The sequence below is a fragment of the Microcebus murinus genome, chromosome 10 (assembly GCF_040939455.1).
Source record: "Microcebus murinus isolate Inina chromosome 10, M.murinus_Inina_mat1.0, whole genome shotgun sequence".
NCBI classification, from domain to species: domain Eukaryota; kingdom Metazoa; phylum Chordata; class Mammalia; order Primates; family Cheirogaleidae; genus Microcebus; species Microcebus murinus.
The window spans coordinates 12,355,638-12,497,448 of NC_134113.1; the positions used below are offsets into that span (position 1 = coordinate 12,355,638).

General features: G+C 49.2%; 3 protein-coding genes and 1 non-coding gene across 13 annotated transcripts in view; all 4 read right to left on the reverse strand.

Annotated features, from left to right (window-relative positions):
• HMOX1 (heme oxygenase 1) overlaps positions 1 to 1,666 on the reverse strand; it is a 9,027-nt gene extending 7,361 nt beyond the window's left edge. The window contains exon 1 of the mRNA XM_012787093.2: positions 1,234 to 1,666. Coding sequence (XP_012642547.2) covers positions 1,234 to 1,256 — 23 coding nt within the window. The 5' untranslated portion in view covers positions 1,257 to 1,666. The remainder of the gene's footprint in view (positions 1 to 1,233) is intronic.
• A 4,347-nt stretch (positions 1,667 to 6,013) lies between these two features.
• Positions 6,014 to 6,120, reverse strand: LOC142873512 (U6 spliceosomal RNA). The gene has a single exon (XR_012921533.1). It is a non-coding gene; the product is annotated as a U6 spliceosomal RNA (small nuclear RNA).
• A 24,068-nt stretch (positions 6,121 to 30,188) lies between these two features.
• TOM1 (target of myb1 membrane trafficking protein) lies at positions 30,189 to 69,271 on the reverse strand. 5 transcript variants are annotated; one of them, XM_012787055.3, is made up of 17 exons: positions 69,053 to 69,270; positions 57,605 to 57,755; positions 54,300 to 54,384; positions 51,372 to 51,450; positions 50,324 to 50,473; positions 49,495 to 49,629; positions 49,210 to 49,356; positions 47,093 to 47,209; positions 44,164 to 44,297; positions 42,354 to 42,387; positions 41,876 to 41,969; positions 40,555 to 40,675; positions 36,639 to 36,714; positions 33,511 to 33,564; positions 32,030 to 32,089; positions 30,563 to 30,602; positions 30,189 to 30,478 (listed from the first exon to the last, which is right to left on the reverse strand). In XM_012787055.3, exons 4-17 carry the CDS (start codon positions 51,384 to 51,386, stop codon positions 30,324 to 30,326), a joined length of 1,332 nt encoding a protein of 443 aa, XP_012642509.1. In that variant the 5' UTR covers positions 51,387 to 51,450; positions 54,300 to 54,384; positions 57,605 to 57,755; positions 69,053 to 69,270; the 3' UTR covers positions 30,189 to 30,323. The 5 variants fall into 5 exon arrangements, with proteins under 5 accessions (XP_012642509.1, XP_012642507.1, XP_075863169.1 ...); XM_012787053.3 differs by lacking the exon at positions 57,605 to 57,755 and having other exon boundaries at positions 69,053 to 69,271; XM_076007054.1 differs by lacking the exons at positions 57,605 to 57,755; positions 69,053 to 69,270 and adding an exon at positions 54,885 to 54,954.
• A 3,504-nt stretch (positions 69,272 to 72,775) lies between these two features.
• On the reverse strand, positions 72,776 to 109,599 carry HMGXB4 (HMG-box containing 4). Of its 6 annotated transcripts, none has more exons than XM_012787047.3 (11): positions 109,507 to 109,599; positions 104,071 to 104,219; positions 103,749 to 103,827; positions 103,527 to 103,641; positions 102,013 to 102,974; positions 83,170 to 83,251; positions 81,925 to 81,989; positions 80,490 to 80,595; positions 79,855 to 80,024; positions 75,415 to 75,537; positions 72,776 to 74,906 (listed from the first exon to the last, which is right to left on the reverse strand). In XM_012787047.3, exons 5-11 carry the CDS (start codon positions 102,904 to 102,906, stop codon positions 74,862 to 74,864), a joined length of 1,485 nt encoding a protein of 494 aa, XP_012642501.1. In that variant the 5' UTR covers positions 102,907 to 102,974; positions 103,527 to 103,641; positions 103,749 to 103,827; positions 104,071 to 104,219; positions 109,507 to 109,599; the 3' UTR covers positions 72,776 to 74,861. The 6 variants fall into 6 exon arrangements, with proteins under 6 accessions (XP_012642501.1, XP_012642495.1, XP_075863166.1 ...); XM_012787041.3 differs by lacking the exon at positions 103,527 to 103,641 and adding an exon at positions 104,867 to 104,965; XM_076007051.1 differs by having other exon boundaries at positions 109,501 to 109,599.
• Positions 109,600 to 141,811: the final 32,212 nt, after the last annotated feature.

Genomic DNA, 141,811 nt, shown 5'->3' on the forward strand with positions numbered 1-141,811 from the left:
GGTGAGGGTGAGGATGGGCTTCTTCCCGACCGCCTGTCGGGAGGCCTCCCAAAGACTCCCAGTCCCATACCGGCCATGTTTCCTATTGCTTTCAGATGCAGCTCTGTAAACACTGTTCAGGCATTAAAATACTGGCATATAGTCCCCCAAACCAAGGAGGAAAACCCTGCTATCCGTTATTCCCAGTGATGGTGAGGAGGAGGTACAGCAGGGCCCAGAGAAGTAGCAGGCCGTGTGAGCACTCATCACCAATGTTATAATTGCTCTGATTGGCTTCTGGACCCCATATTTAATTCATTTACTCTGTTGAAGTTTCAGACATAAACCTCACAACCCTCTATAATGGTATGCTCATCATCAAAGTGCTTGGCTAAAAAGCCTGAGAAAGTCAGGTGCATAATCCTAGCACTTTGGGAAGCTGAGGCAGGAGGATCGCTTGAGGCCAGAAGTTCGAGTCCAGCCTGGGCAACATAAAGAGACCTCGTATTTATTAAAAAAAATATATATATATCAGACAACTGACTTGTTTGGCAAAAAAAAAAAAAAAAATAGGAAAAATTTGGCTGGGCGAGGTGGCTCACCCCTGTAATCCTAGCACTCTGGGAGGCTGAGGCGGGTGGATCGTTTGAGCTCAGGAGTTTGAGAGCAGCCTGAGCAAGAGTGAGACTCCATCTCTACCAAAACTAGAAAGAAATTAATTGGCTAACTAAAAATATATAGAAAAAATGAGCCGGCTTGGTGGCGCATGCCTGTAGGGAGGCTGAGGCAGAAAGATTGCTTGAGCCCAGGAGTTTGAGGTTGCTGTGAGCTAGGCTGACGCCACGGCACTCACTCTAGCCTGGGCAACAAAGTGAGACTCTGTCTCAAAAAAAAGAAAGGAACCAAACACTCTCCACCAGGCTGGGGGAGCCCAGGGATTCCAGATTAGCCAGAGAGCATCTCCAAGCACACCTCAAAAGTTGGAAACAAAAATAAAAAAGTTGGTTGCTCAAGTGTGGATACCATAGGGACATTCCCATAGGGTCACCCATGGCACACCAGGGCGCCGGGCATGTAAATCACCCCTTCTCCCTCCAGCTACCCCATCGGCACAGGCAGGAGCCGAACCCAGCTCTTTTTGACTCCAAAGCCCAAGTTCCCCGGCCCTCGGCTCTGTCGCTCCTGGCTGTGTCTCAGGAAGGGACGGAGACGCGAGCCGGGCGGGGAGGGAAGAGCCCCGCGCCCCGCGCTTGCCTGTCGGGCTGCGGGCGCTCCATCGGGGAGGCTGGTCTCGCCGGTGCTGGCTGTGGGCTGCCGGGTGCCGGGTGCGGGTGCTGGCTGTGGCTGCCGGGTGCGGGTGCTGGCTGTGGCTGCCGGGTGCTGGCTGTGGCTGCCGGGTGCGGGTGCTGGCTGTGGCTGCCGGGTGCGGGTGCTGGCTGTGGCTGCCGGGTGCGGGTGCCGGGCGCTGGCTGTGGCTGCCGGGTGCTGGCTGTGGCTGCCGGGTGCTGGCTGTGGCTGCCGGGTGCTGGCTGTGGCTGCCGGGTGCTGGCTGTGGCTGCCGGGCGCTGGCTGTGACTGCCGGGCGCTGGCTGTGGCTGCCGGGTGCTGGCTGCGCGGGCGGCGCTGCGCTCGCAGGCAGGGCGGGCAGTGGCCGTGCGGAGCGGAATCCGCGCCGCCCATTTATGCTCGGGGCGGGTCACGTGGCCGGCCAACAGCTGATGCCCACTCTGGCCCGCCGTTGCGACACCCGCGGGGCCGCCCCTGCGCCGCCCCCGCCGCCCCCGGCCAGCGCGGGGTGGAGGGGAGCGGTCATATGACCCTCGGAAAACAAAGCCTGGCCACAGGACGTTTAGAGAGAAAAAAAACCAACTTCGGGAAATCCGAGCAGCTGCGGGCTCTGGGTGTGCTTGTGGGCTTCCAGAGCCCACTACCCATTGATGGGACTTGGCGCCCCCAGGAATCCAGAAGGTTCCAGAGAGGTGGGAGGCAGCGCTTGTCAGAGCAAGAGGCTGGTGGGCAAACGTCAGGGACTTGTTCCCTAAAATGTCACCTCCCCGGAACCCTCTGCTGACAGCCTGCCTCCCCACACCCTCTTTAAATGTACACTTAGGCCCTGTTTTGTGAGGACCCACTATGTGCTAGAGGCCGCACTGGTATCATGGTTCATCCCTACAATTACCTGCTAGGGGTGGATCACCCCCATTTTACAGATGGCAAAACTGAGGCTTGTGTGCCCAGGGTCATACATAAAACAGGAGGCCAGACTCCAAACCTAGGGAGAAGTCTAAGTCTCCACCTACCTCCTCCAAGCTCTGTTGACACTTGGTACACACCTGGCCTGGGACACCTGTCAAACCGCCTCCCTGACAGGACGTAGGGGACACTCACTCTCCCGGTGCCTGTCCGGTCCGATTTGTCTCTTATCCGCAGTGCCCACTTGGGGACTGGAGTGGAGCCGGCCCTCGCCAATCACCCATTGAATTGATTCTGCATGAGGGGGACGGCTCCGGACTGAGGGGAGACAGGGTCACTCACCCAGTGGAGTACAGGGGAGGGAGAAGATGGGGAATGTAGGCAATTTTTTTTTTTAGAGACAGGGGTCTCACTATGTTGCCCAGGCCGTAGACAATTATTATTGTTATTATTAGTTCTTTACAGAACTTGGGGCTGGGGAGAATGTAGACAATTCTGTCCAGGGGCAGTAAATCATTAGGGAGAAAGAATAGCGTGGGAGGTGTGTGGGGAAGACAGGACTAAGCAGACACAGTCGCCCAGGTAACCTTGGAGCTGCCCTCAGAATAGTTGGATAGTCCTCTGGTTGAGGTGATAGCCCCAATCTGTTCTCTCCTCCAGTGGTTATCTAATGAGATCTCTAGAAAGAGGGCTTAAGACAATTGCATTTCTTTTGGAAAGCAGCTTTCTCGGTCAGATGAGGGCATTCCGGAGAAAGTACCTGGGGGTGAGGGCGGGGAGGTTGGGGAGGGAGCAAGACTAGGTTAGAGGGACCTTGACTCTGGGGCAGCTTCCAGGGCCTCTCAGCATGTCAAAGGGCCAGTCTTAGGATGTCACTTTATTTTGTTTTTTTTTTTTTTTTTGTTACCAAGCAGCTTTTAAGGATGTCACTTTAAAGCATGTAAAGCCTGTAAAGCCCGAGGACAAGGACCTCGTCCGCTTTGCTTTGTAAATGCACAGACTGGAGCAGTGCTGGCCTGTGCGGACAGTTACTAATACTGAATGCATGAATGAATGTTTAGACTCTACAAGGTCTCTTTGTGGGAAAAATGCGTGTGCGATCTCATCTGATCTTGACCTGCAGCCCTGCAAGGTGTGTACGGTCACCATTTTTATCGCCATTTTGTCCACATAAGGACTCAGGCACAGAGAGGGTAAGTAATTTTCCCAAGTCACACAGCTAGTGATGGCAGAGCCAGGTGTCAGTTTATAGCACTTTGAAGCCGGACCCCACGCTCCTGACCGCCACTCCCAGCCCCTCTCACAAAGGCTCCCGGGGGAGCGTAGGGGAGGAGAGTGTGAGGGTCTGAGAGCTCGCCATGTGCAGATCCGGACCCTGTCAATCCAGGGACTCCAGAGGGTAACACTCAGGTGCTCCGACCACTTTCTATTGAACGCAGGGGAGCAGAGACCCCGAGAAGGGGAGGGACTTGGCCAGGCTGCGCCCCCATTATAGACAGAATGTCCAGTGACCCAGAGTTCCTGGCTCCCGGTCCAGGCTTGCTCCCTTTTCCAACAGTCCCCTGGGCGCCCCGGACTCAGCCTGAACAGACCCCCCCCACACAGACAACGCTTGGGTGGGGAGGCCAGGCCAGAGCTGCCTGTCCTCTCCTCTGTCCCAGTGCTGAGCCGGGGCCGTTTCCTATGCTGACTCAGCGCCCTGACTTCCCCTTTCCTCAAGGAACTGGATGATCCGAATGCCATCCTTCCTCCTCCCGTGGTGGCTGAATAATGGCCCCTCAGAGAGGTCCACATCCCAGTCCCCAGAACCTGTAAGCAGGTTACCTTATCAGGCAAAAGGATTTTGCAGTTGTGATTAAGTCAAAGCTCTTGAGATGGGAGATTATCCGGGATTATCCCCAGGGCCTATTGTCACCACTAAGGTCCTTGTAGAGGGAGGCTGGGGGGGAGGAAAGCGGAGGGACAGAGCGAGATAGGAAGGTGCTGTGCTGCTGGCTCTGAAGAAGGAGGACAGGGCCACCCACCAAGGAGTACGGGAAGGTTCTAGAAGCTAGAAAAGGTGGGGAGATGGATGCTTTTCTGGAGCTCCAGAAGGAACACAGCCCACCCACAGGAGGACTTCTGACCTCCAGACCTCTGGAGAATAAATTTGTGCTGTTTTGAGCCACGATGTTTGCGGTGATTTGTCACGACAGCGTTAGGACGGATGATGGGTACCCCCTACTCAAAGCCCACCTTACTCATAGCTGGGGCAGATCCTCAGCTCTGGGAAGCAGGGAGGGACAGATAGGGACCCTGAGGACTCTGGGGACCCTGGGGGTTCTCCAGCTGCTCCTCCTGTTTCCCCAATGTACATCTCCCACAGATGCGGCAGGTACAGAAATGTGGCGTGTGAGAGCTCCGTGGACGGCAATGTTAGCAGGGGCAGGGGTGGGGGCGCAGGTGGGGTGGACCTCAGGGTGGGAGCCGTGGGGGGCAGGGGGCAAGGGCCCCCAGGCTGGCATGGACAAAGAGTTGCAAAGAGGTCGAGTGGCTGGAGCAGAGAAAGGGGGGGCAGGGTAGAGAGAGTTGGGGATGGAGCCTGTGCGGCTTGCGGGCTGCTGCAGGGAGCTTTGGGGGGATGTGGGGACTGAGGCTTCGGAGCCAGGAAGGATGTGATCTCATGTCGGTTTTCCTGGGGTCGCTGCGGCTGCTGAGGGTGAGACTGGACTGAAGAAGGCCCGGGCAGAGGCCGCCTGGCGCCGCACTCCACGTGAGAGGTGCTGTGGCCTGGCCCAGAGAGGGCGAGAGACGGCCTAGGACACACGCATTTCAAAGGGGGAGCCATGGAGAGCTTCAGAACAGAGAACAGGTGAAGACAGGCGGCAAGGAGTCTCCAGGTACGGGGCCAAGCGGCCCAGGAGCCCAGTCTCGGACCTGTCAGCTTTGAGGTTTAAGGGACAGGGCTTTGCAAACAGTGTGTAAAGGTAAGAGATAAGCAAGAGGCCTTTGCCCGTTTCTGTAAGTTTCAGTTCCCTCTGCCCACCGCGAATGCTGCCCTTTCACCACCACGGGGCAGAAGCTGAGGAAGCAGCTGGTGACTCAGCAAAAGCTGCCTTCCCTTTGTCTCCGCCTCCCCCTCCCAACCATGACACAGCAGAAACGCAGCTGCTCGCGCCGGGAATGTGGAAATCAGGACTCAGCGTTCTCAAGGCGCTGCCAGGAAACAGAAGTGGTTTGGGGCCCAGGGAGGGGCCAGGACAGTGGCTCCCAAACCCCTAACAGTGAAAAACAAAGGCGAGTTGCCAGCGGGGGTGGGGGGTTGGCCCAGCTGGATGAAGGGAAAGAAGAATGGGGGGACCCTGCCTTGGTGTCCTCAAGCATCAGACATCCCAGGTAAATAAAGTCACAGGCGGTGTAGTCCCAGCTACTCGGGAGGCTGAGGCAGTAGGATTGCTTGAGCCCAGGAGTTTGAGGTTGCTGTGAGCTAGGCTGACGCCACGGCACTCACTCTAGCCTGGGCAACAAAGCAAGACTCTGTCTCAAAAAAAAGAAAGAAATCTACATACTGGACTGTAATGGTAACAATTTTTTTTTTTTTTTTTAGATAGAGTCTCACTGTGTTGCCTGGGCTAGAGTGCCGTGGCGTCAGCCTAGCTCACAACAACCTCAAACTCCTGGGCTCAAGCGATCCTCCTGCCTCAGCCTCCCGAGGGTAGCTGGGACTACAAGCACATGCCACCATGCCCAGCTAATTTTTTCTATATATTTTTAGTTGGCCAATTAATTTCTTTCTATTTTTAGTGGAGATGGGGTCTCGCTCTTGCTCAGGCTGGGTTCTTTCTTTCTTTCTTTTTTTTTTTAATATATGGAACGCTTCACGAATTTGTGTGTCATCCTTGCGCAGGGGCCATGCTAATCTTCTCTGTATCGCTCCAATTTTAGTATGTGTGCTGCCGGAGCGAGCACACTCAGGCTGGTTTTGAACTCCTGAGCTCCAATGATCCACCCGCCTCGGCCTCCCAGAGTGCTAGGATTACAGGCGTGAGCCACCACGCCCGGCCATGGTAACACTTCTGATGGCAAGAGACCCCACCAGTAAGGTTGAAACCCTACCACAGACCGGGAGAAAATGTTTGCTACACGTATAACAGACAAGAGATGGACATTCCTAATAAAAGAGCTCCCCCAGAGCAATAAAAGAAGACAATCCAATAGGGAATGTTAGAATTTCGTACAGGTTGCTTAGCAGGATCCATTGGCACAGCCATACCCCTCTGGCACAGAAGAGGCAGAGAAGAGGGTGGGCCCTGTTCCTTATCTCATTTACTCTTGCTGTTGTCCCCGATTTTGAGATGCAGCAACCTAGGTGAGTGCATCACTCGTCTGGTTAACACCCTTCAGTGGCTTCCCACTGCCCTTAGGATAAAGCACAAGCTCTTTAGCCTGGCACTGCTGGTCCTCGGCCATCCAGACCTGCCCATCTGTCCAGCAGGGGCACCTCGCCCACTTGTCCCTCAGACCATGTGTGCCAGCCACAGAGAAATCCTACCAGCCCCTGAGCCAGCAAGGGGGTCTTGCCTGGGCCAGGTGGTTCCCCCTGCCTGGAATGCCCTTTGTCACCCCTTTGCCAGGCTGTCCATCAGAGACAGATCACAGGCCTAAATGAAGGTGCTAGATTTATAAAACATGTAGAATAAATCCTAAGAGAAAATCTTAGTGACCTCAGATTTGGTGACGATTTTCAAATACACCAAAAAAAGCACAAAATATACAAGAACAAAAAAATCAATAAATTGGACTTTATCAAAGTGAACAATTTTCGTTCTTCAAAAGACACAGTTACAAACTATAAGAAGCAAGCCAGATATTAGGAGAAACTATTTGCAAAACGTATATCCAACAAAGGACTTGTATCTAAGATAACTTGTATGATTCATTAATAAGACAGACAAGTGAACAAAAAAAAAAATGGGCAAAAAGTTTGAATAGACAGTTCACCAAAGAAGACATTTGGATGGTAACTACATATAGGAAAAGGGGTTCAACCGCATGGATGATTAGGGAAATGCAAATTAAAACCACTGTGAGGCCTGGCAAGGAGGGTGGCACGTGCTTATAATCTTAGCACTCTGGGAGGCCAAGGTGGGAGGATTGCTTGAGGTCAGGAGTTCGAGACTAGCCTAAGCAAGAGTGAGACTCCGTCTCTATTCAAAAAATCTAAAAGATTTTTAAAAAACCGACCACGAGATAGCACTACATCTGTATTAGAATGACTACAATGCAAAAGACTGACTGTGCCTCCTTTCAAGGACATGGAACAACTGGAGCTCTTATTTGCTGCTGGTGGGGATATAAAATGGTGCTGTAGGGGATAAGAATATGCCACCCCAAAATATGCCATGCTGGCATAAGGAGTAATCCTCATGCCTTATTTGAGCTGAAGGCAATTGAGAAACAGCAGATGCCAAACAAGGTGTTTGCCTTCTCCCCCGTTTGTCTAAGAGCAGGGTAGACCCTCATAGGAGACAAGACTAGATTTTTATCAGCCTAGAGAAGGCACTGAGAGGAATCCACATAATTTACTAAATTCGCCTTTATCTTTCATTAGTTCCTCCCCAAATATTTACCTTCCCATAGTTTGCCACCTGTAAAAATCTAAACTTCTTTTCCTTTGTCTTGTCATTTCTCCACAAATGTACTGTTCTTTGTTAACATGCTATCTAAGCCCAAGTTCTAACCACTCCTTTGAGCCACTCTCACTCATCACAGAGTTTCTCCCATGTGTATGTGCGCTGCACAGATTATTAAAAATTGGCCGGGCGCGGTGGCTCACACCTGTAATCCTAGCACTCTGGGAGGCTGAGGCGGGCGGATTGCTCGAGGTCGGGAGTTCGAAACCAGCCTGAGCGAGACCCCGTCTCTACTAAAAATAGAAAGAAATTAATTGACCAACTAAAAGTATATATACAAAAAATTAGCCGGGCATGGTGGCGCATGCCTGTAGTCCCAGCTACTCGGGAGGCTGAGGCAGGAGGATCGCTTGAGCCCAGGAGTTTGAGGTTGCTGTGAGCTAGGCTGACGCCACGGCACTCACTCTGGCCTGGGCAAGAAAAGTGAGACTCTGTCTCAAAAAAAATAAATAAATAAATAAAAATAAAAATAAACTCACTTATTTGGCTCTTGTTAATCTGTCTTTTGTCTGTTTAATTTCCAGGGCCCCAGCCAGAGAACCTAGGAGGGTAGAGAAAATAGGTCCCTACAGTACAACAACTTTGGAAAACAGTTTGGCAATTTTTTTTTTTTTTTGAGACAAGAGTCTTACTTTGTTGCCCAGGCTAGAGTGAGTGCCGTGGCGTCAGCGTAGCTCACAGCAACCTCAAACTCTTGGGCTCAAGCAATCCTGCTGCCTCAGCCTCCCAAGTAGCTGGGACTACAGGCATGCGCCACCATGCCTAGCTAATTTTTTCTCTATATATATATATATTAGTTGGCCAATTAATTTCTTTCTATTTATAGTAGAGACAGGGTCTTGCTCTTGCTCAGGCTGGTTTCGAACTCCTGACCTCGAGCAATCCGCCTGCCTCGGCTTCCCAGAGTGCTAGGATTACAGGCATGAGCCACCGCGCCCAGCCCAGTTTGGCAATTTCTTAAAAGGCTAAACATACATCTAACATAGAACTCAGGCATTCCGTGCCTAGGTATTTACTTAAGAGAAATGAAACATACGTCCACACCAAGCATTGTACATGAATGTTCACAGCGGCTTATTTGTAGTAGTCCTAAACTGGATACAACCCCTATGTTCATCTACAAGTGAGTGGATAAACAAATGGTGGTACAAACACATGAAGGATACTCAGCAACAGAAAGAATGAACTACTGACCCATGCAACAGCACAAACAAACCTCAAAATGATTTTGCTGAATAAAAGCAGCCTGACAAAAAGAGTATTTACTGTATAATTCCATTTATATAACATTCTATATAAAGTATATCTAGGATGATATAAAATTCTGGAAAATGCAGGCTAACTAATCAGATCAGTGGGCACCTAGTTAGAAGGTGGGATTACCAAGGAGCATGAGGAAACTTTGAGGAATGATGAATAAGTGCATCATCTTGATTTGCAGGGATGGTTTCATAGGTTTTGAGTTGTGTCAAAACTCATCAAATTGTATGCTTTAAATATGCAGTTTATTGTACATCAATTGCATCTTCGTGAAGCTGTAAATCAAACAGATTCAGCCCAGGATTTTCTAAGTTGTTCCCCTCACTTTATGGGGCCCTGCCATTGAGTTCTTTGTGCCTGAGTTGTCCCCACCCACACCGGTCTGTGAGTTCCCTTTTTTTTGAAACGGAGTCTCACTTTGTTGCCTGAGCTAGAGTGCGGTGGCATCAGCTTAGCTCACAGCAACCTCAAACTCCTGGGCTCAAGCAATCCTCCTGCCTCAGGCTCCCGAGTAGCTGGGACTACAGGCCTGTGCCACCATGCCCGGCTAATTTTTTCTATATATGTATATTTAGTTGTCCAACTAATTTCTTTCTATTTTTAGTAGAGACGGGGGTGGGTGTGGGGGGGCTCGCTCTTGCTCAGGCTGGTCTCAAACTCGTGAGCTCAAACTATCCACCCACCTTGGCCTCCCAGAGTGCTAGGATTATAGGCGTGAGCCACCGCGCCCAGCCAGCCAACTGTGAGTTCCTTGAGACCAGCGAGGGCCAGGTCAGATTCACGGTTCTTATCAAAGTGGAAAACATTGTATAGTGGAAAACCTGTACTAAAAGAAAAGAAAAAAAAAAAAAAGATTCCTCTCCCTACATTCTAGTCCAGAGCCTGGCACAAGGCAGGCATTCACAACACTTGGTGAGTGAGCTCTAGCAAACAGTGTTAATTTCCCTGCCTAAGGTCACGTGGCTCACCTGGGATTCAAGGGCAGGTGTGCCAGGCCCTAAAGCTCCCTCAGGCTCCACAAGAATCTGCTATCTAGAAGCCCCTGGGCCTGGGGCAGGGCAGGAGAAGCTGGTTAGCCTGCATTAGCACAGGTCGTTGCCGGTCTGGTCTTGGAGGACCAGACACGCTGAGGTCTAGGCTTTGAAAGGTGCAGACCGCTAGGCCAGACTTGCAAAACGGAGCCTGACGGTAGCCCTGAGACCTGGTTTGATGCGGCTTGATCTGATCAAGGTACTCTTAGTATGTGGTATAGACTGGTTAATGAACTCTAAGCTAAAGGGTTGCAGTCAAATCCGGGACCCACAACTTCCCACCTGTGTACACTTGAACCCCCTAAGCTTTTATTTCCTCATCTGACAAAATAAGGACTCAGAAAGCACTGACGCGAGGGGATGTGGTGAGGATTAAGTCAGTGTGATAGAGTAAGAAGCTCAGAGCCGGGCCGGGCACAGAGGAAGCACACAGTAACCGGCGGCTGTTGGTGTTTGGTCAGGCTGACTTCCAGTCCCCTTTCCTGATTCAGCCAGAGCCTTTTCCCTATCGAGACAATTCTGGATGATTCTGCACTAGGGTGGGGATCACTAACACCCAACAAACCTTGTTCTCAATCGGGGGTTTTGAATCTCAGATTCCTCGTCTTTACCCTTTTCTCAAAAAGTAAACTTCTTTGAAATAATTTCAAATGTCCATAAAAGTTGCAAGAATGGTACAGAAAATTCCTGTATACTTTCATCCAGATTGACCAGTTGTTAGCAGTTTGACATGTTTGCTTTATGACATTCATTCTCTCTTTCTTGATATATATGCATATGTGTATGTATAGTTTTTTTTTACATTTATAGAAATGTATTTATAGAAAATATTTATATATTTTTTCTGGCTCATTTGAGAATAAGTTGCAGGTATCATTCCTCTTTACCCCCAACTTCTAGCATGTATTTATACCTGGAGGACAGTCTCTTATAACTACCATACAATTATAAAAATCAGGAAATTTGACTCTGATACAAATTCATTACATTATAGGGGAGGCGAAATTTATCTCTACCCTCGTAGGGCTTTCAGCTGGGCCTGGGAATTAAACTGACAAGGCAGATGAATAGGGGACCATACAAATTTACTCAATATATATTTACATGACATGGGAGCCCTCCTAAGGGGGAAAAAAGACTCAAAAGAAGCAGTTAGAGCCAAACACTTTTACGCTGAGTTGGACAAAGAGTAGAAAATTGTGAAAACATGACAAAGGAAAGGCATGTGGGCCAGGGTAGTTCCTTGGGTAGAGAAGTTCCTTGGGAAGAGCTAGCTTTAACAAGGTTTATGCAGATTTCTCTTGGCTTCAATTCCAGCCCTCCCCCCCCATGAAAAGAATGTTACTTTTCTCCTGCTACAGGGAAGATGTCTTCCACATGGGGGGTTTTGTCTTCTGCTCTCAGGAAGAGAAAGGGGAGGTCAGAGCTGTATTTTAAAGCATCTGTAGCTCAAAAGAATCATATACCAAAGCGGCATATTTTGGGTGACCTGTTCTGAACTCTTTCCCTATAAGGTCTATATTTCAATGTTGCCAGTTGCCCCAGTAACGTCCTCTCCAGCCATTGTCCTAGTCCCGGTTTCAACCCGAGTGCATTTTTAGTTTTCCTGCCTCTTTGGTGTCCTCAGCCTTTGACGTTTTCAAAGGACAGGCCAGCTACTTTGCAGATGACCCCGTTTGAGCAGCTCCCCCCCCCCCCCAGCCAGCGCCTGGCCTGTGGCAGGGCGTCTTGAGTTGAATTCCCCAAAGCAGGGCTGCAGGGAGGGGCAAGAGGCTCAAGGAGGAGCGGGAGGAAGGGTGGAGGGCGGTCGAGGCTTGGCAGGGACTCAGTCCGCCGCCGAGGACATGCTGGCCCTGGCAGGCCCCACTCCACGGCAGCCCAGACTTTGCCCAAGGGATTAAACCCGGAGCAGCTGGAACCGTGACTCAGGGAAAACAGATCTCGGGACCGTGACTCAGCAAAAACAGATCCCGGGACCGTGACTCAGCGAAAACAGACCTCGGGACCGTGACTCAGCAGGAAAAGCCCAGCCCCGGGCCTCCTCCGGAAAGGATTGCTCAGCAGGGGCTGCATACCGAGCCGTGGTGGTTGCGCCCCAGGCCTCCGTTTGCTGGGAACAGTGAGCCTTCTTTAGACTTGGCCCTGCCTCTTCACCTCCCTCTGCTCTAAAGGGTGGTTAACGCCCTGCGGCGCTGCAAGGCTTAAGTGAGCTCAGAAGTGAGAACGTGCCACGTGCCACGCCACAGAGGGGACATAGTCCCTGGGTACCTTAACTAATGACTTGGGGGAGTGACCCCGCCAGTCACAAGCTCAGCGGTGTGGGAACTGCTGTAGCTGCCTGGGAAAGTGCCGGTCACTATTGAGTGATTGGATGAGCTCCTTCGACTCAATTCAGCAAACACTTGGTTGGCTCTCTGGGGCCTCAGTTTCCCCATTTTAAAATTGAGGAATTAATCTGTCATGGGACTAGGAAAAAAAAAACCCTGAGGAACAAAGATAATTTCTCTTTCACTTATGATATTCCATGTGTCAATGTCATTGTCATCCTTGATGTGTTTTTGTTTTTTTTGAAGCAGAGTCCTCACTGTTGCTCAGGCTAGAGTGCCGTGGTGTCAGCCTAGCTCACAGCAACCTCAAACTCCCAGGCTCAAGCGATCCTTCTGCCTCAGCCTCCCAAGTAGCTGGGACTACAGGCATGTGCCACCATACCCGGCTAATTTTTTCTATATATTTTTAGTTGGCCAATTAATTTCTTTCTATTTTTAGTAGAGACGAGGGTCTCGCTCTTGCTCAGGCTTTTCTTGAACTCCTGACCTTGAGTGATCCTCCAGCCTTGGCCTCCCAGAGTGCTAGGATTACAGGCATGAGCACCACGCTGGCCCATCCTTGACTTTTTTTTTTTTTTTTTTTTTTTTGAGACAGAGTCTCGCTTTGTTGCCCAGGCTAGAGTGAGTGCCGTGGCGTCAGCCTAGCTCACAGCAACCTCAAACTCCTGGGCTCGAGCGATCCTTCTGCCTCAGCCTCCCTGGTAGCTGGGACTACAGGCATGTGCCACCATGCCCGGCTAATTTTTTATATATATATCAGTTGGCCAATTGATTTCTTTCTATTTATAGTAGAGACGGGGTCTCGCTCTTGCTCAGGCTGGTTTTGAACTCCTGACCTTGAGCAATCCGCCTGCCTCGGCCTCCCAAGAGCTAGGATTACAGGCGTGAGCCACAGCGCCCGGCCCATCCTTGACTTTTATTTTATTTTTTTCCCTCCCCCCTCATCCTTGACTTTTAAATAAATTTAAAACTAATACATTCCTTATGTCAGTAAGAAATTCTCAGTGTGAGAAATGGACAATGGGCTTTGGGACACAGGTTTTTTTTTTTTTTTTGAGACAGAGTCTCACTTTGCTGCCCAGGCTAGAGTGAGTGCCATGGCGTCAGCCTAGCTCATAGCAACCTCAAACTCCTGGTCTCAAGTGATCCTCCTGCCTCAAGCCTCCCAAGTAGCTGGGACTACAGGCATGTGTCACCATGCCCGGCTAATTTTTTTCTATATATATTAGTTAGCCAATTAATTTATTTCTATTTTTAGTAGAGGCAGGGTCTCGCTCTTGCTCAGGCTGGTTTCGAACTCCTGACCTCGAGCAATCCACCCACCTCGGCCTCCCAGAGAGCTAGGATTACAGGCGTGAGCCACCGCGCCTGGTCGGGACACAGGTTTTTAATGTCAAACTTAGTGTAGCTGCCTGTGCTGGCTTGTAGTTCTCCTGTGCCACCCAGACCCTCAGTTAAAATCTGCCGCTCACAAGAGGCTTGCTCAGGGGTCTTTGTGTCTTTGTGGGAATGAAGGAATAGCCCTCCCAGAGAAGAGATGGAGTTTTCTGAAGCAGGAAATGGGGTCAAGGATGGCCTCTGGGACTGTGAGCTTGGTGGGTGGGGTGGGGCCACTGCCCTTGCACTAGAAAATTGAAGGACAGGGTGTTGCGACATAATTCAAGGACTTGGGGCGCCAGGAAGGCAGGCACTGGATTACAGGTCGCTGTAAATAACAACAAAGGGAACATCTCCAGGCAAAAAGTGTTTTCCTGCATTTTTGATTATGGGTTTAGATAGAAACCCAAGAGCAGGATGACTGGTGAAAGAATGAAAATATTTTTAAGGCTTCTGCAATTACCTTTTACCCAAATATCGGTTAAAGTAAATGATTGCTTTTTTTAAGTTATCTTTTAAACTTAGAATACTCGCCACCTTTTAAAATAGTAAATATGACTTTTATTATTGGGGTGGGAAGGATGCTTCAGCCTGTCTGAGTGACAGCTGGGAGAAAGGACCACCTCAGTGCCCTGTGGAGTGTGGGCTGTCAGGCTGGGAGTGACTGCTTTGGGGGTCAGGGAAGGAAGGAAGGACCCTGGGCTCCAGGGAGAGGCCTGCTCCGCTGAACCCAAGGCAGGGAGGAGCCTCCTCGCAGGTGAGTTGGCAGGACTATGCCCCCAGCAGCTGGCGGGCAGGGCAGCGGTGTGGGGGCAGGGAGGAGGAGTGAGGGAGGCAAGGAATGGAAGAGAAGGTGGAGGAAGAGCTCCCTGTCCCTTCTCGTCCCCAGCCTATACCGGCAGCAGCCCTCCCGCCCCAGCTCAGCCTCAGAAAGGAGAATGGAGTTGGCTGAGAGGCCTCTCTGCGCCCCAGTGGAGCTCAGGGGTAGGAATTTGTAGCCTCAGAGGCTGTCGTGGCAGAATTACGTCCCCTCAAAATCCATCCGTTCAAACCCTGACCTCCAGTACTTCGGACTCTTTGGAGCTTGTATCTGAGACTTTAAAGTAGTGATTAAGTTAAAACGAGGTCATCAGGGTGAACCCAATCCAGTAGGACTGGTGTCCTCATAAGAAGGGGAGACGAGGGGGTAGAGGGGAGACCCTGTGAGGACACAGGGAGGAGACGGCCACCTGCCAGCCAAGGAGAGGGGCCTCAGAAGACGCCAACTCTGCGGCCACCTTGCTCTCAGGCCTCCAGCCTCCAGAACCGTGAGAATGAATTGCTGTTGCCTGAGCCCCGCAGGCTGTGGTACTTTGCTGTGGCAGCCCGGCCACCCAACACCAGGTCCTGGACTCTAAGACCAGGAGGGGTCCAGGCACGGTGGCTCACGCCAGTAACCCTAGCACTCTGGGAGGCCGAGGTACGTGGATCGTTTGAGCTCAGGAGTTTGAGAGCAGCCTGAGCAAGAGCGAGACCCTGTCTCTACTATAAATACAAAGAAATTAATTGGCCAACTAAAAATATATATAAAAAATTAGCCGGGTGTGGTGGCGCGTGCCTGTAGTCCCAGCTACTCAGGAGGCTGAGACAGGAGGATCACTTTAGCCCAGGAGTTTGAGGTTGCTGTGAGCTAGTCTGATGCCATAGCACTCACTCTAGCCCGGGCAATAGAGTGAGACTCTGTCTCAAATAAATAAATAAATAAATATAAAAATAAGACCAGGAGGGGCTCTGTGTACATCACCCGTGTGGTTAATGGTTTGCTCTTTTGTTTTTCTCTTTCTTACTATTTTTTTCCAAAGCCGTTTGTGAGCAGGTTGCAGGCATCATACACTTCACCCCTGAGAGCGAGGCACAGTCCACGTCATTGTCCACACTGGGGAGCTCACACGGCCCCTTCGTGTGGGTCAGCGTTCGTGTGGGTCCGCGTTCGTGTGGGTCCGCGTTCACACTCCGACTTCTCCCGAACTGTTCTTTAGAGGCTGCCCTTCCCCCACCCAGGATCCATCAAGGCTCCTGCCTTGCTTCTGGTTGTCCTGTCTTTTTGGTGTCTTTCATGACATCGGCTCTTGAAGAATTGTTTTGCAGAGACAGGTCAGTTGCCTTGAAAATGTTCAATGTTCTAGATTTGTCATTTTCCTCAAGGCTCTATTCTGGGTAAACGTATTTGACAAGAGTGCTATATAGTGATGGTAAATCCTCTCACCGGGGAGGTCAGGAAACCAAGGCCCTGCAAGTGGGAGGCGGAGTTTTGCTGCATTGCAATACCGGATTTTTTTATTTGCCTGGGCTCCTGACTATAACCCGGGACAGGAAAAGTGCCTTTGTGTGAAGTAGGGGACCCTCACGAAGCAAGAGGAAATGGGATCTATAAATAAAACCATGCTGTTCCTTCCTTGTGAAGCCTGGTGGTTAAAAACATCCCTGGACGTGGCCTTGAATCCCATTAGTAATGAGCTGTGTGACCTGGGCAAGTCTCTTAATGTCCTGGGCCTCAGTTTTCTTGTCTGTAAACTGGGGATAACAATAGTACCTACCTCTCAGGCTTGTGCAAGGGTGACAGGAAAGTACTCATGTCAGATGTTTAGCATTGTGCCTGCCTTGTTGTAATTGTTCAATAAAAAGCAATTGTTTGGGCGGTGGCTCTCTGGGAGGCCGAGGCGGGAGGATTGCTTGAGGTCAGGAATTCAAAACCAGCCTGAGCAAGAGCGAGACCCCGTCTCTACTATAAATAGAAAGAAATTAATTGACCAACTAATATATATAGAAAAAATTAGCCGGGCATGGTGGCGCATGCCTGTAGTCCAAGCTACTTGGGAGGCTGAGGCAGGAGGATTGCTTTAGCCCAGGAGTTTGAGGTTGCTATGAGCTAGGCTGATGCCACAGCACTCACTCTAGCCTGGGCAACAAAGCGAGACTCTGTCTTAAAAAAAAAAATAATAAAATAAAATAAAAAGCAATTGTTTGTTATACTAATGATTATCCACAAATAAAAGTGCCCTGGCCCTGCCACTTGCCCCCGTCCCCACCGCTGAAGTAAGTGGGCAGCAGGGAGGCGGAAGTGGGGAGCACAGGGGCAGGCCCCAACCCCACATAGGAGGAAAGACATGGCCTCAAACCCTGAGTGTCCCAGGCTTTCCTGAGGAGCGCAGGACGCAGGGTCAGCGGGCTGTGCAGCTCCAGGGCACAACCCGCGCTGGGGCCGTGTGAATGGGCCCCGGGCTGGGGGGTGTAGAGCCAGCCCGCTGCCCAGGTGGCCCGGCGGGGCTGGGTGGATCTTCCCCAAGGCCACCACAGTGCCCACCTCCTTGTTGTGCAGGTGAGGAAACTGAGGCCTTTGAAAGAAAAGGGGACTTGCTAATGGGGTAGGGAGCAGGTGGCAGAGGTGGGCCCACGCACCTTCTCTGCCCTGCCGGTTTCCACTGTGGGACACTGAGGGCCGCCCTGGAGGGAGTGCTGGGCTGAGCCTGTGTCCTCTGGCTCTTGCACTGCCTGTGACGGTGAGGGACGCCCGTGGCGATGTCCGTGGACACACTGTGTCAGCTGTCAAGTACTGGGAAGCGAGTGTTTGGCTTCCAGGGGCTCCCCCGGAAGATGGCTGTTCCCAAGGCCTGCTAGGAGGGCCCCAGGTCCACGGGTCCAAGGGTTCTTGCTGAAGAAATTCCAGACTGTGCCCAGCCTTCTGGGGAGGCGGCATCAGCCTGGGAAGGTGGTCTGGGGCATGGGCGGGAAGCACCTGGCCTTCCGCGTCAGACAGAGCTGCGTGGCAGCCTCTGCCATTTACCCTCACTGTGACCTTTTTGCTCTGCAGAGCCTCAGTTTCTTCCTCAGCAAAATGGGAACAACACTCTTAACTTTCCAGGGTCAAATGAGATCATGGGGCCAGGTGTGGCAGCTCAAGCCTGTAATCCCAGCACTCTGGGAGGCTAAACTGGGAGGATCGCTTGAGGCCAGGAGTTCAAGACCAGCCTGAGCAACATAGCAAGACCACATCTCCACAAAAAAATAAGAAAAAATTAGCTAGGCATCGTGGCATGTAACTGTAGTCCCAGCTACTCTGGGAGGCTGAGGCAGGAGGGTGGCTTAAGTCCAGGAGTCTGAGGCTGCAGTGAGCTATGATGATGCCACAGCACTCTGGCCTGGGCAACAGAGACCCTATCTCAACAACAACAACAAAATGAGATTATGGGTGAAGGAGCTCGGTTGGCCCAGTGTGTGGTACCCAGCAGGTGCTTAGTCGGGGACACCTCCCCTCTTTTGCAGGGGAGAGCTGACTCCTGTTGAATGATCAATAATAGCCAGAACAGTTGGGTGTGTTGGTCAAGCTCTCAGCTGGGCTCTCTCAGCCAGCGTAGGTGTGAGTCCAGCTCTGCCACATGTCAGCTGTCTGACCTTGAGAAAATAAATATGGCCTCTGTGCCTCAGTTTTCTCTTCTCTAAAGGGGGTGGAATGTGACCGCCTCTCCCCTGGGCACGGGACAAGAAGCTAACGCACGTGAGGAATGGGAGGGGCTCGGTACACGTTCCGCCATCATGGTTACTGGCGGCTCCAGGTGCGGACGCTGTACTTTGTACATCCGTCGCAGGCTTGATTTCATTTCTCCTGCACACGCGGCTGTAACTCTACTAACTCACTGGAGTGTGAGCACCTCAAAAGCCGACCTTTGGCCAGTGCTGGACAGTGCCTGCCACGCTGCGCGGTTGGTGGTGGGGGCTGGTGACTCAAGTGTTGGGGGGCTGTCACATTCCACGGCCAGCCAGTGGGACCCTCCGAAGCTCCTTCCCTCTGATCTGGGCCGGGCAGAGTGCCTCCGCCAGCCCTGTGTGGACCTGGCTGTGATCTGGTTTTGCTGCTGGGGCGGCTGAGAGGAGGGGTGGTTCCTAGCCTGCCCTGACCACACTGCCCTTTCCTGGCCCTTACCTTGGAGGCTGCCCCCCCTCCCCCCATCCTCCTCCCCTGCCCTGGCCAGCCCAGCCCCTCCCCACACTCCTCCGAAGATTCCTTGCAACTTGCACCCTGGTCAGGAAACAGCCCGGCCACTGCTCCCTAAAATGTACCCCTGGGGTCTCAGTTCTTCCTGCCCCCCCAGAACCCCTCCACAGGGGCAGATGCAGGGCTGGCCGGGCTGGCGAGGACAGGTGGAGCTGGGGTTCAGCCAGGGGTGGCAAGGGTGACACCTTGGGGTTGTGGGGCGTTATCTCTGTGCCCCTGAAAGGGAAATGACCAGCAAGCAGAGTGGCCCTCCGGAGTGGCCAACAGTCCACTCTGGTTTGGAGGATTTGACTGGGTGCTGGGTGGCCCCCCTGAGACTCTGGATCTTTCTAGAGTTACTTGCTTAATAGCTGTGTGATCATGGGACAGTCACTGGCCCTCAGTGGCTCTCACGGAGCTCGTCTGTGACACAGGGATGTTGGAGGAGTCAGAAATCCCAGACTCCTGCCTGGCGTGGTGGCTCACGCCTGTAACCCTAGCACTCTGGGAGGCCGAGGCAGGCGGATCGCTCCAGGTCAGGAGTTTGAAGCCAGCCTGAGCAAAAGTGAGACCCTGTCTCTACTAAAAATAGAAACAATTAATTGGCTAGGGAGGAAACTCCTCACCAGGAGAGCCAAAGACAGGGTTGTGCCTTACCCCAGGAGCCCCCAACCCCCCTCATCCTCGCCCTGCCATTTCCCCAGCCCTGGGGGGCCTGCTGCTTTCCCCTCCTCTTCCTGCCCTGCCATGCTCTGAGCTGCATGGTCCCCCAACCCTGGGCAGCCAGGAAGGAACAGGAATAGGGAGTCATCAAAAAAAAAAAGACTAGGGCCCTCCGCGCACCCTGTCCACCTCCACTTCCCTGGCCGCCCACTCACCCACGCCTCTTTCACACGGGCCGGGCGCCCACCCTGTCTCCGTGAAGTGCCAACGCCCTCCCCGCCCCAGGCCAAGCCCCCGCCCTCTCCCCGGCCCCCAAGAGAGACTGATTGCACATTAACTACTGTAGGGAGAGGAGCGGTGTTGCAAATGTGAACCATGAGGATGTCAGTGATACTGATGAGAATACACGCCTTTGTAACAGCAAAAAAAAAGAAATTAATTGGCTAACTAAAAATATATAGAAAAAATTAGCCGGGCATGGTGGCGCATGCCTGTAGTCCCAGCTACTCGGGAGGCTGAGGCAGGAGGATCGCTTGAGCCCAGGAGTTTGAGGTTGCTGTGAGCTAGGCTGACGCCACGGCACTCTAGCCCAGGCGACACAGTGAGACTCTGTCTCAACAAACAAACAAAAAAAGAAATCCCAGAATGGGAGGCCCCCAGGAGAGTGGGTGAAACTGCAGGGTGGGCAGCCATGTGCCAATCTAAAGGGGCAGCTGCAGCTCTGCTCCTGCATCCTCTTTTATTACTATTTTAAATGAGAAATTAGAAATTTTTCAATTTTTAAACATTGCAATAGACTCAATTTTTTGAAAAAAAATCCCTCCACAAGACTCGACAGAGCCCACGGGCTGCCATGGGACTGGTCTGGTGAGCTGGGGTTTCCCTGCCCTCCTGCTCGTCCGGCTGCTTCTCTGCTGTGTGGTGATCTGAGATTCCTGGGGTTGGGCGGGTTGATCAGGGCGGTGCCAGCGGGATCACTCTGCCTCCTCTCCTGTGGCACGTGCTGCTCACGCTGCCCCGTGTCACTGGCATTCCCGGGAGACACAGGCGCCACCCCCCCCCCATTCTGTTGGTGTCCAGCGCTCAGGGACCAGTGTCATCCTGCACTGTTGTCATCCCACCCAAGGGAGGCTCCTGGGCACTCGAGTCATCGGGCCCCTGCATGGGAGGTTAGCAGCAGGGAGGGCCTGCACGGGGATGGGAGCCCCGTAGGTTCCCACTAAATAAACACGTAAAGAATCCGCTTCCCCCTGGCTGTTCCCTGTGTCAGGAAGGGAAGCGCTAGAACTCATTCCGTGTCCTCAGAGCCTAGCACGGGGCTCGAGCAGGAGACGGCGGCAGCAGCCACAGCCCCGACAGGGAACACAGGCAGGGCGTGAAGCTGGAGATACCGGCCCGGATTTCTGAGCTGGGGAGACAAGGCTGAACCAAAGCACATCAGGACCCAAGGAGTGAGGGGGCCTAAGAGTTTGCCTTAACTGCCAATTCGATTTTTTTTTTAGTCAACTGCTCGGAACCACACAGCTTGTAAATTGTGAAGCCCAGAGATGGTGCTTTTTTTTCTTAAAGAGATTGTGGTAAAATACACATAACATAAAATGCATCCTCTTGATCATTTAAATGTGCATTTAGGCCGGGCTCAGGGACTCAGCCTATGATCCTAGCACTCTGGGAGGCCAAGGCGGATCGTTTGAGCTCAGGAGTTTGAGACCAACCTGAGCAAGAGCAGAATAGAAAGAAGTTACTTGGACAGCTAAAAATATATATAGAAAAAATGAGCTGGGCATGGTGGCACATGCCTATAGTCCCAGCTACTCGGGAGGCTGAGGCAGGAGGATCGCCTGAGCCCAGGAGTTTGAGGTTGCTGTGAGCTAGGCTGACGCCCCAGCACTCTAGCCCGGGCAACAGAGTGAGACTCTGTCTCTAAATAAATAAATAAATAAATGTACATTCAGTTTATGTGCAATCATCACCAGTGTCCGTCTCCAGAATTACCCCCTTATCCCCAAATGAATCTCTGTACCCATTAAACAGTATGCCAACTCGATTTTACAGCTTAATTTATGGGTCGGTGTTGGGGGGGTTGGCCAGGTGAGATGGGTCCCGTGGGAGGTGATGAGCACCCTGTCACTGGAGGCATGCAAACAAAGTCTGGGCATGAGATGTGGGTTGGCTGGAATGGCAGCACCAGTCCATGACGCTGTGCAAGTCTCTACCAGGCTTCTGCTGGAGGGTGAGACAAGAAGCCTGGCATAGCTGGGAGGCCGTGTGTGTGTGTCTCCCAGGGGACGTGACTTGACCTGCAGTAACACCAAACTGTCTCGTGATGAGGCTCCGTCACACCTCGCACGCCTCTCATCTCACCCGGCCAGGCCGGGACCAGCGCCCAGACACGGGGAGTTCCTTCTCGCTCTCGCTCATGCCGTCACCTTCCAGAAATGCCTCACAGCCCCTTCCTCCTCTGCAGGTGGGGCGAGCTGGGGCGTGTACAGTGTGTGGTCATGGGGCAGACTCAGTGGCTGTCTCCCCTCCCCCTCCATGACAGCCCCCCAGTTTGTTCAGGATCCGGATGGAGCCATGATTGGTCCGAGGAGTAGACACTAAGCCATCTCGTGGCTATCCCATTCCTCTTGGCCAGTGCAATCGTGGAGGTGAATTCCGAGGTGGATGAATGACTGGTCAGGAGGTTAGGAGTGGCTTGTCTGAGGAGGTGACACATCAGCTGAGCCCTGAAGGATGAATGAGTTAACAGGTGGTGGGGCAGGGAGGAACAGTCTACAGGAACAGCAGGTACAAAGGCCCTGTGGTCAGGGCATGAAACTTTTGAGGTATGAACGACAGCCATGTGTCTGGAGTGCGGTGAGTCTGGAGTGTGGCAGGGGGCGGACTTCAGGGGCCTTGGAGGCCAGGCCAGGAGGTGGGTCTTTACCCTGAGTGCAAAGGGAAGGGTTTTAGGTATGTGTGTGGGGGTCTGGGGGTGCAGATATTGTAAGACACTGTTAGATTTGCCCTTCAAAATGTATTCCAGCTACATGTGAGGAAGACACTTTGTGGGGGGGGGGGCAGAATCATGCTTTAATCCCCTAACTCCATGTCCAGTAAAGGTCCCAGGCCCTCCCGAAGACTGGGGCAACCCCTGGGTGCCCTGTTTTCCCCACTTCCCCCGCCCTGCCGCTGGCTCCTTCCTGAGTGTCTTGCTGTGTGCTGTGCTGACTCAGATGTGAAACTCACCCCTTCTCCATTTCCACAAAGCCCTCCTCTGGACAAATACTTGTGAGCAGAAGAATATTAATTAAAGATCTTGGGGTCACAGAGTGGGGTGACATCAGACTCCACCCAGAAAACAACTGGACACAGCATCTGTCCTTCCCCTCCCCTGCCCCACTGTAGCCGTCCACCTCGGATCCTTCTGACCCTTGGCCAGGCACCCGGGGCTCAGCCTCTCCTGCCCCCTTCTCCCCTCCCTTCCCTGTGTCTTGTCTCTGTGCTCTTGTCCCCCTCTCCCAGATGGCCCTGTGTGAGCCCCGTGCCTCTCACAGGCAGAGCAGTGCGTGCTCCACAGCTCCCTCCCCAGCTCCAAGATTCAAAGTCACCACGAACCTGGACACAGTCTAGTTCCTTTTCTCCCGTCACTGCCTTTGGCCACGCCCAGCCTCCCATTGGCATCCTTTGTGACCTCTCAGGCAGTTTTGCTAACTTCCTTGGCTCTTTCAAGCATGAACAAGTGCAGTCTCAAAGTTTAATCTCACATCCAGTTTAACAGCCACCTCCCACCTCCCTTAGCCCTGCAGGGCTTGAGGAAGGACCCAGAGAGGGTGGGTGTGACCTGCTTCTGTGCCCCTCTTCCCTCTGTCTCCTGGGTCCAAAGCAATGTCACGTGGGGCCAGTGCAGAAGCCAGGGAGGTCGCGGAGGATGGTGCCCAAGGAGCGTGAAGGCCAAGGCTGGTGGGACCCGCCGGCTGGCAATGAGCATGGCCATCTGCAGCTCCTGCCCTCTCGGGTCTGGGTTCTGCCCTGAACAGGTGGGGGCCCGGAGGGGCTGGCCAAACGGAGGCCGAGCAGGTGGTTCTCTGGGCTGAGGCTGCTGGGGCGAGTGGAGCACTGTTGGCTGGAGTGAGGTGCTGCCTTGCTGTGTGGAAAGTCTGACTGCTGATGCACAAAAGGGAAAAATATCAACATTCAATGCATTGCAAAATGTTTTATTGCCCAAAATTAAAACAAACAAAACACTTCCAAATCCAGGCTTCTGGGGAAATCCCAGATAAAGGAGTTCCTTGGACTATGACCCACTGGACTAGCTGGTCTTGGAGGTTTAATGGTTCTATGGGAGCCCAGAGCAAGGTGCAGGGTGCTGCGGGCGTGTTTCCAAAGAGAGACTTCCTGGCTGCCCTCCCTTTGCCCCCTCCTGCTGGGCAGGTTTAGAGGAAGACCTGGATTCCAGTCTCTGGTCTGTCACACATTTGCTGTGTGGCCCTGGGCAAGAGAAGGGACCCTGCTCTGGTGATACCATCGACTCTGTGGCTGGTAGGAGGGGTCCTGCCCCACCCACCCTGCCCTGCCCTGGCAGCCAGCCCTTCCCTGCAGGTGTCCAGTAGCTTCTGCAGACCCTGTGGCCGGCCAGGCTTAGGTCCACCCACACATTTGTGCTTATGTGGCTACACACACCCACACACATGCACGCATGCACACACATGCACACGCACACATGCACACGCACACATGCACACACACACGTACACACACACACACACAGAGTGACCGTTCTAGCCCAAAGCAGCTCCAGCCACAGCTCCAGTCCCCAAATAAAGTACGCTTCACGCTGACCCCCACAAGGACCCTTTCTCCCCAGACAAGAGGACTCGGAGACTCCACTTCCCAGCCGTGCGACCTTAGCAGCTGATCTTTCTCTCCTCTATACGATGGCCCTCCTGTCATGCACCTGCTTCCCCTTTTCTGGGGGCTGCCCGGGGCAGGTGCGGGGGTGTTGCCCAGCTGGGGTTTCGCTTCCGTCCTGGCCCCGGGTGGCCAGCTCCCCCGTGGGCACCCGCTGCGGGCTCGCCCTCGGCCTCCCTGTCCCACTGAACGTGCGGCAGAACTTTCTCCACCCCCGCTGGTCCTGGAGCGAGACGAACCCAGAGGCCTTGCTTCCCTCTCTGTAGATACTCGGGTTTCTTTCTTCCAGTGTCTTCTCTTTTAGAAGTAGATTGTGAAATTTGGGGGTCAGGTGGGCAGAACAGTAGAGTGGAAAGCAGCCTCAGGATCACTTAATTCACTCTCCTTGGTTAACATCTGGGACACTGAGGCCCAGAGGGAGGAAAGGGCTTGCCCCAAATCAGTCAGTCTCTGGCTGCGTGAGCCAGGCAGTGCTCGGGCCACCATGGCACCTGGCCGTATACAGGGGGCCCAGGAGTCCCCACGTCCGGCCCTGCACTGGCCTCCCTGTGTTCGTGGGGGCGGGGCCGCCTCTTCCCCAGGCCAGGCTGGAGCGTGAGCCTCCCCGGGGGCAGGCCCGTCTGCACATGCCACACTGGCCTCTAGAGGTCCCAGGGCCCTGCCAGCCTGACTCTGACCCACTGGGGGTTTGGGGCCCAGGTCAGCTGACAAAAAGGGGTACAGGCCAGCCTGTGGCAGGGCAGGGGAGAGGATGGAGGAGTCTTGCGCCAGAGGCAAGGGGCGAGGATGGGCCCAGGGAGGCTGCTTCCTTGTCTCGTCCTGTCCCAGGGTGGGCAGAAGTGAAACCTGCCAGTCCAGCCACTTGGGTCTGCTCCCAAACATAAGGGCAGCAGCAGGGACAAGGACAGCTCCCGACCCCCGCTCCCAGCGCCTGTGCCCTCCCCCACTGTCCTCCACTCTGCCCCTGTCCTGCTTTGCTCCTGGCCCGCAGCTGGTCCTTCGTGGGCTCCCCAGGGCAGGCTGGCCCAAGGATGGCTCTAGCAGCCACCCTTAAACCCCTACTAGGGAGGGGCTGGAGCAGAGGGGGGTGTCACCTGTGGCCGCCCTCTGCAGAGCATGTGGTAACCCCAGAGCAGGGCGGTGAGCCTGGGAGAATGGCCTGAGGGCCTGGAGGGAACCTATGGCTGAGCTGTGTCCCCCCAAATTCATACATTGGAGCCCTAAGCCCCAGGTCCTCTGCATGTGACTATTTGGAGATGGGCCTTAAAGGCACGATTAAAGTAAAGGGAGGTCATGAGAGTGGGCCCTAAGCTACCATGGCTGGCGTGCTCCTAGAAGGGGCAAATGTGAACACAGACGGCAGAGGGGAGACCACACGAGGACACAGGGAGCAAATGGCCATTCATGGCCAAGGAGAGGGCTCAGAAGGAACTAGCCCTGCTGACGCCTTGGTCTGAGACTTCCAGCCTCCGGAACTTCCGCTGCCTGAGCCAGGCTGTGGCCCTTTGTTCTGGCAGCCAGGGCAGAACAGAACTAGCATACTAACCGAGGATTTCTGGGTGTTTCTGACGGGGAGTTGGGCAGGGGTAGTTTAGAGATGTAAATGCCAGCAATGCATGAATATTTGGGTGGCGTGTGGGGCCGGTGGGGACAGACATCCTTTCAGAGAGAGGCCTATTCTTTCTGCTTAAAATTAACCCGCTCTTTCCTTCTCTTCTTGCCTTCCTGTCCCAAAGCCGTGAGGTGGGCCAGGCAAGGTGGACGTCTGGGTTGGGGGTGGTGGTGGGTGAGGGCTGATGGCCGAGTGGGGTGCCAGGGCCTGAGCTGGGCAGGGGGGTCTGAGCAGGGGCAGGGGCCCTCCCAGGGCCAGGCAGGCACCAGGCAGGCAGGGCGGTGGTGGCAATGGAGACCTGGTACTGCTGAGCATTGAACAGACAAATAAATGAAGGAGGATAGGAAGCAGGCTTCTCACTGCAGACATGGAAGGGGGGAAGGGGCAGGAATCATGGTGTAGTGGAGTTATTGCTGTGATTTCCACATGCACAGACAGACAGCAACACACACAGAGCTCTCGCATGTCCCCTGGGAGGGCCTGGGAGCAGGAGCACACCTGGCCCTCCGCACGGAGCACAGAGGGGACAGGGCTCGCCCCTACCCACCCAGAGCTCGTCTCACTGCATCCTCCCCACACCACGAGAGTCAGGAGGTGTAAGGGGAGCTGAAGCTTCCAGAGATTAAGTCTCTCGTGCAGTGGCACCGTGCAGCCCGCTGTGAAGCCAGGCCTCAGACTGCAGCCCCAGCCTCTTGCACTGTCACTCAGCCCCCCCAGCTAGTGTTGGTGCAGGGGAGGGGCTGGGGAGGGGCTGGCGAGGCGGTGGCGGACCCCGCCCCCTGCACCCTTCAGGCCCTGTACGTGCAGCGCTGCTGCCATCTCGTGGCCGCCCTGGGGCACTGACTCTGAGCTGGCCGGGAGTCAGAGCGGGGCGGGCTGCCAGACGCAGGGCCTTCCCGGGAGTCCACTGTGAGTCAGGGGAGCCCAAGCGAGGACCACCAGGGCCTTGGCCCTGCCGCCACGGTCAGGGCAGCTGTGGGCCCCCTGAGGGGCAGCAGCTTAGACCAGGAGGAAAGAGAAACGCTGTCCTTTGGTTCTCTGCCAGCTGGGGAGAAGAGACGGAGGTTGTCCTGGAAGCTGGGAAGGCTGTACGGGAGGTTGAGCTGGGCCCCTCCCCCAAATGACCCAGCAGCCTGAGGGCAGTGCTCTGAGCCAGGTGTCTGTACCATCCAAGACAACAATGACACCTATAGAGCACTTCCTATGTGGCAGGTGCTGTACTACTTGTCAGCTCAGTAAATCCTCAGGACAACCCTGACAGAGTGACAGACCATTTACACGTGAGTCACAGAGAGGTTAAGTAATTTGCCTAAGGCCACACAGCTCAGAAGGGGCTGCAACAGAATTTGCTGCTTTTTGTTAAATTAATTAATTTTGTTTTAGAAACAGGGTCTTGCTCTGTTGCCCAGGCTGGAATGCAGTGTAGTGGCACTATCATAGCTCACAACAGCCTCAAACTCCTGGGCTCAAGTGATCCTCGCGCCTCAGCCTCCCAAAGTTCCAGGACTACAGGCATGAGCCGCCGCACCTGTCAGGATCTGCTGTCATATGACAATTGGAGAGGATGTTCCGAGTCAGGGAGTTGGACTGGGGCAGGAAGTGCAGGGAAGCCAGGAGGGAGTGGAGGGGGTGGAGGCTGCTCCCCAGGCACCCCAACCCCTGCCCACTGGCCCTAGCTCCGTGCAACCCTTCCCACCATAGCCCTGGCCCGGTGCCCTCTTCCAGTGCAGCTGGGCCCAGCAGGAGCGCCGGCGCCTCCGTAATCCTGCCCTGTGGCGCCAGGTGGAGGCCCCCTTGCTGCCCAAGGCCCCCACCAGGCAACTGGTGCTCATTTTCATGGGGTGGTGACTTCCTGCTGCTGTAAACTGATCAGGCCCCAGCCCAGCCCGAGGCCTCAGACACAGAGCCTGCTGCCGGGAAACCCAGCCAGGCCCTGCTAATGGCTTCCTGCCAGTGCCCCTCGCCCCTCCAGGCCCCGCAGCCTTCTCTCTGGAGGACAGCCCTTAAGGACCTCGATGCTGTCCTGGCCAGTGGAAGCAGGAGACCTCCGCAGGGCCCCTTCCTGTCTGGCATTCAGGGCTCTCTGTGCCTGGCCATCCTCAATGACCTCCCGTCTCCAGTCTGCGTCCATTTACCCTTTCGTTTCAAAGCAGGAAGCAATCACTGAGTTTATGTCTGTCTTTATTGTACTCTTGCCTCCCACGTGACCCCACACTGCCAGGTTCACCTCCGTGTCACCATCACCTAGCACCACGCCTGCTGTGCAGCGGGCACTCGGGGCTATGTCTGCCGGAGTGAACCGCTTGGCAGTTTGGGTCCTTAGCAGGGCCCTGAGTCCCTGGAGCCATCCACAAAAAGTGCCTTGGGCTTCCTGGCTGACACAGGGGAGTGGCAACCTTGGCTTTGATCCTTGTAAAATTACGATTTCCCTAAGGGGTGCACAGTTAAATGGAGGGGAATGAGGGAGGCAGGCAGGGGTGTGCGGGCTGGGCAGGCAGGAGGGGCAGCAGTGAGGAGGGACTGGGGGTCCCACTCTTCCACTGCTTAGCGTATGACCAGGCAGGCCCCTGTAAGCAGAGGCCAACACCCACAGCGGGGCTGTGGGGAGGGCAGGCGGGGCACAGCACACGGCAGGAGCTCATAGACGCCGAGTAGGGGTGGAGCTCGGCCTGGACCGAGGGCAGCGGTGCGTCCTCCTTCCCTGTTTAGGGTCCCCTGTGTCTGCCGATAAGCTGCCTTCCTTACCCCAACTCCACCTGCAGGGCAGGGCCAGGCCTGGTATCCTGTGTGTCCAGCTAGAGACCACACCTCAGGCGGCAGGTGCTGCCTGCCTTCTGCCCACGGGAGCTGGTGGCTGCTCACACAGACCCAGGTCCCCATCCCGGGAGCCCAGGCCCCTGTGGACCCAATCGCTCCAGCCCCACCCCAACCCCTTCCCTTCTGCCACCAAGAGCTGGGCCAGGAGGCTCCAACATGCCTCAAGTAGTGACTCCTGGAGGCCCGGTGGGGAGATTGCAGACCTGAAAAGGTGGTACCCCATGACCTGGGGCTCTTGAGCTGCCATGGGGGCAGGTAAGAGCTGACCCCTCCCACCCCACACCACCCCGCACCACGCCCCCCGCCTCGTGCCTGACCTGTGGCCCAGCACCTTGAGCTGTGGACCACGTCATTCAAACTGGGCTTTGGTGTGGTCATCTGAGAAATGGGGACAATGTCCTTAAGAGGAAGTGTCCAGCACATGACAGACAACTGCATCTGTTCCTCTCCTGAATTGGGGCAGCTCATGTGGCTCACAGAGTCACAGCCTCAGAGTCTATAAAGCAACGATGGTAACTTTGCTTCTCCCGGACTGTTGTGACGATGCCACAAGCCCGCGAGTAGCCCAGGGCGTGCCTGTTCACCAACGTGCCAGCACCGTCCCTCGGGCTCCTCCCTTGTGATGAGTGTGCTGCTGTGCAGGCAGGAGCTGGCCTGAGGGGACAGCAGGGTGCGGTGAGAGGGGACTGCACCATCCGCAGAAGCCAGCCCCAGATGGCCCCCAGTGCAGCCCCAAACAGTCCCTCCACGGGGCCAAGAAGTCACTTCCCACCAGGGCGCTGGACAATGCTGGCGGCAAGGTGGTTTTCTACCTTTAATTAGGGATACACAAGGCACCTCTCCCAGTACAAGAGGATCAGCCACCAGGCGGGCCCCAGTGGCAGGGCAGAGGCAGGAGACAGGACAAGGCAGTGGAGGGAGGGGGCCCAGGCATCCCCTGGAGCCCCACCCTGCAGCCTGGGGCCGGCGAGGCCTCGCCCACACGTGCAGCTTCGTACCTGGACAGTGGGCAGCTCCTCGGAGGGCTTCCAGCCCGCCCTCTGCAGCTAGGCCAGCTGCAGCCCTCGCGCCCCAGGCAGGCAGGAATGGCAGAGCCTCCGCTGTGGCCTCCAGCCAGGCCCAGCAGGCAGTGAGGGGCTCGGAAGCGGCTCCTCCAGGGAAAGGGCCAGGACAGGGCACCACCAGGGCAAAGAAAGTCACACCGGGTCAACCAAGCAGCCGGCCTGTCTGTCCTGGGGCCTCCTACTTCTCAGCAAAGTCGCAGTGGTCGGCTCGGGTGGAGAAGGAGGCAGGCGTCCCCCCGGTCCAGCTCGCTGCCTCCCCACACCCCCAGCACAGCCCAGCCCAGCCGGTCAGCTCCGTCCACGAGGAGGAGAGAGGGGGTGACAAGCCACCCCCAAAGCAGCCTTAACACCAAAGGAGGGAGAGAGCCCCGGCCCAGGGGACGGAGCAGCAGGGTCCTGGGCCGCAGGGTGCCAGACCCTGCGCTCATAAGGCAAACAGCATGTCGTCGTCTTTCTCCTGGGTCTTCTTCCGAGGGGCCGAGCTAGGAGGGGGGCCCGGGGGCCTCTCGGCCGAGGGGCTGGAGAGGTTGGGCAACCGATCGGCAGCTTTGGCCCGTTCTTCCAGGAACTTATCAAATTCTGGAGGAAAGAGAGAGGGTGAGGGTGGGCTCTGGGGCCACAGCCCGGAAAGGGGGTGGGCAGGCAGGAGCCGGGGACTACTACCTTCGCTGGTGACGCCCTTGGGTTCTTCTGCGCCGTTCCCCTGAGAAAGCAGAAGGAGAAGAGGCAGAAGTTAGCTGCCCCCAGGGAGCAAGGCCACAGTCCGTCCACCTGGTGGGGTGGCAGCTCAGGTGCCACTGACCAGCGTTCGTCCCAACCTCAGGCTCCGTCCCGGCTCTGCCGCTTCCTGAGCTCCAGAACCTTGGGTGTCACCTGACTTCCCTGAGCCTTGGTTTTTCCTTCCGTAAAATGGGGAGATTGGAGCTAATTTAGAGGGTTGCTGGGAAGCTAAGACAGGGTAACACGCGGAGAAGAATGCTGAGTGCAGGACGTGGCCCCAGTGGGTCCTTGATGAACGCCCGTTCTTTTCCTCGAGGGGTGGACACTCTTGCCCCCATGGAGGAGAGGGAGACACCCAGAGACTGAGGGGCAGTCACGCTGAGGGTGGGGCTGGAGAGGGGGTGGGGCTCCTGCCTCCAGACAGAAAGGCCCGAGTCCTTGCCCCATGGCCCGACCCTGGGCAGAAACAGTCTTGGCACTTGCAGAAGGTGGCCTCGGGGCGGTGTGGTCCTTGGTGCCCAGAGGGGGTGGCCCATGCTGGGGCGGAGCCCTGTACAGAAGACCCGACTCTGACCCTCGCCCCCTCTCTCCCTGGGGTCCGCATCTCCTGGCGCCAGCCTGCCTCCTCCTGGGCACTTCCTGTGGAGGACAGCGGACTGCCCTAGGCCTGGGCCCCCCTGCAGCTTCGTATTGGTCTTCTGACCTGTAAGATGGGTGTGGGTGGGGTTCCCTACTGCAGGCGGAGCTCAGCGCCATCACGCTTCCCCCGTCAGCCTCCCTGGCCCGGCCGCCAGCCCTTCGGTGGGCTGGCACCTGCTGGCCCTGCGCATTGGAGGCAGGCTCTGGGAAGCGGCTGAGGTGCTGCGCCTAGGCCCTTATCCGGGGGGTGGGGTGGGTGGGACGTGCCTGGAGGAGGCAGGTGGGCGGCAGGAGATGGGCTTTTTGAGACAGAGCCTCACTCTGTTGCCCAGGCTAGAGTGAGTGCCGTGGCATCAGCCTAGCTCACAGCAACCTCAAACTCCTGGGCTTAAGCAATCCTCCTGCCTCAGCCTCCCGAGTAGCTGGGACCATAGGCATGCACCACCATGCCCAGCTAATTTTTTCTATATATTTTAGTTGGCCAATTAATTTCTATTTTTAGTAGAGATGAGGTCTCACTCTTGCTCAGGCTGGTCTTGAAGCCCTGACCTTGAACAATCCACCACCTCGGCCTCCCAGAGTGCTAGGATTACAGGCGTGAGCCACCGCGCCCGGCCAGGAGATGGGTTCTTTACTCTTGTCCCTCCTCACCAGGGTTCACCCCACTGCCCTCAGGGCACTAAACAACTCAACCCTGGCCCTGTGGCCATTCATTTCTTCACGAGAAATATGGGCCCCCTGCCAGGTGGTGAGGGGTGGGCCCCAACATACCACATCAGTGGACAGCCACTGCTCGATGTCCTCCATGAAGCAGGCCTGGGTGACAGGGATCTAGAAGGAAGGGCAGAGGGTGAGGTCGGGAGGCAGAGCCCTGGGCAACTAGGTGAAGGCCCCCCCCAGCTGGGTAGCCTTGTGCAGTCACCCACACCTGCCCTGAGCTTCCTCCTCCTCACCTGGACCTGCCCTATCTGCTGCGGGCATTGTCCCCCGTGCCAGGCTGTGGGCGAGGGAGTACAAACCCAGGGCCTGAGCAGGAGATGGGAGCAGGGCCTGCTGGGAACGGCAGTTCCCTCTCCTGCAGGGAGAATGGAGCCCCAGCTCTGACTCACTGGTGGGTTCTAGGTTCTAGGTTGCAGGAGGCCCTGCACATAGGCCCACAGGTGCTCGGGAGCATCTGACTAAAGATTATGCAAAGCCCAGGGAGGGATCCCAGACGTTCCTCCAGCCATCAAGGTTGGGGGGGGGCAAAGTGAGTGGGCCAGGGGCTGCCAGGTTCTGTCCTCTGGCACCTCTGCAGACTCAAGAGTTCCCGACAAAAACGTGGTGTAGAAGGGCCCAGAGCAGGGAGGTGCTGAGTTGACCAGAGAAGGCTGGTCTGGTGGCTCAGAGGGGCAGAGCTGCAGATGGGGACATTCCACTTTGGACCACAAAGTCACGGGCTCTGCCACGATGGCTTCCGCACAGGGGAAGGGCTTGGGGACTTCCTTCCCTAGCCAAGTGTGCAGTGGACGGCTCCAGTTGGAAGTTACGGGCACAGACTTTGGAGTCGGAAGGACTGGAACCGGCCTGGCCCCTAATACAAAGAGCCCGTGGGCAGGAAAGTTAACTTCTGTGCCCCTCATTTCCCTCCTCCCTAGAGTGGGGACAACAGCGCCCACCGTCCAGGCTGCTGTGAGGGTGAAATGGGACAGCAGATATCCAGAGCTTGGCACAGGGCCTGGCCCAGAGTAGCTGCTCAAGAAATGCCAGTTACTATTTCCTACTCATTAGTGTAGCACTAATAAAACTACTATTTCCCGGTTACCATTTAGCTGCTTTGGGAAAGAGAAGGAGAGCGAGAGTCTTTCTCCAGCCAAGCCAGCTCAGTCTCCACGCTCCACCAGCCAGCACCTGCGGACCCCATGGGGCAGCAGCAGAGCCCGGCAAGAAGGCAGCGCCCACTTCCTGGCGGCAGCAGTGGCAGGTGCCCCGGCTGCCCACACCGGCTCCCTCTCCCACCTACTCTGCCCCAGTCGCCTCTCAGCTGCCTCGGCCTTGCCTGAGTCGAGGGCAGGCCCTGGGCAGAGGGGCTGCGGAAGCTGTGCTGTCTGGGCCAGCCTGAGCCTCAGTGCCCTCACTGCCCCTCCTGCCCCCTCTGGGTCTTCGTCCAGGCCCCGCTCCCCCAGGCAGCACCACCAGCCGCTTCCGTGCCTGCGGAAGCCCTGCGAGCAGCACCCCAGCTCTCTAGGTGGCCAGGCCTGGCCCCTGCTCACCATGCCTTGTCTCACCATCCAGTCACTGAGGCTCTTCTCGCTGCCGCCTCCCGTCTGGGTGAGAGAGTCACGCTGGCAGTGGTGGCACGGCAGGGCCAGGGCCCCTGGCGCCCGCAGCCTTCCCCAGCAGGGAGGATCCATTTGGGGCAGGAGGCCCATGTATGTGTATGTGTACATGTGTTGCATGTAAGCAGATGTGCATGGTGGGGGGACAGCAGGTGCCAGGGCATGGAGGAAGCAGCAGAGGTGCCCCCTGTGGGCGAACCACAACAGCTCTGCAACACCAGAGCCCTGATGGGCTGGGACAGAGCTGAGAGCAAAGGAAATGAAGCTTCCCAGCCCTTTCCGCAAAGATCCCAGAGGCAGGGCCGGAGCAGTCCTGGGACGGCAGAGCAGGTGGCCGTCAGCCAGCCTGGAGGCTCCCAGGGGACTCTGATGGGCACCCAGGGTTTAGACACATTGGTGTGTCCACTCCCCTCATGTTCGCTGACGGCAACAGGTTTCCTAGGGCCCCAGAGTGGACACAGGATGAAGGGAGACTAGAGTCCTAGCTCCCGGCCTGTCACCCTGTTACGGCCTTGTGCACCCCACAGGGACCCAGTGCGGGGCCTGGCACGCCGCGCAGCACGGGCACTCTAGGGAGGGAAGGGACATCCCCTCGTCGCAGGACTGGTGAGTTCTGCTCTGAGTCCCGGGGGCAAACATGGGCTGCCCACAGAGTTGGCGCTTGATTCTACTGTATACCTTGCCGTGTGCTGTTATTCTGATGGTTCAGTGGGTGAAGGCCCCGCCCCCAGCCAGACTTGGGCACCTCAGGAGTGGGAGTCTGCTTGCACAGTTTTAGGAGATCGTTCTGATCTGGTGGAGGTTGCTTCCAGTTATCAGAGAGGAAATGAGTGATGGTTTGTTTATCAGTTTCTGCTTTTCTGCAGGAGGACTTGTGTGTGTGCATGTGTGTGTGTGTCTGTGCGTGCTTCCTCCCCAGGGGCTAGCTGCAAGGTGGCATGGCAGAGGGAGACCCGGGCCCTAGTTCTAGTCATGCCAGAGTTGCTGTGTGCCCCTGGGGAAGGGAGCCCTGTCTCGGGGCTGCAGCCAGAGTGGACTGGCTGGGATGGTTAGGGCGCTTGCAGCAGGCTCCCAGAGCGTCTGGAGGCATCTGGACTCAGGGCTGGAAGGTGGCCCCTGGAAAAGGCAGGCTGAGGAGGGGTGCATGCACCTCTGTTCACCCTCCTCTGTTCCTAAGAGGTTTTCAGATCTGGTGCACTTGTCATCAGCACAGCTTGGAGGCCAGGAAGCCCAACAGCTGTGAGACTCTGGGCAGGGTACCTGGCAATTCTATGCCTCAGTTTTCTCATCTGGAAATGGGGATGACCACACAGCAGCACTGTGGGGACTAAATGCCGTCTTATTAATCCTTTACCGTGTGCTGGCACCATGCTGGGGATATTACACCTATCGTTTCACCTAACCGCTCCCTGGAACTCAGCTTTCTCATTTGTAAAAGGGATGATAACATACCCCAAGGGCTTGGGGGGTGGGGTGCCAAGTGCTTAGCACTGCGCCTGGCAAGGGGCACAGGCTCAATAAATGATCACTTAGAAAAAAGAGTCAGAAGATTGGACGCTCTGAGACATGGCGTGGCAAACTGCTCTGCTTGGTGGCAGGTCACACCACACAGGAGCACTGGGTTTCCCCTGGCCCTGCCGGCATGGTGCTCTATGCCTCCGTCTGTTCTGACTTGGGAGTGATTCCTCAGATGCTGAAGACCCAGGAGTGGAGACGGAGCACCTTTGGGAGTCACTGGGACTTGACCCCATGGTGGGCCAGATGCCTTCTGCAGCCTCCTCCCTGCTCTCCCAGCTTCCAGCCCGATCCTTTTAGAATGGAAGTCAGAGCAACGTCCCTCTTGTGCTCAAGACTTTCCAGTGGCTTCCACCTCATTTGGGATGCAGCTGGAGTCCTCTCAGCCGCCCCAGGTCCCTACCACCCCTCGGGCTCCATCTCCCACCCCCCACCCCACCCTGGCCTGGGAAGCCCCCAAGGTGCTGCCCCTGCTCCTCCCAACTCCTAGGTCCTGCTGTCTCTACGTATCCCCCACTGGAGCGGCTCTGTCTGCTCACGTACGGAAGCAGAAATTCTCACGCTGTCTGACAAGCATCTGGATACACAGGTAAAGACAGGAGAATCACGCACGGAGTCCTTGCCCAGGGGGAGGGGTCGCCTACAAAGCATGCTCCATGCTGGACATGTGGCTGTCACTCAATCATAGTGAAGCAACTAAATGAAACTAACAGACACCCCAATACTCCTCCTGCTGTTTTAGGGTACTCCGCTGCCCACACATCTGCAAATGAAAGGTCTCTAGAGGGGCAGTGAGGTATGCTGTTGACTGGACTCTCTCTGTGCCAAGCACCTTAAACATATCCCTCACGTGCTCTGTCATCTACTACTGCAGTCCCACCATGGGCCACAACGCACAGGTGAAATGGAGGGCAGGAGGGCTAATGGTCTGCCTGACACACAGCTGGTAGGTGGCAGAGCTGGGACAAGATCCCAAGGCAGCTGGACTGCAGCTCCCTCACTGAGACCCAGGTCAGGATCCCTGCCACGTGGCCGGGTGCGGTGGCTCACGCCTGTAATCCCAGCACTCTGGGAGGGAGGCCAAGGCTGGAGGATTGCTTGAGCTCAGGAGTTCGACACTGGCCTAAGCAAGAGCGAGACCCTCGTCTCTATAAAAAACAGAAAAATTAGCTGGATGTAGTGTTGTGCACCTGTAGTCCCAGCTACTCAGGAGGCCAAGATAAGAGGGTCGCTTGAGCCCAGGAGTTGGAGATTGCAGTGAGCTATGATGACACCACTGCAGTCTAGCCCTGGTGACAGAGCGAGACCGTGTCTTAAAAAAAAAAAAAATCAAAGAATCCCTGCCATGTGAGCTCGGGCAAATGACTTCACCTCTCTAACACTTTCCTTAGCTGTAAACTGGGAATGACCACGTTTGCCACAAAGCGCCAATTTGAGAGCCAAACGAAGAAAGAGGTGTGGGTATGCTGAGCCAGTGCCTGGCACACAGTGGGGCATTCCCTGCCGTCCTTCTGGGCCCCCCATGGCAGGAGGGCCCCTTTGCTTACCGCGCCGGTGCTCTGCTGCCGGGCGTCCAGGGCTCCAGCCAGGCCATCTGTTGCTTGGGGGGCTTCGTATTTTACCCTGAAACACAGAGGCCACAAGGCCATCAGAGGCCATCCTCGCCTTACCGGGCCTGCCAGCTGATGCAGGGACGGAAGGGTGGGGGCAGCTCAGGCCACTGGACGGGCGTGGGCTGAGGCTCCTACTCTCCAGGCCTGTCCGGGAATGGGAGGATCGATCTTATTTTCTGCCTCTGGGAATCGGATCGGATGTGTGACCCACACGACAGGCACAGCAAGGCTGGGGAAATTAGGGCGTCAGTGGCCAAAGACCAATACCAAGACCACCAACGGCTATGCCAGATTTTGCCAAACTCAGAGGACTGAGATACGGCTCCACAACTCCATGCTTGTGGAGAATGATCTACCTTTTCTTGAGCAGTTTCTGTTTCCTAATTTTGTAGACCGTGGTTCTGTATAAGGTGGCATCGGAATGGGGGGTTCCGCGCTGCTGCTGAAACAAATCCCTGCGGAGCTGGGCGAGGTGCTGCCTCGCACTGTCACCAGCAGAGACTGTCACCAGCACGGACACCTGCCCTGCCCCTCCCTGTCTGGGCAGCGTGTAGGAGATCACTCGCGTATAGCTGTTCTAAGTGTGCCCCGGGGCGTGCCCGCCAGCCAGGCCGGGTGGGAAGGCAGGAGCTGGGAGGAAACGCAAGGTGGGTGGGCTGGAAGGAGCAGAGACAGACCCCACAGTCACAGGGCAGGCGAGAAGGGGCAGGGAAGTGTGTGTGTGTCAGAGGTGAAGGCTCATGGGAGCGGGAGAAGGTGGGCTAATGAGGGGGCTGGGGGCCTCTCTCAGACGATACCAGGGACGTCCAGGGCATCTACTCTCGCTCTGAACTGCTGGCAGAGGCCAGACCTCAGCCGGGTCGGTCCAGCTTTGAGGCGAAGAAGTGAGCCACAGAGCTCTGTAAGGGATGAGGGTGTCCTCCAGCTGGGGACGCTGGCACTCCACCGAACCTGGAGGTGGCCTAACTCCAGGTTCAGGAACTGGGACCGTATCACACTTAACTCTTGCAGTGCCCCTGTGCCTTCCTGGGAATGGGGAGGGCTGGCACTGACAGGGGCTTCTTGAATAAGACCCCCAGTTCCCAGGCAGTCACTTGAAGAGCACCGCTGTCCGCTCCTTCCCTCAGGGGCAGAGTTCCCTGGAGGAGTGCGACTGCTGGCTGGTTCGTCCCCTCGTCACAGGGCTCTAACCATGGCAAGTGAGCTGGGACTACTGAGGGCCATGCTGTCACCAACTTTAAGGCCAACGGGGTGGGGTCCGGGGTGCTCACTCCTTTTGGAGAGCAGCCCAGCACCCCTGGGCAACGAGAAGTGGCAAGGAGGAAGTGACGCCAAAGGTCAGCAGCGCCTCCTGACCCAGAGGCCTGCTGCTTCGCGGTGTGCAGGCAGCACGCTGCTGTGTCCGAGATGCTCGCGCGTTGTGGAAACGACAGAATAAGGCGTGCCTGGCCCCAGGAGCGCGCAGAAGCTCATGTTTCCCTTCACTCGGAAGACCTAGCCGTTCTTTCCTAATTACTCCTTGCTGCCGCCGCCTTTCTCTCTCTCCTGGCCACATGCACGCAGCCCTGAAGCCGAAGCTCGGCTGTCCCTGAGGGCCACGCCTACAGCTGTGGAGGGTCGAGGACACCCCCGGAGAAGCCCACACAACCCAATTGGGCTGCAGACCCGGGCAGGCCTCTGCCCCCCTCAGGTGAGGATGGTAGAGAGGGGCTGACCTGGGCCACCTGGGGTAACACCTGCCTAAGTGCTTCCTGGAGAGGAGGTGTCTGTGCACAGTGGCACAGAGCGTGTTTCCAGGACGATGTGGAAGAGGGTGAGGAGAAGCATCCCACCTCCAAGAAGGCCGGGCTGAGGTGCCCCTGCCGCTCCTTGGCACCAAGTGGACGGGCTGTGATGGTGCCAGCCGTGGTTGGAGCTGGAGCAGAAACGGGGCTGATAAGGAGCAGCTTCCCCGCCAGCCAAGGCGGCGCCGGCTGCAGGTGGGGAGCTGGGCAGGCAGGAAAGGCCAGTCAGGTGCCCGGAGCTAGACGGTCCATCAGAAGCACCGGGTGGGCCAGCCCAGCACGAGAACAAAGGGAAGGGAACTTGATGCTAAGGCACACTCCTGTCCCTGCTGGATCTTTTCTGCTGGAGTGGGAACCAAGCCCTGGGAGGGCCTGCAGAAGCCAGGGCCTGAGAAGGTACATGATGTCGTGTAAGCTGTGCCCAGACACAGGCAGTTTCCAAGATGCAAATCTGGTAAGAAAAAACCCTTCCCATGCTCCCTACTGCTAACACTAGGATAAAATCAACTGCCTCTGTGTGGCCTGGCAGGCCCCGCCACCCTCCCAGCATCCTGCCCCCTTCCCTGGGTCCCTGTGCAGGACGCAGAGCACTGCTCTTCCACCCTGCCACTAGCCTTTGCACATGCTGTTCCCAGTGCCTGAAATGGCCTTCTTCACCCCCTGCTGCTTGGTCCAGCCCTAAGTGCCCTCTGCAGAGTGCCATGCCCGCTCCTGTGTCCACCAAGCCTGGAACTCTCCTCCAGGACAGCACGTAGCATTGCACAGCAATGGTCCCAGCGCACATCACTGTCCCTGTGAGACTGCAGGCCCTGGAGGGCGAGCTCCTGGCATGCTTTTGCCTGTCCCCAACTCCCACAGGAGTACCGGTGCAACAGCAAACCTCATCCAGGCTGGTGGGCCAGCCAGGTGCCAAGGGTTCCCCACTGCTGCCGGTAGTGCTGCCTGCTGGGTCCCATGTGGATGGGCCATCCGCCTGGCTGCAAGTCCCACCAGTCTCATTAGCTTCCCTCTGCTCGGCAGCCTCAGCAGTGCCCTGACTCCAGAGCACCAGTGAGCTGCCGGCCCCAGAGCACCTGGGGTGGGAGTGCAGACCTGCCCGGATACAGAAAGACACGCCTCCCCGCCCAGGGCAACCCCGGGGGCCAGGCAGCTGCAGCCTGTCAGGTCTGACCTGCATCTGTGGGTACAGAGAGGGTGTCCTGGGCTCTCTGGAGGCCCAATGACCAAGTTCCAAAAGACACCGGTAGACCACTAAGGAGTCAAGTGTGATCAGTGGAGAGGATCCCTTAATCCAGAACCTTCCTTGCTGTGAAATCCTGGATGCCCACAACTCAGCTCTGGGGATCAGCAAAAGGCTGAAAACAGATCATGGAGGAGACTGTCCTCTGACCAGCCTGTGAGCAGCCCGTCCCTGGGAAGTCAGGGCGAGAGGCCGGGCCTGGCAGACACACTCAGCCACGTTCCCGTGCTGCTGAAAGCACCTCCCTGAAAATGCACAGTCTGCTGGCAACGACAGAGCCCCAGCTCTGGAGCAAAGTGGGCAGACCTCAGTGGGGCAACAGAGACTTCTCTGGAAATCAAGGGTGGCTATGGAACAACAGAAATGACTGGACTTGCAAGTCCCTGAGGATTTATCATGAATCTTCCCCGCCCCTGGAGGCCTTGGTATATAGGGTATGGTGCAGGGAGGAGGTGGATGGGGTGGAGATGATGTGATTTGGAAGCAGACAGCCCCGGGCTCTTAACCTACTTCTGCCAAATACTAGCTACCTAACCTGGGGCCAATGCCCCTGCTGCTCAGTGCCTTGTTTCCCCCCATCAGATTACACAAGATTCTGACGTACAGTTGGTCACTAACCTGTAGGTACCGCTTCCCCACCCATCCCTGCCTGTGGGGCATGCAGTCTGTCATCTGACCACAGGGCTCCCGGGCATGCTGGACTGACTCAGAGGATCCTAGGGGGTGTAGGCAGGGGGCCCACCAGGTTCAGGGACCCTGAGAGAGGCTCTCCCTGGTAGAGAGCCACCCAAACTGCAGGGGACCACGGCAGGGCCAGGCCACTCACTCTTTCCGTTGGTCAGCCAGTGAGCTGCCCCGCGTCAGTGCAAACATGTCAAACTCGTCTTCCAGTCGGCCAGGGGCCTCCAGAGACTGCAGGCCAGCCCTCACACTGCTGGAGCCCAGGTCTGCAGGGACAGAAAGGCACGTGAAGGATCCGCCCACTGTCCTTGTCCGCTGAGCCGCTCCCGGCCAGGCCCAGGGCTCGGTGCTGGGAAAGCAGTATGGCTTGGGGTGGTCGGGTAGGGACCGGCACCTGCTGGTGTGGGACCTTGGGCAAGCCACCTCCTCTGCCCAGCTTTGGTTTGCTCATCTCTACGGTGGAGACATAGTCATCCCACTGGGCTGCTGCGAGGGTTAGAGCACAGGTGGAATGCTGCCTATTTTGTCTGCTAGAGGAAGTGGCTGGGCAGGAGGACAGCCAGCAGACATGTGGTTGATTTTTCAAAAAGTGTAGTATTAGTGATTCAAAATGGGATGCTAATGGTTTCCCAGGTCTTAGAATGAAGCGGGCAGTCAGTAATTTTAAAACTGGTCACAGGCCAGGCGTGGTGGCTCACGCCTGTATTCCTAGCACTCTGGGAGGCCAAGGTAGGAGGATTGCTCTAGGTCAGGAGTTCAAGACCAGCCTGAGCAAGAGCAAGACCACGTCTCTACTAAAAATAGAAAGGAATTAATTGGCCAACTAAAAATATACAGAAAAAATTAGCCGGGCATGGTGGCGCATGCCCGTAGTCCCAGATACTCGAGAGACTGAGACAGGAGGATCGCTTGAGCCCAGGAGTTTGAGGTTGCTGTGAGCTAGGCTGATGTCATGGCACTCTAGCCTGGGCAACAGAGTGAGGCTCTGTCTCGAAAATAAAGAAAGAAAGAAAATAAAATAAAACTGGTCACAGTGATAACAGTGAAGACCACCAACACTCATCCAGAGTGCACCAGAGCGTGGCATGGTCCAGGTACTTCCCACGCAAGAGCCTGCTCAACCTCGAGACAACCTGGCAGGAAGGGCCCATCCCCACTCCTGCTACAGACGAGGAAAGAGGCTCCAGAAGTTCAAGTAACTTGCCCGGGCTCACTCAGATGATTCCAGCCATGGAGAAGTCAGTGTAGAGGGACAACCACAGGATGGTGGGATTTCTGAGATCCGAGGGGGCTCACGAATTTGGGGGTTGCCAGGGGCAGTTGTCCTGAGTGCCCAAGCTTGCAGCAAGGTTTGGCTTGGGACCGATGTTCTGCTGGTGGTGTATAATGGAGGGTACCCCCAGACCGTAGGGGCCCCCACAGCACCATAACGTACCCTTGGCCGGAGGCCCCCAGAACACACTTACTCATTCCGGCCAGCTGGGATGAGAGGTTGCCAGTGGCTGCCGGGTCGGGGCCCATGTCAATCAGGTCTGATGCCGGCTCGGCCTCACTCGGGGGCTGGGGGGAGGGAGATGCCCCGATCATCCCCTTTGCCTGCAGCCTCACTCCTCACACCCGCCCAAGCACGGGGCCTGCAGTCTCTGCCCTGGGATCTGTCACCAGGGCCCCAGCAGCTCTGACTGGGAGTCAGGGAGCTTTTCTTCCTCCCCATTGGCTCCAGCTAACTGGACCCCCTGGGAAGTGGGCAAGACCCCTGGGCATCAGCTGGTAGCACAGGCTTATCTGCCTTAAAGGGGCAGTGGCGTAAAACATTAGAAAGGGACTTCTCTATGAGCCTGGATAGAAAAGCACCTTCCTGTCCAGACACTCGGGGGGAGAGTGAGAACAGCCTTTCTCCCCATCAGTATGGCATGATCTAGTCACAGGAAAGCAGCCTTTTACCTTGGCGGTCTGGCCTGTTCGGAACCGTTCAAACCTACAAGAAAGAAAAGACCCGAGTCAAAGAGACAGACTGAGACAGGCCAGCTCAGCACAGCCATGTGGAGCTTTTCTAACTGTGGGTCTCAAACTCAACACAGTGGGTCATGTGCAGGGTGACGACACATCCTGGTTCACCCTGGACAGGCCAGTTTATGCCTGTGGCCCCCAGGTCATTGCTAGTAGTGCCCCTCTTTCACCTGCAAGCATCCCAGTTTAGGCTGTCAGTTATATACGACCAGCACGGAACTATCAGAACTACTCTAACAGAAAAGAAAATAGGAGTGCAGGGCGCACAGTAAAGGTAAGGCGCACAGTAAAGGTAAGGGCTGCTTTGAAACTTGTTTCAGTTACATACTTGCGTATTTTTGTGTGTGTCTCTCTCTCCAAACTGCCGTGAGAAAGCTGCACCAAACTCTGACCCTGCTTTGTGGAGCCATGTCAGGGAGAGGCCCACGGTGAGGTGGATCAGGAAGGCCTGGGCCTAGGATCGGTTTGAGCCGTGGCCCTGTCACCTATTGTGTGACCTTGGGTGATTACATTACTTTTGAACTTCAGCCTCCTTGTCTAGTATCTGTGGGCACTTTCCTCCCAGGTGTGGTGAGAATCAAGTAAAGACACTGAGTCTAAGTGAATGGCACAATGACTGTGGGTGTCAGTGGGTACCAGGGACCCCCAGATCGGGCCCCTCGGCAACCTCACAGCCCACACCCCAAAATGGCAGGGGAGGGACCCTTTCGTTTCACTGGGACAAAGAACAGGAGAGGCTGGGCAGATGTGACCTGCTTTCTGCTGACTTAGACTCACTCGGCCGGTGTCTGTTGGTGGATAAAGACAGAAAAAATGAGCGAGGGGCTGCAGGCGGCTGGAATGACCAGTGTCATTTACCAGACACCACTGGCCACTAAGTGCTCAAGAGGCATCATCTCACGGACTGGCAGGGACGCTGCGAGCCTCGCTGTACAGACAGAGGCAGTGTGATGCACGGGCCGTTTCTGCAGGCCCGGCAGCCCTTCTCCCTCTTCTGTAACAGTGCCTAAGTGCTTTGGGGAGCTGCTCTCCCCCATTTCACGTGATCCAGGGGGGACCGCCATCAAGGGGCCCTCTCCTCTCCCCCCATTGGTGGGCACGATGAAACTAAGCCAATCAGAGTCTCTTGGGGATGTGACTGGAACAGAATGACACAAGGTGGACAGTGTTGGAGCTGATCCACTTGCTGATGGCGGCAGCCTGGGAATGTGGTCCAGGAGGTTCTGCCCTGAGAACTCTGAGCCGTCCCGAGATCTGTCCTTCCTGCTCTACTGGGAGGCTTCGCTGTTTCTTCTTTGGATCCTGAAAGCTACCCATTTAATAAAGGCTATTCTTCTAATAATTCTTTTTCTGCTTAAGTTAGCCAGAAGCGCTTTGTGTAGCTTGGGGCAGTCAAGTAACTCGCCCAAGACCCTCGAGGCAGGAAGTAGTGGAGTGAACAAGGACAGACCAGGCCCATGTGGCTGCAAGGCCCACGCACCCAGCCACGACTGTGACCATCTCGCAGGGCAGGACTCGGGTGCAGGCAGCAGGGCTAACTGTGGAAAGGAGACACAGGCTGGGCGAAGGATGGGGCAGTCATGCACATGCTGGAAGGAGACCACTAAGGGAACATGACATCGGGAGCCTGCCTGGTGTTGGAGAGGAGGAGGAGAGAAGGCTCGGACGGCGTGAGGACACCTAGAACAGGGGAGGAAAGGGAGAAGGCTGGGGCAGGCGGCCAGAGGCCGGGAGGCGGGGTTACCGTTCGTGGCGTAGGAACACGTTGTTGAGATTGTCGTTTATGATGAGCAGCTCCTCTGTCAGCTGCTCATTGGCGATGCGGGGAATGAGCTCCAGGACCCGCTGCTGCATGGCTCGGCACGTGCGGTTGAGCTCCTGCGGGGAAGGAAGGACGTGAGCCATGTCTAGTGCACGGCCTCCCTGCGCGGGCCTGGGAGGAGGGAAAGGCGTCCAAACTGGACTTCAAGGTTCCATGGGATGGCTTTTTGGGTTCTACAAACATGAATTTGAATTTCTTTTTCTTATTTTTTTTTATCTTTTAGAGACAGGATCTTGCTATGTTGCTCAAAGTTGTGACCTCAAGTGATCCTCCCACTTTAGTCCCCTAGAATGCTGGGGTTACAGGTGTGAGCCACCATGCCCGGCCTCAAATTTCATTTCTAAGTGTTCTACACTGAAGTTTAATACACAGGAAATCACCATCACATTCAACTGTGCAACTGGTTTACTTGGCTTTGTGCAGATTTCAGAATAATGTTCTGCTGCCATCTTCGCTCAGCTGAGAAAATCGATCCTGCAAAGTGGGTTGGCGGAGCACACTACTAACTCTCTGGGTATGCTGTGAAGCATGGAAATCAACTCGCTGACACTATTATCCACAAACCCTGAGTTCAAGTTTGTTTTTCTTTGAGGAGAAGGAAAGAGGAGTTTATTAATTTCCTGGCAAATGAGGAGGTTGGCAGTCTCCTGTCCGAAAGTACTAATGTCGATGATTTCAAATTTTTGCCTCATTACTCTTTATTTATTTATTTATTTATTTTTTTAATTTTGGCATATTATGGGGGTACAGATTTTAAAGTTTCAATAAATGCCCTTCCCCCCCTCCCCCCACAAGTCTGAGTCTCCAGCATGACCATCCCTCAGATGGTGCGCCTATCACTCGTTATGTATGTATATACCCGCCCCCCCTCCCCCCTCCCCAATACCCTGTTACTGTAGCACCTATGTGTCCACTTAGGTGCTACTCAGTGAATACTAGTTTGCTGGAGAATATATCTGGTGCTTGTTTTTCCATTCTTGGGATACTTCACTTAGTAGTATGGGTTCCAGCTCTTGATTGATTTTTTTTTTCTTTTTAAATAAAGTTTTGATTTTGGAATGATTTTAGATTAAGAAGATTTGCAAAGACAGTGCTGACAGTCCCCACACATCCCTGACCCAGCTTCTGCTCCATCTGACATTTGTCAGAACGAAGACATTAACAGCGGTACAACACTATTAACTAAAGCGCAGGCTTTATTCAGGTTTCGCTACTTTTTCCATTAATGTCCTTTTTTTTGGTTCCAGAATCTGCGTTTAGTCTTCTGCATTTAGTCACCATGTCACTTATTGACTTTTAATAAGTGTCATTATTTTTAAAGTGTCATTTAAGCTTGTTTGGGAAAGAAAAAATTAAAGATCACAGTCATGTAGGTTTTGATTTGTTAAGACTGGTCATTTGTTTCTCAGGTATCTCCCAGGTGAACAGGGGCCTGGGTCATGGTCCTGAGGTCCAGAAAGTCGTCAGGCATCGCTGACTGTGGCCACATTTCAGCGCACTTTTCCTCTGGAGGCATCACTTAGACTAGGCTCGGCCCAGTGCTTACTCTGGCTCTCTGTGGACCTGTCGCCCACCCCTCCTAGGTCGGTTCCTGGGATTTCCTCAATCCCTTTAGCATGGGGGCAAGGCAGACAGAGTGACTTTCAACATCCTGCAGGCCTCCCCTCTCTTCCTCCCAGGACCTGGCATGTTTGTGGGTTTGCTTCCGCTTTCTTGCTGGCACCTCTCAAGAGCAGATGAGCAGCACCTGAAGCCAGGTCCTGGGTTCGAATCCCAGCTCTGCTACTTACCAGCCATATGGCCCTGGGCATATTATATTATCTCCCTTTGCCTCAGTTTCCTGATCTGGGAAATGGGGGGTGGTGAAGATTATGTGAGTGAATGTCCATCAAAGGTCCACATAGAGCCTGGTGCCAGGAAATATCCAACACGTGGGTCTGTCATGGCGTCAACCTTGCTCACTGGCTCCAGCCTTCTGAGTCCGTGAAATGGCTCAGATCTGCATGGCCTTAGCAGCCACCTATGAAACTCCCTGCACTGCAGCAGCCTCCTGAGTCTCCTCTTAGTGAGCCCTCATTCAGTCTCATGGGCACGCACTCATTCCACTGTACTCCCACCACCAACCACCATGCAAGGACCCCTGAGCAGCCGGGCTGGTCAGGCACCGGGACATAGAGATGAGGAACAGATGGCCCTGCCCCCAAGGAGTGGAGGCTCGCAGGCAGGAGACATGGAATCAGACAATCGCACTAAGCACTCCGTCCCCTCATGGGTTCTAGTGACTCCTGAGCCTTGGGTGTTCCCACTTTCCTGGCGCCTCTACGCCCAACCTCCATGGGAAGGGTGCCTTTCCCTGAGCACAGTCCCTTCTGCTCCAGGGCCCCCAGCTAGGGATGGGGGCCAATGGAATATCACATGACACAGGAGCGAGAGCCAGCACTGCTCTCACACCTGCGGAGCCCCCGACTCTAAAAGGTGGGCTCTCCCCTGCCAGCTTTTTCTCAGGACCACTTACTGGGCCCTTGCCCTGTACCAGGCACAGGCCTGGGTGTTTTACATGCAGGACCTTTGTTAATTCTCACAGCAAATTTGTACCATAAAGGCTACTGTTACAGCAATCTTACAAACGAGGAAACTGAGGCACGGGCAGCTACTTTGTTCAAACCAGAAAGTAGCAGAGCTGAGATCTGGATTCCAGTCTGATGGTATCTGACATCCCTGGTGGCAACATCTCCCACTGCGATGCAGGGGTCTGGAGTAAGCCAGGAAGACTGACGTGCGGGTGGGGAGGGAGTGTGTGTGGGTGAATGGGCAGGAAACACCCGCCCCGGGGGAGGGGCCGTCTGCTCACCTGCAGCAGCTCCAGGTCTGCGGGCTCAGCCTGGGTGGGCACCAGCTCCGTCAGCATCTCCGACATCACCCTCACGTTCCCACTCACCATCTCCAGCTCGCTGCGCAGCTTCCCGATCTGAAACACACGTGGGCTGCGGTGAGAGAAGCCAGGGGTCTGGAGCTGTTGCCGCAGACAGGGACAGAGGCCGCCACCACTGGTCCCGGGTGTGGCACTGGGGCGCCAACCTGCCAGCGTCGTTGCAAGGCAGCCCCACTCCTGCCTCCCAAGCCACAGCCCTGCACTGAGGCTGTGGAGGGCCTGCCTCACCCCTTCCACAGACCCCTCACAGAAGTGCTACCAACCGTCACCATCTCCCAGTTGGGGAGCCTAGAGCAGGGAGAGGCTGAAAGGAGACAAGCTGAGTGGGAATGAACCACCGACTGGAAGACTCCAGCATCTCCTGGGCCCCAAGTATCAGTTAACAAGGCCCTGGAGGGCAGCTCCCCCAAGGGGAGGAGGGAGGTGGCAGGCCCCCTCTCTGCTCCTGGGAGGACGGGGAATCTGCCTTCTCTCTGGTTCTGGGACTGGGATCCAGTCCTCACTCTCCTCCTAGGACTGGGAGTCAGCCCCCTCTGTTCCTAGGACTGGATTTTGTCTTGCTCCTGGGCTGCTGGGGTGTCCTACGCTCAACCAAGGATGCAAAACATTTGGTCTCTTTGCCTTATTTAATGAACTCTTGGTATAAGTGAGTGGAAAAACCACTGATCACAAACCCAATGTATCCAAATCAGATGGGACTTAATTACAGAGAAGTCTGGGAGTAACATGAATGCACACGTCTTAATGTGTCCCAGGAGACAGAAGGGGACTCTGAAGTTAAACAAAGACTACTCAGTTTTGTTAAGCAAGAACCTTCTTGCACTAGAAGTAATCATAATCTTAACCTATGCACACATTAGACTTAAAGGCAAATCAGTTAAAATTATAACCAGGTTGGATAATTCTGGGGCCACGAGGTGGCTTTGCAATTTTTTACCCACCTTTAATTATTTTGTCCAGTTAGCAAAACTTTCCTAGTAATGTTTGTAACTCTAGGGGGTGATTTCATAACTTCCTATGAGATAACAAATTACAAAAGTTTCTCTTCAAATAGCTTAGGGTGAGAACAAGCCCAGATGACACATACGAGTGGTCAGTGGGGACACTTCTGCGGAAGTTCCGTCAGGTACCTGTATCTCTCTCTCCAGCACATTCAGCAGCTACGCCTTGACATCTAGCTCATGTTTTGGGGTCTCAAGTTGGTAAAACGCCTCAAAAGTGGGCACCCTGCCAGTGTGCAGGTCCCCACCCCCTCCTTAGAAGCCACATCTAGGATGACTGAGCTCCCAGCTAGCACTGGTTGCAGCTGTGGAGTCCCTCTGTAGGTAAGGTAGCTTTGGCACTCCACAAACAGCTCGTGCCAATGGGCAAGTCGCCTCAGCTCCAGCTTCGGGGGGAAGAAACTGAGGTACAAAGGCTGCCTAAGTCAGTGTGCAACCTACTCTGCGGGAGGTGGCCCTTCAAAGCCAGCCACAGGGCCCTGGGAAAACCCACCCCTCTAGCATCTCATACTACGCCTCCAACCTTCTTCTTGAGGCTTTGCGGAAAGCAGCATGGTGCAATGCAAATGTTTTTCATTTGTGGCGCAGATGATTTAAAACTGTTTTCAGCCAGAATCTCAGTTCAAGTGAAACGTTCTGGGAGGACATAAGCAAACCACACGCGGGGGAGCGGCCCTGGTGGCAGGGAGCTGTCTGCCCGGCATTTCCTCCCCACAGTGCTGCTGGAGGGCTCCACAGAGAACATGGTTTGCAAAAATGGCCAAGTACAGGACAGCATGTGCCAGGAGTCAACAGCTCTGAGCGTGAATCCCAGCTGTCTCTGCTGAGCTGTGTGCTCTGGGCAAGTGAATTCACCTCTCTGAGCCTCCTCTCTCAACGGGAAGGCTTGTATATACCCTGTGGGCTGTCGTGGAGATGTCCCGGAGGCTCGGCAGGCAGGAGTTTCCAGATAGATGCGGCCCCTCCCTGACAGGAGTGGAGAGGAGCCGGGCCCACCTGCCTTGACCTGATGCCCCTGACCCCAGGCTCGTTTACCTGCTCAGGGGTTGGCGCTATGGGTGTGTCGCTGGGGAGTACGGCGGGGGCAGGCACAGGGGCAGCATGCTGGCTGGAGTTCTCTCGCTGACTGGTGTCGGTGCCCACCGAGTTCGGTCCTGACGGCGTCTCGGAGTTGAACACAGTCTAGAGGGCAAAGCACAGGGTCAGTGAGGCTCCTGGGAAGGTCAAGGCCGAGGGGGTTGGGGCCAGTGGGGAGGGGCCACCGGCACCCCTGGGATAACGCTTGCCTCCCCGCCAGCCCGACATGGTGACTCTCCTCACCCTCTGGGGCGTGTGGATGGGCGACAGCATGTCCAGGTCGGTCATGGGGAACTCCAGGCCCTTCCTTCGCAGGTCCTCGTAGACGGCGACAACACCTGTCAAATCGGGCGAGCTGCGGAACGCGTCAGCCCAGGACTGAGAGGGGACAAGGGGACACGGCCAGTAACCACTGCTCACCTTCTCTCCTGCAAGCCCACTGAGCCGGGCACCCAGAGAGGGAACAGAGATTCTTTCCCTGACTTGCTGGTCCCCTTACTACACCGGCCGAGCCCACTACACGGCAAAGCGCTCAGCCAACAAGCCTCCCTGCACCCAAAACGCCTCATCAACAGGCAACCAGGGCCGCATACAGTGGCTCACACCTGTAATCCTAGCACTCTGGGAGGCCGAGGTGGGAGGACTGCTCAAGGTCAGGAGCTCAAGGTCAGGAGTTCGAGACTAGCCTGAGCAAGAGTGAAATCCTATCTCTACTAAAAATAGAAAGAAATTAATTGGCCAACTAAAAAATACAGAAAAAAAAATTAGCCAGGCATGGTGGCACATGCCTGTAGTCACAGCTACTCGGGAGGCTGAGGCAGCAGGATCACTTGAGCCCAGGAGTCTGAGGTTGCTGTGAGTTAGGTTGATGCCACAGCACTCTAGCCTGGGCAACAAAATGAGACTCTGACTCAAAAACAAACAAACAAACTAACAAACAAACAGGCAACCAGAACACCCCAAAGTGAGAGCTAGAGCCTGGGGCAAACACAGTGGCGTGGGGCACCTCCTCCCTGGCCTAGGGCCTAGAGCTCTCTGCAGCCCCACCCCCCACCCCCGCCCTGGTACTCACCTGGATGAGGTTGAGCACCTTGTCGTGGACGATGGTGGGGGGGTTGTTCTTAGGCAGGATGGTCCTCACCAGCACGCTCTCCACGAAGTCCTGGCTGGCCACCAGCACGTGGAAGCGGTGTCCACAGTTCTTGACACAGGTTTCTAAGACCTGGGGGCCGAGAGCACCCCAGTCAGAGGGGAGGAGGTGCCAGGGCCTCTACCCTCAAGGCTCCTCCTACATCCGGGAGCTCGTTTACTGTGGGGTCCAGCCTGGGACGGGCAGACGGCTGTTGTGTGGCTGGAATCCCCTCCCTGTCTGGTGTTAGTGCCCGGAGAATCCACATGCTACCTCTGAGCTGAGGGGAGGGCCTCTTCAAGAGGAAGTCAAAGAGGACCTGAGCTCCCAGTCTACTGGTGACCCTGTGGCCTGAGGAAAGGCACTAACTTCCTTCCCCACTCTGTTGCCCACTTCTTGGCAGGCGCTGCCTTTGATTTCAGTTTAGCAGGAGTCACCTAAATAGAAACACCACTTGTCGGGGAGGCTGGGACACAGTGCCCCCAGCCATCCTGCCAGCTTGATGCCCACTCACACCCGGCCGTCCTGGGGTCTGGCGGGTTCACTGGTGGGAGCAAGGCGGTTCTCAGCCACTGGCATATACAATATTTTACATTCATTTTTCAGGGCACCAGAGTGCCAGGTGGCACCTGATTCCGTCTGCCAGGCTCCCTGATGCCCCAGAGAGGCCTGAGTTTATTGAGCTTCTACGTTGCCTGTAAGTCCTTTGGCCTAGGCCCTCCATGCCAGTGGCTCTAGAGAGACATAACCTCAGTGTGTCTGCTCCCACGCCGGGGGACTGGGGAGGACCTTCCTGAATGCCCTCTCTTGCCATTCCATGTCCCCAGCAGTATAGGCAGGACAGTGCTTTGCCCACAGACCTTTCCTTCCCAGCCCTCAGACAAGGAGCCCACGGGTGGCCGAGAGTCCCTCCGGACCTGAGGGGAGGTGGCTTGTTTAGCAGACCGCAGTCCTGCCATGGGACAGAGGGATGACCAAGTGGGGCACTCACCGTGAGGGCCAGCATCACCTCGTGGAAGTTCTTATTCCCCACGATTCTCTTCTTCACTGCTCGGATGGCATCTCTGGGACTAGGAGGGACAAAAGGAAGGATAGGCTCAGGAACGGAGGCTGCTTGCCTGCAGCCTTCCTGACGCCTGGAACGGAGTAAGGAGGCCCTGCAGAGCTGGACTGGCCCTCGTGTGCCCACTGCCTTGCGCCGTGGCTGCTCTGCGCGTCCAGGCTCGATCACATCAGAATCTTCCTACCCCACCCAAACCCTCTCAGGAGGTCGTGACTGCTTGGCAGGCTTCTCAGCGTGTGCTGCCTCAATCTCCTGCGGCACAATGGGAGGTGTGAGTGTTCGTTAAAAATGCACAGCCCTGGGCCCCCACCCTAGACCAGCTCAACTTCTCAGGGAGTGGGGCCCAGAATCTGCACGCTTCATGTGCCCCCACCAGGGGCTTCTTATGTGTGTGCTAGAATTTAAGAATGGATAAGCTACAGGAATAGTGTCCCAAGCCTGGTCTGGTCAGCTCCTCTATCTGTTCATCCTTCTATCCATTCAAGTTTTATTAAGCCCCCAACATGTGTGGGGCGCCATGCTAGGTGCTGGGGACACTGGGGACAAGACCACACAGCCCTGTTTCCAAGGAGCCCACATTTTGGGGAGACTCAAAGAACCAAAGGGAATTAGCAGGTCCTGGGGGAAGAGTGGGGTGGGGTGGTGGGAGAAGACCTCTGAGGAAGTGGCATTGCAGCTGGTGCGCAGGGTGGGGAGGATTAGCTGGGGGGGAGCAGGGCTGAGTTATTTAGGTCAAGGCCCCCAGGTGGGGAAAAGCTTGGTGCCTCAGTGGAACTAAGAGTTCAGAAAGGCCACCCTGAGTGTAGGGGAGGCAGCAGGAGGGGCCAGGAGGCCTGGGGTCACGGGAGGGTGGGTGGGTGCACCCAAGTGTGGCGGGAGGCCCTTGGGAGCCTGGGAGGCAGCCCACTCTCCCTGCCCCATCCATGGTGCCCCCGCTGCAGCCCTGCAGAGGTGTGGTCGGTGTTGTCCTGACCATGCCTACTCCCACCCCGAAGGCTCCCCGACCTCCATGTCCATCAGGTGAAGGCCCAGCTAAAATCTACTCCCTCCATGATAGTTTCCCAATCCTCCAGTCTCCCCAGCATGTTTAGCCAGGCGACACTGACCCAGGAGCCTGGGTAGAGAAGTAGCCTCCTAGAGGGCAGGGACAGCATCCTCTTTGGACACCTTCCCCCAGAGCTCCGAACGCTGCAGGAGCACGAGTAACATTTCCCAGGCCGGGGAGTGGCTGTTTATCTGTCTGGCTGTCCGCTTGCCTGTCACTGCTGACCCTGGCCAGGCAGAAGCCAGAGGAGTCCAGAGCCCTGGCCCCGTGCTCAGCAGGAGCGACAGATGTGAGGCTTCCCAGGAGGGACGGAGCTGGATGAGGGTGGGGCTGTGGGAGTGGGCAGGACGGGGCAGTGGAGAGGACAAGGGTGGGGCAGGTGAGGGACTGTGGCCTGCGGTGGGAGGAGGGACTTTGGCACAGAAGCGTGAGAGCAGTTTTCAACCAGAGCCACCCTGGGGCAGCTCTTCGCCCTTCCCCGGCTCCTTCTTGGGGAGCTGGCTTTGGTTCCTGGCTTGGCCGCTGACCCGTGGGCCACTTCGGTGCTCTATGAGGATTTGTTCTCACTTCTTCTAGGGAGCATGGAGGAAAGGGCATGGCACTGGGTGTCAGGAGTTGTGGCCTGTGTCTCTGCCATGGGCCCCGGTGTCCAGAACTTCACTGGGAGCACAGAGTATGTGACAAGGAGGCTGCAACCCAATGGGGAGAGTCACTACTGAGAGACTAAAGTTTAGCCGACATGCTTGCTTGCTAAGCTCAAGGGTCACGCCTGCCTTTACTCGCTGCTGGGTCCCCAGGGCCCCGTGCAGTGCCTGGAACACCTGACTGAGGCGTTCCAATCAGTAGTGAGTAAACAGCAACGCATCTGAACCCTGCTGAGCCCCAGTCCTTCCCGCGTTTGTAAGTGACATGGTGGGTTTGCTGTCTCCAAGGATACTGCGGTGACTTTTGGCCACTGCATCCATGGAGCTTCCAGGCCTTTCTAGAGGCCCATCAGGTTTTCTGCCTCCTGTCTTCTCTGCTGGTGGCCCTGCCATCTGCCCACCACTCCCACCCCCCCTCACTCTGACGAGTCCTAGGCAAGGCCAAGGAGCAGGAGCCCGGTGGCCACTGCCCTCTCCTGACTGGGCCTTGACTATGCGACTCAGACGCCCACAGCCTCCCTCCAGCTGGGAGCTTGGCCTTTGACGACAAAGACCTAAGAGGTAACGTGACTTGTCCCAGGTCACAAAGCTGGTCAGTGACAACTAGTCAGACATCTCAAGCCGAGACCCCAAGACATCCATCCCCCCATCTGCCGCCTTGACAGGGCACACCGCACCCAACACAGCCACGCCCCAGCCTCTCGGTTCCGCTGCACCGTCACTGCCCTTCTCCTGATACCCTGCCCTCGGGCTGGTGTCCCAGCTTAAGGAAATGAAAGTCTGTTTTTGTTCTCAGAGAAAAGCAGGATGTTCCTCGTGCCTGTTCCAGGCCACAGAATGCAGATGGCACTTGTGGCCAACTCCTAATTGCACGTCTCTGGCTGTCTCGAGGGAGACTCTGAACATACCCCTGTGGGATCGGGGCTGCTGCTGAGAGTCGGGGTGGGGTGGCAGCACCCAGGGGCCAGCTGTCCACCCACTGTGAATTCCTGCCTTGGGCGGGCCTCCAGGACCAGGGGCTCAGGCAGCCTTTGTAGCCCTTCTTGGACTGACGGTCACAAGCAGGGTGGGGCCTTGTGGCTACAGCAGTAGTGGGGCTGGGGCGGGGGTCCCGATGTGGCTGGCTGTCCCCCTTGAGCCCCCATCCTCTCCTTGGAGGGCCCTTACCCTTCCTCCGTCTCGTTGATGATGTCGCAGATCTCTATGTTGAGGGCCCAGTCCTCGCCCTGCAGGGAGCCGTCTGTAGCTTTCTCTGGGGAGAAGAAACCACAAGTCACGAAGGTGTGTGCGGGCATCCCGGTGGGCAAACTCAAATAGTGGAGTGGGGAGTGGTGGGGGTGCAGGGAGGGAAGAGGTGGGAGAGGAGGGAAGACAATGGATGCTTAGGGCACCCAAGGTGGGCCATGCATTGGGTAAAACCAGTTTACAGACATTACCTTGTTGTCACTTGATTCTAGTAGTAGCCACCAGAGGCCAGGAGGACCCTGTCCTTTAACAGGTGAAGAAACTGTGACCCAGAGCCTACCAAGTGGATGAGCGGGTCCTCAGAGAGCTTGTTTGTGACAAGCAATGTAGAGACAGTGTTTTGCTTTATTTTTGTAAGTAAGATGTTCCTTCATGACATTATATTATCTCTTGAGTAGGTAAGCATCGCGTGGTTCAAAACAACAAGTTCCAAAGCAGCATACCCCACTTCCTACAGGCACCCACTGCAATCAGTTTCCTCTGCCACCCCCCAGAGACCTTCCTTACCTCGAAAGCAAAGACTCCATTACCAACGGGTGATCTGGCCTCCCATTCCCTTTTGAGCCATTTGCTGCCCAGAGATCAGGCTAGCACACCGCCACCCTGCAGAACCACACCAAGGAATGGTGGTGATTCCAATAACATATCAGCGTGATGCTCACACAAACTAAGTGCCCAGTAACTAGTGGTGGTTCATTTTTTAAAAAATTGAAGTAACAGTCATATAACATAAAATTAACCATTTTAAAGTGCATAATTCAGTGGCATTTAGTACATTCACAATGCTATGAATGCAACCTCCACCAACTCTATCTAGTTCCACAACATTTTCACGTTGTGGTGATTCCTAGGGTAAGATTTCCAGGCCGGGAGTCAGTGAGAGGGTTCTCGAAGCCTGTCAGAGCCAAGGCTGGGACCATTTGCCACAGATCTGCCCGGTAGCAAGCACGAGGCTGGTAAACTCTAGTGCGAGGCATTGGTTGGTGTCAGGGAATGACGAACCCAGGACCCGACAATGCTAGGACCTTTATAAACATTCTTCCAGACAGAAGAACACTGTCCCTCCTCTCACACCTGGCACATTTTCGCTGTCCTCTGTGTCCTCCTAGATGCCATCCTCATGCTGACCAGGTTGACACAGCGCACACAGAGCATTCTGTCCCCTGCTCCTCGCAGGCAGCTTTCTGTCATGCATACTACCCTGGCGGACGTGCACGTTTACCACGGGTAGGACTGTGTGACAAGACGGGCCTTGCTCAACATTTTTAGGTTCAGAGGGTGAGATCCTTGGTGTCCCAGTGCAGGCCACTACCTAAGTTCCCTGTCCTATGGCCATCAGGCTGTCTCTGGTCTCTGGCTTGCAGAGCCTGGCTCCAGACACGGAGTGCTCACACACCTGCTGACCTCAGGGCACCTGATGACAGGCCTGTCTGGCACTCAGGCACAGCGCTGCCAGCTGTCCGTCATCTACAAAGAGAGCCTGACAAACTATGCACGTGAGGTCACGCTGTTCTGCAAGGGAGGATCTCTCTTCACTGCTGTAGCCAGGAGACAGCTGCGGCTCGGAGGGTGGGTGACGCCCCACTTTCCACACGGCTGCTGGCCTGGCCTGTTCCAGGCTTTGGGATTAAAGAGGTAGACAAGATGGTCCCTGTCCCAGGGTGCCCAAAGAGGTCAAAGCATGTCGTAAATTAGATCTGTCAGAGGACAGAGGAGGGCAGTCTCCATGTGACCAGACAGGGCCCTTTGCTAGCCAGGCCGACACAGCCAGCTCTATAAAACTGTGGCTTCGGAGACCTGGGTTTTGAAACTGGCCCAACTCCAGTTACACCCTGTGGCTCAGGTCCTGAGCTAGACAGATGCCAGGGTGGCCCAGGACACATGCCAGGTGGCTGAGGCAGAGGGTGGTTGCTTTCCCCCTAGATTATGGCCCGAGGGAGGAGATAAGGAAGGCTCCCTCCGAAAGACAGGCTCGCCCATCCTGCCAATGTTCCCTTGTTTCCTGTGTGTGGCTTCTCTGCCCCACGCTCCCCACCTGTGGGACCGCCATGCTTACAGAGCCACCTGGGAAGACCAGAGCGGGCTGAGCAAGTTCCCTCTGCGCAGAGGGCCGCGCCCAGCTCCACAGGGCTGGGGGTAGTGATTAGTCACGTTAGTCAGCGTTAACACGCACAGCAGGCTCCTCTGTCAGAGGCCACATCTCAGTGACCCCAGTCACGCGGGCCAGAAGGATTCGGATCCGTACCACCGCTGACTCCCAGCCTGCATCTAATGGCCATGAGCTCCTGCCCAGCTCTGCTCTGGAATCTTCTTCATCTCTCTCCCGTCCACCTACTCCCCTCTCGTCCCTAGCCCAGCCACCCCAGAGGGAACTTTCTGAAATTGAAAATGACCGTGTCCCTCCTGTGCCCAAGTCCTTCCAAGGCTCCCTGGTCTTCAGCTTGTCCTGAAGCTCCCTGTCTTCAGCAAGCGGAGGTTAGCAGGGCCTGGCTCCCTCTGGAGCTGGGAGACGGGGGCACAGCTGCTACCCAGGGGACCTTGAAGGTGACTGCCAACAGCTCTGAGGACAAGGAGTCAGTTATCATTCTCTGAGTGACCACTGTCAGTGTTTTTATTCCCCCTTCTTAAAATAGCAAGCTGAGTTAGAACAAAACAAAACAAATATGCCCAGATTCCTGTGGGTTTAAAATTCTGCCCTTGATGGAGCACTCCTGCCCTGTGGAAATCTGAGGGAAGTCCCACAACCCCGCCATCCTGAAGTCCAATCCTGCAGTCCACACCCAGGCCTGGAGGGAGCCGAGGGAAGGCATGATAATATTTTAACTTCCCAAGTGATATGCTACTTAATATCAAGCATCAATAGCTATTTATATAAAAAATGAGATTTAATCTTCATACCCTACAAGGTATACATTGTTGCCTCATCCAACTAATGAGGAAACTGAGGCATACAGAGGCCAGTGACTTGGGAGGGCCACACCATGGTATGGGAGGGGTGGCTACTGATGCCAGAGCAGGTCCCCCCGTCTCTCAGCAGGGACAGGGAGCTCTGCCACTGGCCCCCTTGTCAGATCCCCTTATGACCCTCCGGTGCCCCTGAAAATGATGGGCACCTTTCTTCTGGGGCAGACAGTGACACGGTTTTCAAGGGGATTATGGTAGATTTGGAAAGGCAAGTGGCTATTAAAGGGAAGTTGGGATATTTATAAATACGAGAAATCTCATACCAGGGGATCAGGTGGGCGTAGAAGGACCCTGGAGCACGAGTCTGATGCAGCCTGAGCAGTGCTGGCCAGCTCTTCAGCCCGAGTGGTGGCAGTGGGCAGGGCCATTCAGAAGATGGAGGGTATTTTGGGGGCGCAGGAAGGGACATGTGGCCTACACAGGAAAGTAGCAAGGAAGAGGCAAAAGTAGGGTAAGACCAGTCTGAGCAACTCAAGGACAAGACAGTGGGCGGCTGAGGGAGGCGTCTGCCCCCACCATTGCTTGCCGCCTCCCTCCCGCTCCCTCCAGGCCTGGGTGTGGACTGCAGGATTGGACTTCAGGATGGCGGGGTTGTGGGACTTCCCTCAGATTTCCACAGGGCAGGAGTGCTCCATCAAGGGCAGAATTTTAAACCCACAGGAATCTGGGCATATTTGTTTTGTTTTGTTCTAACTCAGCTTGCTATTTTAAGAAGGGGGAATAAAAACACTGACAGTGGTTACTCAGAGAATAATAACTGACTCCTTGTCCTCAGAGCTGTTGGCAGTCACCTTCAAGGTCCCCTGGGTAGCAGCTGTGCTCCCGTCTCCCAGCTCCGGAGGGAGCCAGGCCCTGCAAACCTCCGCCTGGCATTAGCGGCTTTGCTGTCGGCTACGGCTGGCAGGCCTGCGGTTTCGGGTCAGCGGGCACCTGTGTGTCTGTTCAGTAGTTTGTCCTCTCTCTGTGGGGCCTGTTGCAAACATCCCTCCCCGGAGGGCTCCAGATAATCTGCCTGGCACAGTGGCAAGACCCCCCTGCCCCTCACGGAGAGTCGGTACGGGCAGTGATGCACGGAGAGGGACAGGTCTGGCATCACCTCCTAGCTCAGAGACCGCGCGCAAAGATCCAACTCTCCGAGTCTCTGTTTTTGCACGTGTAAGATCAGGATAAGACTGCCTGCTCCACACGGCCTTGTGACCTTTCAACCAGACAATGTCAGAATGTTAGGAAGGGTTGGCAACAAGTGACTGAACTGCAGTGACTGTGACCTACGTCAAGAGAAGGAACGAGTGGTCATCAAACACATGTGACGCTTAGCCACGCTCCGGGCAGTTGGGGCCTGGTCCCAGCCTGCCCACCCTCAGGGGTGACTCAGAATCCTGGGCATGACAGTGTCCTCACAGCTACATGGCCAGCCTGCTCCTGCAGCTGTGGCAGAGGCCATCTCTGTGTGTGCTCCGTGGAACCACAGGCAGCCTCAGGGACTCGGGCAACAGTACCACCTCCTTCCACGCCAGCCTTCTGGGAAGCAGCCTAGAGCCTTCTCCCTCCCACTTGCCGTGCCAGCAGTCACCAAGGCTCTCATCATCAGTGGGGCAGCTCTGGCGCAGCCCGTCACCCTCCCCAGGCCTGGACCATCAGCTCCACACTCTTATCCTCAAATACCAATCTAACCACAACTCTCTGTCTAAAAATTGTCCACGCCCCCCACTGCTCAAGGGTCCGAAACCTGAACTGCTCAGGCACCGGCCTCGGCCACCGTGGGTTGCAATGCTCCCTCTATGAGCCTAGTCATTTCCTGCCCCTGGGCTCCCGCAGAGCACCGGACGGAAAGCATAGCATACCCTCGGTCAGGGGCACAGAGAAGGCCGTAACTCGCCCTTGGTCTGGTCTGTGTGCTGAGAGCAGGACTTCGATCCCAAAGAGGTCCTGTTCCAGATCCACACTCGCAACCACTACGTACTTCCCAAACACACTCAACACTGTTGTGTCTGGGCCCCAGGGAGACACCAGGGAGCAAAACCAGCAACCTGCCCTTGGGAAACTTACAAAAGGTCAAGGCTCCGTGACAGAAAGGGCCAGGTGCTGAGCCAGGGAGGGTGTGCCTGCGGAGAGGAGGGAGTGAGCTGGCAGATCCCCGCTCAGCTTCTAAGGCGTTGCCTCCTCAGGGCAGACTGCGCCCCTCCTCGTCCTGCACCGTGACAACAGCATCACAGAGAACACACACCAGCATCCACTGAATAAGAGTCACCTGTGCGGGGTGCACCAACCCTGTGGGGGGCAGCTGTTGTGTGGAGGGGAGTGACTTGCCCCAGGCCAGAGTGGAGGGGCCAGATGCAAAGCCAGGCCAGGGCGCTCCCAACTCTGTGCTCTCCATTCTGCTCTGTCCCCAGAAGGGTGTCCCTGCCTGCCTGGGGCGGACACTTACCTGGGCCCTCTGGAGGGACAGAGAGTGGATGTCACTACATGTATCTGGAATGAGGGACTGAGCCTCCAGACTGCCCAAGTTCCACACTGAGGGCCTGTCCCTATCCCTGCTCTGAACAACATTCACTGTATTTCACTGATTAGCCATCATGCTAAGGACAGAGCGAGGAAGAGTCTGGGTGTTTAAAGACACAGCTGAGCTGTCAAATGGATCCTGAAATTGCTGACCTTCAGACTTCTTGCCTGGTAAACAACGTGTGTTGCTGCGGTGGTTTCAGCCTCTGTTGGCTGCGTTTCCTGCTACCTGCTGCTCAAAGTACCCTGATGAATGCTCCTCTGCATGCCAAGGTCCAGCTGCCCTGGCCTTCCCACGGGACTGCTGCGCTGTGGACGGTGACAGCCCGGAGCCTGAATGACGCTGGGCCCCACTGAAGCTCGTAGTCAGAATGCAGGTGGCCAGACCTGGCCCAGCCCTGCCCCGTGCCCTCATGCCACCAGCTCAGGCGGATGCCCGCCTGCCTGGTTACCCTCCCTCAGGTTCCTGTGCTTTTGATCCTGCTGTCCTTCTTCCCCTCCTCAACTCCAGCTCCTAAGCGGGCTCAAAGGTCAGGCCTCCTTGTGGAGCCCGCTTTGACTCCCCAGGGCCTGCTCCCACCGCCCTTCCACCCAGTGGCCAACAGCATTGTGCACAGACCACAGCTACAGGCTCTGCTTCATGGACTTGTTAAAATAACTCTACAGTAGCCTTTTCTTTGTTTCTACATCTTCTCCCCTCTGGCTGTGAGCTCCCCAAGGCTAGATCTTACAGCTCAGAATAGTCTAATTCTCTACACCTGGTGGGACCAGGACTGGGATAACCTGCAGTACCAGTTTGCTAAATAACTGGATGAAGGACTAGGCCATATTCACCAGCACAATAAACCTTTATAACAATTCCGGTTAAATGAAATACTGCCACCCTTTAGCACTCATTGATCCCTTAGTAGCTGTTGTGTGGAAATCCTAATCTTTCTCCCAACTGATAGTCCTTTGAATTTTTTTTTTTTTTTTTTTTTTTTTTGAGACAGAGTCTCACTCTGTTGCCTGGGCTAGAGTGCTGTGGCGTTAGCCCAGCTCACAGCAACCTCAAACTCCTGGGCTCAAGCGATCCTCCTACCTCAGCCTCCCGAGTAGCTGGGACTACAGGCATGTGCCACCATGCCCGGCTAATTTTTTTCTATATATTTTTAGTTGTCCAGCTAATTTATTTCTATTTTTGTAGCACAGTGGGGTCTTGCTCAGGCTGGTTTCAAACATCTGAGCTCAAACGATCCACCCACCTCGGCCTCCCAGAGTGCTAGGATTACAGGTGTGGGCCACCACGCCAGGCCCAATATTTTTTAAAAGTACCATGTGTCCCTCCTTAATCTGTCCTCCAACCCCCAACAACCTCAGTCCCTGCGACCACTCCACTCTGACATGCCCGCCAGAGCCTTCGCCATCCAGACTGACCTCTCTGGATGCAGGCCAGCTGTGCCGTCCTTCTGGAACTGCAGCGAGGGCACTTAATGCCACACTGGACACTGTAGTTCCATTAATGCGCCCCATGACTACATTAGCTTTTTATTAACCCTACTGCACGGAGCTGGCTTCCACACTTGGTTGTTGTGAAAGACACTCTTCACTGGCTCACAGCACTTAGCTTTCTAGTTGCAGCTAGTTTCCTGCAGCTGGAGGTGGCCCTGTGACCCACTTGTGGACACGGAGACATAAGGGAAGTCTCTTGGGTGGCTCCTGGGGAAGGTTTTGCTCTCCTGGTAACAGAGACGCAGGCAGCTGGTGCCTTCGCCTGCGCTTCCTGCCGTGAGGGGACAAGCGTGAGGATGACAGCAGTATGTTAAAGAAAGTGGAGCAGAAATACAGAAAGAGCCACTACTGAACAGATTCATTCTAGATGGACAGGGATGTTTTCTCTCAAGGAGAAACCCAAGGGGTCCCTTTGAATTATAAGGGGAAGCAGTAAGGTAGAAAATTTAAGCGTAGGGGGGCAGACAGACAAATCCCAGCCAAAGTCCTGACTTGAGCACCACTAGCTGCGTGACGTCACCCTGGGTGACTCCTTAGCCTCTCTGTGCCTCCTTTCCTTCTCTACAGAATAAATAACAAAAGCACTCACCTTCCAGAGCCGTGTGAGGAGAGTATGCATTTCAACTGCCAAAAGTTACCTACTACAAAAATATCAACCACAAGATGACTTTGAAAATTTTAAGCACTCCCATCAAAGAGATACTAAAATCACATACATGCAGAAGCCATTTATTTTTCAGACAGCAACTTGTTCTGAAGCCTATTTTCCAAATGAATAACTCTTTCCAGAACTTGCATGGAAAGTTCCATCAGTTTCCAAATTTGCTGAGCCGCCCTTCCTCAAAACTCTGGCTGCCTCTCCCTCGTCATTTTTAACCACAGACCACAAGAGAAACCCTAAAATACCTTACAGAGGGTATTACTTCCGCAACCCACAATTTTAAAGTTGATGTAACTCACTATTAATATAATACCTAACCAAAGAAAACTTCAGTTAGACGAAGGACGGTTTTCTAAAACTACCTAGGTAAGAGAGAGCAAGGCTGTGAAGGCAGAGGGGGAAGTGGCCGAGGTACAGACGACACTTTTCCCCCCACTTGTGAGTGTCAAAGATGTTACTGCCAGCCTGGGTGGTGCGGGCAGAGAAGGGGTCTGTATTAGTCTGGGTCTCCAGAGAAGTGTGACCAACAGAGAGAGGGGGAGATTTATTTTAAGGAATGGGCTTATGTGGCTGTGGAGGCTTGGCAACTCTGCAGAGCAAGCCGGCAGGTTGGAGACCCAGGGGACAGGCGGGATTCGAGTGCAGCGGCAGCCTGCCGGCCGAATTCATTCTTGTTCTGGGGAGGCCAGTTTTTTCCTATTAAGGCTTTCAGCTTATTGGATACGGCCCACCCATATTATGAAAGGCAATCTGCTTTACCTAAAGTCTACTGATTTTTTAAAAAATTTTAAACTATTCTTACTTTTTATTTATATAAAGGAGTGGGGGACTGTGAGGAGGGGTGTTCAGTTGCCTTGTTTGTTTTTGTTGAGGCAGAGTCTCACTCTGCCACCCTGGGTAGAGTGCAGTGACATCATTGTAGCTCACTGCAACCTCCAACTCCTAGGCTCCAAGCAATCCTTCTGCCTCAGCCTCCCAGGCAGCTGGGACTCTAGGCGCCCACCACCATGCCTGGCTGGGTTTTTTCCTTTCTTTCTTTCTTTTTGGTAGAGACACGGTCTCACTTTTGCTCAGGCTGGCCTCGGACTCCTGAGCTCAAGCAATGCCTGAGCCTTAGCCTCCCAGAGTGCTAGGATTACAGGTGTGAGCCATGGCGCTTGGCCAAAGTCTACTGATTTAAATTTAATCTCATCTAAAAAATACCTTCACAGAAACATCTAGAATAATGTTTGACCAAATATCTGGCTACCGTGGCCTGGCTAAGTTGACACATAAAGCTAACTACCGTAGGGTTTATACTGTACCAACACAAGCAAGTTCAAACTGAACAGTGGACACTTCTGTCTATCCTTAAATTCTCCGTCTGTCTCAGCCGCTGTGGTCTGGCTGGCTCCTCTCTCCCTCTCCTTCTCCCCACCTCCTTCCTTTCCTTTTCCACCTTCCTGGCAGGAGTGAAGCCCGGTTCCTCCCCTCAGGTCTTACATAACAGTTCTCCATGGCACTTTTCAGAGCTCTATCAAGTGCCTCGTTTCCCATTTCCCTTGAGGCCGGGAAGAGGTGGAGCTGACACCTGAACCAGCTTTTCTGATGCAGAGTCCAAGTGCTGGCCCCATTGCCTGCTCACATCCAAGCACTCACAGTGTGCTACCCGGGACCATGTTGGGTGGGCTCATGGGCAAACTTAAAGATGTTTTTTAAAGTTACATATTTACATTGATATAGATTAAGAAAAGAGCACAAACTAGCTCATCAAAGCCATGATTTCATGGATATAATCATGTAGGAAGAGGTCAAATTTAAAAAGGTGAGCCAGGCTGAGCGTGGTGGCTCATACCTGTAAACTCAGCACTTTGGAAGTCCGAGGTGGGAGGATCCCTTGAGGCCAGGAGTGTGAGACCAGTCTGGGCAACACAGGAAGACCCCATTCCTACAAAAAATTTAAAAATCAGCTGGGTGTGGTGGCATGTGCCTTTAGTCCTAGCCACTCAGGAGGCTGAGGCAGAAGAATCACTTGAGCCCAGGAGTTCGAGGCAGCAGTGAGTTATGATCAGGCCACTGTACTTCAGCCTAGGTGACAAAAGTGAGCCCTTGTCACCAGAAAAAAACAAAACAGGTGGGCCAATTAAAGAAAAACATATGAAATAATAATAAAGGTGACATGGGTGTATATATAAAGCATAAAGGTGGTGCACGAAGAACAGCAGTTAGGAGAACACTGGCCTAGATCAAGACCTTCTTGGTAAGGAGATAAAGAGTTAACCTGTCCTGAATCCCCATGCTTCTCAGGGGTGATGGCCCCAAGCTAATTAGGAGACACTGAGTGTTTTGTTTTGTTTTGTTAACCAGAAAGTGGAAATCCAGAACTTTACTCTTATTTCTTCAAGCTCAGTAAAGGAACAAAACCTATTCACCAGTTCTAGCCATAGGGTCAGTCAAAGGGCTTAATTCCCAAGTGGGAATCAGCTCCCCCTGCCCGCAGCCTGAAACCTGACCTGTCTGTGACTGCAGCTGCCACCCAGCCGGAGACTGCTCATTGCCCAGGGACACAAAGACCAGCACAAAGGCTGCTCTGGAGCCAGAGTCCTGGGATGGCACTTAAGCTCACCACTAACTTAGACTATGCCCCAGGATGATAACACCAGTGAAAATCACAACAGCTAACAATAACGGACACTTCCTGTCTGCAAGGCACCAGGTCAAGTGCTTCATAACACAAAACAGCCCCTCTGTTAGGTGCTATTATTATCCTTATTTTATAGATGAGGAAACTGAAGAACAAAGAGGTTAAGTAACTTGCTCCAGGTAACTGGCGAGGAATGAACCTAGACTCAGATCATTCAATATGGCTCAAGCTCACCCTGGGCCTTACTAACGGGTACAGCCATAGCAAAGCCCTTTCTAGACAAAGGCCTGTTATCCTCAAGATAGACTCTAATGTGGCTCCTGCACTTACAGATCAGAAAACTAGAGCTTTAAAACCTAAGGGCTCCCCAGGACACACTGCAGGGAAGAGCAGAGGTTCTGATACAGGGGTCCCAGGGCTGGGGCATCCCCAAGCAGCCCCAGCATGGGTGCTCTGGGACCCCACTTTGAGGAACTCTGTCCTCTATCATTCTGCCCCTGGCTAGCTGCTCTGATCAAGGTCAGCAAGACATGAGCCCATGTGTCAAATTCAATCTGTTTTTGTGGGGTTCTTGAACTATGAATGGTCTTTACATTTTTACATGGTTGGAAAAAAAGCCAAAGAAAAATAATATTTTATGACACGTGAAAATGATGTGAAATACAAATTTCACCACCATACATAAGGTTTTACTAGAACACAGCCATGCCCATTCATTTACCTATGGTCTGTGGCTGCTTCTGCCCTATGATGGCGGAGTTGGGTAGCTGCAACAGAGTCTAGCTGGCCTGCAAAGCCATTAAGTATTTACCATGTGACCCTTTATAAAAAAATATACTGGCCCTAGTCTAGCCCACCCTGCCAGCCAGTGCAGGAATCCTCTTCACAGTCTTATTCCCTCTAGCCTCGGCCTTCACACCTCCAGTGGTGGGGGGCTCACTACCAAACAAGGCCGTCTGCTCCACCTTTGAAACGCTCTAGGGACAGCTATTTATACTAGCACTGAACTCCTGGCTGTAACATCACACTCTGCCCTCGGAGCCTTGCACAGTCAGTTCTATCACTCTTCCACAACAGCCGTCAGTTAATTTCCTCCCTGTAGTAGCAACCCTTCCCTGTCCTCATCTAGCTCCTCTGTTGTTCCTCACCAATCCTTTGGGAGGCAGAGGGAGGTTGTGGCACCTCTATGTTACAGACAGGAGATGGGCTAGGGAGAGGGAGCAGGACTCGGTTAGGAAAAGAACTAGGGCTGGAACGGGTCTCCCGCCTCCCAGCCTGCTGTCTCCTCAATAACACCACTGGAGTGTCCACTTTGGTTTCCAGCCCATCACTCCCAAATGGCCCCTTAGGGGCCCACGGTGCTCTCTCATTTCTATGATTCCTTCCAGTGGCTCCCTTGGCCTGGCCTTTGTGGACCAAGCACAGCTCTCTCTGACTTTTTCACCTCTTTTCTCCACTACAGGGCTTAGTCTAAGGCTCTGAGCTCTTCTCCCCTCACATCCAGCTCCCACCACCCCAACTACTGAGGCTGGTCCCTAGGGACTGCCCTATTCACAGCCTCCGATACCTGAACCTTGCTTTCATCAATCGGTTGGCATTCAGACTCAAAATGCCAGGGGTGAGCTGATAGCCAGAAAAGGAAAATGGCATTCTTGGGTTGATTTCTGACATCTGCTATAAAACACAGTCAATAGAATATGTCCTCAGAGAATACCTGGGAAGGGTTTTGAAATCCTTCAAAGAAGAGGCATGTGACGACACTGCCTACTCCAAAGGATCTGGAATTCTCTCAGCTATGGGCTGCTGCCCTTGGGAAGCTCTCCTACTCATAGACAAGGGTAAATGATCTGCAAGTGTGTGCAGGCCTGTGCGCCCTAATCTGTGGGTAGAATAGTTAACTGTGGATCTTGGAGGGCTGAACTAATACAAGTTCAGAAGAAGCGCTGAGCAGCCAGTGGTAGTGCGGTGAGGGTGCAAGAGAAGACCTGGGTCTAGATCCCAACCCTGAGTGGCTCTGAAACCCTAGGAAGTGATACTTTCCCCCAGACTTACTTGTGGTGAAATGAAAAACAAAACAAAACAAAAAAAACTAGCAAGACTGTCTAGGGACACCACGAAGATTAATACCTCAGATACTAGCATAACATCTGGCAATGGTATCTGTTCACAAAATGTTACTTTCCCTTCCTCCTTTCTTCCCTCCTACTACATAGGTATCGGGCACCAGGCTAGGTGCCAAGGGTCTGGAAAAATAAAGTACATTTCCTGCTCTCAAGAAGTTCAGTCTGGGCCAGGCACGGTGGCTCACGCCTGCAATCCTAGCACTCTGGGAGGCTGAGGCGGGCAGATTGCTCGAGATCACGAGTTCGAAATCAGCCTGAGCAAGAGCGAGACCCTGTCTCTACTATAAATAGAAAGAAATTAATTGGCCAACTAATATATATAGAAAAAAAAAATTAGCCGGGCATGGTGGCACATGCCTGTAGTCCCAGCTACTCGGGAGGCTGAGGCAGGTGGATTGCTTGAGCCCAGGAGTTTGAGGTTGCTGTGAGCTAGGCTGACGCCACGGCACTCACTCTAGCCTGGGCAACAAAGTGAAACTCTGTCTCAAAAAAAAAAAGATGTCCAGTCTGGCCAGGGAGCCAGACATGCACAACCATGAACAGAATGAAATAGTGGGGTATCAGTGTGACTGATGACAATGATGGCAAGAGCCACACACTCACACTGTGCTAGGCACTCTGTGGGGACTATCTTCCTTCATTCTCACAAGCACCCTGTGAGGTGGATGCTGTTATCATTGGCAAGCTATCAAGGAGTAAACTGAGGCTCAGAGCCCCAGGTGAGCTTTTCCAGAAAGTCTCAGGAATATGTGGCTCACTCTGAAGGCAGATCTTTTATTTATTTGTTTGTTTTTAAGTGGTAAGTCTCAAACTTGGCATGTGATAAAAGTAGTGGTAACCGTAGTTGGAGAAAGAAAGATGAGAGGAGAGCTGCCTTCTCTTCTCAGAACCCATGACTCACTGTGGGGTGTGTGTGTGGCCTGGGGAAGGCGGGGGTCCTCTGAGGGCAGTTCCTCTCCCTGGTCCAGGAGCTTCCTGGTGTTAACTCCTGGTCTGCCACCTCCCCCTTGGAGAGAGTCGATTACAAAACCTCAGAAGAGCCACAAACGGCCACAGTGGCGATTACAACACAGCGCTCGGGACAGACTTTACAGACAGGTTTGGCTTCTAAGACAGTAAGAATAAAAAGAATGACTTCTTTTAAAGATCTAGTTTTCCCGGTCCGGACGTAAGGCTAAAAGTTATCAGAAAGATGAAGATGAAACATTTCACAGTAATGCCAGGGGTTCTTCATGCAAGAAGTGGGCACACCCAGACTGTCCCTGGAAAAGTGTCGGCTGTTTGAGCCATGGCCTTTGGGGCCTTCCCACGTTGGTGCCCCCGAATGAGCAATTTCCAGGGATTCCAGGCCCTCACTTGGTGGTATCTCAATAACAACGACATTAAACGTTACAACATTTTTAAATATAACATTGGCTACGTGCCGGGCGCTGTTCCAAGTATTACACATTTATTAACAAATTTAACCTCACAACCAGCCAACGGAGGTAGGGACCATTATTACCCCCAATTACAAAGGTGAGGAAACCCCGGCCCAGAAAGGCTATGTCACAGAACTGTGACTCTCCTGTCAACTGGGTGCAAAGTACCACGATCAGCAGCCCGGAGTCAGGAGCCCTGGCCGGAGTGCTCGGCTGCCCCATCTACTTAGATGAGGGAGGATGACCCGGCTGGTTTCTTTAGGCTCGGGGCTTCTGCGAGCCTGTGCCGGCCCATCCGACGCCGGTTCGTGAAAGGAGCCAAGGCGGGCTCATCCCAAGACCAGGGTCTATGAGGCCTGGCCTCTTGGTCGGGCGGTCTCGGGTGCTGGGCCCCTCCCGCAAGTCGCCCCGCAGACGCCAAGCCCTGGCTCCCCGGTCCTGGGAGAAGGCAATTCTAGCCTTCTCAGGTGTCCGAGTCCGGAGAGCCAGGAAGGACCGCCAAGAGCCCAGGTGGCGGGACCCAGGCTGGGGAAGCACGCGGGACACAGCCCAGCAGCGCCACGAACGCCAAACACGCAGTCCCTTTAACCCCGCAAACTTTCTCCCTCGATTCGGGACCCCGGCAGACGCACATTGGCTGGGCCGCGGCCGTCCTGACCCGCCCTTCCTCTTTACCTATTGGCTGTCGTAAGCATCCATCACAAGTCAAGCCTCCTAATGGCCCAGATCTTGTCAATCAAAGGTGGGCGGGGGGAATGGGCGGGGCCAGGGCGGGGAGCGACACGCCAGCCTCGTTACCCTCCCTGCCTCACTGGGGACCTGGAGGCGCCGGGGGAACAGAGACGGGTGCAGAGCACCGGGGCGGGCTGTGCGGGGCTCCTGGGACTCACCAATACGTTGTCCCACCGGAGAGCTGAACGGGTTCCCCAGGAGAAAGTCCATCGCTGCGACTGCCGCTGCCACCAACCCTGGGAATCAGCTGACAGCAACCGCCAGTGCCGCCGACCCGTCACGTGACGCGCCCGACTGCCCGCGGGGCGGGGCCAAGAAACTCCGGAGCTTGGCCGCAGGCCCCGCCCCGACGCGCGAGGGTCCGGCCCCGGGCGAGGGCGACGACCTCACAGCGCCTCGCTCGGCGTCGGCAGACGTCACGCACGACGTGAGGCCGGGGCGGGGCCTGGGAGGGCGGCAAGCCACGCCCCTGACGGTTTTCAAAAGGATTTCTGGGGATAGCATGGTGTCTTACACATCTGAGAAACAGGGTCCCAGACCTGGGAAATGACTTGGGTAAGGTCACCCAGCAGCCCAGACTCTTAGTGTCTTATCCCATAGACCTTGGGACCTGTGACTGCATACCTGCCTACTCCTGGGGCTGACATCCTCTCTGGGCCTGTTGTCTCCCTGCCTGGGTAGGACTCTCCTATTTGATGTCGAGGTCTCCATGCTCCAAGATGCGCCCTGCTTGCAACCCGATTCACTTGCCTCAAATGGCAGGCAAGGACTAGGGGTTTGTGACCCCTAGAGACTGACGGCCAATTTAGTGAATTGCAGCTGGGGATCAGCTAGCGACCAGGATGGCAGAAAGCACACAGATGTCACGTGTGGGAATGCTGCTACCCGTCTCTGCCATTAATTTGCTGTGCAAGCCAGAGAGCTCCCATTTTCTCTGGAATGTATTTTTTAGGTCATACGCTCCTTTGAGAATTTGAAAAAAGCCATGAGCCTTTCTGAAGAAAAAAAGGCAGCAGTACAATTTTGCTTATAACCTCAGGTGGTTTCTGGACCCCATTTTAAGAATTTCAAAGGCCTTTCCCAGATTTGTGATTCTAATCTCTTCTTCAGGGTTCCTGGCTGTGTACCCTGTGTCACATGTTGCCTACACCCTAGATACCTATTTATTGGTTAGGACTTTTTCTTCTGACATGTACTCCAAAAAAATACAATCACCATGGCCTTGGTCATTTGTGCTACTACAGGGTACTTAATATTTATTGATCGTGATGTTTGTGATTTTTAAATCTAAAAGGCTAATAAATTGACTCTGTACACATTTTAGATGACTGAAAACCTAAATCAGAACTTAAATCATTTCTGTATGTTTACTTGTTTGAGCAGCCATGGGGTCTTGTCTTTACTATACAGTATACAAACTGTGCTTTGAGGCCGGGCGCCGTGGCTCACGCCTGTAATCCTAGCACTCTGGGAGGCTGAGGCAGGAGGATCACTTACGGTCAGGAGTTCGAAACCAGCCTGAGCAAGAGAGAGACCCCGTCTCTACTAAAAATAGAAAGAAATTAATTGGCCAACTAAAAATGTATAGAAAAAAAAAATTAGCCAGGCGTGGTGGCACATGCCTGTAGTCCCAGCTACTCAGGAGGCTGAGGCAGGAAGATCGCTTGAACCCAGGAGTTTGAGGTTGCTGTGAGCTAGGCTGATGCCACGGCACTCTAGCCTGGGCAACAGAGTGAGACGCTGTCTCAAAAACAAACAATAAAACCCACCTGTGCTTTGAAGTGTTTCCATGATGCTCATGAGACCAGCTAACAAATCCCCTTTCCCCCACTAGTCCAGATGCTCCATGAGGGCAGGGATACTATGTCTATTTTGCTTATCACTATTGTCTAACACAATGGCTAGCATATGAAAATTTCAATCGATCTACCTTTCATTAATGGTATTTGGACTATAAAGGGGGATGTACATTTAAGATGACTGTTATGTCAGGTACTTTCCATGGTCTTTCTTCATTTAACCATATTGCTTGGTTTGTATGGAGTATATTTAGTATGAACTTCTTTTGAATTCCTCTATTAACAACCTTTAACATCCCCATGTTGGGTGGTGGTTTGCTAGAAGTTCTTGTAAGCTTTATTCTTCATGGCAGAAAATCAGAAACAACCCGTATACTCCCAAATAGGAAGTGGACCACGCAAATAAAATACTATATAGCTATTCAAACAGAAATGGAAGTATGTGGATTTTATCAACACAGTAGACAAGGATGTAAATGGCACACATTAAGTTAGTATACAACCTGATTAAAGCCGGGCTCGGTGGCTCACACCTGTAATCCTAGCACTCTGGGAGGCCGAGGCCGGCGGATCACTTGAGGTCAGGAGTTTGAAACCAGGTTGAGCAAGAGCAAGACCCTGTCTCTACTAAAAAATAGAAACTAATTAATTGGCTAACTAAAAATATATAGAAAAAATTAGCCGGGCACGGAGGTGCATGCCTGTAGTCCCAGCTACTCAGGAGGCTGAGGCAGAAGGATTGCTTGAGCCCAGGAGTTTGAGGTTGCTGTGAGCTGGGCTGATGCCATGGCACTCTAGCCCGGGGAAAGAGAGTGAGACTCTGTCTCAAAAAACAAAACAAAACAAAACAATCCTGATTAAAAATATGTTTTATAAGTGTGCTAATAAGAAACAAGCTCATTCAGTAAAAATTTCCATTTACTTTTTCCTTTTAAGTGTTTTAGCAATATTAATATCATGCGTTATTGAGGGTCCCTTGAGATTGACAGTCTGTATAAATGTAATCTGTTATGTCCTTTAAGCACTTATAAACAAAAATCAAGATACACTGCCTATAAAATTTAAAGACAATAGTATGATAAGAAAAGTGAAAGCCAGTTGGACATTTGAATAATGCAAAGATCTCAGATAGCTTTCCTGCAGTCACATTTGCTCAGAACTGTAAAGAATGTATCCTGATGAATTATATGCAAGATTTAAATTTGCAAGTAGTTTAGGTTAGAAGGAACTTAGGCTTTGGGGTCAGCTGTACAAGTGTTCTTATTCTGGCTTTGCCATTTACTAGCTGTATAAACTTAGGAAAAGTGCTTTGTAGCATCTTCCTCCTCATCTGTAAAGGGGACAATATAAGGCTTCTGGGAGGATTAAGTGATATAAAGTATGCAAATCACTCTAATAGTCATTTAGTGATATGTTGGTCTCTTTCTTGCTGCCTCTCCGTAGGATGTTAGCCTTTTAATCAAATGTATTATTTCACTATTTTTGACTTTTAGCACCTAGAATCTGCACTGAAATTTTTACTTGGAAAAGTCAAATTCCCATATAGTCAATGTTCGTAATATTACTAAACATCCATGCCAGGCTGGCTGGCTGGCTGTAGGCTTGGGGACAGGGAGGTGACATTAACACTATTTTACAGATGGGACTTTGAAAGCCTATAAAGGTTAAGTGACTTACTTACTTAACATCACTGACTAAGCCAGACAGTGATGAAACAGCATGAGACAAACCATATTTACCACATGATACAGGTACAACTCTTACACAAGATAAATATTTTCTTGATTTAGGCCAACACCATAATGTACATAGTTTCATTTGCCAATAAATAAAGCCACAGTTATCAGATTCACTGGATTTGCAATTTGGAAAACAGAAAATGAGAGCCTCTAAATGTAAAAATTAATAGAAACAGAGTAAGATTTATGTCAGAAAAATCGCTAAGATTAGAAACTTGACCTCTATTGCAGGTTGATTTTTTTTTTGGGGAAAATTATGGTATGATACGTATGAAAAACAGGTTTTATAATTTCATAGCAACTATGATTAACACAATTAGGGAAAAGACAGCTGAGACTGGGCTACAAATATTAAAAAGGTGATTTTTAATAATATAAGTACAAAATTTTATTTCTTTATACAACTGTAATGGGATTTGGATCAAACCACTAGAATTTATTTAAAAAACAAAATAAAACAATGATACAAAAACTGCAAGAAGGTCTGAATCCAAAGTTTTTCCTCTAATAGTACCAAATACCACAAGGTACATATTATCATACAAATGTGTACAAATTTAAATACAAATACAATAGGGCTGGGTTTCAAAGGAAAACAAACAAACAAAAAGCAGGTCCTCATCAGGATTTCATTAATGTATACAAATGACAATGGTAGGACTGACTTCTTCCTGTACTGTTCATGTCTTCCAGACCCACACTAGCTACCCCAGTATCAAACAGGAAACTCCCAGGGGTACAAATGAGGCATGGTACAAGGTACTAACACGTGAAATCAAGCTAAGATTTCTGCTCTTCTTGATTTTGGTTTCCAAACATTCCCATTTCCTTCTGTTTCCCCAATTAAATCTCAAAACTGCTCTGAGCTGAGACAGGGATTCAGCAGCCAGAATACCTTTAAGCAGCACAGCCCTGTGACAACACTGGTGGGAGAAGGGAAGGAGTAAAATAGGACGCAGGCTGGCTGCCCTGTCCCCAGAGATTTTCTTTGATGCTGTAGTGCTCTGTTGAGGCCAGGAGAAGAAAGCACAGTTATCCCAGAGCTTGGTTTTGGTAGGGAATCTCACACGAAATTTAAAAACAACCCTGAAGTACTCAACTGTCTCCTTTCCAACTGGGAATCAAAAGTCAGGTTCTTTGGAAATAAGGGCAGCTGGGAATGGTAACATTCCTTTTTATTTTACTTTCTTGACATTATTGAAGGCCATGAAATTCTTTATAAAGAATTAGAATCCTAATATAATGATTACTTTTGATACCTTAATATGTAGATGATTTAGAGTTTTCAGAACAGACCAGAGGAAGGAAGGGAGAAATGACAAATCTGTATCTTCCACATGCTGTTGCTGGTGGAGGCTTTTGTTATTAAATTATATATACAGAAATTTACAGGATAAATTAAAATCTAAGAGATTTTTAAAGAGTTAAATACACATAATTGAAATACACATTCACACGCACACATAAATAAACCTACATGAGAACTGAGTACTTTTTTTTGCAATTCACTTAAATGTGGAATGCAGAACACTGTGTATCTGCCCACCAGGGGAACCCATAAGATGAACCCAAGAATAGTGCCGGGCAAAGTTTATCCACAACAACCAAGCAACTAAGCAGCAGCATGTAAAAACTTGGTGGCAAACTTAATGCTGCCAGTGAAAGATACCAGCTTTTGGTGTGGCAGACCAAATATTCTGGGTCAGCTCAGAATATATGTAGGTTCAACTGGTGGCACTGACAACTTTACCCATTTCAAGGTATTTTCTGCTGCCAGGGCTCGCATAACTCCTTGGCCTCTATTGAGGCTACCAATGATTACAATAAAGTTTGAGACGTGGACACCTGTATAATAGGCATCAGAATAAACTCTCTACTCAGTTCACCTAAGTCATCTCAATAACTATCATGGGAATGACTTTATCACCTCCTACCTAGGTCACTTCAAATAGAAAAGCTGTGTATTTTCAGTCAACTGGCATCCTTCCATAATCTTTCCCATTACATTTCAGACTGTAAGACAGGTAAGGCAAATGGTCAGTGACGGGTCTGGAGGTCCAGCTGAGTTTGGAAAAATAATCACATTTTAGCTGTCCATAAAGAGATGCACTTGGCACCTAGAACAAGCCCCCAGCCCCCACGTTACATTGATTTTTAAGGCAGATTTATCCACCACAGGAAAAAAGAATCCCAGGCCCATATTCATGCTGAAGTTTCCTCTTAGCTAAACCTTTACCATTTCATAAAATTATTCAAAGCAAAGTAATTACAGTCCTATGTATATATTGTACATTATATATATATATATATATATAGGTATAAAAATTTAAAACCTACACCCAGAGGCCAGTGAAGGGATCCGGAACAGTCATATATACACAAACCAGCAATGGTGTAGGATAAGGTTTCTGTCTTGGGAGTCTTTGCTGTCACAGTCCAGGCATGATGTAAGCAATGTTGTCTAGTGTGTTTGACTGCAAAACAAGGTAAAAAGGTTCAATTGAAGAGTTCTTTACCTTGGTTCCCTGAGATATGTTTCTTTGTCCAGGGGAGACAGATGAGAGAAATAAAGTGAAGTTAGAAAAAATAGGGTGAGAATGAAGATGGCATCCTGCTGTTTGTTATACTAGGAGCTTTTCTGTTGACTTCTCCCCCATTAATCCTAAGTAAAAAGAGAGGCAGAAAATTCCTGTACTGTCTGTGTGTGTAGAATGGCACACAGGAAACACAGGAGTTACAATGCCTCAATGGCTAGAATCCTCTTCTCTCCTAAGTAACGTTTTGGGAAATGGCATGTTTTCTAGTTTCACCGAAAGCATGGCATGTATTTAATAATGTAGTATCATGTTCCATGGACTGACAGATGAAGGAAGCACCAGATGCCACAAAGCCTTATGAGCCTGTGTGCCTGACAATGCTCATTAAGGTAAGGCTTCTCTGATTACCAATGGATCAGGCCCTAAAAATCCAAGGAAAACTCACCAAGACCTGCTTGGGACAGCCATTCAATTCAGGTAGTTGTGTGGTCAGACACGCCAAGGGGCCAAGGGCACAGATGATGGAATCCAGAAGCACTGACAGACTACCAGACACAGCCACCATGCCCTGAAAAGGAGAGCATTAAAGGAGAGGAGAGTGTAACTCGAATCATACTGATGCTCTCTCCATGTTCTGGTTGACTTCCTCACATAGATCTTTAAATCCCGGCAGTTCTAATCACACAATATGAAACCTGCAGCAGAAATGGACGTTTACTTTGATAACTCTGTTAAGTTGTTTAAAAAAAAAACTTTAACAATACACTCCCAGGTTTCCTTTCTATATTCCCAACCCATCTAACCTTGGGGAGATCACATAACTCCTCTCTCCTTAAGAGGAATAGTGAAAAATGTTTTACCTACTCTGGATAGCTGTTGGCAAGATTTGTGGGATCATGTGTGCAAAGTATATCTGTTATAAACTCCACAAATATAGCTGAAGTGTGATTATTATGAGAATTCTACAACCCTTACATGTTAACATTTAACAGACTTCTTCATGTATGTGGCTTTTGGTAGCTGATGACATCACTTTCATAGGTTGACTTGTTCACCTCTGAAAAAAAGTGAATTTGGCTCATTTCAAATTTTAATTATCTTGTATAATTTGTATTGTCTATATATTTGTGATTCAAAGAGATAAATGGGACTGCTTGCTATCAATGCTGCTGCCCAGCTCTTGTATCATCTGCTTTAACAAGAAGCACTGTGACATTTAAGCAGGCAGCATAGCAGAGTCCTTAAGAGAATGAACTCTGGACCTGGGCTGCCTGGGTCCAGATCCTGGCTCCACCACTCAGTGTTACTGTACCGGGGCAAGTTGCTTGCTATACTGTGTCTGTAAAATAGAGCACGAATACCATCTGCAGCACAGATGGGACTGAGATAATAAAGTACCTGGGATGGTGTCTGGTACATGGTAAATACTTAAAAATATCAATAATTGTTATTTCCAATGTCTTTATCTTCAAAACTGCATTTCCGGTTGTCTGCTAGGGCTCTTTTTTTGGATAGTTTTTTTTTTTTTTTTGAGACAAGGTCTCGCTTTGTTGCCCAGGCTAGAGTGAGTGCCGTGGCGTCAGCCTAGCTCACAGCAACCTCAAACTCCTGGGCTCAAGCGATTCTCCTGCCTCAGCCTCCAGAGTAGCTGGGACGACAGGCATGCGCCACCATGCCCGGCTAATTTTTTCTATATATATTAGTTGGCCAATTAATTTCTTTCTATTTATAGTAGAGACGGGGTCTCGCTCTTGCTCAGGCTGGTTTCGAACTCCTGATCTCGAGCAATCTGCCCGCTTCGGCCTCCCAGAGTGCTAGGATTATAGGCGTGAGCCACAGCGCCCGGCCTTGGATAGTTCTTAATCTCACCATGCTATAAAGAGGAATAACCTTCCCATCGAAATCCACCCCTCCTCCTAGCATCCAATTCTCTCCCAAAGTCACCACCCTTCACACAACTGCCTGGTCTCAAAGCCTCAGCCATCGCCGCCTCTTCCTTTCTCTCATCTTCCTTGTCCACCATCTTCCCTCTGTACTTTCTGAGAGCAGCAGCACAGCAAGAAGTTTTTAAAAGCATGGATCTTGAGGTCTTCAAAACTTAGGGGCTGAACTCTAGAGCAAGTGACTGCACCTAAGTGTCTTTTTATTTCTATAAAAGAAGGGGAACAAAAGTTCTGCCTCACAAAGCTACAGTGTGAATTAAATGAAATAATCCATACAAAGCACTCTGAACCAAAGCAGGTTAAACATTCAATAAATGTTAGTGATTAGTAGTATTTAATATTACTCTATTAACTTTGCCCTACAGTTATTTATAGCCACTATTTTATGTCTGACTCTCCTAATGGATTCTAAGTTCCTTGAGGGCAGGAACCATGTCCATTCCTTTTTATGTCCTCCCAGTAACAACTAGTGTTCCACGTATTGTAACAAAGAACTAGTGAGTGTCAGAAGAGGCTTTGTGAAAGTAAGGTCCCATGAGCAACTTGAATTCACTCAGTGATACTGAGTAAACTCTCAATAAGCATTTATTAAATTAAATTAAAATCTTTGTCATGTCTAGACTAGATTATTATTACAAATTTTCCCCAATTCTAGTCTCTTTTCACTCCCAATCTAAAATAAAAGTTATCCTAATTTGGGTTCTAGCCTTAATTTGCTACTTTATGCATTGTATGTTCCAGTTTTACTGCTAAAATGCTGAAACCTACTGTTTCAGCATTTTAGCAGTAAAACTCTTCTTCAAATAAAACCTTATCCTAGGCCGGGCGCGGTGGCTCACGCCTGTAATCCTAGCTCTCTGGGAGGCCGAGGCGGGCGGATTGCTCCAGGTCAGGAGTTCAAAACCAGCCTGAGCAAGAGTGAGACCCCGTCTCTACTATAAATACAAAGAAATTAATTGGCCAACTGATATATATATAAAAAATTAGCCAGGCATCGTGGCACATGCCTGTAGTCCCAGCTACTCTGGAGGCTGAGGCAGTAGGATCGCTTGAGCCCAGGAGTTTGAGGTTGCTGTGAGCTAGGCTGACGCCATGGCACTCACTCTCCCTGGACAACAAAGTGAGACTCTGTCTCAAAAAACAAAACAAAACAAAACAAAAAAACAAAAACCTTATCCTTATATGAACTCCAATATATAAAATAAGCTAAAAGATATGGTTAAAGTGGATATGGGGACCTAGGCCCCAATGGGCTTCCTTTCATCCTTCTTTGCAAAAGATGCTAAGGTTGAGGAACAGATGGAATATCTCTCTCCAACATCTCCACAGGACACAATCCTACTCACCCTGTATGGTACAGTTTGAACACTACTCTCTTTCACAAAGCCTTCCCTAATTCCTCCAAACTCTCTTTGTTCTCCAACAGTATTTTAACTGCTTAAGCTAGCACAGTATGACAAGATGAGAAGAGGGCTAGAAGTGAGGCAATCTGGACTCTAGCTCTGTTATATATAGTTGTATAAACTTGCAATATTCACTGAATTTCATTAGGCTTCAGGTAGTCAATCTATAAATGAGCAAACTATATTAAGTCAATGATCCTTAAAGTGTGGTATGAGTTTCAGATGACATATAGGTAAAGATTAACTATTTTGATAATTATATATCCATTATGATGTTCATTAGAAAAAAATTACTATATAAAAAAATAAAAGAAAAAATTAAAAAAAGAAAAAAATTACTATAAAGTAAATAACAGTATACATGGTATACAGAAATTGCAAAATTGTGGGGATATATGCAAATGAATAAATTCTGGGGAAAAGTGGACTCAAGGGAGAATGAGTATGGAGTTTCTTTTGGGAGTAATGAAATGTTCTGGAATTACATCGTAGTGATGGGTCCATAATTATGTGAATATACTAAAACCCATTAAATTCTGCACTTTAAAAGGGTGAACTTTATGGTATGTGAATTATATTTCAATAAGATTGTTATAAAATATAAATGGACTAGAGAATCTACAAAGTCAGACAAAATATTAGCTATAATAATGTAAGTATGATTAAATACGAAATCACAGAATATTTTATTCTAGAAATACCTATATCCATTCAGATATTGAGCCTATAGGAAAGTGCTGAAGTTCTTCTTACACATGCTGAGTTTTTAGAAACTAGCCAAAGAACTTAAATATAGCTTTAACTCTTATGGCCTTTGGCATTTTATTTACTGAATAATAATTCAACTTTCACACAGAAGCAAGTGGTTAGTTTTCTATTACTACACTGATTTCTTTGCTGAAATGTCTTACTAGAGCTTGGTGCAATGCTCAACTAGTGTACTGAAGAGTGAGCTAAGGAGGCAATATGGTTAAAAACTGAATATGGCAATAGAAATGGAACATGACAGCTTTGCAGGTTAAGTGATTCTGAAATTGAAGCTAAAAAGGACAAAGATCCCCTTAGGGCACATGGTGCTATATAATTCAAGTGCAGAGTAATGAAGAGCTTAGAATCTCAACTTCCTCATTTGCTACCTATTTTCAAAGTGGAAGATCTCTTAATACCCTATACAAAACTTTGCTGGAAATGCACAGAAAAATTCAAACTCTCTGAGAAGTACAAGTTATCAAACTGCTATGAGATTTGCATTTATCTTTTCTACTGTATTCTTTAAAAAATAAAAATAAGTTACAGTGCATTTTAACTTCTTTTTGTGCCACTGTTTCATTAGGATGGTAACAGTGTAAACTTTGAGAGCTAATAGGTAGATTCTAAACCTCTAGGTGTTTCTGCTACCATTATGTCTTCTTTGTCACTACATCCTGAATACCTGGCATAATTTAGCATAAAGTAGTTGTAAAATGAATGTACATGAAATGAGTGAATGAATCCAAATTATGCGAAAACTGGGGTCACGCTGCTGATGGTTGCACTCACCTCAGTTTCCTGCAGGCGGTGACCGATGAGGCTTAGAGACTCTCCCAACAGCTGAAGATGAGCAGCAACATCAATGGGCTCTGTCTCGGGCGCTTTGGCTGGCGAGGCTGGTAACAGCATGGTGGTGGGTGGGGACTTCTTCTGGGGTGACAGTACTCCTGCAGAAGAAGCTGACAACAGAAGGATGAGGGAGTGAGGTAAAACTTGTCTACAGCCTTGAACAACACAAAAATGTTCCTCCTGATTTTCCCTTTTTATGAACTATACCAGGCATTAGCAAAACCATGGCCTGTGGGCTAAATCAAGCCATGGTCTCTTTTTGTATGGCCTGTGAGCTAAGAACGGTTTTTAAGGGTTGTAGAAAAAAAAAAAAGAATATGTGATAGAGGATGTACATGGCACACAAGGCCTGTAATAGTTACTCTCTGGAGCTTTAGAGAAAAAGTTTGCTGACCTGCGATTTACATTTTCTAAATTTGAACAACTTATTTTGTAGGCTATAATATTCAGTAATAATGCCTGAGAATCAAGGTCTGCTTCTAATATAGCTGTTTTGCCAATTTCCTAGTAAGGAAGCAAAATTCATAGTGCTTTAGAGAAAAGAATTAAAAGCAGGAGGCAGATGTGGTCACTACCTTTTAGTTTTATAGAACCTTCTGAACTGGATGCTTTTCTTTTCACAGTTGTCGCTTCTGCTTTGTTCTGTTTGTGCTGCAGATACTGAGCTTTTTGCTTCCAAATCTGCAATCATAGTGCATAATAAATTAAATTAATTAAAAAGGACAAAAAGTAAAAGAGAAAGCAGTTGTGAAGGAACAAAATGAAGAAAAGAAAGGCAACAGTGGAGGGGGGCAAACAAAGGGTTGATACTAACTTTTAAGCTGGGGGGTCACTGAATTAGCTTCTGACGGTTGATTACATTAATACCTTAGTATAGGGCTATAAACATTCCCCAATGCCAATGGTCAAATCTCAGTATTCATTTTTAGAGACCACTCTAAGGTTGAAATGTAAAATCATATAGAGTAAACATCTGGCTCAATATAACGTTCATGTGATTTAAATATTTCCTCTAACCTGCTGGTTGGCAATACCAATAGCAGGATAACAATGACATGGAAAACAAAAACTAAGGATAATGTATCTGGGTGAAAAATAGCTGTTCAACTAGATGAGCTGCACCTTAAAGCAAGATGGCAATTCTTGTGCCTACACTACCTTCATATCATCCAATTGGAAAGTATGAATGATTCAGATGACTGTTTATTATCATTGTCTTATTAGCTTCTTAGAAGTAGGGTACATTATTTGATAATGGTTGATGAGGATAGTGACCTGGTACCTGGTTACCTAGTAAGCATATTCCTATGTTTTTACTGTTTACAGTGACTATTAAAGTGGATAACTTTCCTCAGTTCTCAGACTGTGACTGACTATGACTACTAGGTAACTGTAGTAAAGGGCTCTGACTTCAGATTTTCTCTTGAAACTTTTTGATTGACTTTTGATTGAGACAGGGTCTTGCTCTATCGTCCATGCAAGAGTGTAGTAGTGCAATCATAGCTCACTGCAACCTCAAACTACTAGGCTCAAATAATCCTCCCCTTGAGCCTCCCAAGTAATTAGGACTACAGACTGTGCCACCATAACCTCCTAGGTGGTTTTTTATATTTTTTGTTGAGACAGGGTCTTGCTATGTTGCCCAAGCTGGTCTGAAACACCTGGTCTCAAGCGATCCTCCTGCTTCAACCTCCCAAAGTGCTGGGATTACAGATGTCAGTCACTGTGCCTGGCCTTAATCACTGCCCATTAGGTAATCTTTTGACTCAAACGTGACATTTTTGGAAAAAATTAGACAAGGTTAGAAAAGACAGCTTTGCTGTAGCTAAATCCTCACCTAGATTAAACTGACACCAGCAGTGTTATTGACCTCGGCTAAACTATTTTCCCTTGATTTGTAATTTTTTTCACTATTTTCAGTGCTATCTTGCTGGAAGATCTATAGAAGAATCACACATTTTGGAAGGCAAAAAATAATGAAAAAATATATTCATAAGAAAGCATACTTACCAGTTTGTCCTTTTCTGGCAATTGCTTCCACACCTCAGCCAGTTTTTTACTAAGTTCACCAAAATCTGGCATAAGAGTAAAAAACCCAATATAGTAAAGGGTTAGCTATTAACAACACAGAAGATTGATGAGTGCAAAAACTGGAAAAAGCGTTTCGAAGATTAGATTTAAATACTGCAAGATTTTTCCAGAAAACCAACCTAACCCCATCACTTTTCTTCTGGTTTTTTTCCACAGGGAAGGGGAAGTTTTTGTGGTCCCGAGACAGGCTCAAATCCTCGCACATATACTCTCTGGGGATTTATTCCTAAAGCATCTTTCTGGTGTCTTTTAATTTGATCCTACAATATAAGGCCTATCAACTTAGGTTAAAGCATATATGCTCTGTAGAATTTGATAAAAGATGTTAGATTTTTACCAAATTTCTGAGAGATCAGAACCAAAGGATTTCCCTATAGCAGCTCAGAAGCAGTCCTCCAGATGTGTAATACTACCCTTCCATTTGTATGACAAACTTACGCTTTAAATAACATATTCATGTGTGCCTCACAGCAACCTTGTGGAGTAGGCAGGGCAGTATTTTACACATTAGGCAAATGAGATTTGTAGAAGTAACTTGTCCAGGGTCTCAGTACTCAATAAATTATATAATATATTCCACACTTTATTATAAAATAGGCTTTGTGTTAGATGATTTTGCCCAATTGTAGGCTAATGTAAGCGTTCTGAGAATGTTTAAGATAGGCTAGGCTACAATGTTCAGTAGGTTGGATGTATTAAACACATTTTTGACTTACAATATTTTTAACTTTTGATGGGTTTATCTGGACATACCCATTGCAATTTCGTAAGTTGAGGTGCATCTGAACGACAATATGATACAAGACATCTTGTTATAACTCTATATCCAAGGGCGGTTTCAATAAAAGGTCAATTGTAGAATCTTGGCAATGAATAATTATATATTTGGGTGCATTTATATATGTACTGTACTTTATAACACTTAATCTTGCATAGTTTCCTATCTTATCAGCTTAAGAAATATGTAAAAAAAAAAAAAAAACCCTCAGATTTTTTGTGGATGGGGTAAACTAAGGCAAAATCTAAAGTGATTTACAGAACTGAGGAAAGGAATGGGATTTGTACGCTAATGCTATGGGAAGAAGTTGCCTTCTGACAATGAATTGCACTGCTCCAGAGATACAAATGGAAAGTAAAACAACTAAAGACCAGAAGTGCTCTTACCTATACCTGGATGGTCAGCCACAATGGTTACACGATACTCTTTACAGAACACCTGGTAGGCCGACATATTCTTCTTTTTTGGCTAGTGCCACATAGAAAATAGAACAGGGTAAGACTTGATTAGAACCTAAGTTTAGTAACCCTGAAACTATGGTAACAAAATAGAAAGAATACCTAGACTCTTCTATCAAGGAAAGAGTTTTAAATTACTAACCAGTTTTCCTAAACAGGAAAATTAATTTTTAATCCATGTTTTTTATCACTCAGAGATTGATATCAGTTCTAATTTTAGCAGGTAAAAACCATCTGCTAAATTATTTTTAGATTTTTCAGGTTGTTGCAACTATATGCTAATTATTTGTAAATGCCTTTATTCTTCCCTTATACAATTCCACGTTACATATTTCTTTTAGAACTAAGTGCTAAGAAAATCTTTACCTCTCCTAGGTGTCTATTTTTCTCATCTTTTAAAATCAGGACCATGTAATTTCCTTTTAAACTTTAAGACCAGAAATCTAAGAGCCAAATCCATGTTCTTTTTGTTTCTCTGGTTTTGATTTCTAATCTTATAATTTCCCTCAACCTGTTTTAATGTCATTTATAGTTTATCACTATTTGATTGTTCACATTCTTGTGGTTCAAGGTGAGAAATAAGTAACCAAAGACACTTCCTTGGTAGTCAATGTCAGACAAACCCCTCTCACCTTTCATTTCAACAAACTCTTTCTTTATACTAATTGAAGCATATTCGTTCTTCGCTGTATCATGACAATGCAAACGGAGTGTATGAATTTTGAGAAACAAAAATTAAATCATTTTTAAAGCCAGTTTGACAAGGGATATCCAAAACAAAGTATTATATTTCTAGACATTCCTTTTTACAACTATCCATAGACTAAGGGAGAAAAGTTTTCCCACCTGAAAAGGGGCATTAGATTAAGTATCATCTGTCCAGCTTTCTCATTTTGAGAATGGGCAAAAAATTAACTCAGAGAAATAGTTTGTGCTGAGGGTACCACAGCTAAGCTAATTATAATACTAGAACGACTACAACCCAGGTAGCCCTGATTTTCAGAACTATGCTATGTGAGCGAAGGAAGAAAATATGTTGCTTCCTTACAGAAAAAGTTACTATTTAAAATAAAGTGTGAGGTCCTACATCTCCTGCTAAGGAGTCCTCTATTTCCTCCTAGTCCTTTCTGGCCCTGCAGTTATTAAGATGACATGAATATTTGGTGCTCTAAAAGCCACTATAAACTTTTGTATGCCTTAAGAGTCAGATTTTACAACTAAAACCAAAGCAACAACACAGTCCTGCCTCAAGGACTATGCATCAAGAATTGTATTTTGTTTTAAACAAAGCTTGTTCGTGTACTTGGTTTACTTGCCTTAGTTCTTAATGTTTTCACCATAAAATAATTACCCTCAAAGGACAAACACCGGCTGAGACTGATAATAAAAACCTTGTGTGATGGCCCGGACTTTAATTCCAAAAGGAATTCTGAAATCATTCTGATGAATAGAAACATCCCCAGAACACCTTCCAAGGTAATGTTTGAATAAGATAGCACTTATTTGGATATAAATATTGTGGCATGTTAAAAACTTAGTTTCAAAATTTTATACTAATCTTAGAAATGGCTTGTCTATATGCTTGACATTACTAGAATACATGATGAAAGAATAATGTGTGGAAGCCTACCCTTTGCCAAATCTTTCCCAACTGAGAATCAATCTCACCACTAAATACTGACAACATTAGAAGGAATATGTGCTTGAGAGATTTCACAGCCCAACTGGCCATATTATAAAACTTGCCAGGAAGGCATTTTAATAATGTTTTCTTGAACATGATATAATACTGCAAAAAGTTAATGCTACTATTCTGCAAGGCTATCTATAGCTGTACTATAAAATTAAAACCACATTTATAAAATTAGTAAGAGTTCTTAGCCAATATACTACATCCAAATTTATATAATGAAGAAAAGGGGATTCTCTTCATAATTCTCATAAAGGACTTTATTCCATTATGAAAATAAACTAGCATTTATTGAGTACCTGTACTGGGTGGTAGTATAGTAGTAAACAGTTAAGATGATGAGCTTCTGAAGCCCAGATCTTACTCTAAGGAGGTTAGCAGCATAAAATAGTGGAAAACACATGAAATTAAAAGTTTAAAGGCCCGCGATCTTATCCCAGCTTCATTATATACTAATTATTTGATCCCAAATAAAACACATGCAAAGTGGATAGCTTTTCTGACATGTGATATTAAACATATTTTTCTGGCTGGGCCCACACCTGTAATTCTGGCACTTTGGGAGGAGGATCATTGAGGGCCAGGAATTCAAGACCAGCCTTGGAAAAGTGAGACCCTGTCTCCACAAAGAATAAAAGAATTAGCTGGGCATAGTGGCTCATGCCTATAGTCCTAGCTACTCAGGAGGCTGAAGCAGGAAGACTGCTTAAGCCCAGGAGTTTGAGGCTGCAGCAAATTATGATGACACCACTGTACTCTAGCCCAGGTGTCAGAGTAAGACCCTGTCTCAAAAAAAAAAAAAAGTATTTTTCAATGGCAAAGAAGAAAAAGCAGAGACTAAAAAGAAGGAAAGATTTCAAAGACAACAGAAAAAAAGTGACCCCTTAAAGTCCTCTACCATTCATTTATTAATAAATGTTGATTATCCATATATGCTAGATATTGGGAATACAGACAAGAATCAGACATACAATCTACCATATAAGACAGACAAATTGGTCATACTAATAGAATGCAGTGCTATTACAGGGACAGTACTGGGTGCTATGGGAACATGGAATGAGAGTACCTCACCAAATTTGTGAGTCAAGAAAGCTTTCTGGAGGAAGTGACATTTCATCGACTTGAGAGCTGGGTAGAACCAGGCAGATGAAGAGTGGTTAAGAGTGTTCCAGGTAGAGGGAACATGTGGTACACTCATCAAAGGAGAGAGAGGTAAGAGATGACGTTAGAGAAGTAGGCAGAGCCCAAACTGAAGCCTCACAACCATATTGGAGAGTACGGACTCTAACCAGAAGAAGCAATGTACATATCCCCCAGCAGGAAGTGACAGCCAGGGTTGCACCTCAGCACTGTGGAGAGCAAACCGGAGAAGGGTGAGAGCAAAGGCAGGAAGATGGCTCAGGATGCTGCTGCAGGAGTGCCAGGGAGGGACGATGATGGCCTACAGCCAAGACAGTGAGGCTGGAGAAAAGCAAATAAATTGGAAAGGAGGGAGACATGATGGGTTCATCAGAAATACTGTGGCAAAATGGACAGGGCTTGGGCTTTGGAGACCAAAAAACCTGGGTTAGAATCCTGATCAAATTATTTACTAGTTACACAAATTGCTTCATTTCCCTGAGCTGTAGTTTCCCTATAAGGAAAACTTGGATAATACCATTTAACTCAGAGGTGGGAATTAATCAAACAGTGTTTGGTATTTCAGTCGGTACTCAATGACCTTATTTTTGTGGGAGGCAGAATTCCAAGATGGCCCCCATGATCGCTGCCCCTGGTATGCGTGCCCCGTGCTCTGCCTTCCCCCACATGTGGGCGAGACTGGTGAATATGATGGGTTATCAGTTCTATGCTTGTTATATGGCAAAGGGGATTTTGCAGATGTAATTAAGGTCTTTAGCAAGTTGAATCTGAGTTAATCAAAAGGGAGATTATCCTGACTGGACCTGACCTTATCATATGAGCCCTTCCTTAAAAGAGACAAGAAGCCTAGCAAGTTATTTTAAAGATACCAACAAACTAATTCTAAAGTTCATATGAAGAGGCAAAGGACCCAGAATAGCCAACATAGTACTGAAGAACAAAGTTGGAGGACTGACGCTACAGTAATTAAGACAGTGTGGCACTGGTAAAAGAAAAGACAAATACATCAGTGGAACAGAATAGAGAACTCAGAAATAGGCCCTCATAAATACAGTCAACTGATCTTTGCCAAAGCAGTAAAGGCAACACAATGAAAAAAAGACAGTCTTGGCCAGGCGTGGTGGCTCATGCCTGTAATCCTAGCATTCTGGGAGCCCAGGCAGGTGGATTGCTCAAGGTCAGGAGTTCAAAACCAGCCTGAGCAAAAGTGAGACCCTGTCTCTACTAAAAATAGAAAGAAAATGAATTGGCCAACTAAAAAAAATATATAGAGAAAAAAATTAGCTGGGCATAGTGGTGCATGCCTGTAGTCATAGCTACTTGGGAGGCTGAGGCAGTAGCCTCGCCTGAGCCCAGGAGTTTGAGATTGCTGTGAGCTAGGCTGACGCCACGGCACTCTATCCTGGGCAACAGAGTGAGACTCTGTCTCAAAAAAAAAAAGACAGTCTTTTCAACAAATCATGCTAGAAGAACTGGACATCCACACGCAACAACAACAACAAAAATTTAAACACAGACCTTACACCCTTCACAAAAATTAACTTAAAAGGAATCACAGACCTAAATGTAAACTGCAAAACTACAAAACTCCTAGAAGATAACACAGGAGAAAATCTAGATGGCCTTGGGTTTTTAGTGACGACTTTTTAGAAACAACATGGAAGACACTCCATGAAGTAATGAAGTGATAAACTGGACTTCATTAAAATTAAAATCTTCTACTCTGAGAAAGACACTGTTAGGAGAATGCAAAGACTATCTACAGAATGGGAGAAAATATTTACAAAAGACTTATCTGATAATGAACTATTATCAAAAATACAGAGAGAACTCTTAAAACACAACAATAAGAAAACAAACAACCTTATAAAAACTGGGCCAAAGACCTGAATAGACATCTCATCAAAGAACATACACAGATGGTGGGGTTGAGGCAGGAGGATCACTTGAGGCAAGGACTTTGATGCTGCAGTGAGCAACGCTGCAGTGAGCTATGATCGTGCCATTGCACTCCAGCCTGGGCAACAAAGGGAGATCCTTGGGGTGGGGGTGGGGGGACGGGACAGGACCCAAAACATGCATACATACATATGGTAAAAATGGTGCTCCATACGACGTCATCAGAGACATGGAAATTGAAACAACACTGAGATACCACTATACACTTATTAGAATTGCCAAAATCTAGAACCTGACAACACTAAATGCGAGTGAGGATATGGAGTAATAGGAACCCTCATTCACTGCTGGTGGAAATGCAAAACAGCGAAGCCACTCTGACAGTTTGGTGGTTTTTTACAAAACTAAACATATTCTTACCATACAATCCATTTATGTCCACACAAAAACCTGCACACAGACATTTATAGCAGCTTTTTGCATAATTGCCCAAACTGGAAAGCAATCAAGATGTCCCACAGTCAGTGAATGAATAAACTGTGGTATACCCAGACAATGGAATAATATACACTGCTAAAAGAAAAAGGGCTATCACGCCATGAAAACACATGGAAGAAACTTAAGTATTAATACATATTACTAAGTTAAAGCAACCAATCTGAGACAGCTACAAAGCAGAGAGGATTTTTAGGGCAGTGAAAAATGTTCTGTATGATACTATAATGGTGGAAACACGCCATTATACATTTGTCAAAACCCACAGAATGGACACCACCAAGAATAAACTCTACTATAGACTTTGGGGGATAATTACATGTCAGTGTAGGTTCATCAGGTATAACAAAAGCACCATTCTGGTGGGGGATGCTGACAGCTATACTTGTGTAAAGGAGGGTATATACGGGATGTCTCTATACTTTCCTCTCAATTTTGCTGTGAACCTAAAACTGGTCCAAAAAAATAAAGTTTTAAAGGAAGAGTTTTCCTGAAAAAATTTCAGATGTAATGGAAACTAGATTAAACTAGAATTCAGGAAAAAAAAGAGACAAAGAGCAACAATACTCTCACACTCTTCTGCTGGACATGAACTTGAAGAAAATAAGTTGCCATGAGTTTTGCAACTCAAAGGAACTGAATGTCGCCAACAACCTGAATGAGCTTGCAAGAGGACCTGGGAGCCTCAGATGAGAACCCAGCTCTGGCCAACACACAGATTTCAGCCTAAGCACATAACCCAGGTGAGCCTCACCTGGACTTCCTATCTATAGAACTGTGAGGTAAACAGATATTGTTTTAAACTGCTAGGCTTGTGATAATCTCTTATGCCACAATATGTCACAAAACTAATGAGTTCTTTTCTATTCCTTATGTATTTTTCAAAATAGACATTGTGGCATCCCAAAAACCAATACAAGTTTAAAAATAGAAATTGTGGTGGAGGAGGATATGGTGAAATCTATATCAGACAACAAAAATGGAAGCAAGCTCTTTATTTTATTGAAATAAATAGTAAGGATCCTAATTTTTGGCATTCTGGTCAAGCTAGTCCTATTGAGAGATATTAAGTCTGTTCTGGGTGCTGCATCTCCTTTTATTAATTTAGTAGCAGTTTTATATCCCCAAATATTTTATGCATTCTAACAGAGGATCCAAGGATCTTTCCTTTCAAATCCCCTTTACTGGGCCCAAGACATATCCATCTCTCTCTCTCTCTCTCTCTCTCTCTCTCACACAAACACACACACACACACACACACACACAGAGTGTTCGTGTAAATTTTATAGGTGCCCATTTGAAGGGGGGTATGACCAGTCTGGGTGATTCCACTTGTTGTTCTTTTCACTCTAAGAACCTACACCTTGGCGTGAGGTTGGCAGGGTTAATAAATCGGCTTTCCCCAGTTGCTGTATGTCCCTTTCAGTGTGTTGCAACTCACTACCCAACTGTGATTCCGGTGTTTGTAGCTGATATAATTTTTTAAAAAAGTAAAATTATGTCTCCCGAATACATACTAATGATTTCATCTGGTGCTAAAGAGAGAAAAATCTAGTGGCAACGGACTCATGTTCTGCTGGACTAAGAATCTGTTGGCTTTCAATGTGGAGCCTTCCTAAAGGATTTTCAAGGGAAACTCTAACTATAACTTTCATTTTATGTGCTGACCTTAGGACCTAACCATTGTGTAAGATATAACTCCAGTCTGTGAACCTAAAATTCAGATTTTAAACACAAGGGTTAAAATTTCCCAGGGCACATACATTTTTCTGAATTACTAGTTAGAAATACACAAATAGTAGATGATCTCCCTATATACAAAATATCTTCACGAGATCCCAAATGCAAGGCCAATAATTCCACTCCAGACTTTCTCATGCAAGAAAACACATAGGATGGCAAATGGATCACAGCCATGGATGTGCTTAAATTTAATAAAGTGCTAATATTTGGAAAACTTGGGTATCTTATTATTGGTATAAATTACTTGCAAACAAATTGTACCTGTAGCAAATTACTTCCAACAAGTCCACTTACTAAATGTGACTCATCATGTAATTTTACAGCCAGAATTTTCTTCTAAATATTCCATGAGGCCTGTCACAATATCAAGACCTTTCAAAAAGCAACTTCTAATGCTCTTTATAAAACAGTCCTGCTTAACTTTTTTGAGTCATAGAATTCTGAGAACCTGATGAGAATCCCTCTTCCTGACTCTAGTGTAAGATCCTGTTTTAAAGGATAAAACATCTGGGGGTTAAGGCATAATACTGCTTATGAATCTTAAAAATAACATTTAGCTTTCTCCTGCTAATGACAGGAACTCAATCTCTTTAATTTCCCTAATACAAATGATGTTAATAACAATGTCCTGGCTGGGTGAGTTGGCTTACACCCACTACTTGGGGAGGCCAAGGCAGGAGGAAAGCTTGAGGCCAGGAATTCAAGACCAGCCTAGGTAACACAGTGAGATCCTATGTCTACAAAAAATAAAATAGAAAAACAATGTCCATAATATAAATGATTTTTTTTTTTTTTTTTAATTTTTAGAGATAGGGTCTTACTCCATTGCTCAGGCTGGAGTGTAGTGACATGATCATGGCTCACTACAGCCTCAAACTTCTGGGCTCAAGCGATCCTCCCACTCCAGCCTCCTAAGCAGATGGGACTATAGATGCACACCACTATGCCAGGCTAATTTCTTTTATTTTTTTAGAGAGAAGGTCTTGCTGGGTTGCCCAGGCTGGTCTTGAACTCCTGGCCTCAAGCAACCCTCCAGCCTCAGCCTCCCAAGTAGCTGGGATTACAGGTGCGAGCCACTGCACCTGGTTTATATAAATGATGTCAGTACCACGTAGGAGACATTGTTATAAGACTTAACCTGTAGAAACTTATTTAATCCTCACAGCAACTCTACAAAGTAAGTCCTTCTGTTACTGCCAGTGTGAAGATGAGGAAACTGAGATCGCAGTCCCAAATCTGGGAAATGGCAGGGGCAGCATCTGAACACATGCAGTCTGGCTCTGGAGCCCACACTCATAACCACTGTACCATCTGATGCTCTTCTGAATTAACTGGACTGAGATCCCCACATCTGATCTGGCTAAAAGGAATGGCTATCAGGTTAGAGGTTTTCACACGAACATTTTATTTTAACTACTTTGAATGGAAATCTTTCTAAAATGTACTCTTCTATCTCTCATACTACATCACTGAATGTAATTTAAACACTCTGTATAGTGAAAAGAGCATAGCTCCTGCAGTCAGAAAACCTGGGTTCAGGCCAGGCGTGGTGGTTCACACCTGGAATCCTAGCACTCTGGGGGGCCGAGGCAGACGGATCGATAAAGGTCAGGAGTTCGAGACCAGCCTGAGCAAGAGTGAGACCCCATCTCTACTAAAAATAGAAGGAAATTAGCTGGAAAACTAAAAATATATAGAAAAAATTAGCTGGGAATGGTGGTACATGCCTGTAGTCCCAGCTACTCGGGAGGCTAAGGCAGAAGGATTACTTGAGCCCAGGAGTTTGAGGTTGCTTAAGCTAGGTTGACGCCATGGCACTCTAGCCCAGGCAATAGAGTGAAACTCTGTCTCCAAAAAAACAAACAAACAAAAAACCCTGGGTTCAGATTCCTGTTCTGCCACTAACAGGTGTGTGTCCTGGGGCAGTTCATGGGTCATGAAAATTCAGTGGTGTACTGGAGATAAAAAACTAGTGCAGTGCCTACAACATTTTAAGAACTCTATAGATAACTATTATGATTGTGATTTACTAATTCCTACTCTGCTCTCCTGCCCCCTTCCTGGAAGAAGGCAAGCCCTGCAGCAATACTCTCTGCCTTCTACATGATTACTTATAAATTTGTTGGCTTCACTATAGTCACACCAACTTTTTAGGGTTTCCTGAACATCCTGTGCCCTCTCTTATATCACGGCCTTCACATATATTTTTCATTCCCTGACTGAAATGCCTACTCCTCTTTTTTCCACCTGGTAATTCCTACTTGGCCTTAAGATTTGGTTCATGATACCTCTTCCAGGAGGCCTGTCATTCCTAGGTCTTCTTTACACTCCCTCAGCCTTCCGTACATGCCTGTTAAGGTTCTGAGTACTTTCCTACTGGTTTGCTAGACCCAAAGCTCTTTGAGAAAGCAGACACTGTATGATTATCTTATTCATGTCTGTCTCCTTAGCACCTGGCAAGTGCCTGGCACAAGGTAAGTGCAGAACAAATATGTACAGAATGAATAACAAAGTCTCAGCATTGCGTGTGAAGGGGCCAGAGTGTGCATTCATTTCTTTTACCTTGTCTGATTTTCACAACACCCTTGTGAGTGAAGTAGGCTGGGTGCTAGTGCCCAGTTTTAAGAGTAAAGGAACAGTCAGAGGGGTCCCATTGCCTGACTCAATGTTCTTTCCCCCAGTGACCATACTGCTCTCCAATGAACTGTAGATTTTATGACATCTGCTTTTGCTCCTTAGAGGCCCTGCTTTCTTTCTGGTTCTTAACTGTTTCCAAATCTGTGATATAACGGTAAAGTTTGGCTCCTAAAGGTGAGGTGTTATATTAAGGTGGGGTATCTATGCATAAAAACAAAATTTCCTTGCTTAGTCTAATATGTAAAATGATTGGTGGAAAAAAAGTTTAAGAAAGATATTTTAAAGTATATTTTATGCTTTTGAAGAACTTAAGACATAAACAACAGTAATTATAACTGCAGCTAACATTTACCAAGTCATGCCCTGTGCTAAGTGTGTTACATGCATCACCTAATTTAATCTAGATAACCCCATTTTACAAATGAGCAAACAGAAAAGTGAGGAGGCAATCTCAAGAGAACAAAGCTAGTACGTAGCAGACTAAGTAAGAATCCAAATCTGCTGAATTCAAGTCTGGCTTTTAACCACTTCATTAAACTCTGCCTCTTAAATTTGAAAAACAACCCTTTCACTTCTCAATAGGGCAAATCTCAAATGCTGGGATACTGTATCAGTTTTCTTTGACTTAGAATCTACTTTTATCTTGCCATAGATGTATTATGGCACTGAATAACCATGTCTTAAAGTTTGAGAAAGGCATGTTGTATAGTGGAAAGATTACAGGCTTGGAAAGAAATCTGTATTTCAATTTGGCCCCGTATCTTTTCTTCTCAGCTTCCTTGTCTGTCAAGAGGAGCTGATGGCAGCCATCCACCAAGACTGGTAATGTATGGAAAACACCTAGGAGAGCCCGGCACACAGTAGACACTCAACAGATGGTGGTGACTATTTTTTTACCAACTATTGTTGTCATTCAGCCTCAGTTTTGCCAGAGGGAGAACTTATGTTGTACAAATCTAGTTATTAATATAATTCAGAATTTAGTTTATTAGTAGATCAACAAACAATGCCTGACTGTGCCAGGCACTAGGCTACCTAGCCTAGCCTTAGGTTGCTTAGAGTAAGTGCATGTATTCTGGAAACATACAGATAACTGAAGGGATAGCTTTGAAGTGGCAACATCACAGGATACTATTTTCAGTGGATGAATGGCTTTTATTGATTTAGTAAAACCTAAAAGTAGAGTAAGTTTGAAATGTAACTGTACCCTGTTTCTTTAATAAAAACAAAAAAATTCCACTTCAATGGGATGATCTTTAGTGGAAAATCATCAAGATATTACCACATGATTTTTCTACTCTTCCTTAGAAAGCAGGACTCAAAACAACAAAGCCAACCAACTAAACAAGGAAAAACAAAAGTCACTTCCAAACCAAAACAACACTTAAAGGCCACCTTTCACTAGGGAGGTAGTCTAATTTCCCTCTCCATGTCAGTCAAAAGTCCCTACTAAAAGCCCACCCCTGCTGTGCTCACTTCCACACTGCTCACCCTTCCCTCAACCCCACTGCACTTGAACTTCCTGGCCTCACTAGCATGAGACCAGCCTACTCTTTTTATTTTTTGGTGACAGTCTCACTCTGTTGCCTCGGCTAAAGTGCCGAGGCGTCAGCCTAGCTAACAGCAACCTCGAACTCCTGGGTTCAGGTGATCCTCCTGCCTCAGCCTCCCAAGTAGCTGGACTACAGGTGTGCACCACCACACCTGGCTAACTTTTTTCTATTTTTAGTAGAGACAGGGTCTTGCTTTTGCTCAGGCTAGTCTTGAATTTCTGACCTCAAGTGATCCTTCCACCTTGGCCTCCCAGAGTGCTAGGATTATAGGCATGAGCCACCGTACCAGGCCCAGACCAGCCTACTTTTGAAACTGCCTTTCCTCTCCCTCTGTGATTCACCTCTAATGTAACTGTCCTTCCCCCTACTCTTATATAAAAGTCTTGGTATAAGTGTTCTATAAGATTCCACTCTGGGTGCAATTTCTCTCATCCATTTACTTACTTCATTTATTGTATACGAACACCCAATTTCTAATCCTACTTCCAACTGTTTTACCAAATTCCAGGTCTTGCATTTCCATTGCTCTCTGGAAATTTCCACTGAGATGATGATTATAACAACTAACACTTACTGAATGCTCACTAATGTGCTCATCACTGTGCAAAGACGAAGTTCCTAAACTTTCTTGGTTCACAGCGCTCATGTGGATTTTCACATGGTGATTGCTTTTTCCCAGAGCAATTACACTCAGCCTCACAAAGATGTGACAATACTGAAAGTAATGTAACGTACATTGTTGAAACCAGGAATTACTTAGATAATTAATAGTTCAAAAGACATCTGACAGATGTCAAGTATTGCTGTTTCTCTTGAAACTTTAAAATATTTAAAATATCACACGTTGCTCTGGTGAGTTTGATGTGGTACCACACAGGTGTGCGTTGGCCCCCGAGGCCCTAAACACTTTTATGTGTATTGTCTTGTTTAATCCTTCACAACCCTATGCGATAAGTCTGTTAACACCCACAACTTGGAGTCCAGCATCACATTGCTTGTGAGAGGTAGAAGCAAGATTTGGACCCAGGTGACCTGACCCCACATGCCACTTTCAACTACTAGTTACGCTGAATCTCCTGACGCTTGTATCTCAAAATCTAACTTGCCTTCTTCTCCCAAAACCAGCTATTCTTCTCACCTTCTCTATTATTTTTTTTAAAATTTTTTTGAGACAGGGTCTCACTCTGTCGACCTTCTTTCTTTTTATTATGGTCCTGGTCACAGGGTGTGAGTTAGAAAGGCTCACAGAGGCCTGCAGCAGTTCTGCCAGACGGTTCTCCGGTCTCTGCTCACTGTCGGCTGAGGGAACACTATTTCTGAAGCATTCTGTTCTATCTCTGGGTGGACTTTGAACCTGACTTTTATGTAGTTATTTTTTATACGGAATCAAATTCCAGGAAAGGATATTTTTTTAAAGCTTCATAGGAAATTTTTATGCCCAACTCAGGTTTAAAAAACACTATACACACCAAGAAGATTTGTTGGATAAATAAGTGATTAAATTCAGATTGACTACTTCAGATTTTTTTGATACACAATTCAACAGTAATTAATAATAAGGTTTTGTTATAAATTAAAATTCATTTTTTCTAGTAATTGCTAGCCACATGGGGGAATTATATATGAGTAAGTACCTAACCTTGACGAGATTATTATTTCCCAAGGCACCCAGGTTCAAACCTTAAGAGACATCCCTTATACTGATTTAGGTTTTTGGCTTGCCAAATGCAAGCCCCATTGCCAGATCCTGTCAGTTTTCTTTCAGAGTCTCTCCTGAATCTATCTGTTCAACTTTATTTCTCTCATGCTTTTATTACTGATCTTCTGGACTATAATAGCCTCCTGGGTGGTCTGTCACAAGTCTCTTCAGTCTAATCCACCTTGTACAGCTCTATCATTTTATTCTTCTTTTTTTTTTTTTTGAGACAGAGTCTCACTGTGTCACCTGGGCTAGAGTAGTGTGGCATCAGCCTAGCTCACTGCAACCTCAAAATCCTGGGCTCAAGTGATCCTCCTGCCTCAGCCTCCTGAGTAGCTGGGACTTCAGGTACGTGCCACCATGCCCAGGTAATTTTTTCTTTTAGTAGAGACGACGTCTTGTTCTTGCTCAGGCTAGTCTCGAGCTCCTGACCTCAAGTGATCCTCCAGCCCCAGCCTCACAGAGTGCTAGGATTACAGGCGCGAGCCACTACCTGAGCCACTACCGCCAGGCCCATTTTATTCTTAAAATTATCATTTAGATCTGCGGTCCCCAACTCCCAGGCTGCAAAGCCTACCAGTCCCAATCGGAACAGGCCACACAGCAGGAGGTGAGCTTCAGGAAGCAAAGCTTCATCTGTATTTAGAGCTGCTCTCCATTACTTGCATCACTGCCTAAATTCCACCTCCTGTCAGATCAGCAACAGCATTAGATTCTCACAGGAGTGCCAACCCTACTGTAAACTGCGCTTGGGAGGGATCTAGGTTACAGGCTCCTTATGAGAATCTAAGGCCTGATAATCTGAGGTGGAGCTGAGGCAGTCATGCTAGCACTGGGGAGTGGCTGCAAATACAGATTATTGTTAGCAAAGAGGTTTGACTGCATAATAAATGTAACATGCTTGAATCATCCTGAAATCACCTCCCCCTCCTGGCCCTAGTCTTTGGAAAAACTGTCTTCCATGAAACAGGTCCCTGGTGCCAAAAAGGCTGGGGATCACTGATTTAGATCATACCTACACCTTGCTCATAAACTTCAAAATGTCCACTATCGCCTGTAATCCTAGCACTCTGGGAGGCCGAGGCGGGCGGATTGCTCAAGGTCAGGAGTTCAAAACCAGCCTGAGCAAGAGCGAGACCCCATCTCTACTATAAATAGAAAGAAATTAATTGGCCAACTAATATATATAGAAAAAATTAGCCGGGCATGGTGGCGCATGCCTGTAGTCCCAGCTACTCAGGAGGCTGAGGCAGAAGGATTGCTTGAGCCCAGGAGTTTGAGGTTGCTGTGAACTAGGCTGACGCCACGGCACTCACTCTAGCCTGTGCAACAAAGTGAGACTCTGTCTCAAAAAAAAAAAAAAAAAAAAAAAATGTCCACTATCAACTCCCTTATTTTGGTATTTAAGATTCTTTACAATTTGCTCCCAACCTACTTTTTCAATACTAAGTTTTCATCCATAGATTCATTCACTTGACATATACTTACAAAGTGCCTCCCAAGGATATGGAGGAGTTGAAGGTACTATAAAGGTGACTAAAACCATCCTTACCATAAAGGAGTTTACAGTCTTTTAATGGAAGAAATGGAATATGTACAAAGATAACTCCAATATAAGGAAGAAAATGAGCGCATTAAGAGAGACAAGAAGGTGTTTTGGCATTAATTCTCCCTGGCTAGTTCAGGATATCTTAGAAGGGAAGGCAGGGGTTCAATACGTGAGAAGGGGGAAGCTCACTGCAAAAAACGAGCAAAGGAACGGAGAGGTAAGAACATGTGGGAAACAAGTTTGATTTCCACATGATGTATGTAAAGCAGACCAATAAGTAGTAAAGCTAAAAAGAGAGGATTAGAGTTAAATCCAAATAATTATGAATGCTTGGCCAAGGTCTGGACTTTGATATTTATTCATTTAACAAGTATTTACTTTCTGTCTACAATTGGCCAGACTATAGGTTAAGCACCAGGGACAGAATAAGAGCAAGACAGACATGATCCTAGTCTTCTTGGAGCTTACAGTCTAACATAAAAGCAGTGAGGATCCACTGAAGACGCTCAACACAGAACTGTCATCACTGAGGGGGTAGTTAAGACCACTCTGGCATCAAAGTGTAAGATTAACTTCATGGGAGAAGAAATGAAATGAAAGGGAGGGAAGAGGCCCAAGATAGTGGCAGTGGTAAGGGAGAAGATAAAGCCTTGAAAGTTATTAACGAGGAAGACTCTCAGGCTTAACACAGGAGTGGAAATAGAGGAGAGCAGGGAAGAGGGAAAAGTAAAAGTGAAGTATAATATTGGAAAAAAATCAGAACAGTAGTTGGCTCTGAGGGTTGGGATTGACTGGAAAAGGGCATGACAGAGCTCTCTAGGATGATGATAATGTCTGTGTCTTGGTAGAGGTTTGGTCACACGCATTTATCAAAACTCATCAAATGGGCCAGGCGTGGTGGCTGACGCCTATAATCCTAGGACTCTGGGAGGCTGAGGCAGGCAGATTGCTCAAGGCCAGGAGTTCGAAACCAGCCTGAGCAAGAGCCAGACCACGTCTCTACTATAAATAGAAAGAAATTAATTGGCCAACTAATATATATATATAGAAAAAATTAGCCGGGCATGGTGGCGCATGCCTGTAGTCCCAGCTACTTGGGAGGCTGTGGCTGGAGGATTGCTTGAGCCCAGGAGTTTGAGGTTGCTGTGAGCTAGGCTGACGCCACGGCACTCTAGCCTGGGAGACAAAGTGAGACTCTGTCTCAAAAAACCAAAAAACTCATCGAATGGGATATTTAACATCTGTGCATTTCACCATATGTACATTTTATCTAAAAAAAAATCTCTGAAAATACTGAACTCAAGTTAATGATATACAAGCTGAAGAGGGGTGTAGTGCATGATACAAACAACTTACTTTGAAATACATTTTAACAAGTTAAGATAGACTGATGGATGGATAGATACATGATAAAGCAAACAGCAAAACAGTGACTGTAGACTCCTGGTGGAGGGCATGTGGTGTTCATGTACAATGCTTTCAATCCTTTTTGTTTCAAAAATGTTGTTAATAAAATGTTGAGAAGAATGGTAAGCATACAGTTTTGAGACTGGGTTGACTGGTAGGACACTGGGAATGTAGAAGGAGATGTGCATTTAGAGCCCAGGATGATGAGCTCAATTAGTGACCCAAAGCATCTGAGTAGAAATATTTACGCAGGCAGCAGGAGATGCACGAGTAGAGTTAAATTATTTTACTCTGCTGCATCCTAAACATCTCTGCCTCCATGTATTCCCTCCTCCTAAACTCCTTTCCCTTCTTTGAGCTTCCTCTGAACACCATTGCCCTCCCATGTTCAGCACTGTACAATCAGTTCATGACATTATCATCTACCACTAGACTGGAAATTCTTAGGGTAAACAAAATCTTACAGATATTTCATAAAGCGGTTTTCAAATAAGCAAATGAATAATACCTGACTTATTTGAACATCCAGGTCTTTATGGTCACACTGATTCTTGGCTTAGAAAGTATAGTTTTGGCCTGGTGCGATAGCTCATGTCTGTAATCGTACTAGCACTCTGGGAGGCCTAGGCAAGTGGATCACTTAAGGTCAAAGGTGGATCACTTAACCAGCCTGAGCAAGAGCGAGACCCCGTCTCTACTAAAAAAATAGAAACAAATTAATTGGCCAACTAAAAATATATAGAAAAAATTAGCCAGGCATGGTGGCGCATGCCTGTAGTCCCAGCTACTCGGGAGGCTGAGGCAGAAGGATTGCTTGATCCCAGGAGTTTAAGATTGCTGTGAGCGAGGCTGACGCCAAGGCACTCTAGCCTGGGCAACACAGTGAGACTCTGTCTCAAGGAAAAAAAAAAAAAAAAGAAAGAAAGTATAGTTTTGTTTTTTCTTTCTAAATTAGATACACACACACACACTTTTAAAAAAGGCACCCTTTATAAAAGTGGGGAAAATAACTTCTACTTCATACAGTGAAATGAAATTCCCATTCCTAAATTTTTTTTGTGTGTGAGACAGTCTTGCTTTGTCTGGATAGAATGCAGTGGTGTCATCATAGCTCACTGTAACGTCAAACTCCTGGGCTCAAGCAACACCCCCCCCCCCACAACTCCTGTCTCAGCCTCTCAGAATGCTGGGATTACAGGAATGAGTCACAGTGCTTGGCCTCCGAAAATCTTAACATATCCGATTTTCTCTTCTTAGTAGCTTTTCTTTCAGATTTAATCTGACATTTCATTTTGCAGAACTATAAACAAAACAAAATGGTTGTCCTTAGGTAGCAAAACTATCCTTTATTTCTTTTTTTCTATTATTCTGAGCTATATTTCTACAAAAATGTTTACTTTGATAACAGGGACAAAAAGTCTATATATTAAAGGAAACTATTAATGACAGTCATCAGACCCTAAAGTATACTGCTAGAAACTTTTGAGTTGTAAAGAAACAAATCAAACCAAGGTTACCGATTTCTCATGCCTATAAACTAAAATAAAATCTTAAGGCTCCCCCTCCCACCGGCTGACTGAATGGACCCCCCCTTGGCCAAAACTAAAGTGCCTACAAGGTAACGGTGAAAGAACACACATTTGACACTAAAAAGAATACTAGGTAGTAGCCAACTCCAGTTAGTGGAAAGCCATTAGCTTATTCTGTTATTTTGTTCATTATTCTACCAATTTTGACAATCTATTTTTTAAAATGGACTAATGAACACCTTTTATACACCTCATTATGCCCCCTCCTCCCTTCCTGGAGACATCCTTTGTAACCCATTAACAGGCCTAAGGGAATGCAAAAGAAATCTGCAGGCTCTCAATTTACACAACAAACATATGTCTCAGTGGCTTATCTCTGATTGACAGCTCCTTATCTTAAAACATTCCAAGCCTTTAGACAAAGCTTCATGTCTTTAACCAATTACAAATCAAAGAATCTTTAAACCCACCTATAACCTATAAGTCCCTCCCCCTTAAAGATGGCCCAGCTTTTCTGGCCAAACCAGTGTATGCCTTCCACATATTTATTTATGACTTTACCTGTAAAACCGTTTCCCTGTAGTAAAAAAAAAAAAAACAACAAATAAAAAATATAAAAAAATTAAAAAGAAAAATAAATAAATAAAATAAAACCAAACCATAACCCAGCCACACCGAGTCCACTTGCTCAAGGCTTCTTGGGTGTGGCTCCAGGTCAGGATCCTCAAATTTGGCTCAGAAAAAAAATCTCTTTATTTTACAGTTTTGGCTTTTTCCATTGACATTCCTCTCTCTCTATTCATCAGAGAGCTATGGTAAAGAAACTATGTCCCTGCTCATATTTGCACTTCCCGGCACTACCCATAGCATTGAGCTACCCATAGCATTGAGCTTCGCATACCATACACAAGCACTCAGATGGTGAAAGAACACACATTTGACATTAAAAAGAATTCTAGGTAGTAGCCAACTCCAGTTAGTGGAAAGCCATTAGCTTATTCTGTTATTTGATTGTTTGTTATTCTACCAATTTTGATAATCTATTTTTCAAAATGGACTCAAAGAACACCTTTAATACTATCCCAACTGCCCCAGGCAACAGTGCTGCTAAGTGAAAGAAATTGGGTTTAGCTGCTAGGAGTTCTAAGAACCAGTTAGAACAAGCAATGGTATACCTAAACCCATACTTGGCACTATGGGAGAATAACTCTATTAAGAAAATCCATGAATAATTAAGATTGCTCCTATTTTTGTACCAGGCAGACTCAACCATTGCTAATACTTTATATCATTCCAACCGATCTCCCTGACCATGTTAAATTCCCAATGGTTCACCTCAATTGTTTAACTCCCAAATCTACTTACTATTCTAGGAAGAACCCCTGCTTCATCTCTTACCTCCACCACAGTTTAAAAAATGTATTACCTTTTCTCCCCTCTCTCGCTCTTTGTCCTTCTCTTCTTTCTTCTTTTTCTTCTCACTATGCCCGTCAGTGTGGAGGGCAGGAAGTGGAGGGGGAGGGGCAGGCGTTCCAGCATATGGGATGGCTGGAGGAGGGGCAGGTGTCATTGTGACCTCTCCCCCAGCTGCTGCTGTGGCAGAAAGTCCTGAACTTCTCTTGGACTTGGAGTGTCGCTTCTCTTTGTGTTTTTCCTTGTCCTTTTTCTTTTTGCTCTTCTTTGACTTCTTTTTCTTCTTTATTTCCCGGTAAGAATCATCTATCACTAACTCCCCAGCCTCTAGTTCCCCACCAGAGGATGAGTCTGATTCTACTAGAATAGGCTCAAGCCCTGAAAAGTCAAGGTTAGCACTGTGGGATTCTGGGAACTGGGAGGCGTCAGACCCACAGCCTTCAGGGCCAGGGGATGAACGTGGGTCTGAGGATGACTTGTGCTTTTTCCGGGCTGTTCTCAGAAAGCTCTGTAGCTCGTGTCCTAGGAGTAAAGCACCTTGCTCATCCCGAGCTGATTTCTTTGAGCATCTTTTCACAGTCGCTTGTTGAGAGGGATGTTGAAAAGACTCCTCATCAACTGAGCTGCTTCCCTTCTCCTTTGGTGAAAGAATAAGTTTCATCTTTAAACCATCAGGCTCTCGAAGGGTCAGTGTCTCTGTGTTCACATAGAGCGGTTTCATTTTTTTGGATTTGTGGGAGCCACCATCCTCCAGGGATAGTTCCCCACTGCTTCCGCTTACTTTCTTTCTGTGGTGTTCCTTTCTACTCTCCGAATGGCTTGAAGAGCTAGAGGATTTCTCCCCTGTCTTTTTGGAGGATTTGGAGCCAGGTGCCAGTGGGGAAGTGATAGCTCTTAATAGGTCCATGGCTGTATCAGTAGGTTGTGGGCTGGACTTTTTCTTTTTCTTCTGTGACGACTCCAAAGACGAAATGTCTAGAAATAATCAAGAGAAGTACTGTCAATATGACAGGGAGCAACTTCTTACACATTTCCTCTCTCACCAAAAACACCCACCTAACAAAAGGAAGAGGCTAATAGGAACGATTTGAAGGGAGATCCTTTAACTGATCCTAACATTCAGAGATGATGCCCATGTGCTTCTTGGCTTGATATACTTTGCCTCTGACCCTGGAGACAGTTCTTGCCACTAAAGTTGTTTTTCTTCACTGAGTCTTCAGAAGCAACCAGAGAGCATACCCAGAATGGACTATAGCTGTGGGATTATAGGGAGTTACAATTTAGATTGCAGACAGAGTATCATTTGTTTCTGTGTTCAGGACAAACCCATTCTGATAAAAGTTTAGTCTCATCAGCTATGTGCATAACACAGCTAAGAAAACTGGTTCTGTGAGTGGATATACACTGGTTGAGAAGTGACCCACAGGTGCAGGCCAGAGGGCCTAAGGACTACACATGGCAACAGGGACGCTAGATAACAATGGGCACAAGATAAGTGGATGATTGGGGGGAGAAGGAACCTGGTACCTGGTGTATCACAAATGAAGACTGTTCTTCTATGCTGAATCCTCCAAAATACCAGCCCTCCACCTCTCTCCTCCTTCACACTGGTTTACCGGCACTCAGAACAAGAACCACTGTCCTGTTAAATAGGCCACTGAGTCAGCAACATCTGGATCCCTTTCCCCTACCCCGACTCCAAGAACCAGTGATGTGTTTATCCCACCTGTTGCCCCTTTCCATTCTTACCTCCATAGTAATAATCATCAGAGGAGTGCTTCCTCTTCTTCTTGTGCGTGTCCGTCCCCAAGAAGTAAAATTCACTATCCTGCAATCAGACAGGGAAGAATTAACCAATACTAAGATGACAAGGCAAGAGTAGTTTGGAAGCACTCTTGTTCTTTGATGATATTTGACTTTGGAAAACAAAGTGCAAGAAATAAAAACAGAATGGAACAATCTTTTATTTATTTTTTTCTAAAGTTTTTAAATGACACTTCCTTCTTCAAATATTAGGAAATATGGTAAGCAATAGTTTAAAACTTTCCTAATTCAAATGTTTGGGATTTACCTTTAACTTCTTCTTGGAAGAATTCCTGACCTGAGCAGCAATTTCTTCCTCTTCCCTTAAAAAATCTTTATAAGAACGTTTCTTTTCTCGTTGGCTTCGGCCAGCTGCAAGTCCTATGTCCTCAAAGGTGTGATCACCATCAAAGCAATCTGAGAAGCACAGGTTCATTTGGGAAAGGAAATAAGAAAGTAAGTAATAACCAATTACCATGCATATAATGCAATAGCCCCTCTATTACCCAATCAGAATAATGTTCCAATAAGTCCACTGAAATACAGGGCTAGACTCAAGGGGACAGAGTATTTCTTGATGACCTGGCTGCAAATACAAGAATCAAACCTGAAGAAACAATGCTTCCACGCTATGCAAAGCTTCCATGTGCATCCTCAGACATAGTTTCTTAGCTGTGATTTGGCAGGTGGACACAGACTTGCAGAGGTAAGGCTGAAAAGAATGAGGATTCATGTGCTGTGCTGCTCTGTGGGAGTCCAGTATATGATTCCTATCCCCACACTCCTGCACACTGGAGCTGGCAAGGACCAAGAGTGCTGCAGGGGATCATCCCAGTAAACTAAGAGACTCATGTTTCAGACTCTCGTGTTGGAACCCCTGTCCTGGTTTTCGTTTCCATGGGCCCAATCTGGGGATGACGTGGAGGCTGAGTGTCATAATAGTGCTCTGGACCATCACTTGGGAGTCCAGGCTGTGATGCCCAGTCCTGGTCTCTATATCCATGGGCTGCAAGGATTGAAGAGGATACCCCCTTTGGAATGCTTCTCAGATTAAGGGGTCATACCTTCTTTCTTCACGGAGTCATCATAAGCCATGGTGGTCCTGCAAGGCCTTTGAGAATGTGTCACTGTGTCCAGGCTCCTTCCCGTCTACAGGACCAGGTCTGAGAAACAAAGAAGGAAAACCCTCCTGTAATGCGAAATCACTGTGGAGAAGCAACCTTCCAGATGAAAATGCGTAGTGATCCAAGGGCCGACTGGAAAGGCAGCAAGAAATAGAGGAGTATCTTGTCACCTCCTCATTCTGTTTGTAAATATATTGGGGTTGAAACTGCAGGAAGTATGCTAGGCTTAATTAGATTTCAGTCATGAATTAAGGTTGTCATTTGGGGAAGTATATAAAATACCTCCTATATAAAAAATATTTTCAAAATTAATGAGAATTTCTGAAATGCCAACAGGACTAGGTAAAAACTGACATTAAGTCAGAGGGATAGGTTCATTCAACCACGGTTACAAAATGCAAAGGTAAAGCAAGATGTAGAGGAAGACAGATTACACCAAACACTTGAAGACCACAAAATCCTACCAATTTGACTGGTGAAATGATAAAATCTATTACATTGCAGTTTAAACAAAAATGTTGATAACAGCAAACGGATATTAAGACTTTACAGCATAATTTCTTTTGTATGTATTTTGTTTGGCTATAAGAACTTACTTAAATTTATAGAATTATAAAAATAGATACACTGCTTACATTAGTTTGTAAGTTAGTACTCTGCTTTCACCACTAACAAGCCTTTCTTAAAGGCCAGGTAAAAACAGAGAAAATTATCATTTTTCATTGGTTATGAAATTTTTATGATTATTAAGCTCTTTGAAAATAAGAAGTATTATAATTTAAATATCCTAAATAATGTATTAAAATTAGAAAAATTATTTGGCATTCAAGTTTACATGTCTTTTGTAAACTTTGACTTTGAAGATGACAATGCTATAGGAAACTGCACTGTAAAGTTCTTCAAATACTTTATGGACAAGCAATGTCACAAGTTCTGCAGGAACTTTAAAAATTACATATTAAATATTTTGGAAATGTTCTCATCCAGTTAGTTATATGCTTAAAAGATAATCTGATTGGTCACTTAGTTTTATTTTACCGTCATTATTATAATGGGATTTAGAAATACTGAAGGACACTGTAATTATACATTACTAATCCCTTCAGGTATGTGTGGACAGTACTGAAGTATGAAACTTTTGTGAAAGAAAACATGAATTTGATTAACAAGGGAAACTTTCATAATAACAGTTACATTTAAAAAAACAAAAAGCAAAGACTTATTCGCACGAATCAGATAAAATGCAATGCACAGGTAGGTCTGAGTTGAAAAAAGAAAAAGTAGTATCACCGAGAATAATTTACAAGTAAGAATTAAGAAAAGAAACATTAAAAAAGCATTTCTCCAGGTTCCTGAGAAGTGAAATGAAGAATGGCCTTGGTCAAGGTAAGAGAAGCTAGAATAAAGTAAAGAAACTACATTAACTGGATTATTTTAAAGGTAAATGGAGAAGTGCCTGCTCAAGGGCTTTTTCATAGGACACAACGGGGATATAAAGTCAGGCCCCAGGTAAAAACACGAGGAGGCAAGATACATAATGTAGCCAGTTTTCAAGTCCCAGCATTTAACTGTCTTAAATGGAAACTGCTGTTCTCCCCTTTCCACTCAAGTGGTGCTAACTCTAAAAGGGGTGCAGGCAGGGGAAGGGGACTGTCATATAGGGAATTATATTCATTCATTTGAAAACAGTTTTATCTTTTCACTGGTACTAAAATATTGAGTTAATAAGAAAAACATACAGATTATGTTGGTTTTCATAGATTGATAATGCCAAGAACTACCACAACTAGAGACCTCAAGTCAAATGCTTTTCGTGCCAAATGAATTTTGGCAAAGAATGTTTGAGAAATAATGGCAAAAATCTTAAAAATTCAGTGTCATAAATATAGCCATTGATCTGTTGACAACAACAAAATGCACTTTTAAATGTAAGCAAAGACAGGTCCTGAGACTTATAAGCAGGGCTTCCCTGTGGTAACATCAAAACCAACATAAAACAGAGCTAAGCAATTTAACAGAATAGAAATAAGTCCCTCTGAACACAGTATAAGAAAGAAAATGACTGTGACTTACTATATTATGGAAAAGCACTCATGGTCTCATAACTGACTGCTTTAAAAAACAAATAGTGGATTTAAAAAGTTGTGAGAGAGAATAGAAAATTATGAACTGCTCCTCAGAAGCACAAGCCAACACAGAAAATGTGCTGGTGTTAGCATTATGTATTAGAGTTAGGCTCACTACTGTTCCAATTTTCTTAAAAACACTGAAGAGCAGTCTATAAATTACAGGATTAAACAACCTGAAGAAAAAAAACGAATGAGGCTTCAAGATTAGTCCAATTCACTAAAGAACTGGGGCAGCCGAGAGCTTGAAAAACTAAAATTAAACACAATGGACTATATCATAGCTTGGGCAAACTGACGGGCTCCGAATTTCTAGGTTCTTTAAAATCAGGGTATTATTGCAGTTCAGGGGTTAGTTTTAGTTGCTGACTCATAGAACAAAGATGATACCAGGTAAAGAAGTCTCAAGCAACAGTGTGAAAGAAAGGCAGAATTTAGGCAACATTTATAAAAGATCAGATGAACTCCTGATATTCCTTCTAGGTCTTGAATATTATCCACGATAAATTCAGAGTTCAGGGGTAGGAAGCAGATTATGAGGATTAATGAAAATGAAAAATATCAGGTTTGATTTTCATGTTAAAAAACAGAGGTCATAATGACATCAAATGTTGGCAAATGTAAAACAGGTGTTAAACCCATTCTGAATTCCATAATTTTGGAGTTGATAAAATTCAATGTTGTCAATTTCAAGAGGCAGGGATAATTTTGTCTGTCTCAATGTGCTAAGATATGACAACATTATTAAAAGTTCATTATTTAATATTGTTCGTGGAAGAAATATGCATCATAAAAATGTATACCTATGAAATGTGCAAACTGTTAACTGGTTCTTCTGGGATTTTTCTTCAGGATACGAAAAAGGGGAGGCAGAGTTCCTTTTGCACTTGTAGATAAATATACAAGTTATGTTAAGGCATAGGCCTTCAGGGTGATCAAAGCAATTAGGGATCTGATGATCTAAAATTATCAAATAGAGTACTTTGAACTCTATACTGAAAAAAGTTTCAGAAGGTGGTTTTTTGAGGTAATCTGAGCTGTAGCAATCATTAACAATCTTCTTCATCCAATAATGTAAATAAGTATTGAAAAAAAGGAAACAAACTAAGTCTCATAAAGTGGGCAACAAGAGAAACCCTGAAATCCAAGTCTAGTCCAGGATGACAGCTTTGCCCAAGATTCCAAGTTCTCTTCTTCCTGCATGCCTTTCAAGAACTCAAACTGCCCGTCAGTGCAGGTAAAGGAAGACGCACATCCAGCTGTTGCCAGTTTCTGAAATTTTGTTGTTATTGTTACTTCTAGTATTTGAGCAGGTGATGCGATGTCTTCTCAATTTTCTTGAGGTTTCCTCCAATCTCTGAACACAGCGACTCCGAATTCTCTTGCCACTCCCTTCTCCAGGGACCTACCTATGTGCAGCACTCACAGCCCCTGCCAGCTCTGGAAGCTGCAGGGATCCCGACAGCCTGGGATGGGGATTGAATCCTCTCATTGCAGTGCAATTAAGCGGAACCACGACCACCGCACAGATCGGCTGACAACACACATTTCCATAGACCAGCAACAGAAATCTTGACAAGCCTTGTCCAATCAACAGGCTTTATTTGGGATAAAGTTTTTTTTATTTATTCTGCTATGAGGGAATATAATCAGCCACCAGTTTAGCCATCAGAAAGAAGGGAGGGAAATTTTCTCCTTTTTCGCACGATATAAAGTGAATCTACAAGTAGTAGTTGTGGAAAGAAGATGGGCCTGTATGGAAACGAATCCCACTACGAAGGTACGTTCAAACTGGACCGCACGCAAAGAATACACACAATACCAGGTTATTTACACAAACAGTCCCCAGGACCACCATTTTTATGGCCCCCACGGCAAACCAATGGGATTCTCCCGGCAGTTTTGCAGCAACAGCTAGTTCGACAAAGCTCTGTGAAGAGGAAAAAAAGAAAGCTCCCCGTATCCTCTCCTGCCAGCCGAGGCCCCAGCCCTCCCGTCGGCGCGGCCGCGGAGCCCTGTCCCCCTGACAGCCCCAGGGACCCCCGCATCCCGCGTCCGAAGCTGCAACTCTGCCCAGACGCGGCTTCCCGCGTCCCCGGCGGCCGCACGGCGCCCCCGAGGGCGGAGACGGTCCGGGCAGGGGGAGGGGCGGCCCCGGCCCGCAGGCCCCCGGGGCGGCCGCACGCCCCCTCCCGGCCCCGCAGCTTTCCCGCCTTCCCCATTTGAACAGCTCCCGCCCGCCTTCCTTCTTCGGCCCGCTCCAGCCCCTTCCCGGGGGCGGCTGCGGCCGCTACTCCAGTCCCCGGCTCGGCCGCTGGGCTAGGCCGCGACGGGCCTGGGGCGTCCCCGAGGAGGTGTCGCGGGCCCAGGGCGGCGGGTGGCAGCAGGGCGGGGCTGCCGCCGCCTCTGGGTGGGGGCCCAGCCCGGCCTCGTGGGGGCTCCGCTCACCGCTACCTTCACTCGGCTCGGCCGGATCCCGCCTCAGCGCCGCCGACGGCCGCCATCTTGGAGAAGGAGAGAAAAGCGCGAGCCGCCAGGGAGCCTCAGTCGAGCGCAGAGCGCAGACTCCAGCTCAGGAGGGGGAATCCCGTTCGAGAAAGAGCGCCGAACGCATCGAATGAAACTCAGCTTGCTTAGAACCAGAGCTAGTATTTAGTGAGAATTTGTTATGTGCCAGGCTTGGACTAGAAGCTTTGCGAATATTATATCATTTAATCCTCTCAGCATCTCTGTGAGGTCGGTTTTGTCACAATTTGCAGAAGAGAAACAGGCTCACAGAGGTTAAGTGACTTGGCCGACGTTGCGAGCCAGGGTGCTACTCCAAATCTTCTAATTCCCGATGCAGTGCTTTTCCCCAAACACTGTGCTGTTTCCTTCAACATATTTTTATGCAGTAATTCCCCTCTTTGCAAAACCTAGATCCATCCAGATTAATTAATAGCGGTGGTGATTATTTGGAATTTAGCACCTGCATTTGAATGTTTGGCATATCTGGGGTAAGGTGGGAGACTTTATCTTTGTAACAATGCACTGTGAAATAATTTGGTGAATCTTCTACATTCCTCTCCCATAAATTTTTTTCATTTAAAATTTAGAAACAGTCTTTGGAGAGTTGAAGAGATGTCATAAACAGGAGAGAACCCTATCTTTCTGACTTGTGGATTTTGCTGATTTTTTGTAGAGAACCTGGACCAATGGGTAGAAATTACAATGTGCAGAATTTGGTTAAATATGAAGAACTTTTTTTTCTAGCACAGTTTAATAGTATAATGGGCTGCCTTATGGTTAGTGAGCTTCCTGTGACTGGAGTAGTCCAAGTAGAAACTGGTGTCTTAGTTACTGTAAAGTAGAGAGGTTAGAGATGGGGATTGGCTTCTAGAGTTATGAGCCTCATGAAACTCTATGCAAAATCATGTGCTTGTGCACATGTGCGTTTTTCTGGGGCTCAGGCCCCATCAAAGATTAAGAACCCCTGTCCTAGTGGGCTTTCCATTGCAGAATTAGATTCGTGCTTGAAGATGATGTAGTCCTGAGACCAAGAGAAGCAAGGTGATTTGTCTCAGATCACATTGCTGATTGGTGATCAGATAAGGATTAGAAGCCAGATTGTTGGACTCTTGGTTCTGTGCTCTTTTTGCCATGCCATGGTCTCTCCCCCTCTGCAATTTGCTTGGATTCTGTTTAATAGCTGGTGAGATGCTGAGATGTTAAAACACCCGAGGCAATGTTGCTGAATTTATTCCCAAAATGTAACTGCTGTGAATTAAAATAAAATCTTAAGGCTCCCCCCCACCAGCTGACTGAATGGACACCCTCTAACCTAAGGGAAAATCTTAAAACTAAATTTCCTGCCTCGAGGAGGGAGGTCAGTCGTGCCTCTTCATGCCTCCTTCCCTTCTTGGAGACCATCCTTTGTAACCCTTTAACAGGCCTGATGGGTATGCAAGACAAACCTGCAGGCCCTCAATTTACACAACAGAGCTCCCTATCATAACACATTCCAAGTCTTTATACAAAGCTTCCTGACCAATTACAAGTCAAAGAATCTTTAAACCTACCTATAACCTGTAAGCTGCCCCCCTCCCATGGCCCACCTTTTCACGCCAAACCAATGTATACCTTCCACGCATTGATTTATGACTTTACCTGTAACCTCTGTCTGCCTGAACTGTATAAAACCAAACTGTAACCCAACCACAGCGAGTCCACTTGCTCAAAGCTTCTTGGGCTTGGCTCAGGTCATGGTCCTCAAATTTGGCTCAGAATGAATCTCTTTAAAATTATTTTACAGGCCGGGCGCGGTGGCTCACGCCTGTAATCCTAGCTCTCTGGGAGGCCGAGGCGGGCGGATTGCTCAAGGTCAGGAGTTCGAAACCAGCCTGAGCAAGAGCGAGACCCCGTCTCTACTATAAATAGAAAGAAATTAATTGGCCAACTAATATATACAAAAAATTAGCCGGGCATGGTGGCGAATGCCTGTAGTCCCAGCTACTTGGGAGGCTGAGGCAGGAGGATTGCTTGAGCCCAGGAGTTTGAGGTTGCTGTGAGCTAGGCTGACGCCAGGGCACTCACTCTAGCCTGGGCAACAAAGCTAGACTCTGTCTCAAAAAAAAAAAAAAAATTATTTTACAGACTTTGACTTCTTTTCCAGTGACACTGCAAATAATAAATAAAACTAGCACCCCAGCTACCTTCTCATTAGCCCCCCATCCTGCTCACCAAAAAAATAGGCAATGAGTTTCTCCAAAAGATGTTATAATAGATTGCGTTTCTGGGACACCTTGGCTGATGGCTGGCTTCCTTTCTAGGTATTTAAGAGCCTTAAGAATGTATTTTCTTTTTGTTCTTCAGTACCCAGGATGTATTGGTCAGGATGTTTTTAGTTGTAAGTGACACAAACCCAATTTAACATAGTTTACCAGAAAAGGGGAATTTATTGGCTCACATGATTGAAATTTCTAGTACCTTCCAGCATGGCTGGATTGAGGGAGGGAGTCAAGCTGGTCCTTTGACATCTCTCTGTGGTACTTTCCGCTGAGTTGGTTTTATTCTCACATGCAGGTGGTGACTCCAACAGCTCCTACTTCATCTTCTTTACTGCTAGTAGTGTTCCTGGGGAAGAAGTTTCTTTTTCCCATTTGCTTTGGCAAAAGTCTTTTGACTTTTGGGGGATTGATTTTTATTGCCTGAATTGGATTGTGTGTCCAAACAGAAAGCAGTCACTATGAGCAAAGGTGTAGGGTATGCTGATTGGCTAAATTGTCACATGCTCACCTCCAAAAGTAGGGTAGGGGTAGATACAAGGAAAATCAGGGGTTATTGTCAGAAATGTGAATGGATGCTAGGTAGGCAAGAACAGTAGCTGTCCATCTGGTGTGCCATGAGCTTGGACCTGAGTGTCCCTTGAGTCCCATTTGTCCAATTTCCTTTTCATCCCACCTGAGGATGAGGCATATCAAGTCCTTTTTCATCTTAAACTCCCGTATACCTGAAGTCAGATCGCTCCCCAGCCTACTCTCTCAGTCACAAAATGCCATTAACTTGCACCCAGTCTTGGACCACTGCTCATGCATTTGTTCATTTAACAAATATTTATTGAAAACACAGCACGTACCAGGCACTGCCGTAGATGTTGAGAATAGAACAGTGAACAAAATCAAGAGTCCTTGATCCTGTGGAGCTTACATTCTAGTTGGGTTGGGGGCAAAGCAATTAAAACATAGATACTACATTAGTTGATGGTCATAGGTGGAGAAAGATGATGCTGGGTAGGATAAAAGAGTACCAGGAGGGGATGGGGATAGGAATGGACTGTTGTTTAAAATAGTGGTTGGGTAGGCTAGCTCAGCCAGAGGTGGGCTGGTGGTGGGGACCAGGAGGTCATAGCTCCTTGAATGGATTCAAGTCCTTCCTCTGGACTTAGATGGGAAAGTATTCTCTGTTGAATATCTTATCATAGTTCTTTTGTATTTTTGAAACTTGGAAAGAGACAAAGGAAGACCCCCCTGGGTAGCCTGAGATGGAGAGGAGCCTGGTTGTGGTGTACTTTGTGAATAAGAATGCCTTGTCCCACGCTGAGTTGAGGATGGCATCTGCAATATGTGAAGACTGGCACTCCCTAAGGGTGGGGCTGTCTCTGGTCCACCTGGCCCAAGTAAAACTGCCCAGTGCATGGCAGCAGTGGGGGGGGGGACTAAGTAGTGCTTGGTTTGGGCATCCCCTTCAGACCATTTTTCTTTGCTCTGCATTTCTTTTTAAAGACAGAGTCTCATTCTGTTGCCTGGGCTAGAGTGCCTTGGCATCAGCCTAGCTCACAGCAACCTCAAAATCCTGGGCTCAAGCGAGCCTCCTGCTTCAGCCTCCTGAGTAGCTGGGACTATAGGCTCATGCCACCACACCCAGCTAATTTTTCTATTTTTAGTAGAGATGCGGTCTCACTCTTGCTCAGGCTGGTCTTGAACTCCTGACCCCAAGTGATCCTCGGCCTCCCAGGGTGGTCAGGATTATAGGCATGAGCCACCATGCCTGGCCTGCTCTGTCCTTTCTAGCTTTGTGTTTTCAACAGCTTCTTTGTGTTAGGTCTGATAAGAGGTTGCAGTCATGGACACATACATTAGGCAGAGTTTTTTGGCTAGAAGTGATGGGACCTAATTAAAACTACCTTAAGAGACAAGCAGAAATGTATAGCTCATGTAATAACAAGAAACACACTCAGGCTGGGTGTGGTGGCTCACACCTGTAATCCTAGCTCTCTGGGAGGCCGAGGTGGGCGGATTGCTCGAGGTCAGGAGTTAGAAACCAGCCTGAGCAAGAGCGAGACCCTGTCTCTACTAAAAATAGAAAGAAATTAATTGGCCAACTAATATATATAGAAAAAATTAGCCGGGAACTACAGGCACATGCCTGTAGTCCCAGCTACTTGGGAGGCTGAAGCAGGAGAATCGCTTGAGCCCAGGAGTTGAGGTTGCTGTGAGCTAGGCTGACGCCCCAGCACTCTAGTCCAGGCAACAAAGTGAGACTCTGTGTCAAAAAAAAAAAAAGAAAAAAAGAAAAGAAAAAGAAAAAAAAGAAACACACTCAGAGCTAGAGAGCAGCTGGCCCTCTGTACAACTGGGTCCAGGAATTCAAATCCCTCCTTCTTAGCTCTGTTCTCTCAGGCTGGCAGTCCCTAGAATTACAGCCACAGGTAGCCCAGGCTTATATCCTTACAGTCTCTTGACCAGAGAGGAAAGAGTACTTTCCCACACCAGCACCATGGAAAAAAAATCCTAGGGAAGAACTCTAATAGGCTGACATGGGGTCATGTGATCATTTAGTATAGTGATGAATAGTTCCTGGCAGAACTGCAAAGCTGCAGTAGGGCAGGAGTAGTTCCACAAAACAAAGTGGGTTCTGTTCTGGGATCACAAATAATGTAGTGAAGCAATGACCCTCTGATTCTACTTTTGAGAAACTTATTATCATCTCTGTGTGTGGTATGTGTGTGTTTGTATGTATGTGTTGTGGGAAATGTGAGATGAGTCCCTAATGGCCATGGGACAAATGAAAAGCAATAGATGTGCCACAGTAGATGTGCCGTCCCTCACTGGCTATTATAGTAGCTTCCTATCGGAGCCTGGTCTTCCAGGGCCCTCCCCACTGCCAAGTTTATGCCACGTAGCCATCAGGGTAAAGCGGAGCGAAGATGAACATACCCTCTCTCTAGCTAATGGTATTTGAGCAGCTCCAGGTTGCCTGCACAATAAAGGACAAGCCAAGCCGGCGCGGTGGCTCACGCCTGTAATCCTAGCACTCTGGGAGGCTGAGGCGGGCGGATTGCTCGAGGTCAGGAGTTCGAAACCACCCTGAGCAAGAGCAAGACCCCGTCTCTACTAAAAATAGAAAGAAATTAATTGGCCAACTAATGTGTATATATATATAAAATTAGCCGGGCATGGTGGCGCATGCCTGTAGTCCCAGCTACTCGGGAGGCTGAGGCAGAAGGATTGCTTGAGCCCAGGAGTTTGAGGTTGCTGTGAGCTAGGCTGACGCCACGGCACTCACTCTAGCCTGGGCAACAAGCGAGACTCTGTCTCAAAAAAAAAAAAAATAAAATAAAAAAATAAAAAATAAAGGACAAGCCTTTTTAGTCTGCCTCAAATTCTTCTCCATCCTTTTTTTTTTTTTTTTTTTTTGAGACAGAGTCTAGCTTTGTTGCCCAGGCTAGAGTGAGTGCTATGGCATCTGCCTAGCTCACAGCAACCTCAATCTCCTGGGCTCAAGCGATCCTCCTGCCTCAGCCTCCCGAGTGGCTGGGACTACAGGCATGCACCACCATGCCTGGCTAATTTTTTCTATAGATATTAGTTGGCCAATTAATTTCTTTCTATTTATAGTAGAGACGGGGTCTCACTCAGGCTCGTTTTGAACTCCTGACTTTGAGCAATCCCCCCACCTTGGCCTCCCAGTGTGCTAGGATTACAGGTGTGAGCCACCGCACCTGGCCCTTCTCCACCCTCGATTCTCCACATCCCTCAACACCAGGCTGCAGCCCCCTGACCCTGTCACTGTCCCCCGCGCATGCAGCACCCCATCACGTGTCCACACCTTTGTGCACACATCTCCTTGTCCGTGTCGGCTCCCCCCTGCTCCACCACTTTCGTCAACTCTGACCCAGAAAGCCCCTACGTATTCTTCAAGATCTAACTTGACAATCAACAGTGAAATGGATAAAGAAAACGTGATAGATACACATTAATACAAAGGATATTATTCATTCTTAAAAATAAGAACATCCTGCCAATTTGTGACAACATGGGCGAAACTGGAGGACATTATGCTAATGAAATAAGCCCGTTACAAAAGGGCAGATACAGCAATATTCCACTTATGTGAGGTATTTATAGCAATCAGCCTCATAGAAACAGAATACAATAGTGGTTGCCAGGAGCTGAAGGGTGGAGGAAATGGAAAGTTGTTGCTCAATGGGTATAAAGTTTCAGTTATGCGAGATGAGTAAGATCTGCTCTACAACTCAGTGCCTACCGTTAACAACGTGATATTGTGCACTTCAAAATTTGTTAGGAGGGTAATTTCATGTTAAGTGTTTTTTACCACCAAAAACAAAACAAGGCCAGGCGCGCCTGTAATCCTAGCACTCTGGGAGGCCGAGGCGGGCGGATTGCTCGAGGTCAGGAGTTCAAAACCAGCCTGAGCAAGAGCGAGACCCCGTCTCTACCAAAAATAGAAAGAAATTAATTGGCCAACTAAAAATGTATAGAAAAAATTAGCCGGGCATGGTGGTGCATGCCTGTAGTCCCAGCTACTAAGGAGGCTGAGGCAGGAGGATCGCTTGAGCCCAGGAGATTGAGGTTGCCGTGAGCTAGGCTGACGCCCCGGCACTCTAGCCCGGGCAACAGAGTGAGACTCTGTCTCAAAAAAACAAAAACAAAAACAAAACAAAAACACCCAAAACAAGAAGAAACGAACACAGGAAACTCTGGGAGGTGTTGGATGTGTCTGTTATCTTGATTGTGATGGTGGTCTCATGGTTGTTTTTTTTTGTTGTTGTTTTTTTTTTGAGACAGAGTCTCACTTTGTTGCCCAGGCTAGAGTGAGTGCTGTGGCGTCAGCCTAGCTCACAGCAACCTCAGACTCCTGGGCTCAAGCAATCCTGCTGCCTCAGCCTCCCAAGTAGCTGGGACTACAGGCATGCGCCACCATGCCCGGCTAATTTTTTTCTATATCTATTAGTTGGCCAATTAATTTCTTTCTATTTATAGAAAGAAAGAGAGATGGTGTCTTGCTCTTGCTCAGGCTGGTTTTGAACTCCTGAGCTCAAATGATCCACCTGCCTCGGCCTCCCAGAGAGCTAGGATTATAGGCGTGAGCCACTGCGCCTGGCCTCATGGGGGTTTGCATATGTCCAAACCCAACAAGTTGTACATGTTAAATAAGTGCAGTTCTTTGTATATCAATTATACCTCAATAAAGCTGTTTCAAAAATTAGATCAATCAAAAAACAATCTAACTTGAATGCTTCCGCGTCAAGTCACCTTCCCATGTTCCCACCCGCCTGCTGACACGCATCTGTTGCTGCATGTCCACGTGGCACTGTAGCAGCCCTTCCGCACACATCCTCTCCCTATCTCTCGAGGACAGGGCCTGTATCTAAGTCATCTCTGTCCCCTGGCACATGGAAGGCATGGTATCCAGTGAATCTTTTTGATTAGCTGTTGTGGAATGAAGAGTGGGACAAACAAGTTTTCTTGGACTCAGAGGAGGTGGCGATGAGAGCTGTTTGGGAAAGTTGTAGGGGGTGTGCTGGCAGTGGGCGTGGTCTGTCCTGTCCATCTCTCCCCCGGAGCGGACGATGCCACCGCCCAGGCCACAGGAGCCGGCAGATGATGGGCAGGGAAGCTCAAGCAGGGGCATCGCCTGCCGTTAGAGGTAATGGCAGCACCTTCGCTTCCGCTTTGCTGCAGACGTTTTACAACCTCACAGGGAGGCAGGGGGCCCTTTCGCTCTGTCCTCACACACTGGGAGGCTCTCTCCCCAGGCACCTGGGGCTGCCCCCAGCCAGGGGGGAGGAACTGTGACACTGGGAAAGGCTCCCAGAGGGGCTCAAGGGTGCTCAGGGCCTGCATCGAGCCATCCCTGAGGTCAGCATGCCACTGCCGCTGCCCCGTCACACCACGTGAGTCAAGAATTTCCCTTCTCCCATTTGTGTAAGGGGCCAGGGTGCTCCTCTGTCCTTTGGGACCCAGAGCAGCTCCCCAGTCCCAACGGCTTCAGGGGACAGGGGCCTTTGAGCTGGCCCTGCACGTAGGGTGGGCTGTGGAGGGGTAGGAAGGGAGGGCATCCCTGATGGAAGAAACTGGGTAAGAGGAGGCTCAGCACCACCCTGTGTCCTTGGAAGGACAAGCAGTGACATCTTCTGGTCCCTGGGAGTTCTAAGGGGAGGTTGGGACCACGCCCTACCTCCTCCTCCAGAACTGCCTGCCTCCCTCCCATCTTTGCATTTGTAGCCTATGGTGACTGTCTCCGTTTCTTCTTTCCTTTCTTTTCATAGGATAATATTTTAAAATGTCAAGATATTTCAAAGTACAAACATCCCTGGACCCACCTCCTAGACTGAACAAATGTTAAATGTTATTCTACTATGAATGTCTTCGGATTTTTTTTAGGAAAGAAAAACAAACACACAGTTTAAGTCCCATCTCTGGTACCCCCAGCACCAATAGCTCATTTCCTTCCCTCCCTTCTCAGAGGAATTGAAACTGGCTCTTGTGTTAGGTGCATGTGTCCTTCCTGTCCTGATCAGCTATCTACAGGACAGGCAGTGTTGCCTCATGGTTAAGGGCATAGACTCAGTAGCTGGACTCCCTGGGTTTAAAGTCCAACTGTGCCACTTTCTAGCTTGCCCAACTGACCTTGGGCAAGTTACTAAGCATTTCTTTGTCTCTTTCCAAGATGGAAATTAGGCAGGCAAAGCACTTACAGCAGTATCTAATACCTGGAAGGTACTATATGGGTTAGTGGTGTCAACGGAAAAAAAGCCAAACCCTGTAAAATTATTTTAAAGAGATGTACTCTGAGCCAAATTTGAGGACCATGACCCGGAGCCACTGCCAAGAGGCCTTGAGCAAGTGGGCTTGCTGTGGCTGGGTTACAGTTCAGTTTTATACATTTTCAGAGAGACAGGGGTTACAGGCAAAGTCACAAATCAATACATGAGAGGCATACATTGGTTTGGCCCAAAAAGGTGGGACATCTCCAAGCAGGGGGGCTTACAGGTTATAGGTGGTTTTAAAGATTCTTTGGCTGGCAATTGGCTGAGAGAGTTAGACTTTATCTAGAAGACCAGAAAGGATATGCTTATTTTAGGATAAGGGTGTGAGCACTCTGGGAGGTCCAGACAGGAGGACATTTTAAATTTACCATAGGCGCCTGCTAGGATGCTTTAAGATCCTTTAAATTTATGATAGGCATCTGCTAGGATGCTTGAGTTAAGACAGGGGCTTCGTATCTTTTAGGTGATGTTAATGCCATACCAGAATCAGGTTAAGCTTAGTGGGGATTTACCATTGGTCAGCCTGACCCAGCTGGCCTCCTTAGGAAGGAGTTTTTTAGCAAAAGAAAAAGATCAGAGTTTAGTCCTCAGTGGTTATCAGCCTTGAATAATATGTGGTGCTATATTGTGCTGCACTGTACTGGTACTGTTTTATTTTATTTTAAAAATAAAATTTATTGGCCAGGCGTGGTGGCTCACGTCTATAATCCTAGCACTCTGGGAGGCTGAGGCAGGCGGATTGCTTGAGGTCAGGAGTTCGAAACCAGCCTGAGCAAGAGCAAGACCCCGTCTCTACTAAAAATAGAAAGAAATTAATTGGCCAACTAATATATATAGAAAAAATTAGCCGGGCATGGTGGCGCATGCCTGTAGTCCCAGCTATTCGGGAGGCTGAGGCAGCAGGATTGCTTGAGCCCAGGAGTTTGAGGTTGCTGTGAGCTAGGCTGATGTTACGGCACTCACTCTAGCCTGGGCAACAAAGCAAGACTCTGTCTCAAAATAAAATAAAATAAAATAAAATAAAAATAACATTTATTATTACTATTTTCTTAGAGATGGTGTTTCGCTCTTGCTCAGGCTGGTCTTGAACTCCTGATGTCAACTGATCCTTGTACCTACGCATCCCAGAGTGCCAGGTTTATAAGCATGAGCCACTGCGCTCGGCCCTCCTGGCACTGTTTTAAAAAACTGTATAAGTGGTGTCGAACATACACAGTCATGCACTGTACAACAACATTTTGGTCGATGACAGACCACATATATGACGGTAGTCCTATAAGATTATAATGGACCTGAAATATTCCAGTCGCCTAATGAATATTCCTAATAAATATTGCCGTCATGACATTGTAGTGCAACGTGTCACTGACATGTTTGTGGTGATTCTGGCGTAAACAAACCTACCATGCTGCCAGTTGCATAACAGTATAGCACATTCACTTATGTACAATATGTAATACTTGATAATAAATGACTATGTTACTGGTTTATGTACTTACTATACTATACTTTTTATTATTAATTTAAAGTGTACTCCTTTTTTTGCTTCTCTTTATTTGGTGTACAACATTTATTGATTTGCATATGTTGAACCATCCCTGCATCCCTGGGATGAAACCCACTTAATCATGGTGAATTATCTTTTTGATGTTCTGTTGAATTTAATTTGGTAGTATTTTGTTGAAGATTTTTGCATCTATATTCATAAAAGATATTGGTCTGCATTTTCCTTTTTCTGTCATGTTCTTTCCTGACTTTGGTATCAAGGTGATACTGGCTTCATAGAATGAGTTAGGGAAGATTTCCTCCTTCTCGATGTTGTGGAATAATTTCTGAAGGACAGAGGACAGGTACCAGTTCTTCTCTGAAGATCTGGTAGAATTTGGCTGTGAATCCATCTAGTGCATGGCTTTTTTTTTTTTTTTTTTTTTTTGGTGGGGGCATATATTTTTATCATTGCTTCATACTCACTACTCATTATTGGTCTGTTCAGGATCTCCATTTCTTCCTGATTCAAGCTTGGGGGGTTGTGTGTTTCCAAGAATTTAACCATTTCCTCTAGGTTTTCTTGTTTGTGTGTACAGAGGTTTTTGTAGTATCCACAGATGATATTTTGGATTTCTGTGGTATCAGTTGTAATATCTCATTTTTCACTTCTAATTGAGCTTATTTGAGTCTTTTCTTTGTTCTTTTTTCTGGTTGATATGGTTGGTGGTCAATCAGTTTTGTTTATCTTTTCAAAGAAGTAACTTTTTGTTTTATTGATCCTTTGTATTTTTTTTTTTTTTTGCTTCCATTTCAGTTAGTTCTGCTCTGAGCTTTTGTTATTTCTTTTATTCTGTTGGTTTTGGGTTTGGTTTGTTCTTCTTTTTCTAGTTTCTTGAGATGTGACATTAGGTTGTTAATTTGTGATCTTTCTGTCTTTCTGACGTAAGTGTTTAAGGCTATGAATTTTCCACCCAGCACTGCTTTTTCTGTATTCCATAGATTCTGAAAGCTTGTAATTCAGTTTGAGGGATGTTTTGATTTCCATCTTAATTTATTCATTGACCCAAGGATTGTTCAGCAGCAGGTGGTTTCATTTCCATAACTTTTTGTAGATTTGAGAGTTTCTCTTGGAATTGATTTCTTTTTGTATTCCACTGTGGACTGAGAACACACATGGTATGATTTCAATTTTTCTGAATTTGCTGAGACTTGTTTTGTGGCCTAAGATATGATCAGTCTTAGAAAATGCCCCATGCGTTGATGAGAAGAATGCGTAGTTTTGGGGTAGAATGCTCTGTCAACGTCTGCTAGGTTCATTTGTTCTAGAGTCCCATGACGTCCAGTGTTTCTTTGTTTATTTTCTACTTCAGTGATCTGTCCAGTCCTGTCACTAGGACGTTGAAGTCCCTAGCAATTATGATGCTACTCTTTATTTCTTTGCTTGGATCTAGTAGAATTTGTTTTATTTATCTGGGAGTTCTTGTGTTAGGTGTGAATGTATTTAGGATCTAGGATTTCTATGTCTTCTTGTTGAATTCCTCTTTTTACCATTATATAATGGCCATCTTTGTCTTTTTTAATTTAACCATTGTTGATTTAAAGTCTATTTTATCTGTATATGAAAATGACTACGCCTGCTCACTTTTGGTTTCCATTTGCATGGAATATTTTTTTTCAATCATTTTACCTTGAGTCTATGTGAATCCTTGTGAATTAGATGGGTTTCTTGGAGACAGTATATACTTGGATTCTGTTTTTTCATCCATTCAACCAGTCTATGTCTTTTAAGTGGGCATTAAGAGTGTTCATATTCAGTGTTTGTATTGATACATGGATACTGTTTGGTTTATCGTGTTGAATGATACCTTGTGGTTCCATGTGTGCTACTGATTTAGAAGGCCTGCGAGCTTTAACTTTCGGATGTTTTTACGCTGGTCGGTATCTATTACTCTGTTCCATGTATAATGCACTTTTGCGCATTTCCTGTAGGGCAGGTCTAGTAGTGACAAATTCCCTTAGTGTTTGCTTGTCTGGGAAAGACTTTATTTCTCCATCATTTATGAAACTTACTTTTGCAGGATACAAAATCCTTGGCTGGCAGTTGTTCTGTTTAAGAAGACTAAAAATGGAGCCCCAGTCCCTTCTGGCTTGTAAGCTCTCTTTTGAGAAGTCTGCTGTTAGCCTGATGAGTTTTCCTTTGTAGGTTAGTTGTTGCTTTCATCTTGCTGCTTATAGAACAGCTTCATTGGTAGCTTTTCAACAAATTGCCTTTTCAACAGATTGTGCGGGAGTAACTAGACACCCACAGACAAAAACAAAACCTTGAACTAAGTCTCACACCTTGCACAAAAAGGAACTCAAAATGGATCGTGGACTTAAATGTAAAATCCCCAGAGGGCGTCCAGCTTTCCCTAGGGTTTCCTAAATTTCCCAGGTGCCCAGAGGTTTTTGCACAGACCTGGGATTCAGCTCTCATTCTGCCTTTCCTCGGCCCAGCACCCCCCACCCCATGGCCTCATGGTCTTCAGAATATCTGCCGTGATAGGGCTCCACAGAGCCACCCACTCCCTGTGACCCCAGCTCTGCCTTCCTCCACCTCTCTCTGTTTTATGCTTAGTCAGGGGAGCCACAGGGCAAAAATGCCTGGTCCCCAAGTGTCCCAGGAGGTCCTCACTGATGACATCCTTGAGAAGGATGGACAGCCATGTCTCCAAGGCACAACCGCAGTGCCAGATGGCCGGACTGTCACCAGTCTCTGAGGGCCGAGCTCTCAGGCTGAGTCCAGGCCATGGGTCCAGACCCTCATCACCTCATCCCTCAGTGCCCAGCGGCCCACCCAGCGTGAACGTCCCCGCAAGGTCTGTCCTTTCTGGCCATCAGGCTCCAGTTGTGGCTACCCTGTTCCATAAAATGTATTTGAATGACTTTGAACTTCAGATGGAAGGGATCAGAGTTCTTTTCCCTCTTCTCTCTGGAGGTCCTGCTCATATGTAAAGCTGGCTACAAATAAATAAGCAAAAAACCATGATCTAATGAGGGAGGATTGACATCGCATTATTCTCCCAGTCTCTAAATTCTAGGCACTTGCTTAGGACCAGCTTCCTGGGACTTGAAAAAGCTACTTAGTTTCCACCCAGCCCAAACCTGCCCCTCCCCCAGTCTTCTTAGGGGCAACATCTGGGACCATTTAAGCATGAAAGTAAACAATGGTAGTAACAAATTACAAACACTGAACAAAGTAGGAATCATTGTGTCCACTGATGAAAGTAAATAATGGGCTAGAAGGGAAAGTGCTTCCTTACAGAAGAAAGGCAACCAATAAATGGAGAAAAAATGACACAGCCACCATGTGGCAATCATTATCCCAACAGAGACTCAGGCCCCCATGGTCAGGGGATGCTAACGCTAGTGGGCGGGCTTTGAGGAGTAACAGGATAGTTACATAGTCTCAGATTAGCTCTGCACAAGATACTTATTAATTACAGAGGGAAAAAACAGTAATGGAACAGCGGAGCAACCTGGAAGATGCTGGTTCGCACAAGTGATCAAAGTGAACCTCGCCAGTAACAGGACAAATGACACCATGAACTTCCCCAGGTGAGGTACTGAGGTGAAAAAGCATCACTCCTGCGGCATTCTTACCAAAAGTGCATAACCTGAATCTCGGTATGAGGAAACATCAGGACAAGCCCCAAATTAAGGACATCCTGCAAAATATAACTGGCTTGCACTCTTAAAAAAAAATGCTAGTGTCATGAAGTGTGCACGAATGAGCACACACACACGCTGCTGAGGAGCTGTCGTACGTCAACTGAGACTGAAAAGACCTAACAGTGTATGGCAATGCACAATGCTGGATTTTCTTTTGTATAGATGACATTATTGGGACAGCTGGTGGAATCTGCTGAGGTTGTAGAGTAGATAACAGTATCGTATTTATGTTCATTTCCTGATTTTGATCTGCAGCTAACTCTAAATGGCTCTTGCAGACGCTGTGTGCCCACTTAGGTACATCGAGAGAGAGGGACAGAGGGCGGGACTGTGTGGGACATGTGCACATTTGGGGAATTTGGGTGAAGGGCACATGATAATTCTTTGCATTATTCTTGCAACTTTTCTCTAAATCTAAAATTATGCAAAAAAGCAAAGTTAGAATAAAAAAAAGAAAAACTCCTCATTAGCTTCATTCCTCTCACACCTGCACCGGGCTCTCCAGGCATTCCTTCCTCCCAGCGGTGACTTTTCCTAAAGCCCCGTGGCCCACGAGCCAGGGGGATGTGGGAGTGAATAACCTGCCCCTGCAATCTTTGGGGGTCTGGGGAGGGTGAGATAGGCACACACCCATCTCTATCCTGCACGCGTAGTTGGGCCTTGGTGGTCCCTTGTGAGTTTGTAGTGAGGGTGGTTGCTTCACAAGCAAAAAAAAGATCTTAAATCTCAACGAATTTTCCTTAGAAAAGAACTTACATATCAAAGTGCCCTTTGCATAAAGCACTTACATGTGAGCCATCTCATCTAATGTATACAGCCGTCTTCTCAAATAGGAACTTATTTAATTCTACCAAGACACAACTTACTTCTTGGAAGAGAAACTGAAGCTCAGAGGGATACATTCACTTGCCCCACAACGGACGACAAGTAACTGTACGTGGGGACGCTGAGGTCTGAGCCTCTATTAATAATCACACGGTTCTTGGGGTTGGGAGGGGCGGGGCCGTGGTCTGATGAGGACGTTTCCAGGAAGGCGGTGGTCGGCCTTACCCGCCGGCCCCAGGTGTCTGGTGGGCGTGGCCGCAGCTCGGGGCTCGGTGAGGCCTTCCTCCACGTAACCACTAGAGGGCGCCGCCCGCCCAGTTCAGAAGTACTTTTTTGCCCTTGAATTTAGGTAAGGTCAGGGGGAGAACCTAAAGAAGCTTAAGCTTCAGGGCTTCTCACCTGTGCAGACCCCTTGTACTTTTGTACCCAACTTTGCATTTGTAATCTTTTGTCATTTTTCCAAAGGAGGGCTTCCTGAATAAGCTTCAGACTCCCACAATCTGTAGTCACCCCTGCTCTGTGAACAGTAACTCAGGGGGGAGCCGGGATGGTGTGGTCTTGAGCAGCACAGAGTGCAGGTTTCCAAGGGATCTGCCCACCTCCCGCGCCCCCGTGGTTGTGGGCACCCAGAGAGCTGGGGCTCTGCCCTGTTTGACTCGACCCTCTGCTGTGTAGAAGGTGGTGAGCTGTCTGGAGATGTTTGTTGAATGAACAAAGTAAGGGAGGTAAACCACCCCCCAGGGCTTTGGTCTTCTCTTTGGGTCTCAGTTTCCCAACTTTAAGGTGGGGGTTGGCGTTGGACTAGAGATCATCTCCAAGGTTCCTTCCCGGCAGGTGCTTACTCTGAAATACCCTCCCTGTGCTCTTGCCCCTCCTCCACTCTGCCAGCGGCCCTTTCATTTGGGTTTATTTCTCTGTTTCTGCTCTTCCCTCCAGCCCCTGCCTTAGGGTGGCTAGAGCCCCCTAGGCTTTGCTAACACCTTTGGGGGAGGCCTTGAGCTCTCAGGGACTGTGGTTTTCTGGGTTTCTGTGTCTGAGGAACCGAGGATAGCATTGACCGAACACCGTGGGCAGGGGAGAGGGGCTGGGCTCAGTGCCAGGAAGGGATCTGCTGCCTCCATCAGCGTCGCTCCTCCCCCCACCCCGCCCTGCAACCCGGCTTTTGAGGCCAGGTCAGCACAGGGACAGCCAAGGACTGAGAGGACAGCCCTCTGACTCCTTGGACGCCGCTGCTCTGATGGCTCCTTCGAGTCTGCTCCTTCCGGAGCCTGCCCCATCGTTACTGGGGGTCTCGCGTTCCCTCCTCTGCCCTCCTTGCTCTGCGAACTCTCCTGGCAACCTCCGCCACTGCCCGGGGTCCATCATGGACACCCCGGGGACTCGCACGTCTCTGCAGCCACCTGCCCTCTCTGAGCTCCAGACCCGCCTCACCATCACCTGCCACCGGCACCTCCAGCTCAGGCATCCGACATTGCTGTCAACTCTGATGAGCTATAATTTATATAAAATCCATCATTTTATTATTATTATTATTTATTTTATTTTTTTGAGACAGAGTCTCACTTTGTTGCCCAGGCTAGAGTGAGTGCCGTGGCGTCAGCCTAGCTCACAGCAACCTCAAACTCCTGGGCTCAAGCGATCTTCCTGCCTCAGCCTCCCGAGTAGCTGGGACTACAGGCATACGCCACCATGCCCGGCTAAATTTTTCTATATATATTAGTTGGCCAATTAATTTCTTTTTATTTATAGTAGAGACGAGGTCTGGCTCTTGCTCAGGCTGGTTTCGAACTCCTGAACTTGAGCAATCCGCCCGCCTCGGCCTCCCAGAGTGCTAGGATTACAGGCGTGAGCCACCGCGCCTGGCCAGGCCATAACTCCTAATGGAGAGCCCTTGTCTTTTTATTTGGGAAGGGGACTCCTCTCCGGGGCCTTCTGTTAGAGGCAAGGACCCTCAAAGACCCTCAACTCTCTTATGACTCGTCCTACACACGGACTTTGCCCTGGAAAATTCTAGCTATAGCTCTGAGAAGAATGCATTCCATGACGTGCTGACCACGGGATGCTCCAGGGTGTGCTGACTGCAATTGTTCCCGACCACCTGCCAGGTTGGAGATGAGTAACCAGTCAAAAACAGGATACCGATAAGACGCTGATTGGGGCTGATTAACCCAGACCCAAGCCTCATCGTCAACACTCTATTTTTTTTGCCTCTACTTCTTTGTTTTTGTATGCTTATAAAACCTACTAAGAATCTAAGTAAGGCAGACCTTGACAATCATTCGCTTGGTCTCGTTTCTTTCTCTCGCTCATCTCTTTCAGGCACGGTCCCCCTCGCCCCCGCGAGTAACAGAAGGTCCCGCAGGTCGAGACAGCCTTCCACCTGCCTCTCATGGGCCAGAGCCATGTCACATGACTCCCTCTCTGTGGGGGAATCTGAGCAGGTGAGGGACTTTCCAGCTGCTATAGCAGAGGGAGGAAGGGTGTTGCAGATGGCTTTGGGTAGTCAATTCCTGGGGTCAGCTACAGTCATCTCTTACCACCTACCCAGACTGTTGCCTGCATTCTCACCTGCACATTCCTGTGGACCCCAGGTCTGCCCGAGGGGCAGTAAGAAACCATCACACCTAGCAAGTCAACAGTGACACAAATGGTGACAATGCTAGCAATGCTGTTAGGCGTGTAACTTGTATCTGGAGCATTCAGGATGTGTGAGGTGTAATCACAAAAGCCTGTTACTATTTGGTTGTGGAGATAAGGTATGGGGATGTGGAAGGAGACGGAAAAGAGGTCAGAAAGTTCTTAGGTGCTGTAAGTGTCACCGTATGGTGTCATGATCTTTGGCACAGCTCGACATTGGAGCTGACTCTTTCTCTCCAGGCACTTGGTGGGTTCTCTGCAGACTCCCTGCTGCCTTCAGCCCCACCCTCTTCCCCTGGGTCCTGCTACCCCACCAGCTCCCGGACGCCCGCCGCCCACTCGCACACTCACGACCCTCTCCCTTGGTGGAGGTCCCCTGGCTGAGACTCTGTGTCCTTTTGCGGGAGCAGACCCCGAGCTGAACGTCCAGGGACGCGTGGTCTATGAAGGAGGTGCTCCACAGGGAGCGGGAGGGCCGGGCAAGGTGAGACTGGAGGGGCAGCGTGGAATCCGTGGCTCTGGAGTACGTGTTAGACCTCAGAGTTCGTCCAACTCGGCAAGGCTTTCGTGTTTCCATATTGCCTGAGCTTTCATATTTTTGTGCCACTTAGTCCATGGTGACTAACGGCTGCCACCTGGGGACCGTGGCGCTGCTTAGCAACTCTAGTCACCCAAGGGCGGGCTTCCAAAGAGACTTAGCAGGTGCAGCCTTTACAAGCAAAGCACCTGGAAGCTGGGGGATGGGCACACCTGACCGGTTGGAGCCATGAAAAGAATGTGAATAGAGCAGACTGTGTCCCCAACACCATCCTTACCAGGCCCTGGGGCTGTTCATTTTATTGTCCAAACTGGTTTTTCCAGAGATCCAGCTCTATCCTATTTATCAGATCAGCTCTATCCTGTTTATCAGATCCTAGCATTCCGCTTCTAACACTCTTTCTGAGAGGCCGAGGCCTGTTGCAGTGGGAGGAAGGGTATTTGGAGAGTGTCCCTGTGCCCGAGGCCACCACTGTCCCCCCACGTCCCCCTCCATTCTTCCAACCTCCATCACGACTCATCACCATCCAGTAAACTTTGACACACACTTTGTGTATTTCCATAATGTTGTCAGCCGCCCATATAGCATCGGGAATATATTTCCCCGTTTTAGAGTGCTGGTAACTCAATTTATAGCAATTTATTCCACAAAAGCAGATAGTAACTCAACTGGTGAGAGGAGAAAAGAAAAAAAAAAAAAAAAAGACTGTACCAACCCACTGCTGTTTCTCAGCGCCGGAAATCAGAATGGTAATGCCCGGAATGGATTTCTGCAAGTAATAGGCTCGGTCGGCGGACATGTGAGCAGAGTTAAATGCCTTTTAAGTAAATCTCAGCGTGAGTTATCTGTTCACTCAGACGCGCGCACGGAGCCCGGGCGGCTGTGTGGACAGACGGCACACGCTGCAGCTTTCATTATCCCACACTGAGATTCTTTGTGAACACCCACAGTCAAAGAGGCTGTGTGTTTTCTGATTGCTGTGACAGGTGGCCACCAGGGCGAGGCTGAGGCATTCCTTCATTCATTTGTTCCCCAAGCCTTTGTGAGGCCCAAGAAGACAAGCCAGGCATTATGCCAGGCCCTGAAGGTGCAGAGATGCAGAGTTAATCAGATGAGCCCCCTGCCCGATGGAGCTCACGGTCTCGTGCAGACACAGGGCGACAGACAGATCGGGTGATGGCGTGTACCAGGCCGTGGGAGCAGGCGAGGTCGTGGGCTCCGGGGTCAGACTGCCCGTGTGTGAGTCCTGCCACTTATTGCGCGAGATGCTTAACCTCAGTTTCCTCATCTATAAAATGGGGCTAGAAATGCTTTTTGCCTAGAAGTGGATGCAGGGATTAAATGACAAAGTGACTATAAAATGCATGGCAGAGTGCCGGGTGACAGTAAGTGCTCCATAAACGCCACTTGTTGCTACCGTTATTTCTGACACCCACCCAGGAATGCATGCAAGGAGGGTCAGGAGTGTCTTGATGGAGCAGGTGATGTTTGTTCAGAGATTCGAGTGGTGTGGGTGCCTCTAAGTCGGGAAAGGGACTGTGTGTGGAGGGAGAGGGGTGAGCCAAGGCTCAGGGTGGGCTCGGCGCAGGCAGCAGAGCACGCTGGGAAGGCTTTGGAGGTGGTGCTAGTCTGCTTGGGCTAACAAACTGCCACAGCCTGGGGGCCAAGACAACAGACAGCTATTTTCTCACAGTTGTGGAGGCGGGAAGTCCACATCAGGGTTCCAGCGGATTCAGTGTCTGGTGCGGGCTCTCTACCTGGCTTGCGGGCAGGTCCTCCTGTGGCTTTCCTCTGCGCACCTGCAGAGGGCAGTTGAGATCTTGGTGTCTCTTCCTCTTCTTGTTTTTTGGTTTGTTTTTTTTTTTTTTTTTTTTTTTTTGAGACAGAGTCTCACTCTGTTGCCCAGGCTAGAGTGAGTGCCGTGGCATCAGCCTAACTCACAGCAACCTCAAACTCCTGGGCTCAAGCAATCCTCCTGCCTCAGCCTCCCGAGTAGCTGGGACTACAGGCATGTGCCACCATGCCCGGCTAATTTTTTCTATATATATTAGTTGGCCAATTAGTTTCTTTCTATTTTTAGTAGAGACAGGGTCTCGCTCTTGCTCAGGCTGGTCTCGAACTCCTGACCTCGAGCGATCCACCTGCCTCGGCCTCCCAGAGTGCTCGGATTACAGGCGTGAGCCACCACGCCAGGCCTCTTCCTCTTCTTATAAGGACATCAATCCTATCAGATTAGGGCCCCCCCATGACCTCATTTAACCTCAATCCCCTCCGTAAAGGTCCTGTCTCCAAACACAGTCACACTGCGGGTTAGGGTTTCCACATATGAGTTTTGGGGGGACACAAACATTCAGTCCATAATGGAGTTCTTGGAAAGCCAGTTCTACAGGCCATGTTTCCCTATTTAGTAGCTGTGTGATCTTGAGAGGTATAAAGTTGGGGCAATAATGGCTAACTCTTGGGATCTTTGTATGGATTAATTTGGGGAATATGTTGTGTCACAGTGACAGAGAATGCTGAAGACTGTGGTTACTTAGGGAAATACTGGAGCAGAAGGCCGGGCGAGGTGGCTCACGCCTGTAATCCTAGCACTCTGGGAGGCCGAGGCAGGTGGATCGCTCAAGGTCAGGAGTTCAAAACCAGCCTGAGCAACAGCGAGATCCCATCTCTACTATAAATAGAAAGAAATTAATTGGCCAACTAATATATATATATATAAATTATCCAGGCATGGTGGCGCATACCTGTAGTCCCAGCTACTTGGGAGGCTGAGGCAGGAGGATTGCTTGAGCCCAGGAGTTTGAGGTTGCTGTGAGTTAGGCTGACGCCACGGCACTCACTCTAGCCTGGGCAACAAATCGAGACTCTGTCTCAGAAATACAAAAAAGAAATACTGGAGCAGAAAGTGGCGTGTGGCTGCAGGAGGAGACAGCGTGAGTGCGGGAGCGTCTTTGGTGCTCATGAGTGGAGAGGTCGCCCGACTCGGGGACCCGTGGAGTCTTTGGAGAAGTCAGTGCTCTGGTGCGTGCAGACCTTCTAACTTCTGTACTGAATGTGCCCAGAATTCCACTCCTGCTGCTTTGCACAACCCTGCTGCAAGAGCTATTGGGCCTTTTGTGTCGAAAGGTGCTATGTGTGCTGCCAGCCGATCGAAACTAGACACGGCCAATCTCCTCATCAGTCTTTTCTCAAGTCGGTACCTCCTGCCCTTTTCCTTGGCAACAGCATGAATGAAGCATAAAAGGGAAATTTGGACAAGCCAATAAGGCCAGACAAGCCGACTGTAGATCCATGAACCTCAGGAATCACCTTTGGCAACCCCAGATGTCATGCATGGTCATCTTGCAGAAGACTGTCATCTCCAAGATATTGCTAACTGACGAATGTTGTGGTCCCTCAGGATGCTAACACAATTATAACTCACATAAATAGCAGCCCACCTTGTGTGCAGGCTCAACACGAATCTCATGCTACAAAGAACATCGGTTCAGACTCCAAAAGTAATTTAAAAAACTTAATTTAATTCTTTATTACAGTCTTTTTAAGAATAATGCAGGGAATTTACATAAAGAGGCATAGAAAAAAACTCCTTTTTCCTTGTTTCTTTTACTCTTAGTAAACTCTGGGGCTCAAGCGATCCTCCTGCCTCAGCCTCCCGAGTAGCTGGGACTACAGGCATGCGCCACCATGCCCAGCCAGTGAGATGTACGTGGAAGTCTGTTGGGGGCGAGGGGGTAGGCTTCTAAGAAAGCTTTTACTTTACTGCTAAGAAGGACAGGTAATCTTTACTCTATTTTTTCTAATTTTTTCTATATATATTGGTTGGCTAATTAATATTTTTCTATTTATAGTAGAGACGGGGGTCTCACTCTTTCTCAGGCTGGTTTCGAACTCCTAACCTTGAGCAATCTACCTGCCTCAGCCTCCCAGAATGCTAGGATTACAGGCGTGAGCCACCATGTGCCCGGCCAACTGCTTATTTATTCATTCAAATCTTTATTACCTGTCTCCTCTGTGCCAAGATCTGTGGATATAATGGCAGGCCAGAGAGACATGGTTCTTGCTTCCTCAAGTTTATATTCTTTGATTGTGGGTATTTAGTATCTTTTATATCCTCCCCTGAAGATTCCTAGAATCCACCAGTCCTATGTGAAATTGGAAACTTGGAAAGGATCACTGGGACAAGACAAATAGATCTTATGTTTGGAAGGGCGGTCAGCAAACTCCTGGGAAGTCAGCGGTATGAACAAGGAAAGGGAGCCTAGGACCCTCCCATCTCCCTGCTTTCCCATGGCCGTAATTCCTGTCCTCCCAGACTCGGCTCTAGAGCCTGCAGCCTCCCCAGTTGGCACCAGTGAACGGGGCTGCCAATTGCAGAGCAGAGCAAGGAGCAGGTGATTACAGCCTGTTGCCTCTTTCTATGTCACCCGGCGTGTTTCTGTGGAAGTCATAAACTGACATGTGTCACAGCTATAGTTCATCTGGTTCAATGCATCCCACTTTGCAGGTGAGGAAACTGAGGCCCAAACCAGGAACACAGACCTAGATAGACGTTAGAAGAGCTTGATTGTCTGACTCCTGGGTCAATGCTCCTTGCCCTACCCTGCACAATCAGCTGGCTATCTTAGCACCCTCTCCCAAGTTTTTCTCCCTTGATAACTAACTCAGAGTACAGCCAGGTAGGTTAATGTGATCCCATTTTGGCCAGTGAGATGTACGTGGAAGTCTGTTGGGGGCGAGGGAGTAGGCTTCTAAGAAAGCTTTTACTTTACTGCTAAGAAGGACAGGTAATCTTTACTCTCCTCTCCCTTTCATCCTACCTGGAATGTGGAGATAATAACCGGCGCTACAGCAGCCATCTTACAAGCATGAGAGAAAGGCAGGAGAATTGGAGGGGCATAGCCCGTTATCACTGAGCTACTGTGTGGACACTAACTGCCTCTCATTTGTTGGTGTTAATCAGGCATCCCTAACAGACAGAGCCCCTCTGCCTTCTCCCCTGCCCCTCATCTCATAGGTGAGACCTTAGGACAGGAGAAGGGGGCTGTGCAGGAGGTTGGGGCCCCGAGGAAAAGCCCGAGGCTCACGCAGAGCACAGACCTTTGATCTAGACATTTGCAGAAGCAGCTTTCAGTTCTCACTTGCCTCGGAGGCCTCGTTCCCGCCTGTGACTTAGGGCTGAAGGCTTGGTTACCAGCTAATAATAGTGCGGGCTGCAGCGTGCTAAGGTCTGCGCCCCTCCTAGCTGAACAGTGGGCTGTGCACACGGGGCATTATTGTTGTGAACCCTGCCCGGCCCCCTGGGCCTCGGGGAGCCAATGAGAACGAACCCTTTCACTAGTCCGAGAGACAGTGAGAGACATGCAACTTTGATTTAATTCTTCGCTCCTCTGAAATGCAGCTGTGGGCTGCCCAGAGGAGGGGGCAGGAGAGAGAGTGGGGCGGCAACACTGTCACGGATGGGGAGGAGAGAAATAGCGGCTTGAAGGAGCCCTGGGCTTCATTTAAAGGCCCATTTGGCATGAGATGCTTTAAAAATTATTTCAAATATAATCTTGAAGATAATCAACAGTCTCCCTTCTGCCAACTCCCTGCCCTCCCACTTCTTCCCCTACTAGTCTTCAAGGGAAAGATCGCAGGTAGGGCTGACCTTCCACTGGTTCCTCTGGAGTTGCAGGGAGCCGAAATTACTGCTCGAATGACCTCTTAGCTTAAATCCACGCTGAGTGCAGAGAGGGGAGCGGGTAGGTTTGGCTTCTGTGGCCCAGAGCCGCTCTTTCCCCCTCTGCCTAGTTCAGTGAATTATGAATTAATTTATTAAACAATTACGTGCGGGGTGCTCACCCTATTTCATGTGTCTAGTCCACTCCCTGACAGCAGCAACTCTGCCTTTTTGTTTTTATCTCCACAAGGCAGAGGCTGCTTACTTAGTGATGAAGTGACAGATGCTGGTGCCAGACCTCCTAGCTTCCAACCCTGGCTCTGTCATTTAGCTGTGTGACTCTAGGCAAGACAATTGGCCTCTCTGTGCCTTGGTTTCCTTATCTCTAAACTGGAGGTGATAATAATACCTACCTCCTGGGGTTGTTATGAAGCTTAGGTAGAATAATGATGTGGGCAGCCCTTAGCTATTGCTGTGTCTGGGTTAGCTGTCTCGCTCCCTGTGGGCGCAGACCTGGGTATGGTTGACGCCCAGGGAAGAACGATCATCATGGAAGTGGTGGTAGAAAGAGCAGCCGGCAATCTCCGAGCCCTCGCCTTTACCAAGGCACTTTGTAAAGCTTGTTCCATCCACGATCTCACCCGATTCCCATGCCGGTGCCGCTCATTCCTTCCTTCACACACGCCTGCATTCATTCGCCATGGTCACTGGAAGCCCTCGTGGTGCCGGGCATCGTGCATATAGTGGGGAGCTCAACACACAAGGTCCCTGGTCCATGTGAGTGACATTAGTTACATTCTTTTGGGGAGATGGAGGGAAAGTTAACAAAAATGTTATCTGGAGCTGTGGTCCCCAGACCCCAGGTCTCCCTTTGCCTGCCCCTCTTCTTTATATATATATATATATATATATATATATATATATATATATATATAATATATTTTTTTTTTGAGACAGAGTCTCACTTTGTTGCCCAGGCTAGAGTGAGTGCCATGGTGTCAGCCTAGCTCACAGCAACCTCAAACTCCTGGGCTCAAACAATCCTCCTGCCTCAGCCTCCCGAGTAGCTGGGACTACAGGCATGCGCCACCATGCCCGGCTAATTTTTTCTATATGTATTAGTTGGCCAATTAATTTCTTTCTATTATTACTAGAGACGGGGGTCTCGCTCTTGCTCAGGCTGGTTTCGAACTCCTGACCTCGAGCAATTCGCCAGTCTCGGCCTCCCAGAGTGCTAGGATTACAGGCGTGAGCCACCGCGCCCGGCCTGCCTGCCCCTCTGCAAATCCCACCCGTCCTGCGCAGCCTGGGGGACAGCTGCCTCCATTCATGCAAACAGAGACCTCCTCTCACACCACTCTCACTTTGTCCCCTGTTCCAGCCACACTGCCCTTGTCTTTACCTTGGACACGCCCACCTCATGCCCACCTCAAGGTCTTTGCACTTGTCCATCCCTCAGCCTGAAACGCTTTCCCCCAGAACTCTGCTTGGCCCCGTTCTTTTCAGCACACGGGGGACACTCCTCGAGGCTTCGTTCCCCATGCAGCCCTGACTGCTCTCCGCAAGCCTCTGTTTTGTTAATATTTCCTTCATGGCACTGACTCATCTTCTAAGCGTGTCTTGTAGTTTGCTTACCTGCTCATGGTGGCTCCTCCCCACCAGAATACCAGCTCCGGGAGGGCAGGGCCCTTGTCCTTGTTCACGTCTGTTTCCCCAGTGTCTGGCCTAACGCCTGCCACCTAGTGGTTGCTCAGTAAATATCGCCTGAATGAATGATGGGTGGGTTCCCATCCGTGCACGATTATGAATTTTATGATGTTTCCTGTGTTTTCTGATTTCCTCCATCTGCACCTTCCCTAACCCTGTGGGCATGACCAGTCTGCTTAACACTGAGTGATACGCGTGGGCGTGGCATTTGGCTTCGGGTGATGCGGGACCAGACCAAGTCCTGCCTCAGCCTTTGACTCACTGCAAGAGCTTTGGGGAAGTCACTGACTCTGTGCTTCAGTTTCCTCGTCTGTCAAACAGGGACAATAAAAGTGCCTAAAGCACAGAGTGTAGGATCACAGGAGAGCAAACTGAAAACGCTGTATGGATATTAGAAAAGGAGATTGCCACAGGTAAGCTTGCCTTGTTAATTATTAGGTTGCACCCTATGGAATTGCTGATATTTGGCCATTTTGACCTAATGAAATGGCAATTCCATCGGGTTCAACCTAACACACACACATATATATATATTTTCCATCTAAAAGTATGTTCTTTCCCCCCATAACTAGAGCACTCTGCCGAGCTCTTTGAGGGCAGTGCCCATGCTCCCCACAAAGCTCAGCAGAGTGCTCTGTGCACAATAGGTGCTTGCATGTGTGCGTTCGGATACTTCGTCTTCCTCCAGAGCAGTGAGGGGTTAAATCAAGGACTCTTCCCAGAGGAGGCCACGAGGGAGCAGAGTCTTGAAGGATGCACAGCCGTTTAGCAGGCGAACAGGAGGGCCAGGGCAGCCCAGGGAGAAGGGGAAACGTGCAAAAGTGTGGCCATGTGACAGCCGGTGCATTCCGGGAACTTCACCTGGCCGTTGCTGGACAGCACGACACCTTTCCAGATCGAACCCAGACGTTAGCCTGACCAACTCTACGAGCAAATGTCAATGGCCCCTATATGTTTTTTATAATCCTCTTCCTCTCATGTTGTAAATTCTCAGGCCAGTAGGATGTGATGACCAGAACCCTGTAACTTTCAACTACTCGACATTTTCGAGTTGTTTCCCCAGAAATGGCAGAATTTCTGCAAGACAAAGGAGTCGAGATTCTGAAGGCTCCTGGGCAGACTTCCTGACCTTGAGACTCCATACTCGCCACCCCTCACTAACTTGCCCCAGTGCGCTCAGCCCCTCTTTAATTTCACTGCACCCTGCCCCGGCCCATGTAGCCCCTCTTAGCAAGCTTGTGCTGTCCGCTTGTCAGAGAGACAGAGTGAGGCTGCTTCCCCATTTTCCCGACTGATATCTTTTTTTTTTTTTTGAGACAGAGACTCACTGTTGCCCTGGCTAGAGTGCCGTGGAGTCAGTCTAGCTCACAGCCTCAACCTCCTGGGATCAAGCAATCCCGCCTCAGCCTCCTGAGTAGCTGGGACTACAGGCATGCGCCACCGTGCCCGGCTAATTTTTTCTATATATTTTTAGTTGGCCAATTAATTTCTTCCTATTTTTAGTAGAGACGGGGTCTCGTTCTTGCTCAGGCTGGTTTGGAACTGCTGACCTTGAACAATCCGCCTGCCTCGGCCTCCCAGAGTGCTAGGATTACAGGTGTGAGCCACCGCGCCCGGCCTATTTTTTTTCATTTTAAAGCGAGGAAACCAGGGCTGAGCGAAGTTAGTAAGTTGCCTGCGACAGCTCTGGGTGGCAGAGCCAGTTTTAAACTTGCTGTCTGAGCCCACTCTGTGGTGTCACCTCCCAGGCTTTTATGAAAATCGGAAGATGTGCATCTGCATCCCAGCTTTCGTGTGCTCATGGTGCACTTGGGCACACTGATTCACCTCTGCAGGCCTCAGTTCTCCTACTGGAAAATGGATTCATAGATGCAGGCTTCGGGAGCATTGCTCTGAGGTGAGGGGTGAAGGAGGCTGTTTGCAAAGTTCTAGGGAAGTTTTCAGCTTCCGAATCTGCTTTGCACATGCCTTAAATGTCTAGGATGCTTGAGAAATTTGCCCCGTGCTAAGTCACAGTGTACTTGATTAATTTTTATGCACAATTGATCCATTCGTTCCTGTTGCCTGAAGAGAGAAACCAGCTTCAGAGGAGTTGGGCCACAGGAGGACAGGATCCGGGTCTGGGTGTGTTTTGGAAGGAAACTCTTTTCCAGAGGTTCACTCCCAACCACCTGCACACAGACCTGCATGCATTCTCTCGCTGTAAATAAAGGTGGTCCCGCCAGCGATGTGGTCGGAAGGAAATATCAATAACACAACTAATTATGAAAATTGTGCAATGCATCATTAGTTAGTAATTATGACTTTGTCAAGTGCCTGTTAATTTTTATGTAAGAATCGCTCGGTGTGTGACATGGAAATATTAGCTTGTCATCGGCTTTCCTTTCTGGTGGGGGAGAGAATGGTTTGGGAGTTTAGGTTAAGGACGCATCAGGGTGCAGAAGGAGGAGGAGGAGGAGGAGGAGGGGCAGGGGAGAGAAGAGGAGGAGGAGGGGGGGAAGAAGGGAGAGAAAGAAGAGGAGGGGAGCTGGAGGAGCGAGTGGCGGGACAGGAGGCAGCACACACAAGGGAGGGGGGCAGGTGGAGGACCAGGAGCGGGCCTTGGGAGGTGAACCATGTCAAACTTGTCGGCCCCCCGCTTCCGTGCCAGACCCACAGAGCTTGCGTGAGGTGTTGACACATTTTCCTAATAAGCAGGCATTATCATTTTACAGCCTCCCCGGAGATTCTTGGCATGTCTCATTTTGCTTGAATAAATTATTAATTTGGTCTAATTAGGCTCAGCCAGCAGCTGGGAGGCAGGTTGAGCTAATTCGGGATTCCTGTGCGGGCCTGCAAGCGTGTTTGGCTCTGCGGAGGCGGGGGTTGGGCTGGAAAGTGCCCCCAGTCCCTGTGGAGGGGGCGAGGCCAGGGGGAGGGAAGGTTTTATCCAGCTCCATCCGCTTGTGACCTTTTCTTCACAGGCACCTGCCAGCTGAGTTGCTAGTAGTTAAGAACCTAGGCCTTTCTTTGGACACTTGGGTTCTTAATATCCCCTGCAGAGTTGCCTAGGTGGGACATGTTTCAAGAGTGGATGGCATTGAGTTGTCCTTCAGCCCAGAGTTTCCAGTCAGGTTGCATCTACCAAGTTTATTTCCCCGGAGTTCCAGATGCCCAGAGATGGCCTTAGCTGCACAGATTCTGCGGCAAGACAGCTCTGGGTTCAGAAAGGACCTCTACCCCACACGGCGCTTTGAACTTCGGAAAGTCACAGCAACTCTCTGTGGCCTTGGCCACAGTGGAATAATAGATACCTGCCCTGCTCTGTCATCGTGAAGATGAATTGAGATGATAGATGCACGTGAACTGCCTAGTACGGTGTCTGGCTCACTGCAATAAATGTTCCATAAACGGCAGTCGTGAAGTTCAGGAGAGAAGCGGGGTAGGAATGGTTGCAGCTATGTTATGCACGAGAAAATGAAAATCCAAGGCACTGCCGTGACTTGCAGGCTAGGACGAAGACGAAGGACACACTAGACAGACCAGATGAGGTCCCTGTCTGTTGTTCTTCCTACCCTACCAGGCCACCTCTCAAGGTTGACATTGTCATTTTGCTATGTTTTTTTTTTTGGACAAAAGTTTATGTTTGCTGGAATATAAACAATGAAAAAAAAAAAAAAAAAAGATGTGCTCCAGAGCCTTGATTATTTTTAATGGCGTTCAAATCCTTGTGACATTTCTCCCTATGTAATAAAGTTTCAAGATTTAACTTGTTTTTAAGGGAACAAAATCATCTTCATGGGGTTTCCTGGTTTCCAGTGAACAGCAACCTGCTTCCCAGGCGCAGCACCGGCATCCACCGGGCCCTCCCCTGTCTCCAGGGCCACGCGGGCGCTCGGGCGGCTCCCCGCCCACGCCCGTGCCCGCCGTTCTTCATGTGTCTGTCTCCGGGCTGGGCTGTGAGCATCTGGAAGACCTCGCTCCTCCCCCAGGGGTGGGAGCTGCAGCCCCGGACGCTCTTCCAGGCCTCGGAAAGACATTCAACAAAAAAGCTGCAGTAAGTGTAATTTTGTCTTTCTTTTGTGTTCAGAAGGCTCTCGGAGCACCTCGAGGCCAGCAGTTTAAATCAATCAACACGCATAATAACCTGGCCGCGATTGCACTGCCTCTGTTCCCGCTCCGCTGCCGACCTGGGAGCAGAGACCGCCTGCTCCCTCGTAGTGCGGATGGGGACACCGAGGACCGGAAGAAGAAAGGAACTCGGACGAAGTCACCCACACTTAACTTCCCTCTCCATGGCCCCGTTCATCAAATGGATCGATGTTCTCGAAGTTTCCATTGACGTACGTGTTTTTCATCCCATCCCCACCACCGTGTGCCAAGGTTCCTGAGACCCTGCCCCACTGGCCTTCCTGCTCCTCATCGCCTCCCTCTTTTTTTTTTTTTTTTTTGAGACAGAGTCTCGCTTTGTTGCCCAGGCTAGAGTGAGTGCCATGGAGTCAGCCTAGCTCACAGCAACCTCAGACTCCTGGGCTCAAGTGATCCTCCTGCCACAGCCTCCCGAGTAGCTGGGACTACAGGCATGTGCCACCATGCCCAGCTAACTTTTTCTATATATCTATTAGTTGGCCAATTAATTTCTTTCTATTTTTACTAGAGACGGGGTCTTGCTCTTGTTCTTGCTCAGGCTGGTTTTGAACTCCTGACCTCCAGCAATCCGCCTGCCTCGGCCTCCCAGAGTGCTAGGATTACAGGCGTGAGCCACCGCACCCGGCCTCGCTTCCCTCCCTCTTGAGTTGCGTAGCTTCCTGGAGAGGCAGATTCTCCCAAAACAGGGTTTCTTTGTCTTAGTCCACTTATTTTTATTTAAAACAATTTTTGCCATCTGACTTTGCAATGATATTCCACTTCTTAACATTATTGATATAATTTTATCTTTTGGAGTTATTGTGTAGGTTTTATATACAGTCGTGTGCCTCACTGCATTTGAGTCAACAGACTGCATGTACAACGGTGGTCCTGTGAGGTTATGATAGCGTAATTTCACGGTACCTGTTCTGTGTGTAGACAAGCAAATGCTTACCATTGTATGACAATGGCCTGCAGTACTCAGTGCAGTCACATGCTGCTCAGGTTTGTACCTAGGAGCAACAGCCTAGGTGTGCAGTAGGCTGGACCGTCTGGGTGTGTGTAGCTACACTCTGGGGTGGTCACACGATGGTGAAATCACCTAATGACACATTTCTCAGAATGTATCCCTGTTGTTAAGCAACATATGATTGTATACAGAAGTGTACATAGTAGTATTTATATATATATTATTATCTAATGATTTTATTATTTATTTATTTTATTATTATTATTATTATTTTGAGACAGAGTCTCACTTTGTTGTCCAGGCTGGAGTGCCGTGGCGTCAGCCTAGCTCACAGCAACCTCAAACTCCTGGGCTCAAGCGATCCTCCAGCCTCAGCCTTCTGAGTAGCTGGGACTACAGGCATGCATCATCATGCCCGGCTAATTTTCTACTTTTAGTAGAGACAGGGGTCTCGCTCTTGCTCAGGCTGGTCTTGAACTCCCGAGCTCAAACGATCCTCCCGCCTCGATCCTCCCACCTCGGCCTCCCAGAGTGCTAGGATTACAGGCGTGAGCCACCGCGCCCAGCATGATTTTATGAATAGTTCAATGATTGACACTAACAGTCACAGAATAGAGGCTAGTTAGCAAACATTCATACACATACTCTCTTATCCTGATTATTTTAGAAGGAGGACAAGCATAGCAGTGAAGAAAGAGAAATGGTAAAAGGAGGAGGGATTGACAAGGCAGAAAAGAGAGAGGTAGGCTGAGCAGGGAAAGAAAGAGAAGAAGGCGCCGGGAGGGAGAGAGCAGGAGAGGGAACAGGGACACAGGGAGGCCGACCGTGGGTGCTGATGGGGGGTGAGTCAGGAGGGCACACTCTGGGAGGCTTCGCTGGCTATTCTGGAATATTTGCAAACCAGTCACCCGTGGCTCTCGGCTCCCCACTGCGAGTTCAGATGGTCCTTCGGGTGTGGCCCCACTGCTGCGCGTGCTCATGGCGACTTCTTACAAGGAAGCCCAGGGAATTAGCTCCCACCATCTGGGGTCGGCTGGGGCTTCCTCCCACGTGCCTAACCGCTGTGCGGGCCACTCCGCCCTTGTGCGGTGCCATGCCCGGGTGGGCGCCCCGACCCACAGCCTCCCCAGAGAGTGTCGCTCTCTCCCTGGTGCTCCTTGGACACTTCCGCGGTGGCCCGTGTTCTGCAGTTTCCGTTTTCAATTGAGGCTGCCCCGGCTTTGCAGGCGTGCCCGCCCAGCCTTGCTCCTTCAATTTCAGGGGGACACGGCCGTGGGGGAGGCTTGCTGCAGAGAAGAGAGGAAGCGGAGAATGGAGAATCCGGTGACATTTTAATTTTCCATTCAGACAGTCGTTAACACGTGGCAAGAGGTCCCTGACTTGGTGCGGCTGTGCAGGCAGTTCCCGGTTCCGGGCTGTCGACTTCCCAAGGCTCAGCCAGCCGCGGAGGGCCTGGCCGGGCTTTCCTGCCCGCCAGCGCCTGTGCAGGGCGAGGCTTGCTGGCACCTGTGGGACGTCTCAGGGCCCAAAACGGAGGCTGAGTGTGGAAAGGCCAGGAGGGGG

Coding starts and splice junctions, on each gene's coding strand:
- HMGXB4 (XM_012787041.3), bottom strand. CDS start 104,897: ATGGCTTATGATGACTCCGTGAAGAAAGAAG. Junction 83,252..102,012: donor AGCGAGAGAGGGGAGAAAAG/GTAATACATTTT, acceptor ATGTGGCACTAG/CCAAAAAAGAAGAATATGTC. Junction 80,025..80,489: donor AGGTTCTATAAAACTAAAAG/GTAGTGACCACA, acceptor TTCTGTTGTCAG/CTTCTTCTGCAGGAGTACTG.
- TOM1 (XM_012787053.3), bottom strand. CDS start 69,104: ATGGACTTTCTCCTGGGGAACCCGTTCAGCTCTCCGGTGGGACAACGT. Junction 54,385..69,052: donor TCCGGTGGGACAACGTATTG/GTGAGTCCCAGG, acceptor TCTTCTCCCCAG/AGAAAGCTACAGACGGCTCC. Junction 49,630..50,323: donor AGGTGCTCAACCTCATCCAG/GTGAGTACCAGG, acceptor GTCCCCTCTCAG/TCCTGGGCTGACGCGTTCCG.